The following is a 123,244-nucleotide window of genomic DNA, read 5'->3' as shown; positions in this document are numbered from 1 at the left end:
AATTTTGAAAATTGTAGTCATCTTTAGAAAGCTCTGAGTACTCACCTTCTGAAGATCAGACCACTTTAAAGTGTCACTAGATGAGCATCCATCCCAAGATTGCTATTCACTCTTGAAAATCTTGGCCCCTGTTTCTGTCTGTCTGTCTCTCTCCACTTCCCCTTCCTCACCCCTCACCCACATTGGAAACCTACCCTTGAGATTTCAGGCTTAGGGGGGAATGAATTCATTTTAACCCAACAATCAATTGATTTGATAGGGATCCCATGATAAAGCAGCTCGGGCAACCTTTCTTGAGCTAGAGAGGTTAAACTGACCTCATGGTTAAAAATAACCCATAAGGAGAAGTTGCCTAACCTTTGCTATTGAGATCATTTATCTCACTTGTCAGCAAGCCTATCTAGATAATAATAATTCAAGCCAAATTTCATTCAATGAAGTCTTCTTTTCTTCTTTTTAAATGTTCCTCTGTATAACTGAGTATAAAAAAAAAACCAAAGCTCCCAAAGGATTTGCAGACAAACCCCCACAAGCAGGGGGTGGAGTGGGATTTAGCATCGTGATCAATCAATTATTGTTACCAAATATGAAGAGGGTTGTGGATTTGGTTTTCTAGACTCATGAGCAGCAATTTAGTTGAGCAGCCTTGAGATAAGCAGGCTAGAGTGAATCCACTGTAGTAAATACCAAGATAGGATAACAGTGCTTCTCTACAGCCTGGTCTGTGCTAGGAAAACTACCAGTTGCTGACAACGGGGCTAATTCCCCCAAACCCTAGCTGGTTTAAAATAGGGTCAGCTAACCTGACTTTACACGGCACATCGCTGGTGATGGCTTATACGGGAAATCGAGCTACATGCTTCAGTGAGACGCCTGCTGCATCCATTCTGTGGTGTGTAGCAATGAAAGGCTCTGGCAGGGGAAGATAGCCAGGAAAAGCAGCTCCCTGCTGCAGGAATCTTTCCCTGTGGTGGGCAAGGGAAAGACTCTGGCAATGGAGAGAGAGTGGGGAAAGGATGAGCCATGCCCAGGAGTGGCAGGAATAGTAGGCATGAGAAGGCTAAGGCTTTCCTGACACCAACCTGTTTGAACATCTGGACCACAGGGGCCCTGCCACAACACCCTCCCCCCTCAGTAGACCCTGTTGCTCACTGCATCCCTCTTCCTCTTGTACGGGTAGTGAGCAGGGATGCAACAAGCCAATAGGCGGTGGGCTGGGGGCATCTGGCAGGGGAGTCAAGCAGCTTGGCCAAGCACTGTTTGGTGATGGGTGGGGCTGGTAGCCTGGGGGAGGGTAGGTGCCTAACCCAGCTTGGCTGGAGGAGATTCAGGGACAAGAAAACCAGCAGCTCAGCCTGCACTCTGGGAAGCAGGAGGCCCACGCTTGCAGGGGAGCTCACCCCCATGCTGGTGCCAGCCTGGTGGTTTGGTCCAATGTGGCTGAGGCAGGTGAGCTGGGGCTTCTCTGGACATGGGAGAAGGATCAGGGGATTCTGGGGTGCAGGGATTCAGGTAGAAGGGATAGGGCCAATAGGCTAGCTTCACCAAAGCAGGGCCGTGCCACCAAATCTTCACGGCTATTCCTGGATTAAAGCAGGTTGCGTAACCAGCCCCCATATGCCAATCACAACTTAACTCTGCAGTGAAGGCATATGCACAGACAGGTCTTGGGTGTGAGGCCTGAATGAAACTGAAATGGGGATGGACACAGTCTGGGCACGTCTACACAGCAGGACTAAACTCAAAATGAGCTATGCAACTTGAGCTACGCTAATTGCGTAGCTTAGGTCGAAATAACTTATTTTGACTTTTGGCGCTGTCTACACAGCAGTTATTTCGAAATAGAGCGCCCTTCCCCCGACTTCCCTTACTCCTCATACAATGACGGTTACGGAGTCAGAGTAAGAAGCCCGTTATTTTGAAATTACTTCAAAATAACGGGCTTGCTGTGTAGACGCACACTACATTCTTTTGGAATGTCAGTTATTCTGAAATAACGCTGCTGCGTAGACATAGCCTCTCAGTGCAAGGCTAGAGCAGACTGTAACCGTGGTTTCAGAAATCTGTCCCAGTCTACACTTACTTTTCCACTGAGCCACCAGGATTTGTACCTGTCACAATTTAAAACAATATCTGTCAGATCCTGGTGTTTTTAATCTTGCCCTTTATCAGGCAGAAGAGGTTTGCTTGGGCCATTGGCGTCATTTGTTTCACTGGGATCTGGTTATTATAATAAATCAAATAGTCAAACCCTTCAGATATTTAGGGTATGTCTAGACTACATGCCTCTGGCGACAGAGGCATGTAGATTAGGCAACCCGGCATAGGGAAATGAAGCCATGATTTAAATAATCGCGGCTTCATTTAAATTTAAATGGCTGCCGCGCTCTGCCGACCAGCTGTTTGTCAGCAGATCGGGGCAGTCTAGACGCCCTGTGGTTGACAAGGAAGCCTTTGTCGGCCGGCTCAGGTAAACCTGGTTTCACAAGGTATACCTGCGCCAGTTGAAAAAGGCTTCCTTATCGACTGCGGCACATCTAGACTGCCCCAATCTGCCGACAAACAGCTGATTATCAGCTGGACGGCAGAGCGCGGCAGCCATTTAAATTTAAATAATTTCCCTATGCCGAGTAGCCTAATCCTCAAGCCTCTGTCGCCATAGGCATGTAGTCTAGATATACCCTAAGAGACCTATGCACACATGCAAGGTCCCTGAGTGCAGGATGTTGTAACTGAATCTCAAATTGACTGAGAGGCTTGTTAAAACTCCTGTAGCCAGGCAACTCCCTGTTGATTCAAAGTCCATATTTTGTCCTCCACCTAACACACAGAAGTGGGTGGGAGTTTGGCATTAGAATCAGAGGTTGGGTCTGGCCAAACACCATACACTCTATAATATTAGTCCTTCTAGCAAGCATAAGTGATAAACTGCATTCAGGAGTAAAGTCCCCTGTAAGCTGAGTGCTGGGGTGGCCACCCAGAAGCGATTCAAATGCCACTCAGCTGTTTAGCAGAGCACCCACAGCAGGGGCTTCTGCTGGTGGTGCACATCCACATATGCCTCAGTGTACATAGCCAAATTTATTTCGCACATGGATGGAAACAATTAGGGGGAACACTGCTCGGGAGATAGCCTGTTTCAGGGCTGGAGCCTCTTGCCGCATAGTTCATTTGGGAAATCCTCTCACAAAGGAGACAGAGAGCCATACATATCAGTAGCATTTCTTATCTACCCTGCATTCTTGGTTCTCACTGCTGGGCAGCACAGCATGGTTCTGCCCAAAGAGGCTTGTTACCTGAATTATGCAGAGGGCCACATGACCAGAGGCTGGTTAGAGGAGGTGTAAATGCACCAACAACAGCAGTGGGGGCGGGGAGGAGGGTAGGTACCCACACACACACACACACACACACACGCTGCCAGCTGCTGTCACCTACTTTGCCTCTGGGATTCCTCCCCAGGGAAGGTTTAATTCCCTCTGGGAAGGGAATTCCATAGGGAGTCTGTGCTGAATTCAGTCATCCCAGCTAGCACCATCTACTGGAGGTTTTTTGGCCAAGCCAGCCCACCCTCCAGCAAAGATATAGCTACTTTCCACTGCAGAAGCCTCCCCAACGTCAGTGTTTCTGCTGCCCCGACTATTAACCTGTAGGGTGAGGGCTGAGTTATACCCTGCCTCCATTTGAAAGTGGTTTAACTGCCTTCCCTAATGTAAATGTCAGAAACCATTACACTCCTTTATGGAACCAGGTGGCTGAAACAATAGCACCCTTCACCCCAACCACAGGTACATGTCACAGCCCAAAACAAAGAGGGCCCTTTGGCTACTCTTTTGTGAAGCTCTGTGTGTCTGAGAGAAAAAGCAGAAAGACCAGAGAAGGCAGCAAGGAAGCAACAGACAAAGCCTGAGCAAGACCTGGGAGCATGGCCTTGAGAAAAGCCTAGGGAGGCAGAGCTTTTGGGGCTGAGGGCTAGTGCAGAGAGGCTTTGACCTGTGAGAAAAACTGCTGGCCCCAGTGGTTTGATTCCTCCTGTGTTCAGGGAAACGGGACTTTGTACACAAACAGAATTGCACGAAAGATACCTGGCCTCGTCTTCGATTTCCTCTTGCAACTGAAACAGCCTGCAAGTAGGCCTGCCGACAGGGCATTCCAAAGGGCCCAGAATTCCCAGCCACGGCTGTGGAAGTGGCCAGAGGCCCCAGGCCTTTTAAATTGCTGCTGGAGTGCTGCACAGTCTGCCCCGGGCCCCACCCCTTCTGGGAGTGTGGCTCCGCCCCTGCACACCTTGCACAGGGGCCCAGCAAGGCTGTCAGCCCCCTGCCTGTGAAAGCCACATTTTTTAACTAACTGCTCTGTGCAAAAGGGATAACACAAAGTTTACCCCCTGGACTAGCTAGCCAGCTGGGCTGAGTATAGCCCCGGCATGGCAGTTCAGATATACGCTGTGATAAACCAGCTGAACAGCAAAAGGTTTTGGCATAGACAGTGAAGAGTTATGGCTTTCGTTAGTCACTCATCCCTGGAAGGTTTAATGGAAGTTGCAAGGTTTAAAGAGGGACAAGACTGAAGAGAATTCGGTCACTAGAGCTGGTTGGAAAATGGGGTTGTTTTCTGTGGTGATTTGTGACTTTTCACTGAAAAACTGAAAAATTTTGGCTAAAAATAAAGCCTAGATTTTCAGATTTTTGATGTTCTGACAAAAATGTTGAAGGGAAACATAATCTTACTGCAAAATTTACAAGTGGACAAACCCCAATAGAGAAAAGTGTTGATAGAATTTTTTTGCTAGCCCTATTGGTCATTTAGCAAACAAGAAAACTACTCCCAGCATAAGGAGCCACACGAGTAAGACTGGAAGGAGGTAAAAGAAGAGAGTAATTTAGCTGGAGCTGCAGGGAGAATGACAGAAGTCCTCAGAGGCTGCAGAAAGAGATGTGATCAGAGACAGGAGTGGAGCAGTGCAAAGCTCTACATGTGATAAATGCAAGCTTGGGCTTGATGCACAAACAAGGCGGAGAACAGCCAAAGGAGTGAAAGCGTGGAAATTCCAAGCAGTCGGGAAGATTTTCACAGTCATGTTTTAATGGGCAGATGGTGCAACAATTTAGCATGGCATCTGCTGCTCACCCCTCTAATTATACAGCTTCCTAAAGACACTAATATGCAGATCTGAGGGGAAGAAATTATCCTTAAGTAGCCAACTGGCTCTGTGTGTGTGTGTGTGTGTGTGTGTGTGTGTGTGTGTGTGTGTGTGTGCAGGAATGGGGATGGAAAGTGGTAGAAGTGGGATTTTAAGGAGGGCTTGTTTCTGTTCCCCCTCCTCCCCCTTTTTTGGGTAGCAAGTGGCATTATCCACTCTGCTGCTGCCATTCATCTATGGCACAAGATCACTTTTTGAATTTAAGTAAATCCAGAACCTACCCCAAACCTTGCCCCACCTCCTTCCTGCCCCTTCGCCGAGGCTGCACCCTGCTCATTCTGTGGAGATGGCATATAGGAGGAAGGGGACATTCTGACATCAGTGCCCCCCATTCCTGCCTCCCCCAAACTGCACAGCAAGCAGGAATCTTGGGGGGGGGGGGTCATCTTCAAGGCAGAGGGCAGAAACAGCACAGCAGTGGAAGGAGGAACAGGTGAAGTCCCACCTCCTGGCCAATCCAGGCAGGATCCCCTGTCAGAGGCTCCAAGTTCTATCAGTAGGTTGGTGATCACTGATCCAGTGGCAAGTTGCTCTTTCTTAACAAGCTCAACCCCAGTTTGGAGACTAAGGCCAGTGATCAAGCAGGAATCTGAAGCACAGTTTCTCCAAGTTTGAGTCTGGGGTTTTGGTTCACGCTCCTCAGTCTCTTCCCTGACCTACGGGAGGGTGGTGAGGGCTCTTTAATACTCTTGCGATATCCAGGGATAACCCTGAATTGCCACCCAAACTGCAGTTACTCTGATGCTGCTCAGCATTACAACTCAGGTGATACGTGTAGCTGAGGGACCACCGCCATGGCTCTTCGGGGAGAGCACATGAAAATCCCTACGTCTCACGCAGCACTACGCCCTGACGTCAGAATAGCTTCCCACCTCCCCGGCTCTTTCCAATGTGCATTTCCAGAGTTCTGGTGTAAACCTCATTGCACCGTGACAATCATCACAGCACGATCCCAGGAGTGATCCCTGGCAGGGTAACCAGAATGCTTCAGCCATGGGCTGGGAGACCGAAAGCTTGAGCCCCACTGCCTAGGACTGATGCCGAAACCTGAGCCCCACTGCCCAGGGCTGCCTGGGTGGGGGAGGCTCAGACTTTGGCTTTGGCCCTGGGCCCAGCAAGTCTAACACCAGGGTCAGTGTTCCCATTAAAACAGGCTCATGACCCAAATTAGGGTCCAAATGCGGCATCTGAGACCAGCTGCATTAGTTGGTTTAAATCATTTGGCTTTTTCTCTGCCTCTCAGCAGACAAGATCTCTCTGCACTTTTTTGTTTCATTTCTTTAGCTTTAACAGATGCGGCTTTGCATGTTGTTAGCTGTAATTCCATGGCTTTATAGAAAATAACCTACCCCCACTTTATAAGACTAGGTCCAAATCTGAGGGCAATTTACCACTGACCATTGCTCAGTCCTATGTTAATGTTTGAGCAAGGCCATAAAAGAATTACATCATATTACCTCTGACCAACTTTCAAGGCAACGGATCTTTATAAAGCCCAAGCAGTGGTTATTGGCAAGCTACATTCTCTCCCAACAAGGCCTCAGAGAACATCTCCATCATGAGCTTCAACGGAAAGTTTGAACTGCAGTCCCATGAAAATTTTGAGCCTTTCATGAAGGCCCTTGGTAAGTGTCAAATAATGTAACTATGCTGACTGCGTGTTTCTTCCATTTGTCTGTAGTGTCCAGCATTATTTAAAATTGCAAAATAACATTGTATGCAGGAAGCCAGGATTTAGACCAAAATCATTTCCATGTCTAATGTTGAATGTTACCTTGCTTTGTCTCTATGCATTCATGTGCATTTAAAATACATAACACTGTGCATGTGCACAAGTGCCTACACTTGTGAAAAGAACACACAAATGAGTAAGTCTGTATGGCTGACATGCTAGAAACACTGCATAAAATTCTCTGGGCTGTATTGTGCAGGAAATTGGTCTAAAATGATCATAATGATCCCTCCTGGTCTATAAATCTCTGGACCAGATCCTCAGCTACTGCAGACTGGCAGGAATTTCCATCTAAGCTAGTGGAGCTGTGACAATTTACTCTGACTGAGAAGCTCATCCTAGGAATCCATTAAAAGAATCTGATTGCCTGGACTCTTTTAATCTGTCACTCTGCTTTTTTTGTTTGGTTGGTTTTTTTTTGTTTTTGTTTTTGTTTTTTGAATGAAACCTCTGATTCCATTGCTCACCAAGAGCTAGGTAAAATGGGCCATTTAATGAAGTGGCTGGAGGTAGATGTAGGGACCTACTTTTAGGCACTCCAGTTTGAAAATGTTGGCTTACATTTTCAATAACTTTCTAGCCACGGTTTTTATTTTCTACAGCCTCTCTAGGTATTTATCACTGATGTGCTTTATCATTTGTTCCACATATTGTGACATGCCTTTTACCTTTCATGTGTACGACTGGCTTCAGGAATTTGAGGGATGCCACGCAGGATATTTTTGGGGACCCTACCCCTTCCACATCACCCCAAAATTTGTTGTCTTCTTCTCTCCTCCGTCCATTTTCTTCTGATTGATCTTTCCTTTCTCCTGAGACTTTCAAGGTGCAGGGAAGAGAGCAGGGGGTGGCATTGCTTCCTCTTTCTAATCAGTCTTGTAGGACAGGGAACAAGTCCTGAGGTGGAGACTGTCCCCAGACGAGGCTATGAATTGCGTTATTCATTGCACCCAAATAGCAGCTGACTGCATGGTCCTGTGCTAACTTAGGAAGTGTCCCTTAGAGTGGGACCACTGTGTACAAGTCAAGGAGCCTGCTCAGCCATGGATTTCACAGCCCTGAAAGCTGGCTTTGTGTGTGTGGCTTCCCCCATTTTCCCCGGTGGTAGCTCTCCTCAGATCATTCACTCAGCCTGGGCTTTTATTTCTGGCCAGGTCTCTCTGAGGAATTGATTGAAAAGGGCAAGGACATCAAGAGCATCTCAGACATCGTGCAGAATGGCAAAAAGTTCAAGGTCACCGTGACAACCGGCAGCAAAGTGCTGACCAATGAGTTCACTATTGGAGAGGAGGCCATGCTGGAGTCCCCAACAGGAGAGAAGGTCAAGGTAGGTACCCGGTCCTCCCTTTGTGTAAATCTGTGGGATGCTGATCATCTTCTATGGGGCGCTGAGCACCTTGAGAGGGCTCAGTGTCCTGTGGAAGGGCCTAGCAGGATCCTGCCCTTACACTGTGGCCCAGCAACACTGTCCCGCAGGAAGGGCTGAACGGACAATGCCTTGGGCCCCAGCACAATGATTACTGGGGGGGGAGGGGAGCTTGTAGCACTTTCTTTCCTTTTCATATAACCCAGAGGTGTCCAGATTTGCTCAGCTAACAGCCACAGCGTCAGCTTGCCAGGAGATCCTCCGGCTGCATGGAAACTGCTGGCCTACATTCTCTGCTCATGTAAATGGGTGCAGCTCTGTTAACTTCCATGGGATTGCACCCATTTACACGGTCAAAGAATTTGGCCCCTGGTGTGTAATAGGGATGTGTGGTCCTCAGAAATTAGAGCTCCCTGCCTGCACATGGATCTAAGTGGAGCACTGCGTGCTGGTGTAACCCACACAGCTGCTGGGTGTGCTTCACTGTCCCATGTAGTGGCCCTCAGACTACCTACAGAGAAAGAGACTGAGCCTGCTCTGTACCTTGGCTGAGAGCCAGTTGGCTTTTAGCTCATGCAGTAGAGGCTCATGACCTGTCAGCATTACACCGGGACCTATAGTAACCATGGCCTGAGTCCCAGGAAGTAAAGTCAAGGTGACCGTGGATTGTACTGTGTAGCTTCATGGATTGAGCTTGGCTCACACTTCAGCCACATGAGTGAAGGGGAAGTCAAACTCCACACAGCCGCTGAAGGCAGCATTGCCCAATGGACAGGGCATCTACCCAGCTGGGTGGGGTGCTGTGCCTGGCTCTGCTTTAATCGGGCCATCAGCAAGTTGTGTAAGGAAGGCTTACTCAGCCTGTGGCAGTGAGTCTCTATGCTGAGGTCAGCAGACTCAGGTTCCTGGGGCTCATGTCACAGCACTAAAAATAGCTGTGCAGAAGTTGCAGCTCAGGCTCTGAAGCCTGGGATGGGGTGGGCTTTGGAGCCCAACCTGCAGCTTACATATGCTATTGTTAGCCCCGTAGCATGAGCCAGAGTCTGTGGCCCTGGCTGCGGCGCTCACTGCCGTGGGCTGCCACTGGCTGAGTCAGCAAAGTTTCAGAAGTGGCCTCTAGTGTAGGATGCCCCCGTTTCTGAGTGCCCTCTTGTAGAACCCCCTATTGTAGGGCTCCATTCTCAAAGGGGCTATGCACTTTCCATTGACTTTGGTTGGCTGCGTGGCTGCTCACTGTTCGTGGATTCCTACTTACACTCATCCCTCGGCACCTCTGAGAAGCAGACCTTGGATTTCTAAAGTCGGACGTCCAAAACAATAGGCTGCTCCTGGAAAGGTGGCCGTCGCTGCTCTTTCCCACCACTTCCCATATGTCATGTGCGAGAGCCACAAGGAACAAGCCTCTACACATGTGGCTACGGTTCTTCCAGCATCACCAGCTCAGAAAGGCTTGACGTTATGTAGTCGGGGTTCACAGAGCTGCACCCATTTCCATGAGTGGAGAATTAGCCCAGCAGCAGTGATGGGCTTTGATGCAGGCCGGCAAATGAAGGGTGTAGCTGTTAGTTTAGCAACTATAGGCCCCACCGAGTTCCATTTTAGTTAAAAAAGGTGATGATGAAAATGTGGCAGGAGATGTACAGGCATAAAATAAAACCCTGCTTTCTTAAAGAAGGAATATACGCAGGCACTTTGGCTGTTCTGACTGCTCCCTCCTCTGCCTCTCTTTGCATTTGGTGGGTGATTGTGGAATTTTATACCTCTTAAAACTGGATTCCTAGAGGGGGAAAGACAGATGCAGTGATTCACCAGACATTAAAGCCACAGCATTGGCAAATCCTTCCCCTCACCTTCTCGACTTCACCAGCAGGTGGCTTTCTACATGCTTTGAAGTCTGAAGAAATTCCTCAGTCACCTGAAATAGCGCTGCAATGCTACACATCTAGAGGTCTCTGTTATCCCACACACATTGTCCTAGGGATAGAGTCATGAACTTCTGGAGCAAACCGTAGGCCACCACCAATCGAGCTAAAGGAGAATTCTCTGCAAATGACGCTGTAAAAATTGTATCTTCCATATAACAGCCACTCAAAAACAGATGGATCAGTACTATTTGTATTATCATACTGCCGGGAAGCCCCAGTCATGGTTCAGGGCTTCACTGTGCTAGGCGCTGTACAAACATGGAACAAGAGGACATTCGCCTAAGAGCTTATAGTCTAAGGAGGTAGACAGATAATTAATGTTTTCCTATTGAAGGGTTTTATTTGTGTAATTTCATTTATCAGTTGTGTTCAACCACTTAGTGGTTGCTACACAGGAACATCCTGGAAAGTTAGCCTGAAGAAACATAAGGTGTGACTTTGAAATGGATTAGTTACACCTCTTTAAACTCCTGTGTGAACATTCTCATTCAAAATTAAAGTAGCCTTAATTTGGTTTAGTTTAATTCAGTTCCAAAGTGAATTAAACTAAAAGGAATTAAGTCCACTTTAATTCTGCATTAACAGCAACCACGCAGGGATTTAATGAGATTTAACTAATCCACTTCAAATTCACACCTTTATTAAATTTGGAGTCTTACACATAGGTGGGGGGGTTATTCTTGACCCCTCTCCCTGCCCCAGCTCTGGCTCCAGCCCTGCCTCTGAGCACCCAAGGGTTCTGTGCCTATGATCTTACATGTGCGTAATGTACTGACACATGAGTGCAAATTGGTCTTTATTCCTCAGGCGATAATGTTCATGTCTCTCTCCCCCCATCAGGCTGTTGTTCAAATGGAAGGAGACAATAAACTGGTCACAAACTTGAACAAAATCAAATCCATCACTGAAATAAATGGAGACATTGTCACCAATGTAAGTGCACAAGGTTACATAGAATGTGAGAATAATGCCATCACATAACATGTGGGAGTTTCTAATGGAGACTAGCAAGAGCAAGTAGCTGTTAGCATAAAATACTGACACTGAGAATCATTTTATACACTGGGCCAAAACGTCTGCAGCTATAAATTGGCATGTTTCTACTGACTTCAGTGGAGCCATGCTAATTCCCACCAGCTAAGGAACTTGCCTATTATAGTAATGTGGGAGAATGTGTTATTTTACAGAGATCACTACAAATCTCTGTGTAATTTGGCCTTTTGTTAATGACCAATATCTACCAGGTAATTAAGTTTGGGTGGTCAATCAAGTGGCCATTTAAGGCCATTTTAATGAGAAGATGTAAGATGATACGTTCAGTGGACCTTTAAATATCCAGCTAGCATTGGGGTCACTAAAAAAGTGGGAATAAGCAAGTCTTCGGGTAAGTGAAGAATTTTTTTTGTGATCCTTATTTTATACTAGAAGTTGTGGGAAATGAGTCTGTCTCAGAGAAAAGGGAAGCTCATATGAGTGGTTTCAAATAAGCAAGATCAAACTGTTCACAGAGTTTTAGAGTATTTATTAAAAGGGCTAGCTGCACAATTTAAATGAGATAGAGTTGGCTGTACTTGGGCCGCAAGTGTAGTGGCTGGTCTGCTAGATCAAGGCCTTGGTTTGTGTGATATTTGCAGACAACTTCAATGAAAGACTAAAACTTTGTGCTTTTTATTTGGTTTTTAGATAATGACCCTAGGAGACATCAGCTACACGAGAATCAGCAAGAGAATCTAGAGATACGGATACACACATTCTAGTGTGTAAAGTGCACCCAATAAAGTACAGTTTGTATTAAAGCCTCTTCGTTGTTATTGCTGTTAGCATCCTCATGGTCAGGTGGTGGCAGTGCTGTAATTCACAGAGGCCAGTTGTAAGAGCTGTATGGGTCATAGTCTCTATCCATTTCCCTACTGAACAACTCTCTGTATCACAAAAGTCCCCTGCAATTAGCACAGACTTGCTAGCAGGTGCAACCCAGACTGAACAGGCTATAGTGACCGCGCTGCTCTCTGGGCCATTTCGAATTTTCAGCCTGTCTTCCAAAGCACTCGTAAAACCGCTCCCAGTCATCCACAAATGTTATGTGTCCTCCCCACTCCATCAGCCAAGTCATTAATAACAGACTCTCCTGCAGGATCCAAGAGAGCCATCCTCCCAAATGGACAGTAAACCACTGATAACTACCCTTTGCATAGGCAATGTGTGGGGGCCAGTCAGCAGCTGGCGGATCCCTAGCAGGGAGGAGGGGCTGGTGCTTGCAGTGATGGTCTGCCCCCTTCTTGCACTCACTGGCAGCAGTGGGGAAAGTGGAGCTATGACCCCAGTTCGCTGCGCTCCTCTGGCTGCGTCACTCAGGGAGGGGGCGGGACAGTCCTGCACTCCCCTGCAGGAAGCGGAGTGATGCGGCCGGGGAGCAAAGTGAACTGGGGCTGCCTTGCTCCACTTGTCCTGCTGCCGATGAATGCCAGACAGGACTCCTGCTGCCGGCACCAGCTCTGCTAATCCTCCGGGCTGCGTCGCTCCAGAGAAGCGGAAGAGGCGGGGCGGGGAGAGGCAGGACCTGCTGTCCCTGCTCCCCTTCACCAGTCTCCTCTGACTCTTTGACTATGCTTTTTTTCAAGCAGTTGTGCACCCACCTTGTAGTAATTTCCTCCAGACCTCAATGCCGTAGCTTGCATATCAGAAAGTTATGTGGGGTTGTGTCCAAAAAACCAAGCTATAGCACAAGTGCTGCTGCCCGCCCCATCCGTGACTAGCCCAATAACCCTGCCAAAGAAGGAAATTAGATTTGTATCATCTGCTCTGGACTAATCCATGCATACGTGCTGCCAGTCCACTTCCCCATAGGTTTGTGACCCCGCTCTGCCCCACTCCCTGCCTCCTCTCCACCCCCAGTCTCAGGAAGGCTTGCCCCATGTTTTGAAAAACACTATGGCAGAGCTTCTTAATATAGTCTTCCCTCTCTTGCCTTACGTGGGATGGGCATTCAGTGCACAGTTTGGGGATTTAAAGTGACACTTTGCTCCCCTGGACGTGTCATTGACCTCTGAAGAAACACTGACATGATTTCAAAGCTGTTCAGAGCTACTCATCCTGCTGGAGAGTCTGGAATTCATCTCACAAAGGAGTTTTCTTCTAGTATTGGGTTGGGGATCCCCAGCATTGGGGAAGGGGTTCCAAGCCCAAGCACATGCCAGTGCCCCTTTTAGGTGCGTCAAAGTAACTCTTGGAGGAAAATACCAGGCTTAACGATAGAACAACACTTTCACCTATTCCAGGGGAAGACCTTTACTGTGTGTTACAGACTGCCTTGCTCCAGAAACAGTATTCTCTGTAAGCTGAATGCTTGGGTGGCTACCCAGGAGAAGTCAAACGCCGCCCAGCTATTTAGCAGCCTCCCACAGCCAGCAGCATGTGTTTCCATCTGACATGGCTTGGTGCACATCACAAAATTTATTCTGTGCATGTGTAACCACCAGCAGGCAGATTTGAGCCTGAGATCACTGGAGCTTAGTGCAGGAACCTCTACAGCTTAAGCTATAAAGCCAGCTGGCTCTCAGCCTAGGCCAGGGGTGGCCAACCTGCGGCTCGCAAGCCATAGGTGACTCTTCACCCCTGAAAGTGCAGCTCGCAAAGCCTCCCCCATGTCTTTGCGAAGCCGCCCCATGCACCCCTGCAATCGGCCCCTAGCCCCAGCCCCCTGTACTCACTGGGTGCAGGGGAGCTGTCCAACAAAATGACACTGGCAAGATGCCGGCAGCTGATGGGAGCCTGATGTACAGTTTTTAAAGTGGCAGGGTCTCTTTTTTTTTTCTCCCAACAGTTTTGGTGCGGCTCTTTGCATTTTTTCTGACACTGTTGTAGCTTTCTTCATTTAATGGGTTGGCCACCTCTGGCATAAGCTGTAGAGCTCCATTGTTCTTATTTCTCACTGTAAGTGATCCAAGTGCCCCTACATGGCACAGTGAACCATACCAGGTATGTGGGTTACACATGGATGAAAAAAATGAGAGGAAACATTGGAGTACATCATAAAGAATTAGCTCATGGACAGATCTGTGCCAGGGCTTCCAAAGAGCCCCCAGTGCACCACACAGCACATTGCCCCCCACTGCACTCAGAATGATGAGTCCTGATGCATGGCCTCAGCTGTCCAGACGGCTGGTTGGTGCTTCCCTGACCTTTTATTATTATACCAATCTGTAATCCACTAACAGCCACCCTAGCTGCCTCCCATCCCACAGTGATTAGTGCGCGGTTACAGGCCACTTCACTTGAATAGGCCCTTGAATTATGTGTTAATCACTGATGCCAAACAATCTGCTACATCTTGTATGTAGCCATGACCACAGCTTTCTCTGAATTACTAAATTTAAATCACAGCCCTAGCAGTGTGGCCACTAGGATTGTAGGTAAGTCACCCCCTGAGGGGAATAGCTAACCATGCTGGGAGCCTGTTTACACTGGTGCTTTACATGGTGAGGATGGAGGATGGTTTTAAACACACTGAGCAAGAACATTACAGCACAGTAAAGTGGCAGTGTAAACAAACCCACACTGAGTTCTGCTCTACACTACAGACCTGTATCAGTGTAACTATATCACTCAGGGCGTGAAAAATCCACACCTTTGAGCCACACAGTTATTTCCATTAATCCAGGCAGAAAGTGCTGCATGGCCAGGAGAGCTTCTCCCACCACCATAGATACTGCTTCATGGGGAGGTAAATTAACACTCTCCTGTCGGGTTAGAGCATCTTTACGAAAGCACTACAGCCATACAGCTGCATTAGGGCAGCTACCCCAATTCAACCTTTTAAGTTTGTTTCCCAGACCTGAAGAAGAGCTCTGTGTAAGCTTGAAAGCTTGTCTCACCAACAGAGATTGGTCCAATAGAAGATATGACTTCGCCCACCTTGTGTCCTTGCATAGTTTTATGACCTTTAGTAACATCAGTAGCTATGGGTAATAGCAGTGGGTAGGAAATTCACATGCTTCAGGTGTGAAATGTTCACTGTCGGAGTCAAGAAAGAATGTCACCCCTTGGAATCATCTGGGATTGGCCAGACCGAAGGCCAGACACCATACACGATGGACTAATGTAAGGTGGGTGCTATGGGACGGATTCTCATCTGCATTACACCCATGTTCATTTAGAGTAACTGCAGCAAAGTCAATGAATATCGTGAGAAAAGAGCCTGACCTTATTTCATTGGCTTTTCTGGTCAGGAGCAGTGAGAAACTGCTTGAATATGCCCTTAATTTGATCTGCTATTCACCACTGGAGAGTTGGAGAATATGAGGTCTGAAATACTGACAGACAGAAAACACCCTTTTGTTTAAAAACCCTGTTTCTACAGCATTCACACAGGCTGACTTTTAGTGACAGGGCTGTGTTGACACATCCTTGTTGCTAAACGCTGTGTAGAGTAGACATAGCCAAAGAATAAAATCCACTGGCTGAAAGTTGAAGCTAGACAAATTCAGGCTAGAACAATGAGAGTAATTAACAATTGAAACAAACCACCAAGGGTTGCAGCAGATTCTCCATAAATGGCAATTTTAAAATCAAGATTGGACATTTTAAAAAAAAGACATGCTCTAATTAATTAATTAACAGGAATTAATTCAGGGAAGTCCTCTGGTCTGTGCTATTCAGGAGGTCAGACTCTGAGATTGATTAATCTGTACTTTACAGATGGAGAACACGAGAACCCAGGGACAGCCATATTGGGTTGGACCAAAGGCCCAACTAGCCCAGTATCCTGTCTTCTGACAGGATATTTGCCAAAAACTTGAGAGGCAATTATCAGAATAGGGCGATCATCAGGTGTTCCATCTCCTGTCACTCAGTCCCAGCATCTGGCAGTTAGAGGTTTAGGGACACCCAAAGCGTGGTGTTGCATCATGACCAATCCTAGTCTTCTATGACCATCTTGGCTAATAGCAATTGATAGACTTGTCCTCCATGAACTTATCTAATACTTTTTTTAATCCTATTATAGTTCACAACACCCCCTGGCAACGAGTTACACAAGTTGTGCATTGTGTGAAGAATATTTGGTTTGTCATAAACTTGTTTCCTATTAAGGCTGTGTCTAGACTACAAAGTTCTATCGGAAAAAGAGATGCAAATTGCAAACTTCTGAAAGAGGCTTTTCTGACAACTGGCCCATCTACACACAGCCAAATGTCAGAAAAAAAGCCTCTTTCGGAACATCCCTTCTTCCTCGTAGAATGAGGTTGCCAAGGATGCTAAAAAAATGCATCTGCTTTTCCAAATTTTTTTTCAGAGTTTTTCTGGGTGTAGCCTATCAAGTTACTTGCCTATCATGCTAATAATATGTTTGTGTTAATTTAAATTAATTTAGTAATAGCTAAAAGCTGTAAAGCAAGAAATCTTCTAAAAGCTGCTCTCAGGAGGCCCTGTGTGTTAGCTTGACCGATGTCTGGGTTCAAGTGTAATACACTAGGCCTTATGTCTGCCCATTGCAGTTTGTGAAGGCCCACTAATACTAGCACAGCAGCACTCAACTCCTTGGCAGGGACTTGGCCATTGACCCACCTGGATACAGGTCCGTGCCCTTTCTTAGTTGGGGCCAGGACATGTTGGTATATAAGAGTCTAGCAAGAGCCCCAAATTAGTGGTCCTTCTGCTTGTACCTATATGTCCGTGGGCATATACTGCTTGTCTTCCCCCACACAGTCAACCACAAGCCTTTTGGTGCCATGCATTGACTGGGCTGTGGCAGTCCAGATGCCATTAGGCATAGGAGCAGCATGGGTGCCGGACAGCCCAGCCCTAGGCCACCTGGTGAGTTGGGTACCCCGTCAGTGCAGTGATTCCTGCTCTAGGGAATAACAAAATGGTTCAGCCTCTGAATGCACTTTCCAATGAGCACCATGTCTGCATTAAGGCAGGGTTGCACTTGAATGAAAGAACATGCATAAGCTCACAGTCCAGCTCAAGTAATATGGGGCAATATTTTATCTTTGGTCCAGGCTGCAACAGGCCATTTTCAAGAGCAGCAGAAGCTGAGGTTAGCAGACTTCCATGGTTGAGACATGGTCTTACCCAGATTCCGGTCATAGCTTATTTATGGTTTTCCAGGACTGAAAAGGGGAACTTAGGTTTGGACCTTGCACCCACACAGGATGGTAGGAAAAATACCCTCAGACTCAGCAAATGTATCATTATATAAAAGTCCCAAAATAATTGAGTAAGGCTGAGTTAAGTAATCAGGTCACTGGTTGCAACAGATAACCACAAAGGCCCATGGCAACGAATTGACGTATATGATAATAAATTAAGAGCAATGATACATTTACCAATAAGAAAAGAACACTTCTGCATTAGAAACATCCCCTATTCAATATGCATAAAACATGTTATCATCAGGGTCACTTAGTATAAAAGTGAGACCCCAGCCAAGCGGCGAAAGGAAGGGGAAGATGTCGTCCTTGGAAGGGCCAGAAGGATGGCCCCTGGTGATGGGGAAGGTGAAGATAATGAGAAAGATGATGGGCTAACACCTAAGATTTTTCTAGAAGGAATGAGGTAAATATATGGTAAGGAAATATGGATGGACATTCCCTGTCCTATGAAATTGGGGTGTTTGTGACTGTGCTAACCATATTAATAAACTATAAATATTGTAAATATACAAGAGTTTCCATAGTGTGAGTGTTGCAACCATGCACGTCAGGGTTCCCAATTACTGTATAATTGAATACTGGGCCTGATCCTGGGACAAAGAACCTGTCAACCCTAAAGGTGGGTCATTAGAATGTAAACATAATCTTAGATCAGGCTACATGGGATACCTCGGATATCCTGGAAAAACTTTGCAGTCTAAACATACCCTAAATGATGGCACAGAAGACCAAAGACAAAGGTGAATCCAAACTGATGTCATTTACATTTCTTTCTAGCCTCAACAGAGTTCACATTTTCTTAGCTTAGACTGAACTCAAGATTTGGCTGGTAAGACTAACTGACTTTACCAAAGTCAATTGACACAGGCAAGATGGAACTCGGGTTATGCTAGTTCCCTTCCCATTGCACTAGGCCATATTCTCTACCACCAGAAAAATACAAACCAAACCTCACATTTCTTGAACCAAATCAAGGATGTAGGAAAGATATTGACAACGACACCTCTCATTCTCTTCCTAACGGAATCGTCACGCTACCCCCTCCAGCTGTGGTACTCACGGCAGGCCCCATCTTCACTTCCCTCACAAATTAACTTATACAGCTGGTTTAAGCAGGGTTTAAAGGTCATCGTATTTGAACAAGATAAGCACAACACAGTTTGACTGGCCAGCATGAATCGCGCCGAAGCACATTAGAACAACGACAATGCTCCAGCCCAGGTTGGGACGGGGAACTAACATAAGTAGGAGCAGCGAAGAGAACATCTCCCCCTCCTTTTACTATCAACAGATGGGAGCTGCCACACTCAGGACTTAGGGGAGCACTGTTTCTCCTCCACTCCCCACCCCACTGGTCGGCGTGATGGAAACCCCTCATTCTGTTTCAATCTGCCTTGGCCACTGGTTTGGACCTATACCAGAGCCCCATTTCCAATCATCCTAACTTACTTTGACTTCATCCATGCTGAGATTTAAACCCTTGTCTATGTAATTTTACTGGGCAGACCAGTGTCAGCTGAGCCATCATCGCCCTTGTTTATCAAGTCCTAGTGGTACCTAAATTCTTCTACCTAAGGTAGGATTTCTAATCAGTCTGCATACGAGTCATTGTACTGCCTAAAGTCTGCTACATCCGGCAGGTTAGTTCCTCCACTACAATGTTGTTCTGAGGAAAAGTGGCTTTAATTAAAACGTCCATGGTGCCAAACCCTAATAGCTTTCCTCAGTTTTCACTCCACCCTCACACACCCAAGAGTCCCTCTGAGCTGAAACCTGTTGTCTATACTTGTTTTTACTATGCTCTATCCCCATCTCACTTGGGCAAGCTCCCGCTGATTCCAGTGGAAGCTTTGCCTGAGAAAGAACCGATTGACAGACTGAGGACATCAGGACTTGGTTTTATTTGATGAGAACTGGACCTAAAATGAATTACTGCTGAAGCAAGGCTATAATGACCTTTTTATTATTTGTGGAAAGGAGATCTATTTTCCAGAGAAATTTCTAAGCTGGTGCTGTGAGCACCTAGAAGAGCCACTCCCAAGAGAGTGATGTGTTCCTAGTTAGATGGCACCGTGCTTATTGGAAATAACCTCTTCAGATCTGGAACAGAAAGGCCTGCTGCTCTACCAGCTGTGCAGGTATACAGGTTCTGGGAAGCTGTGGGGTTACTGCTTCGTGTGGAAGAGGCCTGACGAAGCTTCACTGGTGGGCTCAGGCATTACTTGGATCTTCTGGTTCTGCAGGGCTGCTTCTCTCATTTTGTAATACATGAACTCATTCTGCTGGAACATGCGCAGCTCCATCTCTGACTGGACACGCATGACCTGCAGGGATGAAATCAAGGGGCAGACCAAGAGATGAAAACTCTATGACAGTCGCTCTCAAAGTAAAAGAATAAAGTACCTTCTAAGGTAGGGTAGTGGCCTCCTGTGCCCCACTTCCATCAGATGGCTTAAAGTCAGTGCCATCTAATGATTATTCGGGGACATGGGAGGATGATCTCAGTCCGGTTCCATAACCCAGCCCTCATCAGGGAGGCCAAACACTGACTAAACAAGGAGCCTCAGGGCTGTCCCAGATCCAGTGGTGGTCCTTCTTAGGCTAGGCTGATTAATGGCAAGGCTGTGTGGGGCAGATGTCCCTGCTGTTGTCCGCTGTAGCTCTACTGTAGACAAATATAGGTTCCCATTCCCAGAGCTGTCAACCCAGAGTTCTTCACGAGGCCAAATTTGCTACCAGTATTAGATAACGGGGCTGTCCGGCACCTGCATAGGCTGAGGAGGGGTACTAAGGACTCTTTTTAAACACCCCTCTCCTGGCTAGCTGGCCTTGGATACAGGGACACAGGGATCTGTGTGCTGTGAACTCACTGCTCTCCTCCTGGTGAAGATGGGCAGGGAGTTTCAGGGAACAAACAGCCCCGACTCCACCCTAAATACACCAGTAACTTACTGCTTCTGTAGGCCAGCAAAAAATTACTATCCCAGGCAAGAGAAGAGCATGGAATGAAGTGGGTTCCCAAAGCACAGTTCCTTTCCTAGGGAGCTTCTGGGACAGCACTGCAACACACTGCCCCTAGGATGGGCTGAGGAAATAAAATGCACATTTGGCAGTGGTTTTGGGCCTATACTACTGAGGTGGTTGCATAAAGACCTGTGAGTGTCTCATTCACACACACACACCAGTCACAGTGCCACAGGCCAAGGTCAGGTGGGGACAGAGCATACAAGAAAACACATCACTTCTCCAAAGGCCCAGCAAAGCCTACACCCAGCTCTGTGGCTAATCTAGAGCTGAGCAAAACAACTGTATCAGAAAAGGGCACTTTTTTTTTTCCAATTTCCCAATACCACCTTTGGAAATGAAACCCTTTGTTCTGAAAGATCATTTTTCCTTAAAAATATCAACTGTGAGTTGAAATGTCCATTCAATGTGATCATTTTCATTTCAAATCTGCATTCCAGCATGAAACACTTCTTTTCGGATCACTAGCACGTTTCAAAATTTCCAATGTTATTATCGCCTTTTATTCCATGGGGGTTTTCAACGCTGTATTCTGACTTTTTCTCCCAACGTGGGCCCAAAATCAATGTGAAAACCCCACTATGCAAAGCAAGTTTTATCTGATCAGTTCTCAGTTTTTCAGGCATCTGTTTTGCCCATCTGTTTAAGTTTAACTCTTCGTAACCAGTGAGGCAACCCAGATTACCCAGACATGTGTCCAACTGTGCAAGGGACACTGGACACCTACCTCCAGGTCTTTGGTGATTGGATGGGTAGGTCCATGGGTCACCAGGAGAATAGCATAGGCTTTACAGATCATGCCATGCCCTGCTTCAATGAGGCTGGCATGCCAGTGCGTCACGCCAGCTCGCATCACTGCCATCCCTAACTGCGCGTTGTTGGGATGGTATATTTTCCTGGAAAAAACACGGAGAAATGTTATTGTGGTGGGAGTCTGACTTCCCACGTGTCAATATTACTGGACACACTATTTACTGGGAGCCAGATTCTGCCATGCATACTCACACAGAGTGCTACCTCAGTCCGTGAATGGACCCACTGCAATAAGTGGCACTACTATTCAGTGTGACAGAACCTGGCTGGGAACAAACATTGTGCTGATAATGCAGGCTCCAAAGATTTGCAACCCCACATTCCATTGGTCCAACTGCAGTCACGAGCCGATGCCACACTGCTAACAGGGCAGTTCCAACACCTGAAGCAATTGCTTGAATTTAAATGTAAACCTAATGCTTAGCTCTTATGGAGCACTTTCCATTTATGGATCTCAAAGCACTTTGCAAAGGAAGGAAAGTATCGCTGATCCCAGCAGAGTTGTCCTTACCCATGTACAGAATACGCAGTTGAGTAGGGCACCTGAAACTCTGCGGCACTCCTTTGTCTTAATGTCCACCCACCTACCTCCTCCTGTCCTTGTTCTGTGGCTCTGCTTGCTCTGGAGAGGATCTAGTTCACTTGAAAGTAAAGATGCCTGCCAGACCTATACATGAATTCCCAAACTGGTAAGCGTGAAGAAATTCTGAGTGGGAGGGGAGATGCATGAGGCAACCCAGTTCTCCCCCCCATCAAGTTTTCCTGCCCCGGTCAGTTCCTTTTTTTTTTTTTTTTTTTTGCTCAACAAGTTTTGTTATTTTGGGGGGAGGGCATAAGGGTTTTACAACCATCAAAAAGGGGGCATGATGCCGAAAAGTTTGGGAACCACTGGAACACTGAACCTGCGAAAGCTATTCAAGTGGTAACAAAGCCATTTAATGGGCATTTGCCAGACTCAGGTATAATCTATTCTGCAGGATCCTAGTTTACAATTAAAAAAAACAAACATCATTAATATGTTGTTGAAGATTATAATATCACATCTCTAAAAAATCATCATCCCCCTTGGCTGCCATTGGGCAGAGGGGCACCAATTTAATAGTACTGCCTCGGCCCCATAAATCCTAAGGATGGCGCTGGTCCCCAGTTTTATAGATGGGGAATCTGAGTTGCAGCCATGTGAAATGCCTTTCTCCATGTCACTTAGCAGGTCAGCGCAAGAGCCAAGGTTTTTACACAGGTTCCATTTCCAGGATTATGATGATCATTCCACTGGAATGCGCTCATAAAACAACAGTGATCAAAGGCGTTCAAAATGAAATTGGACAACATGGCAAACAAGACACTCCTGGAACAACGCTTCTTTGGCAGGAGGATGAATTAGGGGATGTAATAGGCCTTTTCCATGTCTAACGTCTATGATTTTTCTCAGGCAGTTTTCAAACCTGTGATTTTTAAAAATCTGTGCTCACTTTGCCATTTGAGCCAAACTTAGTCTGAGGGAGGACAAAACAAAAATTGGAGAGTCTGAGCCAAACAGAATTAAACCCAAGCCACTTCTTCAAAGCTTGGCAGGTTTTGCAATAGAAGCTTGTTTTAGTCAGTAAAGGGTATGTCTACACTAGCTCTAACTAGGCAAATGAGGGCAACCGGAGTTGCAAATGAAGCCCGGGATTTAAATATCCCAGGCTTCATTTGCATGTTCCCAGGCGCTGCCATTTTTAAATCCCCCTTAGTCCAAATTCTGTGCCCATGGCTACACGCAGCACGGAGTAAGTAGTTCGAATTAGGATCTCTAATTCGAACTACCTACTCCGTGCCGCGTGTAGCCGTGGGCAAGGAGTTCGGACTAAGGGGGATTTAAAAATGGCGGCACCCGGGAACATGCAAATGAAGCCCGGGATATTTATATCCCAGGCTTCATTTGCAACTCTGGTTGCCCTCATTTGCCTACCTAGCTCGAACTAACAAGCTAGTGTAGACATAACCTAAACAAGTAGAAACAGCATGTACAAAGAAAACGGCAATTTCCATCTGGTAGGACAGGACCATCGAAAGGAGATTGTATTAAAATTATGATAAGTATGCGGGAAGTGCTTGGGTAAGATGCTGCTGGGCCTGCTAAAAATGAAAGGAGATTCTAGATGGTTTGATACTTTTTCCAGACTAGCTGTGTATTTGTTTCTGGCCAATCTCCTCTTGGGCTATGTCTAGACTGCAAACCTCTTTCAAAAGAGAGCGTCTAGACTGCACGCGGAACTTTCGAAAAAGCGGCTTGCTTTTTCGAAAGAAAGCACCCAGTGAGTCTGGATGCTCTCTTTCGAAGAAGCCCTATTTACATTCAAGAACGCCTTCTTTCGAAAGAGGAACTTTCGAAAGAAGGCGTTCTTCCTCGTGCAATGAGGTTTACCGCCGTCGAAAGAAAAGCCGCGTTCTTTCAATTTAATTTCGAAAGAACGCGGCTGCAGTCTAGACGCAGGTGAAGTTTTTTCGAAAAAAGGCTACTTTTTTCGAAAAAAGGCTCTGCTGCTGGAAAGAAGGAAGGCAGCTTCCAGGTGGAGATGGCTCAACAAAGCAAGAGACTATTTTGCAATGGAAAAGCTCCCCAGCCAAAACAAGGTTGAATATGTTATTCCCTACAGGCCTGTCTCCTAATGTCCTCTTCCCCCCAGCACTTGAGTCCTTTAAAATGGGACTGGGCAAAGACACCAGGAAGTCAAGAGGGGATTTCTCCCCTGCCAAGTGTATTCTGGTAGGAACTTTTTCTTGTCTCCCCCTTCTCAAGTATCACGGGTGCCAGAGCTGGAGTTGCCCGTTTTAGAGATGTGACAAGTTGGTCCAGAGCTCTGAGGAGGTATCAAGCATTCACTCTTTCAGCTGCTTAGCTGGCTGGTTCTTGCTCACGTGCTCAGGGTCTAACTGATCTCCCTGCATGTGGTCAGGAAGGAATTCCCCCCTGGGTCAGTTTGACAGATTTTGCACCTTTCTCTGCAGCCTGGAATGCAGGCGACTTGCCAGGATTATCTGGGTGTGTCTCATTTAATCGTTTCCCTGCCATTGTGAGGGTTTCGGGCACTGGTGCACCTCAGTCCCACCTGTTCTCTACCTCTTGCACATAGTACTCCTGTCTTCTATGGGTTCCATTTACTTTGGTCTGAGGTCAGTTGCTGGGCTTAGGGTGCGAGTGTGTGGGTGGGTGTTGGTGACCCATGATCTAGTCATGATTCCTTCTGCCCTTAAAAGCTGACTCTCACACTCCAGAATAAACTGCAAGGAACAATTAGTAGTGAGAGCAAGTGGCACAAGGTAAAAGGCAAGTCAAAATTTTGCACATGGTGCCACCTGTGCAGTCCACCAGAATTGTCTTCTCACAGTAGCAGAGATCACAGTACAGGAACACAGTGTGTTCTTTACATAACAATAGATTTTCATGTCTAATTTCTCTGGCTCACCCTCTAAGCAGCTCTGGGCAGCTTCTCAAACCAAAGAGATGGGCTAATTAAACCTGTCCAGTCCCCAACTAAAGTTGTAGGCAGGTAAATTGCAAAACCATCCTGCTTTGGAACTTTCCATTCTCAAAGGGAGCAGAACTCTCTCTTTGGTAATAAAAGCAGGGCCTGATTCTGAGCTCAGGGATGCAGATTGTACACCCATGTCACTCCATTGACCTTAATGGACTCACTCCTGTTTCACATCACTGTAAAGTGAGAGCAGAATCAGGTTCAGATTCTTAAAAATGTCTTAATTATATTATAGACTCAAAAAGAGCCAGCCTGAAAATTTGATCACCTACAGGTAACCATCAACCATCCTCTTTGCATAGCCTGCTGCTTCCTCAAACATCTGGAGATAGGAGAGCACTTCCGAAGCGATGCTCAGGATCCTGAGGAGGTAGATGTTGGTGTCTCCCAGCACAGGCTCCTGTTTCTTCAGACACTCCCGACAGAGCTTCACAACCTAGGCACCCATGAAAGGCAAATGAGTTCAAGAGATGTCAGAGCATTGCCTGCTCTAGAATTACCGACCAAGCACTACATCTTGTACGTTTCACATTTCTCCTGTTGCCTCCATAGCTGCTCTGCAGAGAGAGAGGCTCTGTTATACATAAGCGAGGAAAGTGAGAGGGAAGGGTACAAATGTAACCCACTGGTGAGTGAATCACCCGTTTCCCCTCCGTGCCCTTCCACAAAGGACTTGAGACTGTTACAACCTCACCAAGGGAGTCTTGGCTATGTCCCTGGTTCTGGAGCTCCCTGGTGTGTTGGCAAAGATGGCGGCCGTCATACAAACTTTCCCACCCTACTAAAGTGCATCAGCAGAGATATGGGACTGGATTGACCCCAGCTCTAAACCTCTCATGTGGTTGAGGTTCAATCTCTGTAAAATGGATCAGAGGGGAAAGACTGGATCTGCTCCCCTTGAACACTGGAGGAGTTTGGATCCAGATCAGAACCCTTGTGACTTGGTTCCATCCCTTCTTCATTTACCCTGGAGAGCAAGCGAGAGTGCTCCAGTGAGATAGGCAGCCCCAGTGGAAGGGTCACCTACTACCACACAGTGGACAGAGAGGAGGAGGAGGCCAAGATGAGCAGAGGAGAATGAAAGAGCCAGGGAGGAAGGAACTGGTGAATTTATATCAGTGTATTCATTCCTTGTCTGTCCCATAAATACTGACATCAACAAACTGACTCCTTTGCTGGAGTATGCAGCTATCCCCCTGCCTGAAGTATTGTTTCATAATATGACAACAAACACTGGCCGAGTCCGCCAGTGGCTCGGTGAGATCAAGTGCCCCAGGTGACCTTGCTTTCCCTGACGTTCTGCAGCAAGGAGAGACCAAAGACACCCTGACTTACTTCATGGTAGATCCCCTCGGAGCGGGCCTGGTTGATCTTCTCCAGGGTGTCCTTGGAGAACTGGAGAACGTCCTTCACTGCATCTGGGGAGGGCTGAGGACAGCATTGGAAAGCCATTGAAATGCATTCACTGCTGAAGTAGCACCTGTATTCCCCAGAATAGAACCAGGTGCCACGCTGGGATCCTGTAAGCTTGCTACCATTAAGCTCAATAATAAAACTTTCACTGACTTCACTGGGAACAGGATCGGCCCCTTCCTGTACTAACCTGCAGACTGATTGTGCTCTCACCGGGATGCAGGGGGAGAGACCTGAGGGCTTGGCGGGGGAGGGGAGGCATGATTTTGTTGGCTGGGTCATATAAAATGTCAAAAGTTGGTGACTGGCCATTGGGAGATTCTTGCAAACCTCAGTGGGGGGGGGATGAAAAAGTCTGAGAGTAGGAGACTGAGAATAAACTGCCCACAGTGAGGTTACCCAGAGTCACCAGGTGCTGCATGTGCACAATGTATGACAAGATTGGGGCCATCGATGGAAATTTCCATGGATTATACCAGGGAGGAATGTAACCCTATATCTTATTTATGTGTTAGAAAAACTTGTAGCATCTTGCGACAAAACCTGATTTCCTTCCTGGCTTTGAAAGCAAGCCCCTTCCAGGCCTCAGTGGCAGCTGCAAGCATTCCAGAACCACAAGTCAGCCCCCAAAATATCGAGGTTGTGTTAAAAATTAATGTTGGGTTCTTTTCCTTTGCCTTCTGTTTTGAGTTCCCATTTCTTTGCAACCACAAGGGCTAGAAGCCTCCTTTTTTGTTTTTAAGGAAAGCTGAGATTGTGGCATAATCACATGATGCCTTGAGGTAGGACTTAGAGAAAAACACCCACCTATATCGTGAGTTTCACAATAAAAATCACAAGAGCTCACAACACTGATATGTGACCAGAAACCAAAGCAGTAGCCCTGGGTTTTGACCAAGGAATAGATTCTGATTCCTCCTGAAAGAGGAAAAGGTTTGAATTCAGCACTCTAGGGCTAGGTCTACACTGGGGAAAGTTCCTGCGCAAGAACATCTTGTGCAAAGGTTCTTGTGCATGACTTCTTGCATAAGAACACGTCCACACTGCCATGTGTTTTTGCGCAAGAGCATCCATGACTGTGTGGGCATTCCCTTGCACAAGAAAGCTCTGATGGCCATTTTAGCCATAGGGGTTTCTTGTGCAAGAAACCCCTGCTACGTGTCCACACTGCCCTCTTGCACAAAAACACATAGCAAGAGGGTTTACACTTGTTAGAAAAGAGCGTATCTCTTGCACAAGAAGCCCTGTCTTCTTGCGCAAGAGCGGGCGGGCAGTGTGGACGCTCTGCGGGTTCTTTTGTAAGACCAGCCGTTCTTGAACAAGAACCCGCGAGTGTAGACATAGCCTAGGTTTGCTCCATTGACTGTTCCTGACATCTGAACTGCGGGAGGTTTGAGGAATCTTTGTTAGATTTTGCTAAATTTGTGGAAATGGCCACTTGTGCCCTACTTAAATCGGTGTAAGAGCTCCTGCTGAGGAAGCGCTCTACTGGCAGAAGGAGGGCAGTGTGTATTACTGTGGAAGCTGTACATTGGCCTATATTAGGTCGACTTAATTTTGTAGTGTAGGCAAGGCCTTATTTCATGACAAGTTGGGGTGTGAATCCACCCCTCACTCTCTTGCCATGGTTTAATTTGTTAAAGTGTTGTGATCTAGTCCTCTTTGAAACAGGACTTGGGTAAAGCCCATTAACAACCTGCCAAGCCACATCTCCAGGGTGCACGCAGTTAGGTATGTTAGGCTAGTGTGGCACAGAGTCACGTGACAGCTTGCTGTGATCTGTTCATGCAAACAAGCCCTTAGATAGACGTTGATGCTGGACGCTACAGAGGAGCCACACACACTGTGCTCTCTCAAGGAGACTTTACTTTGGTTCTTTCTTGTTGCTTTTTCTTTTATCTACATGAAGAGCCCTCTTGCACCGAAAGTACATGGTTGCACTTTGGGTTTGGAAACATCCTTCAAATGTTAAGTCTGTGAGGGGCAGGAACCATCTTTTTGTTCTGTTTGTACAGCGCCTCGCACAGTGGGGTCCTAATTCATGATGGGGGCACCCAGGTTCTGCTCCAATACAAATAGAAAAGAAATAGCACCATCCCATGACTGACAACGCCCATGATGTACCTTGTTTTCCCCTTCTTTCACAGCCAGCATCAGGTCATCTTTGATCCCTTTCTGGCAGTGCTCACACGTGCAGTCAAAATAGTACTGCTTCTTCAGCTGCTGCCTCCGCTCGCTGCTGACATTGAGGAAGTCGATGTAGGAGACGGTCAGCTCTTCCCCAGGTGAGATCTTACCCAGTGCCCGCAGCTCGATTCTGGGTTCAAATGAGAAGAGATGTGGAATTAGAAAGCCACGTATGAAACCCAGGCACTATTCACAGCTCTGTACAGGACAGTTTCTACCGAGGATCTCGCCTCCCAGAGGCAAACGCTTGTTGAAAAGCAGGGGGGTTCTCAACCTGTTTCTTTCTGAAGCTCCCCCACCCATCACACAGCCCGCCTGTGCCACAGTAGCTGCTTTTCTGCATATAAAAGCCAGGGCTGGCATTAGGAGGTAGCAAGCAGGGCAGTTGCTACTCCAAGCCAGCCCAGACTGCCCCTCAGTCAGCAGCCTGGTCCCAGCCCCCCAGCCAGTCTCCTCCTCCGGCCTTTCTCCTGCTTCCCAGGCAAAAGATGTCACCAGGTCATACACCCTCTCCTAGGCTGAGGTGACAAAGGGCTTTGACCACTTTGTACATGTGGGAAGCTATCACACCCGGAATTCTCTTCAACATCTAGGTACTGGTGCAGTGCCCTGGGAAACTGAGGCATGCACACACGGGGTTTGTCACACCAGCATTAAGGGGTAGCAAGCAGAGAAGCTGCCTGGGGCATTCTACCACAGGGCCCCCCACAAAACTACCCTGCTCAGGCTTCGGCTTCAGTGCCCAGTGGTGAGACTCAGGGCCACAGGCTCAGCCCCATGCAGTATGTTTCCTGTCTTGGGCCCCAGCAAGTCTAACGCTGACTCTATTTGACAGACCCCCTGAAACCTGCTCTCAGCCCCCAGGAGGCCCCAGAGCCCTGGCTGAGAGCGACTGTCTTGAAGGACCACTTTAACCCTTCGAATATTGAAAAACCCCCCACAGTTGTGCAGCATTTGAGCAATTCTAACGCACGCTGTAAAAGTCCCATCCAAAGCCTTCACCCCCCTTTTGTCCCTCCCTAACCTGAAGCTCACTTGAAAGTAGCAAAGCTGTGACGATCAGATCTGGAGCCGCACATACAGTTATGGGGTGACTCTAGATACAGCCCTTTATTACAGTATTTGGATGTGTTCAGGGCCACTGCGATGCCCCAGTTTACTACGGCATCCCCTCCAATGAAGACACAGATACTCGATAGGCTAATTATGGTGATAGCTCTGCACTTTCCGATCATGCCTGCACCATGGGACTGTTCAAAAAGCCCTAACTAAACCGCACCCTGCACACCCCAGCCAGGCAGCAGGGGACTTACTGTAAAATGTGGGGGGGATTCCTGAAAGGTAGGAGAGACTGTTTTTTTCAAAGCCCTGGTTTAGGCATCGGAAAGAAACTTCCCCACGTCTTTACGCTCCACCGGTGTAGCAAACCCTTTGATGAAGGTGACCAAGCTTCAAAAATACGAGGCCAATCATTTTGAGACCAGGTTACTACTGTCTTTACTGACTATACAGAAAACACCAATTGCTACTACTCTGGTGAAAGCTATGGTCATGGGCGTCGGCTATGTAAGGTGGGGGAAGGGTCTGCCTTCCCAAACCACCAGGAATAGCCCCCACTCCGCCCCCAGAACACCTAATGGAGGTTGCTGCCCCCAGTGCCCGCCTTCCCAGTGCTCCAGGTCTGGGGAGGCTAAGGCTGGCCTCGTGGCACACCCTCCTCCCTCCCACAGTGCTTGAGAGGCTGGGCTGGGTTTAACTGGGCCGCGTAGCACAGTGCGCCTTCCAGTGGGGCTAAGGAAGCTATGGCGAGCACGCACCCATTTCCCTCCCCTCCATGTAGTGGTTCGCTGCCCCGCCTCCCGGGGTGAGGCCTAGCAGAAGAGGCAGGGCTGGAGGTGGAGCTGGGAGCTTGCCTCCCCCAGCCTTGTTTTCACCGACCACCCATGGCTATGGTGCTTTGCCTTTTCCTTTCCTCTCTTGGCATGTGTTTAAAAACCTGGGACACTCAAAAGTCCATTCTAGTTTGTGTCACAGGCCAATTTCTCCTCTCTTTTACGTGGGTGTGACCCCACTGAAGTTAATGTGCTTCTGTGGTGTAAATGAGAGGAGAATTTATCCCAACAGGGTTATCTAAGGTGGGGGAAAACCCATCAAGTGACTGTAAATAAGGCTTCCTAGTAGGAGTGGGGAACCTTTTTTTGTTTGGGGGGGGGAGGCTCACTAACCCATAGAAAAATCAGCTGGGGGCTGCACACAAGTGAGAAGCAAAACAGAAAAACCAAATCTCCACTGACGTGGCCCCCAACGGAGAAGGAGAAAGACACCCCCCACATTCCCTTCACACACCAGAGTGTAGGGAGGCCCAGGCTAGTAGATTTTTTTGCTCCAGCCCCACGGCGGGCTCCCCAAGGCTAGGAGGGAGCCCCAAGCCTCAGGGGTCAGATCAAGGCTAGCCCCCGGGACTTAGGTTATCAACAAAGGTTCCTGCTTTATGGGATGGTTAAAAGTGCGAGGCTGTTTATATACGTTATTTGAGAGAGTTTGTGCATCTCTCACTCTGTCTGTCCCTCTGTCCATGTGTGAGTCTGTTTGTCTAAGAACGCCTCCTAAATGGTAACAGCTAGGACCACCAAATTCGACATGCAGCTTCCTCTTATCATACCTTAAAGCAAGGTAACAGTTTGATTGTAAGTGTGTGGGGGGGGGGGGGGGCGGGTCTGATGCTTCCCCCCATTCATATGGGGATGCATAAACCAAGCTCCTTCTAAACAGCCAGAGCTAGGACCACCTTCCTCAGGGTATGTCTACACTACCCTCCTAGTTTGAACTAGGAGGGTAATGTAGGCATACCGCACTTGCAAATGAAGCCCGGGATTTGAATTTCCCGGGCTTCATTTGCATAAGCGGGGAGCCGCCATTTTTAAATCCCCGCTGCTTCGAACCCCGTGCAGCGCGGCTACACGGGGCTCGAACTAGGTAGTTCGGACTAGGTTCCTATTCCGAACTACCGTTACTCCTCGTGAAATGAGGTGTACCGGTAGTTCGGAATAGGCACCCTAGCTGGGCCCTAATGGACTAGTACAGCCTCAGCTGGGCTAAACTCCCCGGCCCTGGTTCAGGCCGGGGTCTGCCCTTAAAGGGCCAGTGCAGGGCGAGCGCCCTGTCACAGAGCCCTAGGGAGTAATTACTTTCAACGGCTCTGGGGAGTAGCTCATTCGAAATAGCAGCAGTGGAGCATCCACACTACAGCTATTTCAAAATAGCTATTTTGGAATAGGCGTTATTCCTCATGGAATGAGGTTTACAGAAGTTGGAATAAACCATCCATTATTTCAAAATAATGGAATTGCTGTGTAGATGCTTGCATTGTTATTCCGAAGTAATGGGGCTGTGTAGACGCACCCTTAGTGAACAAAATGTATTTGGGCATAGTTTAGCATACTTACGTGTCAGCAAAATGGAGCTAGTTCAGAGATTGGATCTACAATACATTTTACCTTGTTTTAATCTATCAGGGTCCCAATCCTGCTAATACGTCACTGGTTAATTGCTTGATCCATCACGAAGGGCTGTGTACTTGTCTGCAAGGCCTGGGGATTTGTAGCAAATGAAGCCTACGCTTCAGCAAAGCGTGTCCAGAAAGCCCCCGTGGTCAGAGCAGGATAAAGCCCTACAAAGAGTGTTGTCTTGAGAGCAGCAGCTATGAGATTAGTTTGTAAGGAACAGAGCTAAATGGAGCAGCACAGCAGACATGAGCTGTAGGAAGGTGGTACCGCAGGAAATGAAACAATTTGAACAGTCATCCTCTTTTACTAAAGGTTTGAGCCTGCTCTAAGATCAACAAAACTCCTTCCATAACCTTTCCCCAGTCCCCCAAAATTCCAATGAACTTCCAGAGTTTGTAACCAATGCATGGTCCCCTTATGCCAACACAAGGCAGACAGAAAACAAAGCTGATCAGATATGACATCTGTAAACAAACATTAAACTCACTTGTCTGTTTTGCAGTCCTGGCTGAATGTAATGCATTGTGGAAACAAACAACATTCCAGCTTATCTGAAGAAGTGGGTTTTGCCCATGAAAGCTCATGGCACTATATATATTTTTGTTAGTCTCTTAGGCCATGTCTACACTAGGGAAGCATTTTGAAATTACTAAATTCAACTTAATAATTCCCAATTTAACAAATTTGAACTAGTGTGTCCAAGCCTTGAAATTAGTCCGAGGCAGGCTCTGTTAATATGGATGTGCTACCTCGGACTCAGAGCCCCAGGGAGCACTGGGGAGTAATTAGTTTGAATTACTCTGGGGAGTAATTAATTTGAAACAGCAGCACTATTTCAGCATCCACACTAATGCTATCTCAGAATTAGCATTACTCCTGATGAAAAGCAGGAGGTCAGACTTCGATTTTTGTGGCTCACTATTTTGAAATAATGGGCTTTGTAGTGTGGACACCCCACTTATAAATTGGATCTAAGAGGGGGTTATTTCAAAATAATTCCTTAGTGTAGACCAGGGCTAAGGTGCCACAGAGCTGCTTGTTGTAATTAATAGTGAAAGTCATTTAAAATATTTCAGTTCTAATTTAGGACAACTGCCTACTTGTTTTGGATGAAGATTGTATTGAAATCAATGGAGCTATACTAGTTTACATGTTAAAATTCTGGACCATAAATGTTAAAACAGTGCCCCTTCCAACAAAACATTGCAATAGATCAAGTGCAATAAGAATTAAAAAAAAATTAAAATACACCTTTAGAAATCCTTTAAAACCCACCAGAGAGAAATATATTTTGAACAGGTAACAGAGGCATAACGAAAAGGCAAAACAGGAAAAACTGTAAAGGTAAACGTGGGAGACATTTAAATCTCAGTGTAGTCAGTGCATCCAGAAGGAACTTTTTGTTACAAGGAAACACAGAGTATTTAGTTTGTCAGTAATGCAATCACTTGTCATCTCGTAATAAATCGGGTTTTATTGCAATTATTTGGGACTGGCCAGGGTTAGCGAGACCTTGTTGGACTTTCATGCTCTTGCTGCAGTTGAGAGGACAGGAGTGAAAAGAATGCAGACGGGAACTGTGGAGGGAGGTCAGAGGAAGGAAGGAAGGAAGGAAGGAAGGAAGAGACAGAGAGGGCATTATCAAGTGGCAGGTCTGAGCATACGGAAGAGTGTCAGCTTTTTTTTTTAAAACTACCACAAAATGCAGAGGTTACAAAGGGAGGCTTTGGGTTTAGTGAGGTTTTACACATGGGGGGAAAAAAACCCTTTACATTCCAAGACTGAAGGAGAGTGAAACTGTCCACACACCGAGGCAGCTTAAAATCTCATTATCATTGTCACTTGTGGCTGCCAGTTAATACAGGAGGTGAGGGGTAAAGGTCAAAGGGGGAGGATTATGCTTACAAGACCAACCCACCTCATCTGTGTGTGGAACATTGATCTTACAGCCTCATGACTGAAAGACAAAACAAACATCTGCAGTTTACACGGGTCACATGTACAGCACAAGCAATATGGAGTCAGCACATATAGTAAATGGAACAGGAGCTGCTCAAGGTCCAGGGGACAGACACAAATCCAGCTGCAGTATGGAGTCTAAAGCGATATAACACTCCTCTGTCACTCTGCAGCTACTGGAACAGAATTGGTGGCCTGTGGCAGTTTCAGCTGCCACCTGTCCTGGCACTAGGATTTAAGGAGCGATCTGCATGTAAGCATGAAGGGGGAAATTGTGATATTCTGAAGAGATCAGCTCTGTCTGCAGTTAGTCTAGCCAGGCGCAGGTGTGGCATGCTAGGAACTGGACATATACAGGAAACCTCAGTCACTGGATCAGAGAGACTCATGTTTTGCAACATTATGGAAAAAACGGTTCTGATTTTTCTCAGTAAATCATCAATGACTCCATCAACACCATTAGACTGACAGTGGCTTAAATCAACATGAAAGGAAAATCAGGCCCGCTTGTTAGAAACATGGAACTGACCATACCTGATCAGCCCCATTAAAGATAATGGCAAAATACCCATTGACTTTCAGGCTCCATTACCTATTATCTTTTTCAGAGTAAGACAAGAAACCTCTACATGCACCTGACCAACTGCGAGAGGGGTGGAGAGTGGTCCTTCCTGACTCCCCAAGCGGTCAGCCGATGTCCAGAACAGTCTATTTGATTACATGTTTACCCACTTTGCAAGTCTTGGTAAATTCATTGGGGGAAAAAACTGTGCATAGAGAGCTGGAGAATACCAGTGTCTGGCTGCTTTCTTTGACAAAGGATTTGGGAGAACAGTAACTAACCAGATAATGAATCATCTGTGAAGTCATGATTTAAACTATCTTAAAATGTATGACTTTTCCTGAAGAAAACCCCTCCACGTTTTCCAGGGAAGTTAATTCTGAAACTCAGCTAAAGCTGCCAGCAATGCCCCTTGGTTTGCCTTATGAACACTTGTTTCCTAAGCACTGTTCTGAGTCCTCCAACTCACACCACACCGAGCTCTGGAAATCTAGAGTTCAGATAGTAAAAGGCCTCAGGACACTTGTGAAACAGCAATGTTCAAAACAAAGGAGCAGAGTCTAAGCTCAGATGTGTGGTGAGCTGCGATATGAGTTTCTGTAACCGATTGCTAGTGCACTTAAACATTTTGGAGCGACTCCTTCCTCCGCACATCCCAGAACATGGGGGACCAGGAGACCTTGTCTGCAGCAGAACTTCACTGACTCCACAATACAGAGGGGCAGGCTCTGGCAAGCCCATAAAGCAAATCCATTTCCCCTGTGCCTGGCAGAAGCCAGCTCCAGAAGGAGTCCTGGCCCAGGACTGGACAGTCAGTGTTTGGGAGCAGAGTGAGGGGAGACCACTGGATCAGCTATCACATGGATTCTTGGGATACAGGCAGTGTGGAAGCTAGTTCCACAGCTGTGGCTGGAGTAGCCAGCATAGAGAGGCTGCACTACCATCTTGGGAGCAGAGAGGAAAAGTTCCTGCAACCCAGGCCCTGGATAGATCTGTAGTGTGCAGCCCAGGTCTGTGCAGCAATGTTATGTGGTAATGGCAAATAATGACACAAGGAGTCACTTTTTTCTACCTCTCAATAAGGAAACTTTATTAGAAGCAGAAAACCAGTGTGATCCTGAAATCTACTCTTTCTTTGTTTCCTTGATGAGTTGCTGCCTCAAAACACCCCAGCCCTCTTCCTGCCACAGTTTAAAGAAATAACGCATCAGGTACCCTCATTTGGGGTATTTAGGGTGTGTGCACAATAGTGGAGTCCTAAAAAGACAGGCCACTGTTTGCCACGCATCTGAGTTTAGAATGCAGCTCAAAATGTTCTTCAGCTTTTGAAGGCAAACATTTGGCATGACAGATAACACTGCAAGTAACCCATGCATGGTGTGCAGTACATAGTGAAGGGGAACTGAAATGCCTTAAAAAAACCCAAATGGTTTAAAGTCAATAAGAGAATGGGGGGAGAAGGAGAGAGGGCATAAACATATAAACTAAATACATTGTCAAATAAACAAAACTATCAGTAACTCTTCTACAGACCTGCCAAAGAGCCAAGAGCAGATGTCAAAGTTGTTGACTTCTCTACTTTGTTTATCTATCTATATTCCTATATGGTCCCATCACCATGAAACAAGTGGAAAGTCTCCCATTGACTCCAAGAATCTTTGGATCAGGCCCTGTCTCCCCAAATCTAACAGTTCTTGCTCTTTCCTCCTTCCCCACTGGTGAGTCTAAAAACTTGAATGGTCAGTAGATGCTTGGAGGATGATAGCCTGATTCCTGGCACTCCTAATGCTTCCAGTAGGAGTTTGGGTACATAAGGCAGATAATTAAGGGAACACTGTTGGGCTGATTGATTGAGGCCCAACATTTAATTTAACGCCTTTGATCGATGCAGATGTTCTGAGGTTTTCTTATTTCAATGAAAGTGACAGCACTTTTTGCTTGGATTTATACACCCTGTGCAAGATCTGCAGCTGGTCAGTATAAGTCAATGAAGCAATGCCCATCCACACCAGCTGAGGATATGGCCTTCCATGTACATTAAAATCTTCAAGCCTGATCCCAAGAGGTGCTGAACACACACCTCTCCAATTGACTTGGATGGACAAATGTACTGGCAGCTGGCAACCTACCAGCCCTACCCAACTGGTCTGTCGGCACCGTGTTTCCCATTGAAGCTTGCACAATCCCTTTCGGTCTCTGCTATATTTGTCAGGTGACCTCAAGAGGAACTGTGGGTACTCAGACCCATATTTTCATGGTTTCAATTCACACACAATCTCGAATTATATCAAGGTTCCAATTATAAATAGTTTATTAGGGGTAAACAAGATGTTACAAGATTACAAGATGTTATCAGCATGCCGGAGTCATGAGCAATTTGTGTTGTAGATGGTTATAAACTCATCAAGGTATGATATGTGGTTATAAGCCACAGTTACAAGCAACCTATTGACCTGGACTCATCTAACAATTGCTTTATGATAATCATCCAGTAACTGTTCATAAATTATTTATAAATGGAGCCTTATATAACCTATCTATAACCTGTATGTCTTGTTACTATTTTACTCCATTTCAGTGTGATGGGCCTGCTCCAAAGCCTACTAAAATCAGTGGAAACTGAAAATAATGTCAGTGTCTTTGGACCAGGCCTGTTAGTTGCATTTGGCGTACTTGTTTTGTGTACCAAAAAGCAATAGGAACAAAAAAAGGAGAAAAGCAGCAGCTCTGCAGCTCACCACAAAGGAGTCTGGCTTTCTTGTGTCACCATTTTGTTTTCCGTGAACAAAAGAGGAAGCCAAGGGACTTTCCCGGGTGCCCCAGGCAAGGCTTGGAACCAGATCTGGGGAACGAATCAAGCACTGGGACAGATGTCCTCCCTTCCCTGCCAAGCCCCTTAGAATGGAAACGTACTCACTTGCCGTTGTTGAATATCACCGTGCTGTTAGGCCAACAGTCATGGTTCACCAGGCAGAGATTGGGGAAGATGCCCACACCGACAGCCTGCAGTCCCCTTTGGTCACTCAGGGTGAAGCCATTGCAGTTTATCTAGTCCCCAAAATATAGGCAAAAAGTATATATATTAGAGGAGGAGAATAATGGTGAAATCTTGGCCTTGCTGAACTCAATGTAATTGGGTGTTTTGTCATTGACTTCAATGAGACTCAAATAGCACCCTAGATTTTGGAATATTTTCCAATGAGTCTTCCTAAAATGTGTTTTCTGTGCTCCAAGCCTTCAAAGAGACAGACAGACAGAGGCAGTGCTAGAAACAACACCCTTTCGCCTGGCCAAAGCACTAGGAAACTCACAATGCAGAACTCGGGAAGAGAGACTGCATGATCTGTCTGCTAAAACTTATTTGCATTTTTAAATGCTGTTGGTTTGAGTGTGTTCAAGCTCCTTCTGGTTCACTTTCTGCAAATATTCTAGCAAATGAGTCTCCTGGGAAAAGGGAAGTTTAAATGATTTGTGAAGAACAGTCACAGGAAACAAATTTCAAATTTGTGAGACTGTCTGTATCAACCTAAATCTACTGACTACACCCACCCAATCTGAGAACACACCGATGCCATGTGACCGATGTATCCAAACAAAACAAACTCAATTTGCAATGAATTTAGTCTATTTCATCCTGGTAATGCCCAAATGACCGACAGACTAAGAATTGTTTACAGTCATTATTCACTAGTTATACTAATTTCAGTGACAAAATTACACGAATTTAAGTGACACGAAAAGTAATTTGTTCTCAGACAATTTGCAGGCAGACATTGAGGGGAAATTTGTGAAATGAACTGTTCACTAGGAAATCATTCACTCCACTACTAACAATTCCATTTCCTTTCCTGGCCTCCCTGACGCTATCCTCCAGCCAATGATAAGCAGAGCGTGGTCCAGAAGTTAGCAGAGGTAAGAGGGATTCTGGACTTCATTATTCCTGGCTTTGCTCCAATCCATTGGACCAGGTTCCCTTTGCTAGAGCAGCATAGAGATAGCAGAGACTGGCTCCTTCCCCCTAGCTGGGGATTCCTCCAGCAGGCTGAGAGCCAGCATAGTCAGGTCTAATGCAACCATCCCATTAGCCCCTGGTACAGGGAGAAGGGATCACGGGGCATACTTTGTCCAACTGGCCATAGCTGGAAATGTTTTTTTGGAACTGTCACCAGCTGGAGTATGTTACATCAACCTCATGTCAACTCTCACCAGTACCAAAGCCAGGCAGAGAGTCAGAGCCATACCTGGTCACTGAGGTCCCCAGGGGCCAACTTTCTCATTGCCCGGGGGGTGCTCAAATGCCTAATCCAGCGTAGGCCCTGCACCCACCCACTTCTCATAAGGCCCCACTGCCTCTTCCCACCCCCAATTGGCCGCCACCCTGCCCCATTCCACTTCTTCCCCAGAGTGAGCCTCACCCTTGCTCTGCCCTTCCCCTCCCAGCTCCTCCTGTCCATGTTGAACAGCTGATCCACAGCAGATGGGAGAGAAGGAGCTGATTGGTGCGGCCTGCCAGCAAGCAGGAGGGCAGGGGAGGAGGTGATCCAGAGGTGAAAGTAAACAGGTGCGCCCCAGTGTGCAGCTATGGCAAGAGCAGGCTGAGCTGCAGCAAAAGCCAGCAGGGAGCTACTTAAAGAGCTGGCAGGATTGCAACAGGACAGTACCTGTAAGAAGTTTTATGGCCTGTAAGAAGTTTTATGGCCCAGTTTAGCTAACCATCTTGTTAGTCTTTAAAGTGCTACATTGTCCTGCATTTAGCTAAGTGTAAGCATGGTCAGGATAAGCTCTACTCTGACATCTGGTGGTGAATTGTGGCGAGTAGTGCAAGACTGCAGGGGCTGATTTTGTTTGCATAGGCACACCCGGGCCGGCCTGAGCCATTTTGGTGCCCCGGGACCCCAGACGGGCGGTGACGCCCTAGGCGCATGGCACGTGGGCCCGCCTTCGGGTGCACAGCTCATGTGTGAGCCCACCCCTGGGGTACGCGGGCGGGCACACGGCACATGCGCTGCCTGGCCACGACCGCTAGTGTGCCTAGCTGTGCAGGGCCCTGCGGCTGCGGGGGGAAAGGCACTGCAGGGTTTAACGCGGCCCCTGCCCTGGGCGGCCACTGCAGCCCGCCAGGAGCCGGGCGTGCAGTGCCTGATGGCAGCTATAAGGGGCGCCGGGCACCCCTTACAGCTGCCATCAGGCACCCCCCATCAGTTGGCACCCCGCGCAGCTGCCCGGCTCGCCCACCCCTTAGTCCGGCCCTGGGCACTCTCACCCCACCTAGTATGAGCTCACATCAGCCCAAATGGTCACTTTGGCCGCTGTGGGATTCCCAGTCTCTCTGGGTATGTCTACACTACCCCGCTAGTTCAAACTAGCGGGGTAATGTAGGCATACCGCACTTGCAAATGAAGCCCGGGATTTGAATTTCCCGGGCTTCATTTGCATAAGCCGGGCGCCGCAATTTTTAAATCCCGGCTGGTTCGAACCCCGTGCCGTGCGGCTACACGGGGCACGGGGTTCGAACCAGCCGGGATTTAAAAATGGCGGCGCCCGGCTTATGCAAATGAAGCCCGGGAAATTCAAATCCCGGGCTTCATTTGCAAGTGCAGTATGCCTACATTACCCCGCTAGTTCGAACTAGCGGGGTAGTGTAGACATACCCACAGGTATTGGTACCTGGTGGCAGCCGCCACCTCCGCCCCCGCCCCCGCCTCTGCCCCCAGCCCCGTCCCCGCCCCCGAGGGCCTGAAACACCAAGGCTAAATCTACACTGGCAGCTTCTTGCACAAGAACTCTTTTGCAGAACAGTTCTTGTGCAAAAACTCTTCCGCAAGAGAGCGTCTACACTGCCATGTGCTTTTGTGCAAGAGCATCCATGGCAGTGTGGACGCTCTCTTGCGCAAGAAAGCTCTGATGGCCATTTTAACCATAGGGGCTTCTTGAACAAGAAATTCATGGTGCCTGTCTACACTGGACTCTTCTGGAAGAGCTCTTGCGCAAGAGGGCTTATTCCTCATGGGGAGAGGAATAACTCTTCCGGAAAAAGCCCTATTTTACAACACTATACTGTAAATTTACTTCTGGAAGAACACTCGTGCAGTGTAGACAGCCGGCAAGTTTTTGCGGAAGAACGACTGTTCTTCCACAAGAAGCTGCCAGTGTAGACGTAGCCCAACTGCACCCTCTCCTCTCTCCACTGTGGAATATCAGAGCTAATTTTGACTCCATTAGGAGTCTAGTTACAGGCTGCTGAGCTGAATTCATGTTGGGCCAATGGTGCACCGGCACTGAGGCTCCCCGACTATGGGCTGAAATCACTAAAGAGCTAAAATTTTACTAAGACCTGAACTCGCTGAGTGCTGCGGGGGAGCCTAAAGCTATATTGCTAAGCTGTAGGAGGGCGGCAGGCGGCCAGCGGAGCGGCTGGTGGGAACAACCGGTGGGACTGCTGGTGGAGCGGTGGCAGAGTGGCTTGCATTAAAGGCTGCAGCAGAACCCTTATGGAGAGGTGGGGCCGTCGGCCTCAGATCATGTAAGGTGCCCCTTATCAATCCCCTGCCTCCCCCATTCCACCCAGGTGACTTTTGGGGTGTTGGACTCTCTATCAAGACTTTTGGGGTGTTGGACTTTTGGGGACTTAGGGTGATTCTGGGCTGGGGTGGGTCTTTGCTCATAGTTTGGTCTATGAATCCTAGTTGTGGTGTTTTCCCAATTTAATGCTGATGTCAGTTACCTCATGCTATTAAAGATTTGCTGCTATACCAAGGCTCTGTGCTTGCGAGAGGGGAAGAATTGCCTTTTTGAGGCACCCAGAGGTGTGTGTAAGATTTCCCAGGTCACTGGGTGGGGGCTCGAGCCGGTGTTGCTTTATGTTGTTGGGAGGGGACCCCTAGGTACTGAACCCGGCCCTTACTGCTATTAACCAGGCCTAGCAGAAGGGTTACATAAGCAAAAATCTTACAGGCCTCAGCCTATAGGCCTTGCATTTCAGCCATGCTTTACTTCTATATCTAACCCACACACCTTTCCTAAACACTCATCAGTCTTACACTGCTATAATCCTGCAGCTTACACCTACATCCATTGATTATACATGCAATAGCATACACATTGCACCTCATAGCACAGCGATAAATGGATGATAAAATGAATTAATTGGCTACAGGAGCCAGTGGCACATTTTCAACGTTCTTTGTGAACTCAGCATCACCCCATTATCAATAGCTCTCGCTTTGTTCTCCCAGGAGGCTGACATACCACTCCGAATATGTGAGAGATGTACTGCATGCCAAACTGCTGGCTCTGGGCCGGCCAGAAGTTGAGGAAACTCTCCACGTCGACCCTCAGCTCTGTCTTCTCCTCTTCTCCAAAGTTTTCCACGTGGTTCTGCAAGTCATCAATGGAGACCAAGCAGCCCTCCGTAAGACCACCTCCCTCTCTCTCTATCCGCCACATGATGCGGGCTGCCAGCCTGGCCAATACAGAAGATTGTTAGGAAATTCCAGCGTGCTAGTGCAATCCACAGACAATCAAACCCAGGCCCAGCAAGGCAGCAGGGCCCGAATGGAGGCCATCACACTTCATTAGGGAAAAGCAGGAGTTGTATTTGGCCTCGATGAATTTCTCATCTGGAATTAGTTGAATCCATGGCTGCTGGCTCCCTTTGCAGGTTGCTGTTAATACAACTGAAAATGCCTTTCAAAGCACGGAAGGAAAACAATGCAGAATCTTAAAGCAGAGCAGGGTTGAGACTTCCCTGTTGTTCCCATCCTCTCCCTAGTTGTGGGTTGTAAAGCGCAAAACTCTTCAACCCAGGAGTTCAGTAATTTTTTTTTTCATTTTTAAAACATGGTATGAAATGTATCAACTTGTGGCTCTAGCTACAGTGCTTACCTTGCCCTCTGAGCACCTCTCACTCTTTAAAGCATACATCCACCTAGTGTACGGAGCAGGAGGCTATTACAGATTGAACCTCCCTAAAGCGGGACTCTCTGGTCCTGCAACATCTGTGGTCTGACAGGGCCATGGATGTTCCAGGACCAGAAAGTCTCAGTGAAGAGCTGGCGGCTGGGAGCCCTGCAGGCTGACAGGGCAGCAGGCTGCTGGTAGTGAGCTGCCTGCGAGGCTGAGAGCCTATCACGAAGCCATAGGGCTACCCAGCAAGGCCAGGGGCCCAGCATGCCGCAGCGGGGCTGGAAGCCCAGAGCGCTGCAACCGAGCTGCCCGGCAGAGCCAGGAAGCCCTGCACTGAGGCTGGCGGCAGGGAGGGAGCCAGCCGGGAGCTCGGCAGCGGAGTCAGAAATGACCTCAGTAAAAGCCCTCATCCAGGACTAGTCAGGTCCCAAGGGTACTGGAAGAGGGAGGTCCAACCTGTATCCCCATTTTACAGATGGAGAACTGAGATAGACTAGGTGACTTGTCCAAGGTCACAGCGCAAGAGCAGAGAACTGAACCTGCGTTGCCAGCCATCACTCTAACCACTAGTCTGCCCTTCCTCTACAGAGGCGTGGCACCTTCTGATTCATCACCCGCACTCTCCACTCCACCATATATCTAGTACCACCCTGGCAGAATGGACGGCCTGACAGAGCTCCCAGAGCCAGTGGCAGCATAGGGGGCACCCCATAAAGGGTGGACCCCCTATTTAGAGGAACCATCCCAGGATAATACACTCCGAGCTCCACAGGCCTGTGGGTGGACGATGTGCATAATTGCAACTGCTAGTAAGTTAGTTTAAAAGTGGCAAGGTGGTCTCCATCCTCCTTCTGCTTGTACCACACTGAACAATCATATGGGTGGCTGGCAACACACACTCCAATGCCAGCTCCCTCCAAGTGACTGCTCACCCCTGGAGCTTTGCATGCCACTTGCTAACAATCCCTCTCAGTCTCATGTATCAGAAAGGGGTATTTTTATACTGATGCTATTGATAGCTAGTCTGATAAGTGAAGGAACTGCAGTGAGGCATGGACTAAATCCAGGGAAAGCAGGTGGCAATTCCATGCTCTCGCTGAAGCCAACCTGCCCTTTTAATGTTTTATTTCAAGGGGAGATTAGCTTGCTTTGCTTCAGAAATGTTTGTTATTTTCTGGATGGCGAGAGCTGTCAGCCTTGCTGTTGGAAGGACAAACTTTCCGTAGCACATTCCCCAGTGTATTGGGTGGGGGCCAGTGAAAGGCCAGAGCTATTCCCAGATCTGCCCACTGCTCTAAGCTGACTGTTCCCCCCCTTCTCCCCCAATTCCAAACATTCAATAACTTCCCAAGCAATGAATGGATTTTCCTGTCCTTGGCTGTGTTACTCATGCAGAGTTGGAGGTGCACACCGCACTGTACAGTAGGTGGTTGGGACAGACACATAGCAGACCCTTACCTCAAAGTGAATGTACAGGTAGAACAGAGTGACACAAAGCAGAACAAACCTGGAGTGGCATTTGGTTAGGGTTTCCAAGAGGCCCTAGATCTCAGAGGTCCCCAAAGTCCTTCCAAGCAAGGACAGATCACAGTGCAGTGGCTGGGGCCCAAAACAACCTGAAGCTAGCACTGGGAGCAGGATGCACCTCACCAGGAAAGGGGAGGATAAGGAGGAGCAGCGGGACTGAGGGGGCACAGCAGGGAGAGGACAGTGAAAGGCGAAGCATGTAAAGGACCAATGGGTCAGAGGCAGAGGTGACATGGAACTTAGCCACCGCCTGCCTGCACTTAGCCACTGCAGCAAGCAGCCAGTGCTGCCTGGAAATGGGGTGGGGGCCCGAGGCAGCCTGCTGGCCAAGAACTGGCACATTGCACTGGCTGGCTGGCTCCCGATGCTGCAGCTTTGACCGACCACCATCATCACTGGTGCTACTCACTCACTACTTGTGGTTGGGCGACTGGCGAGCAAGCATCTGACCAGCTGTAGGATCCACCAGTACTGATGGGAGGGGAGAGACAGAAAATACAGGGCAATTTGCCAATTATTTTTTAAAAAAGAAGGGACATCTGCAGAGGGCTTAAATACAGGACTGTCCCTTTAAAAAATGGGACATCTGGTCACCCTATTTCCGCTAGTCTTTGAAAGTTTCTTGTGGCTTCCCATGACCTAAGGAATGTCACAAATCACTGATGTTGGGGCTTGGAGTCCGGGACTGACAGGAATCAAAACCAGGGTGTCCATTTGGACACAAGCAACATTTCTACTTGGATCTTTCTCCCCTGACAAAACAATTTGGTCTGGGTTTGGCTTGAAAGGCTCTGCTGAGAGAGATGCTTTGGGGGCAGATGCAGCCTATCTTGCTGACCAATTGTGTCTCATTGTTTCCTTCTGCTCTCCTTTTGGTCTGTGGGTGTCTCCCTTTTGTTTCTTACTTTGACTGTAAGTTCTCAGGGGCTGGGTCCTGGTTCATGGCTAAGGGTGCCAGGCACTACAGTGAGACAAATACAACAGCAAGTCAAAGAAAGGTAGGGCCTTGGCAGGCAGAGGATGGAGTGATACCCTCTAGGTCTGTTGGCCAAGACTGGATTCACTTTTTGGGAGCCCAGCACCAAACATATTTGTGATCCCCAATGGGGTGTCAGTTCCTTGGATCAAGGCAGGAGCTGGAAGCAAGCACAATGGGGTGGAGGGAGAGGGTCCATCCCTGGAGTGAGGCAGGAACCAGGGACTAGCACAGGGGAGAAGGGCAGACAGGATCTCCCTGAGGTGGAGTGTAGCCAGAACCTACCTCTCTCCACCAGAGCTAGGCCCTTGGGAGCCAGTTCTCCCTCTCTCCAGCAGCAGCAGCTGTTCTTCCTGCCCTCCTGGAGCCAAACCTTTAGTATCCTCCATATCCGGTCAGCCCTTCTGACTGGATGCTGCTTTTTGACTGGCTGAAAACTGGCCACTGGGCAACAGGGGCACTGGAATAGGAGTAGTCAGGGGGCCATAGCTGCCCTCCCGCTTCTTTCCTGCCTTCTGGACAGCAACTGGGGGTGGGAGGAGTGAGCAGAGGACAGGGCCTCGGTGGAAGAGGCAAAATGGGAGTGGGAAAAGGCAGAGCAAGGGCAGGGCTAAGTAGAGGGCATCAGGGGAGAAGGGCAGGGGGCAGGGCTCTGGTCCCAGCACCAGTGGTCCTCCTACTTCTAGGGATCTTCCAGCACTCCTACTTGGCAATCATAATGGTCCACTTCCAGGTGTGGGCCTGCACAGTGGAGCCACTGGGGCTGGCTTTGGCCCAGGGCTATGAGCCTTGGGCTCTCCCTAGCTCTTTGTAACCAGCGGTTTGTGGAGGCTTCACTCCTGTCTAAAGCTGCATTAAGCTCTCTGTTGATTTCCAAACCCCAGAAGGGAAGCCCCCTTCTCAAGTTTACATTTTTCAGGCCTGCTCTGGAGCCAGACGAAAATCATCACTCCCGCCCTCCTGCAGCTCTTAGCAGTCGTCCCCTCGCCCCCCCCCCCCCCGCCCGGTCAAAACGTCGCTCACACCTGATGTTTTCGTTGGGCACTTTCCCATGTGCCTTGATGGCAGAGCACTCATGTTTGTGGTTCAGCCAGGCATCCTTCTGGCAGGTGCGATCACAGTAGTGGGCAAACTTACACTGGCCACAGCGGTGGAGCTTCTCCTGCCTTTTAAAGCAGGTGTGACAGACCAGGGAAGTGAGGCTAAGAAAGACAAAAGGAAGCAGCCGTCAGCACCAAGGTAAAATCCATCAGATCCAGAGCCAAACTTCCCAGCTGGCCCATGACTCCATGGAGATGTTTCCAGGGACGATAGCCTAGGACGGTCCCAGTGCCACGAGATCATCACCCCCAATAAACGGAATGATGCAGAACAATATTTTCCACAGACCTATTGGGAAGGAAGGATAAACATTTCAGGCAAAGTGCAGTTAAAACCAATGTCTTTGCCAAGTGCTGTTGCCTCTCTCCTGGGCTATGAGTGTGAAAGAGCTTTTTTTGTTTAAAAGAGGGAACAAACAAATTCATTTCCCAGTCTCCCGAGCCTCCTGCCTCCAGCACATACTCCTGGTTTGTATCAGCATTGCTAAAAGGACACTGTTTTCCTGGTAGGCCCTTGTTAAGACATGAGCTGCCTGTGCACTGAGAATTTGCCTCTAATTCCTTTGGAGAGGCCGTCACTTAGCAGAACCAGAAAGAAAGAAAAAAAAAGTGCTGTGCAGTCAGTGCAAGGGATCTGATTCTGACCTGTTTACATTGATGTAACTGGAGAGTAACTCCTCTGAATTCAACAGAATACCTTGCACTCAAACCTGCGTGAGAGTCCTGCTGCCAAGCTCCCTGTGACTCCATGTGGAATGCTTCTCATGGGCAAGAGAGTAGCACTAATTTCCACCCTCCTCATCCTTGTGCCATGGCAGGGGTGGGAGACAAATTTTAAATCTCTCAGCACATTGGGAGCAAAGAAGAGTGGGAGGCATGAGGCTCCCTCCCTGTCCTCTGGATGCTCCCTGGCAGCATGTCAAGACACACACTCACCAGTGTTCCCAATTTTGTTCTCCTGTGTGTCAAATGAATAGTGACCAAGCGGAGGTTGAAAACCTAGGAGTGCTCCCTAGCCAGGCCCCACCCTCCACTTATTTCCTCTCCTTCTCCCTCTCCAACTTACTCACCTTCCCTCAGCCATGAATTCATGCAAGTGATTCCTGTGATTCTTCAGCCTCCCATAAGGGGCAGCTGCTAGCAAATCCATCTTGACAGGAGTACTTGTCTTGTCTACTGCAACTGTGTTTCTGCCACCTTTACCCACTCCAGTGATATTCACCATGGAATTCCTGTTTCTCTTTCTGCAAGAAGGTCCTCCCCACATTAGTGAATTCTGATTTTGGCCACCTTCCTGGGGATACCAGTTTCTATCTCCCATTTTCATCAAGAGGTAGCATTGTATCGCCACCTCCAGTGCTTAATTTGTAATGACTGAGAGGGGACAAAATAGTGGTTTTAAAGTATCCAAAAGGGTGTTACAAGGAGGAGGGAGAAAAATTGTTTTCCTTGGCCTCTGAGGATGGGACAAGAAGCAATGGGCTTAAACTGCAGCAAGGGAGGTTTAGGTTGGACATTAGGAAAAACTTCCTAACTGTCAGGGTGGTTAAACACTGGAATAAATTGCATAAGGAGGTTGTGGAATCTCCATCACTGGAGATATTTAAGAGCAGGTTAGATAGACCAGATTAGAGATGGTCTAGACAGTGCTTGGTCCTGCCATGAGGGAAGGGGACTGGATTCGATGACCTCTTGAGGTCCCTTCTAGTTCTATGATTCTATGGAAGAGGTTCCAGGGCTGAAGCAAGTAGGTACTGAAGCTCCAGGAATTTTTTTTTACTTTCCTAACTGACGCAGCAGGCCCAAAGGTGCCGGGGTCTATGAATTGCCAAAACTAGAGGTGCTGGAGCTCAGCTCTGGCTAGCCCCAGGACAAATTAGGCACCAGCCACCTCTGAGGTACCGATGATGGGGTAGTTAGGGTGATCCTGAGTCCATAAGACAGTGTTTACAGACTTATAAGGCGAGCTACTTCAAAAAGGGGACAATTCTGAGAAAAACCTGCACAGGCGGTAACTCTATGGAGGGCTAAGCTCTGTGAGTCCTAGGATTTCTCTGAACATAGCCAGAGAGAACTTGGCTAGAACATAAACCACTTGTAGCACACTCTTAGGACAATCCATGGGACCTGTATTACTAGTTGCAATATGACTGACTACCATTGTTTATAAAGCATTTACCATGTTCTCTCTGTAATTAATGCTTGTCACAATTTGTAGCTCCTTCCATCTACCTGGCTAATGTTTAACACATCATTTTTCTTTCCTGTAAGAGCCCAAGTCCTTGAAAAACAGGTTTATGACTACTAGGGTCCATAGCAGACATTATCCTCTGCATAAAGAAATATTAGGAGCCTGAAAGTTTTCAGAACACAGGTCAGATTGGGAACTAAGGAAAATATCATAGAAACCTAAGGGTATGTCTACACTACAATGTTAGTTCAAACTAACGGACGTTAGTTCGAACTAACATTCATAGGCGCTACAGTAGCGCTCCGCTAGTTCGAATTTAAATCGAACTAGCGGAGCGCTTAGTTCGAACTAGGAAAACCTCATTTTACGAGGATTAAGCCTAGTTCGAACTAGCTAGTTCGAATTAAGGGGTGTGTAGCCCCTTAATTCAAACTAGTGGGAGGCTAGCCCTCCCCAGGTTTCCCTGGTGGCCACTCTGGCCAACACCAGGGAAACTCGTATGCCCCCCTCCCGGCCCCGGACCCCTTAAAGGGGCACGGACTGGCTACGGTGCCCGTGCCAGGTGCAAGCCTGCCAGCACCCAGCCAGCAGACCCTGCACCTGGCACAGCACAGAGCCACCCACCCGATGCCCCCCAGCCCACCCTCTCTTCCCGGGACCAGGCTGGCGGCTCCCGGGAGCTTGCCCGGGACCGCAAGAGGCGAGCACCTTCCTGGGCTAGTGCGGACATCGTGAACCTCGTCCACGATCTCCGCACTAGGCACAGGAAAGTGGCCGGATAGGGCAGGAGAGCTGCCAGCCTGGCCACCCAGGAGCAGGTGTGCATGAAAATCAAGGGGGTCCACTGAGACCCCCGACCCTGAGCCCTGAGCTTACAATGGCCGTACTGGGTCAGACCAAAGGTCCATCTAGCCCAGTAGCCTGTCTGCCAACAGCGGCCAACCCTAGGGACCCTGGAGGGGATGGACCGAAGACAGTGACCAAGCCATTTGTCTTGTGCCATCCCTCTCCAGTCTTCCACAAACTTTGGGCAGGGACACCACTCCTACCCCCTGGCTAATACCACTCCATGGACCCAACCTCCATGACTTGATCTCACTTCCCTTTAAACTCTGTTCTAGTTGTAGCCTTCACAGCCTCCTGCAGCAAGGAGTTCCACAGGTTAACTATTTGCTTTGTGAAGAACAACTTTCTCTTACTAGTTTGAAGCCTGCTACCCATTCCTTTCCTTTGGTGTCCTCTAGTCCTTCTTTATGGGAACTCAGGAAGAACTTTTCTGAATGCACCCTCTCTACCCAACCCCTGCTTTTAAAGACCTCTATCCTGTCCCCGCTCCATCTCCTCTTTTCTAAGCTGAACAGTCCCAGTCTCTGTAGCCTCGCTTCATCTGGGACCTGTTCCCAACTCCTGATCATGTTAGTTGCCCTCCCCTCTCCCAGCCTTTCTCTTCCCCTATCCCACCTCCTTTTCCCAGTCTCCCCCAGTTTTGTTCAATAAAGACAGAGTCAACGTTATCTTTATTTTGTACATCAGGAAGGGGGGTAGGGAAGGGTAAGTGGAAGGAGGTGAGGGAGGAATGGGGTACGAGCCCCCGATGGGGAGGACTGGGCTGGCTCTGCGGGCTTCTGGGGGTGGAAGCTCTCCTGCAGCCCCGCAATTGCCCCCTCTCCCCAGATGGCAGCCTGCGGCAAGTGCAGCCGGTCTGATGACCGAGTGCTGTGATGTGCCCAGTGTGGGCACTCCGGGCACTCCAAGCCAGGACTGCTTTGCAAGCGGGGCACCCCTGAGAACTGTCTGTCCGGGGTGGGGGTTGGGTCCCTTTAAGCGCAGCCCTCGGCTAGCCTGAGAAAGCATCTCCACGCTCTAAGTCCTCCTCTGATGCCCTGCCGGCACTGCTTCCGGCCATCCTTAAGCCCTGTTCAGGGTCCACTCAATGTGGACATGCTAGTTCGAATTAGCAAAACGCTAATTCGAACTAGTTTTTAGTTCTAGACGCGTTAGTTCGAATTAGCTTAGTTCGAATTAACTAATTCAAACTAAATTAGTTCGAATTAGCACTGTAGTGTAGACGTACCCTGACAGACTATTCCACCAGAAACATAGTACAGATTGAACTTCTCTAGTCTGGCATCCTTGGGACCTGATGGATGCTGAACCAGAGAATTTGCCGGACCATGGGAGGTCAATATTGTCTAGCAGCATTACTGACACTTCCACTGCTTACTGGGTTCTTAGAAAGACATTTAGGGGTAAATTAGAGCTAAATAACAGCACAGAACACTGAAAGCCAGGACTAGTGTCAGTAAACAAACTTTATGGGATCATGGGAAACTTGGCCATACCCGTGATAAGTGAACTTCTGGCTAACTAAAATCATGGCGAACCATGGATGTTGCTGGACCAGAGAGTGCTGAACTAGAGAGGTTCAATCTGTATATAATTTATGGCGTGGGAACCAGAAAAACAAATGCACTTTTTAATCCAGTTCACACAGGTTTGGCAGCGATTTAAAACATTAAATCACTAATTTTAAAAAGCCTGTGACATTAAGTGGGCACGTCACGCAATGGCTAAAACAAAACTGTCCTCTCTGCTACAGTGCTGACAATCAGCTTTGGGATATCTGAAGGAAGTCTCTTGTGGTTCAGGTGCTAACCTGCAACTTTAGAAACACGGATTCAATTTCTGTCCTGCTACAGACTCCCTGTGTGATCCTGGGTAAATCATCCAGTGTACATCCACACTGCAGCCACGTATGTGAAGTGCAGCGACCTGCGCTAGCTTTCCTCTCGCTAGCCAGTGCGCTCCTAGATTAAAGAAGAGTAGGGACTTCTACCAAGCTGGTATTCACTCCCCTGGCTGCAGTGTAGATGTATGCTCAGGAGAGGTCTACACAGTAATCAAAGCAGGCACAGACATACCTGAGCTAGTTTTGATCTAGCTAGCCAAATAGTAAAAGGAGGGGAGGCACAGAGATAGTGCCCTACACCAAAGGGGTGTTGTGAGGATAAATAAAAATACGAAAGGTTGTGAGACGCTCTCATGCTACAATAATGGGAGCCACACAAGTATCTCAGATAGTTTGGTTCATACACAGGGGAGTTCAGAACCCAAACTGACTTCTGTACAAGGGAATCTCCAAGAATCCCACCTTCAATATACAGAGCGGCTTTCCAGTGCATCATACCCATCATTGATTTAGGTCTTTGATTTTAGACTGGGGATATGGCTCTGATTACAAGCACAAATACTGCCCAGACTTGCGCAAGAACATATGCAAATGAGGTGCAGCGATTAATATCGCCGTGCCTCATTTGCATGCTTTATGAGCTGCCATTTTTGCACAAGGGGCTTTTGCACAAGAAAGAGCAGTCTACACTGCTCCTTCTTGCGCAAAAAAACCTCTCTTGCTCAAGAGCCATTCTGTCGCTTCGGCTCTTGCACAAGAGGGAGATTTTGCGCAAGAAGGAGCAGTGTAGACTGCTCCTTCTTGTGCAAAAGCCCCTTGCGCAAAAATGGTGGCTCATTAAGTATGCAAATGAGGCATGGTGATATTCATCTCTGCACCTCATTTGCATATGTTCTTGCACAAGAGAGCGCAAGGTGGACATAGCCTGGGTGTTAAACCAGCACTTGAATCAATACTGACACCCTGCTTTGATCATTAATACTGGTGTCCTGGTTACATTTTGGCTATATTACTGTAAGGTTCAAGAGTTTTTCACTTTCACAGAATTCTCTGCCCTTGGCTGTTGTTTAGTGTTGCCTGTACATTATTACACAGCTGCCATTTCCCATCCCAAAGGCAGGCAGCAGCTATGTCAATGGCTGGCAATCAACTGAAATCCATGCAGACCCCCCCCAGTCTCGGAAAGTGTTCATGGCACTGGTGATGTTTTGCTGTTTCAAACACAGATAATATGAAGAACATCAATGGAACAAGTTCCACCAATGCACATTTTTTCATCCCCCAAGTCAGTGCTCTATAGACTTTTATGCATTAGGGGTCTGAGCCTTATAACTCTTATTCATGTTGTGATTAATGAACTTGCCTCCGTTATTACTTTTTTGTTTAGTGTGCTTTTAAATGGAGAGAAGACACCCCTCCATGTACACACAGCTGCCACTGCGCGTTCAGAGTCAGCCTGCTGCAGAGGAAACCCATATAATGTGCTCTCCCACGAAGTCTTTATTTTTGCTCTTGTTTTAGTTATTCTTCCCATGCTAAATAAACATCATTCAGATGGAAAGTGTGTGGTCGTTGTGTATGGAAAATTATAACTCATGGGAATAAAAGTGGCCCCAATGACTCCAGCTGGACTAATTTCATGAGTCAGTATTGTCATGCTGTCCAGCGAGGTTCAAAACTATGAGTACCCACCTCACAGCAAACTGTCAGAAGCCAGGACAGACACCCCAGGCTGGAGGTGTGGTTTATAGTCAGATTTCACCTAGCCAGTAACAAATGTGAACTCCTGGATCATTATACCAGACTTGCCATAGAGTCACAGACAGTTCCCTAGACTCTTTCTTGCCACGCAGACAAACTGGACTTTGTGATAACTGGTCACTTACACCAAAAATCATACCACATCAGGTTGCTCTAAATTTGAAGAGACCAGCCACTGTACCTGATTAACTGGTACTCAGACCTTATACCAAAGAGAATGCTGGTAGCCAAATCTTTAGTAAACTAACTAAGGGTGTGTCTAGATTCCAGAAGACTGGAAAAGGGCAAATATTGTGCCCATCTATAAAAAGGGGAATAAGAACAACCCAGGAAACTACAGACCGGTCAGTTTAACGTCTGTCCCAGGGAAAATAATGGAGCAGGTAATTAAGGAAATCATATGCAAACACTTGGAAGGTAATAAAGGGATAGGGAATAGCCAGCATGGGTTTGTGAAGAACAAGTCATGCCAAACTAATCTGATAGCTTTCTTTGATAGGATAACGAGCCTTGTGGATAAGGGAGAAGCGGTAGATGTCATATACCTAGACTTTAGTAAGGCATTTGATACGGTCTCGCATGATATTCTTATTGATAAACTAGGCAAATATAACTTAGATAGGGCCATAATAAGGTGGGTGCATAATTGGCTGGATAACCGTAGTCAGAGAGTTGTTGTTAACGGTGCTAAATCCTGCTGGAAAGGGATAACAAGTGGAGTTCCGCAAGGGTCTGTTTTGGGACCCGTACTGTTCAATATCTTCACAATGATGTAGATATTGGGATAGAGAGTACGCTTATTAAGTTTGCAGATGATACCTAACTGGGTGGGGTTGCAACTTCTTTGGAAGATAGGGACATAATTCAAAATGACCTTAGCAAGTTAGAGAAATGGTCAGAGGTAAACAGGATGAGGTTTAATAAAGAGAAATACAAAGTGCTCCACTTAGGAAGGAACAATCAGTTCCATACATACAAGATGGGAAGCGACTGTCTAGGAAGGAGCATGGCGGAAAGGGATCTAGGGGTCATAGTGGACCACAAGTTGAATATGAGTCAACAGTGTGATGCTGTTGCAAAAAAAGCAAATATGATTCTAGGTTGTATCAACAGGTGTGTTGTAAGCAAAACTCGTGAAGTCATTCTGCCGCTCTACTCTGCATTAGTTAGGCCTCAGCTGGAGTACTGTGTCCAGTTCTGGGCGCCACATTTCAAGAAAGATGTGGAGAAATTGGAAAGGGTACAGAGAAGAGCGACAAGAATGATTAAAGGTTTAGAGAACATGACCTATGAAGCCAGGCTTCATGAACTGGGCTTGTTTAGTTTGGAAAAAAGAAGATTAAGGGGGGACATGATAGCGGTTTTCAAATATCTAAAAGGGTGTCACAAGGAGGAAGGAGAAAATTTGTTCCTCTTGGTTACTGAGGACAGGACAAGGAGTAATGGGCTTAAAGTGCAGCAGGGGAGGTTTAGATTGGACATTAGGAAAAAATTCCTAACTGTCAGGGTGGTCAAATATTGGAATAAATTGCCAAGGGAGGTGGTGGAATCTCCCTCTCTGGAGATATTTAAGAACAGGTTAGATAGACATCTGTCAGGGATGGTGTAGACGGAGCTTGGTCCTGCCTTGAGGGCGGGGGGCTGGACTCGATGACCTCTCGAGGTCCCTTCCAGTCCTATTATTCTATGATTCTATGATACACTAGCTCCCTAGTTCGAACTAGGGAGGCTAATGTAGGCATTTGAAGATGCAAATCAAGCCCGGGATTTAAATATCCCACGCTTGATTTGCATCTTCCCAGCCGGTCGCCATTTTTTGAAATTTACAAGTCCGGACTAACTGACCGCGTCTACACGCGGCAGGGACCCGGTATTGCGAATTAAAGCCCTAAATCAAACTACCTGTTATTCCTCCTGCAAGGTAAATGATACGCTCAGTTGAGTTATGGTTATTTCAAACGGTGGCAGCAATATAACAAACTGCCAGTTTTGGAAAAGTCTCTTAGGGTAGCCAGATTGCCTCTGAGCTTTGCAGCTGGTATAATTCCCTCCAAGAGCCCAAACGGTTCAGAGATACAGAATCCTTGTTTGAATCTATAGGTACAGTGTCTTCTCACAGAGAAGAAGCCAAGAGTATCATTACCCAGGGGGCTTTTCCTTTGATGACAGAGAACGATGAAAGTATTTAGAGTATTTGACCTCCAATCACCGCACACAATGACCGCTGGCTTTGAAATTAGCACTTTTCTGTTAAAATTCTTCCCTGGCATTCCACAAGGCCCCTTCCTGTTTGATGGGTTATTTTGCTGTGGGATATGCACAAGTTTATTCATGAAGTTTAAACACCAAATACCCTCTGATACATTTAACAGCTACTTTGATCTATACAAATACACATGTGAATTAACCTGGGGCTTTGGCATGTACTGGCCCTAGTGCATCAGTATTCCAAGTACAGGCAGTCCCCGGGTTACATGGATCCGACTTACATCGGATCCCTATTTACAAACGGAGTGAGGCAACCCCACACTAGCTGCTTCCCCCCAGCAGACCAGGGAGATGCGAAGCTAGCACTCCTCCCCCCCCCCTCCAGCAGACCAGGGAGCCGCGGAGCGGCTTTTCTCAGCAGACACCTCAGCTTGAGAATAAGGACTGAGGGAAGTGAGGTGTGGGAGAATAAAACTGAGTTCTGGAGAAATGTTTGGCTAGAGTTTCCCCTACAATATGTACCAGTTCCGACTTACATACAAATTCAACTTAAGAACAAACCTACAGTCCCTATCTTGTACGTAACCCGGGGACTGCCTGTATTACAAAGGATCTGCAGGATCTGGTTCTAGATATGCAATGACTGAAATGCTGCAACATACTGGCTTGACTGTGCTCCCAGTGGCCCTGGTCTACACTAGGCCCTGGTCTACACTAGGACTTTATTCTGAAATAACTCCCTTAGGTTGAATTTATAAGTAGAGCATCCACATTACTTTATCTTGAAATAACGGGCCACTTAATGCGAAATCTGTACTCCTGCTTTTCATCAGGAAGAACGCTAATTCCAAAATAGTTATTTTGAAATAACAGCAGTGTGGATGCTCCAATACTGCTATTTCAAAATAACTACTTCCCAGAGTAATTTTGAAATAATTATTCCTTAGTGCTTCCTGCGGTTCTAAGTCCGAGGTAGCGCATCCACATTAAGAGAGCCTGCCTCAAACTAATTTTGATGCTTCCTCATAGTGAGGACACACTATTTTGAATTTGTTAAATCAGGAGTTATTAAATCAAATGTAGTAATTTTGAAATAGTTTCCTCGTATAGACATGGCCTGGAAGTTTGCCTGTTGGTTCAATGACAGCAGAATCAGACCCCAAAAAAGGAGCTAACATTGCTTTCTCCCCATTAAAAACACAAACACACATAGGACTCTGTTTACCTAGCACTGAAGTGCAGCCATGTCTGGAATCCAATGTGACTGCTATCTAACAGTATACTAGCCATATTAAACAATAGCCAAGGCCAGGAAATGAAGAATTCTGAAAAACTGCAACATTACTGAATCCAGGTAGGATTTGAAGTTGGCAGACTGTAATATTAGCCAAATGCAGCCAGAAGACAAGCATTAACAACCATAACAGGATGTTAGCAAAGAAACAGGTGCACTATGGCAAGGTTAGCAATTTAGAAATGGTCATTGACCTCTCCGTATGCTCATCTTTAGCCTATTATTAAACCAAAAAAGTAATGAATAACATCTCTAGCTTATGTACCACACATTTCAAGGGAGTTTATACCTTTGCATTTGCACAAGGCTCCTTGGAATGCCTGCAGACAGACTGGCAATGGCAGATTTCTCAGAAAAAACAGCTGTCCCCAGAAAGTGCATTTAACATGCAAGAAACATTTATGTCGAGAGGACGCAACAGGTGCAGCCAGCTGGCTCTGTAGTTTACTAGCTAACAGTTTACATTTCAAAGGGTGAGATTTAGACTTTCCTCTCTAATCATACGAAGGCTTCACCTGTGGCCCTCATAAAACACATTGGAAGTTGTAGCACAATAGGTCAAGGGTCTGTTTAATCTGACACCCTCTCTTTGATAGTGTCCAATGTCAGATACTTCAGAGGGAGGCAGTAGCGCACCCATAATGCATCTTACTCTGCACTTGCATCCTTATAGCTGCCTCTCCTGGTCACTTGCTTTGTGTAAGCAAAGGGGGGAATCTCTTTCTTTCATCTGTTGTCAGCCTCAGAACCTTCAGGACCCTTCCATCCACTCTCTGAAACAGAGCTACACCACGAATGAACTGAAAACTCAAGCTATGTCTAGGTACACAGGCCCTGGCCCTCTCAGAGATCCAGAGAGGCCCCCAGCCAAAATAAAAATAAAAAGTGATCATACATAAAAGCAAAATAAAGCACCCCTCCTCCAAAAAAGAGTGAGATATAATATGAATATGTTTTTTATTTAACAAATGTTTTTCTAGCCTTTTCCTGTGCAAATGCACTCATTACTGAGGAAAAATCTAGCTTCCAATTAACAAGTGTCTACATTTGAGGCCCTCTTTGAGTTTCAGGCCCAGACTGAATGGCCCTCCTGACCCCCCCTCATCTCCTCCTGATTGGCCTTGATGCACAAGCTAGCCTGCTTGCTCTGAACTACCTTGAATCTGGTTAGCACTGGTAACAAGGCAGTGAATACAGCACAACCTAGGCAAGCAAGCTGAGTCTGTAGCCACCTGCCATGCTGGGCCTGCATTATTCACACTGAAGCTCACACAGAGCCTTCTTCAATGCTGTTGTTATCTGCATGAGCTGGGCTCAAACTGGTTCAGGTAGGCTAGCCTGTGCACCACTTTTGCTGTGTAAATTGACCCTTAGATCAAAAAACTCACAATTTAGACAGGACAGGCAAAGGAAGCCTTATTTATTAGCCTTGCCATGAATGCAAGGGACTGCCCTAGATAATCTCGTGAAGTTCCTTCCAATTCTATGGTTCTGTGATCATCACTCACCTTTTGCACATGGGAAACTGAGGCTCGGAGAAACTATGCCGGGGAGATCTGTGCCAGAGCTGGGACTTTAACCTTGAGTGCTAATGCCTTAACCACACCGTCATCCTTCCTCTCCAATGAAAATGGAAAGGTCAGCACAGCTTTAACTCATCTGACATTGCTACCTGTGCTGCTAACAACATACACCTTGCTCCCTTCACTCTAGATTTCACAACACAAATAGAGCTTTATTATGCAACAGTTGCAAGCAAGATTATAGGCAGAGTATAAACCCCCATGCTAAATGGGGGTTTGTATGATGACAACAATCAGGCGAGCTGGAATGCCAAGAGTAGGCAGGCTGGCCAGTTGGTTCTGTGCTAATAGCAGGAGCCCTGGCCTGCTCTCTTGAGTCCAATGGCAGAATTGGGTGCTGGTCAGAAATGCAAGACTGTGTTCTCTCAGCTGTCAAGTCAGAGGGGCAGAAAAGTTCAGCAGAGATTAAGCTCCTTGTAAGGCAACAAAGAGCCACAGGACTGATAAAAACACACAAGTGTACAGTATGGTTAAGCAAAGAGAGAGATAATGCATGGGAATGTTGTTAAGAAGAGTCTTCTTGCTGAACACATGTAGACAGCAGCCGCAGAGGACTTGAGGAAAATGTACCCATCAAAGCAAATGAAGGCTTTCAGGAGGAAGTCTTACAACAGAACTGCTGAAATACAGGGGGTTTTTTTTTGGGGGGGGAGTGAGGGGTGTTCTCCCAAGAGAGCAGGAACCAAGTAAAGGTTTTGATCTCACATTAATAGTATCTCTGACATGCAACATGTAAAGGCAGCATTGCACTCATTGCTGAAAAGCAGCCAACTCTGGGGAAGAGCACAGCCACTTTTTAAACAATGCACAGCAAAACCACACAAAGTTTTTAAGGACAGGAAGTGAAGAAGCAGCCCAGGTCTTATGGAAAATGCAAGAGGAATTTTGAACTCATGTGGCTGAGCTCTGTTATCCTTCACGTATACTAATCTAGTCAACACATTGGGAGCAGTCACATGTAGGTAGCTGAGGACTTAACTTTATCAACATGCTCTTAAGGCAGTGTTTCTGAAAGTGTTCTGCAGGAACACTTTGAGAAACACCTTAACTGGCTGCCCGGTTTGTTTATTTACTGGCGCTGCAGCCACGAAGCCTCATGGCTCCCATTGACTACATTTCATCCTTTGCAGCCAAGGAGAGCTGTGGGAAGCGGCGTGGGCCAGGCCACCACTTCCCATGGCTCTCCCTGGCTGCTAAGAGGGAATTGGAGTCAATCGGAGCTGCAAGGCTCCGTGGCCACGGCATCGGTAAATAAACAAACCAGGGCAGCTAGTTAAGGTGTTTCTCAAAGTGTTCCCTTGGGACACTTTCAGAAACACAGCTCTAAGGAGCCAATGAGAGGCAGCCATCTGAGCAACAACTATTTTTCAAGACTCAATGGCCTTCCTTTTTGTGTAATTTGGGGCAAGGTACACCCTAGAGGACCATCCAACCCTGCTTGTCAAATCCAGTGACAGTGAGAATTATTATGAGAATCCCATGAAAGGGGAGAGGTAGATTAGAGAAGATACAGTAGGAAAAATGAAGGTCATTACATGCGAGAAAGGACTTCATGGAACAGTCATCTTCAGATCCCTCCTTAGCAGTATCATCAAAGACTTAGCTGTTCTTGTTCAAAGTCCATAGAATTCTGGTCATCCCAGTCCTTTTCTTTGGGATTGTGCCTGCCACCTCCAGATCTGGAATCTCAACCACTTTTGGTCCCCTTTAAGTGAGCCAGTTAGACCCCCTCATCTGAATTTACACAAATGGTTTAATCCTCTGTGGCTTGGTCAGTTCCACTCCTGTAAAATGGGAATAACACTTCATTTGTCTTCCAGGTCTATTCAGATTGTGAGTTCTTTGGAGCAGTGAGGTAGTATCTCTTACTATGGATCTGACCCTCACCTTGCAACAGGGCCCTGAGCTCAGCTGGGACCTCTAGGCTGTACAGCTGTGGTTACCAACCAGTAGATCGCGATCTACCGATAGATCTCGGAGGCTCTAAGAGTAGCTCTTGAGCCCTCTCTGAACTGCGTGCCTACGCAGTACATTTACATTAGATTTCCTCATTTGAGAAGCAGCTACTCACCCAGCAACAGCACAGGTGAGTAGCTGCGAGGAATGGTGGGAATTTTTTTTTAAAGTAGCAGTATAAGGATTGGGGATAGCAAGTGATGGAGAGGAGGATAAGAGAGAGGGCAGGGCTTCAAGGAAGCGGCGGGGTGGTAGATCTTGGCTTGGTCTGTCATTTAAAAAGTGATCTTGGGTGTAAAAAAGTTGAAGACCACTGCTGTACAGTAGTACAAATAACAAGGGTTGGAACTACTCACCAGCTGGAATTAGAGAAAAAAATGTTTTTTTCTTTGGTATAATACAGCACATTTAGGTGCATCATACATCGGCAAAAGGAGATTCCCTTTGCTCTGAAATACTTTTAGAAACAGACTACCACACTAGATGGATTGTTGATAGAAGTTTGGGAAGGAAAAGGTCTGTAAAATTAGGAAATCCATCCCATTGCAAACTTAAGATCTACTGCCTTGCCACAGGTGACATAAACTATTCTATTCAGATAACATTTGGAGGGGAGGAGGGGTATGTTGGAATTATTTATAGAACTGTGTTTTTTTTAAACTATGTTATTTCAAAAATTGCAAGGCTTTGAAACAGCTGCCCTTGGGTCTGACTATAAATATACCACTGGTGTATAGCTAGGGATTACTATGTTCTGCTTCCACTGAAAACAACTAGGTAGGTGGGGTCCCAATGATAATTGCAATTTTCAAAGGATTATCCTTCAAAAAATAAAAAAGGGGTTAGATGGGAAAACAGAACAGAAAGTTTCTTTTAACGGGATAATCACTGGAAATTCACACCCCCGTTCATGGGCTTTACCTTGGAGATAATGTGGTAGTAAAAATGCAGCAGCCTGTTTACACTAGCACAGGGGGAGCTGAACGGGTAGCAACACAGGTAGGACATGTTAAGAACAATAATCTCATGTAGACACAGACTATTATGCAGATACCTTATACATTGGCGGTTTTTAAACTTTTTTTTTTCTCACGACTCAATTGAAGAAAACTGTTGATGCCCACGGGGCTGAGGGGGAGAGCTTTGGAGTGTACAAGGGGGCAGGAAGGACTTACCTTGACCGGGTCCCAGTCAAGGATGCATCAGAGGTGCTAAGGCAGCTTCCTGCCTTTTGCTGGCACCACAGACCATGCTGAGCCACAGAAGCAGCCAGTAGCAGGTTCCCAGCCAATGGGAGTGCAGAGCTATTGCTCGGGGCAGGGGCAGTGTGTGAAACCCTGTGCGCTCTCTACCCCACTCTCCCCTCAGGTAGCCCAGCCTACTGTCAGCTGCTTCTAGGGCACAGCACAGTCTGTGGTGCCAGGACAGGCAAGCAGCCTGCCTTGGCACCCCTCACTGGTCACCTGACCTCCCAGCAACAATGACACCCAGTGCCTCATAGGTCGCAACCAATACTTTGAAAACCGCTGTTATACACTGTGTCAACACTTAAGCCTGAGAAGTTCAGTACATTGGGTCCATCAATGGCTATTAGCCAGGATTGTAGGAATGGTGTCCCTAGCCTCTATTTGTCAGAGGCTGGAAATGGATGACAGTAGAGTCATCACGTGATGATTACCTGTTCTTCTCACTCCTTCTGGGACATCTGGCATTGGCCACTGTCAGCAGACAGGATACTGGGCTAGTTGGACCTTTGGTCTGATCCAGTATGCCCCTTCTTATGTTATTATGGAAGATCCCACTGAAGATGCCATAGAGCTAGATCTTTAACATGAACATAGTTGGCTCCCCAGGTCAGTTCTCCAAGGACAGTGCATAGCATAACAATCCGTTGCTAGATGAATCTGCAATGCAGCTACACTCTTACTGAACAGTCTGAGTGGGCATTGTCCATTTATTTTGCACATATTTTAAAAAAACTAAATAAACCCACTTTATATTAAAGATGTGGTTAGAACATGCTGTGCAATCTACTGCTATCTCTGCCTGAGACAAAACATAATTTGAGAGGTATTTTAATTAGTCCCCACTCCCCCCCCCCCCCGCTCTTTTTTTTTAAGTACATTATCGGGATCCTTAGGAACCAGCCTAGTTCATCTTTGATTGGAATTATTAACTGGCATCAAATGACTAGGCTTAGCAATAAATCACGTCTTACTTCTGAACTTGTTTTCGTTTTTCCATGGAATTCAATGGGACAGATGCTGCCACTCCCTATCTTTAGTGGCTACATCTACACTGCAATGCTATTTCAGGATACTGGAGTATCCCAAAATAGCTGTCCTGCATCTTAACAGCAAGCCCGTTATTTCGAGCTCGCTATTCCGATGTCCTTGAAAATCACATTCCACGAGGAATAAGGGACTTTTCGGAATAGCGGGTTATTTTGAAATTTGGCGCTGTGTAGACAGCACCAAATTACAAAATAAGCTATTTCAAAATAAGATTGAAATAAGGTACGCCGTTTGCATATCTCAAATTGCATATCTTATTTCCAACTACAAAAAGCACTATAGATGTAGCCAGTGAGTGCTACTTGTTTCAACAGTTAGATCCATTCTTTCCAGTGGGACTAATTGCAGAGTAAGTTAGTCAAGAGGACTGGCCCAAAGCCCACTGAAGACAATGGAAAGACCCTGTTGACTTTTATAGGCTCTCTGTCAGGGCCAGTGTAAGGGGAGGGAAAGTCCAGATTACTCAACAGTCTATCCGTCAAATCTATTTTTGGCATTTATGTAGCACTACCTATTGTGTTATTTAGGCATAGTTCAAGTCCTGATTACTTTGTGTTTGCAGTTACATTTTAAAACAGCAGCTCTTGCAATGGCATGTTAAAATGCAAAATAAACTTAGGGACAAAATCCACAAAGGGATTAGGTATTGCAATGCTCAGGATTGCAGCATCTAATTTTTAGATGTCTTCTTGCCACACAGTGGAATCCACAGCCCAGCGCGAGACATCCAGACTTTGTATACAAGGAATGGGGAGAAATCGGTGCCTAAGAATGAAACCCCAAAAACCAGCACACTGAGCAGGGAACCACTTAAACTAACCAGCAGTAGATGCCAAGGAGAAGGGTGTGGAGTAAGCTCCGCCCTCTCAGGGTGCTAGCCCCGTAAATCATTTTGCAGATCTTGGTGTCCCCTTTGTTGCCATTTTGATAGTTTCAGAGGCTCGTTCTCCCAGTTATACTGCAATGGCAGGAAAAGAGGCAGTGAAAAGATACAAATACAAACAACTCCATGCATTTGTTTCCTGTTCTTTGCATTCGGTACTTAATTTTCTGATACAGCGAGGTGACAGGGAACTACCAAGCAAATTCACTTAACATGAGTGATTTAAAATCTCCCAGATGATGAGAGTTAAGAAGCACAGGGAAAGGTAAGATGCCTCGCTCAACCTCATTAAAAGAAACCATTTGCTCATGGGAGGCTTTTAGTAGGAAAGATCACATCCTTCCTTTGCTTTCACATGCAGAGCCCCTCCTGAAACCAGTTGCGGTTTTGAGGAAAATTCAATCTTTTAGCATTCATTGTTGTGATGGAAGGTTTAGACCTTTACTAAGTGCAGAATGAGAAAAGGAACTAAAGGTTAGTTTGACATTTAAAAACTTTGGGCCAAATGCTGCTCTCAGTTTTACACCCCTACAAATGTGGAGCAATTTCACTTAGGTCAAATCCAGGGTCACTCTATTATACCGTGTTCGACCACCTGGCCAGAGAAAGAGAGAGAATTTCTCTGTTGGCCAGTGTCTAGGGCGCTCACCTAGGAGACACAGCTTCCAGTTCCTGCTCTGCCGGGTATTTAAGGATGTCATGCAAAGTGGAACAGCTTCACCAGGAGACACTGACAGTTCCTCATGCCAGAATGTCCCTAGCCCAAGGGCTAGGACACTTTGTCTAGCAGTTGGACATATGGGTGCAAATCCTTGCAAACGGTATTTGAATCTGGGACTCCTACTTGCGTATCCTAAACCAACCCTGGCCCATGCATGCATAACTACCCTTTGTGATAACCCTGATGCGGCAGCTGTATTCAAAGGCTGCACCTGAAATCACCAACCAGACCAGGCCCCATAGGCAGGGAAAATGCTTAGAATGATGATCCCATAAGCTAGACACTTGGCACCAGGACTCAGCAAGCTTTGTGCTTGCCCACTGGCAGGAATGTAGGCGCCAAAGGGACTTTACCAGCAAAACAGGTGCCTTATTAATTTAGGGACCTACAGCGTGAGGCAGCAACTCAGCAAGGGTTTTGAGGACCTAAATTGTGGATTTAGGTGCTAACACTGCAGCTAGGTGCCTAAATTTTTTTGTGGATCTAGCCCCCAATGTCCACATCTTCAAGACAAGTAAATCAAATATTTTTCGTGTACAAATAAGAAGCGTATGACAAGTAACATAAGTGGAAAATGCACCTTCATCTGGAGTCAGTTTTGGGCTTCATCAGTATCACAAGAAAGTTATAGGAATCCAGTCTCTCCTCTCAAAAATGACTGCACCCACCCAGCCTTATCATTCATCCCCTGGTGAGTATAACACCATTTGAAAGCAGCAGTAATGCTGCAAGTTCTACATATAAGGCCATTTTTTTGGGAGCAATTGGTTATAAAGGGGCACGGGATGAAATAATCTCAAGTTTTTACAAACTGTCACTGGCATGAATGTGTTAAGGATCTAATGACTTTCAGTATTAGTATCCTCTCTATGTATATAGCCAACTGGGTTATATGTGAAAAGAAAGCATAACGGCATATTGTACCCATATTGTACAGTATATAGTGGAAGCTTCCTATAGCAAAGTCACTTAGAGGTTCATTGTAACTGGAATCGCAGCTTACACACTGCAATCCACTTGAATAATTCACCGGGGCCCAAACCTGAGAGGCGCTGAGCTCCTTTCACTGCTCTCAGTGGAAGCGGAAGGTGCCAAGTACCTTTCAGGATCATGTCCCAGAAACTGTATTTAAAACAGACAAGCAGACTGACTATCCCATCCTACCAAAAGAACAGCCACTGTGACCTGCATCCTCATAGAATGAGCCACAATGGAGCACTGCTGACTGCAGTCCTTAGCCTTTCTTGATGCTGTCCAGACTCTAACGAAGCCTTCACTGACCGCAGCCAGCCTGGGCTTTGTGAGCAGCAGAGACTAGCTTTTGCTATGTAATATCTTTTCTCTTACCTGTCAAAAACTACTGCGGCATAGGCTGGCTCTGCGAAGATGACATCTCCAGCCCAGAATTCCTTGGCTGCCTTCAACCCCCGGCCTTTGCCTTCCGAAGTGAACACTTCCACCGTCTCCATTTCCCCTTGTGTCATGCCAGAGAGACCAGGCTCACAGCACGGGTGTCCCACAGTGAGCCAGGTCCCTTGTCACTCCGGCTTTTTCAGTACCTTTGGGTTGCCACCAGACCAATTCTAGAAATAGACAGTCCCCATCACACCCACCTACACAAGGCTGTACCATTTTCCACTTGTGGGGGGAGGGTTTTACTTTATATAGTTCTACGCCCAGAAATCCAAGGGGTTGTTCTCGCCTGACCAGCACTGTTTGTTTCATTAGGATAAGCCCATCTGAAAAACACATTGGAATTGTTTCCCCAAGCTGAAAGTATTTGTATATGCGATGGCCACAGCGCTTAATTAACTCTCTTCCATTGGAAAGAGCACGTATTTTCTTTACCAGGGTATTTTTAGAAACCACATGCTTCTGTCTGTCAGGAGCCAACAGCTGAGACAGTGGTAAGTGGTGGACTGGTGTGTGTCCCTGGCGCTGTCATCTGGTCTCCTTCAGAAAGGAAACAATGCTGCTTTCTTTTCTCTCCTCGGTGAGATTTACAGTAGGGGAGAAAGGGATGTAGGCAAACACATGCCTTGAATGCAGCTGCAGAAGACAGGCCTGGAAAAGTTGCTTTTCAAATGTCACCCAGCAGTGCGTAGAAGCACGGAGAATGTGCTGGAAGGACTGCAGAAACTTGGTATTTCTTTCAGCAGCAGGCTTGATGGGTCAGCTATTCCCTCAGGTTTTTCATAGGCTAAGCTCAATGAAATAACATGCCAGAGGACGATATTCACCCAAGTTCCTCTTCACTACATTGAATGGATGAATTGGGTCCACAGAGCCTGAAAGGAAGAGAATATTACCAGAGAGTTCAATTACATTAAAAATGGGAACCAGTTTCTGCTCTCCCATTCCAGCAACTGTAGTAAAGCAGTCGTCAGTGGGTTAATTAGATTACTCAGAGTATTAGGGGCTGGAGCCATACCCCTCACTGGTTAGTTAGTGGGACTTTCCCCCAGCGGTGTTGGAGGGGCATGCATTTAATAAACCAGCAAGTTCCTAGCCTGCAGTTCTATAAGTGGTCTTATTTTTGCTGCATTGAGTGATCCCTTTCCACACCTCAGTAAGTGTAAATCCAGATCAACTTCACTGACGTTGGTTTAGTTGCTTTGCATTCACATTGCTGTAGCGGAGGCAGAGAATTTAGCCCTGGATCCTCAATCATCTAAATATCGCTATTTAGAATCGTGCAGTTCTTTAGAAACTTTATACTTCTAAACTTCATGGTAACTTCACCATGCCAGTCATGTTGGTATCTGAGCCCATTTCATCTCAGGGTACGTCTACACTACCCTCCTATTTCGAAATAGGAGGGTAATGTAGGCATACCGCAATTGCAAATGAAGCCCGGGATTTGAATTTCCCGGGTTTCATTTGCATAAGCCGGGTGCCGTCATTTTTAAATCCTGGCTGGTTCGAACCCCATGCCGCGCGGCTACACGCGGCACGAACTAGGTAGTTCGAACTAGGCTTCCTAGTTCGAACTACCGTTACTCCCCGGGAACAAATCCACACAGAAACACCTTCTGACCCCCCGACCAGAATTGTTCTATCTGCTTCCCAAGATCCATAAACCTGGGCACCCCGGACGTCCCATCATCTCTGGTATTGGCACGCTCACTACTGGTCTATCCAGCTATGTAGACTCTCTTCTCAAACCCTTCGCAACCAACACCCCCAGCTATCTCCGAGACACTACTGACTTCCTAAGGAAACTACAAAACATCGATAACCTCCCCAATAACACCATCCTTGCCACCATGGATGTAGAAGCTCTATATACCAACATCCCACATGAAGACGGATTACAAGCAATTAGAAACACTATCCCAGAGGACACCACTGCCAATCTGATAGCAGACCTATGTAACTTTGTTCTCACTCACAATTATTTCCAGTTTGAGAACAACTTATACCTCCAGATCAGCGGCACAGCCATGGGTACACGCATGGCGCCACAGTATGCTAACATCTTTATGGCTGACCTAGAACAACGTTTCCTCAGCTCCCGTCCCCTTTCACCCCTTCTCTACCTACGGTACATCGATGACATCTTTATGATCTGGACACATGACCAAGAAACACTGGAGATATTCCACAGAGATTTCAACAACCTACACCCCACCATCAACCTCAGCCTGGACCATTCTACACGAGAGATCCACTTCCTGGACACCACAGTACAAATCAACAATGGAAAATTAGACACCACTCTCTACAGAAAACCCACCGACTCATACAGTTACCTACATGCTTCCAGCTCCCATCCAGAACACACCACACGATCCATCGTCTATAGCCAAGCCCTTCGATACAACCGCATCTGCTCTAATCCCACTGACAGAGACCAGAAGCTTCAGGATCTCTACCAAGCATTTATAAACCTCAACTACCCACCCAGAGAAATAAAAAAGCAAATTGAAAGAGCCAGACGAATACCTAGAAACCATCTACTTCAAGACAGACCCAAGAAAACCAACAATAGAACACCACTTGTCATCACCTACAACTCCCAATTTAAACCTGTCCAACACATTATCAATAAATTACGGCCTATACTGGAACAGGATACCATACTCCAAGAGGCTCTGGGAGACAGACCCATAGTCTCCTATAGACAACCACCTAACCTCAAGATGATTCTTACCAACAGCCACAGGACATACCACACTAATACCAACCCTGGTACCTTCCCTTGCAACAAACCCCGTTGCCAGCTTTGTCCACATATTCATTCTGCTGATACCATTATTGGACCTAACCAAGTGAGTTATAAGATCAAGAATACATCTTCCTGCGCATCCAGAAATATAATTTATGCTATCATGTGCCGAAAGTGTCCGTCTGCTATGTACATTGGACAAACATCTCAGACACTTCGCCAAAGGATTAATGCCCACAAAACAGATATCAGACAAGATCACAAAGAAAAAACAGTTTCTTGCCATTTTAACCAGAAAGTACACTCTCTCAGGGTATGTCTACACTACAAAGTTAGTTCGAACTAACGTCCGTTAGTTCAAACTAACTTTAATAGGCGCTACACTAGCGCTCCGCTAGTTCGAATTTAATTCAAACTAGCGGAGCACTTAGTTCGAACTAGATAAACCTCATTTTACGAGGATTAAGCCTAGTTTGAACTAGCTAGTTCGAATTAAGGGCTGTGTAGACCCTTAATTCGAACTAGTGGGATGCTAGCCCTCCCCAGCTTTCCCTGGTGGCCATTCTGGCCAACACCAGGGAAACTCTATGCCCCCCTCCCGGCCCCGGACCCCTTAAAGGGGCACGGGCTGGCTACGGTGCCCGTGCCAGGTGCAAGCCTGCCAGCACCCAGCCAGCAGACCCTGCACCTGGCACGGATCGAGCCGGCCACCCGATGCCCCCCAGCCCTCCCCCTCTTCCCAGGACCAGGCTGGCGGCTCCCGGGAGCTTGCCCGGGACCGCAAGAGGCGGGCACCCGCCTGGGCTAATGCGGACATCGTGGACCTGGTCCACGATCTCCGCACTAGGCACAGGAAAGTGGCCGACTAGGGCAGGAGAGCTGCCAGCCTGGCCACCCAGGAGCAGGTGTGCATGAAAATCAAGGGGGTCCACTGAGACCCCTGACCCTGAGTCCTGAGCTTACAATGGCCGTCCTGGGTCAGACCAAAGGTCCATCTAGCCCAGTAGCCTGTCTGCCGACAGCAGCCAACCCTAGGGACCCTGGAGGGGATGGACCGAAGACAGTGACCAAGCCATTTGTCTCGTGCCATCCCTCTCCAGCCTTCCACAAACCTTGGGCAGGGACACCACTCCTACCCCCTGGCTAATACCACTCCATGGACCCAACCTCCATGACTTGATCTCACTTCCCTTTAAACTCTGTTCTAGTTGTAGCCTTCACAGCCTCCTGCAGCAAGGAGTTCCACAGGTTGACTCTTTGCTTTGTGAAGAACAACTTTCTGTTACTAGTTTGAAGCCTGCTACCCATTCCTTTCCTTTGGTGTCCTCTAGTCCTTCTTTATGGGAACTAATGGAGAACTTTTCTGTATGCACCCTCTCCACCCAACTCCTGCTTTTAGAGACCTCTATCCTGTCCCCCCTCCGTCTCCTCTTTTCTAAGCTGAAAAGTCCCAGTCTCTTTAGCCTCTCTTCATATGGGACCTGTTCCCAACCCCTGATCATTGTAGTTGCCCTCCCCTCTCCCAGCCTCTCTCTTCCCCTCTCCCACCTCCTTTTCCCAGTCTCCCCCAGTTTTGTTCAATAAAGACAGATTCCATTTTTGAACACAATTGTCCTTTATTTTGTACATCAAGAAAAGGGGCTAGGGAAGGGTAAGTGGAAGGAGGTGAGGGAGGAATGGGGCACGAGCCCCCGATGGGGAGGACTGGGCTGGCTCTGCGGGCTTCTGGGGGTGGAAGCTCTCCTGCAGCCCCCCAATTGCCCGCTCTCCCCAGATGGCAGCCTGCGGCAAGTGCAGCTGGGGTGATGGCCGAGTGGTGTGATGTGCCCAGTGTGGGCACTCCGGGCACTCCAAGCCAGGACTGGTTTTCAAGCGGGGCACCCCTGAGAACTGTCTGTCCGGGATGGGGGGTCGGGTCCCTTTAAGCACAGCCCTCGGCTAGCCTGAGACAGCATCTCCACGCTCTAAGTCCTCCTCTAATGCCCTGCCGGCACTGCTTCCGGCCATCCTTAAGCCCTGTTCAGGGTCCACTTAATGTGGACATGGTAGTTCGAATTAGCAAAACGCTAATTCGAACTAGTTTTTAGTTCTAGACGCGTTAGTTCGAATTAGCTTAGTTCGAATTAACTAATTCGAACTAAGTTAGTTCGAACTAACTCTGTAGTGTAGACATACCCTCTATGACTTAATCACCTGCATTCTGCTACAAAGACCTTTTACATCTGCACTTGAAAGAGAATCCTCTGAACTGTCATTCATGTTAAAATTCGACACTCTCCGGGAAGGAATGAACAAATGCGCAAACTATCTTACCCATTACCAAGATAGCTTCCCCAATTATCACCTCTAATACCATTAGCTCACAGACGTCCCACTCTCCCCACCTCTAATATCATCAATTCACAGACACTTACCTTCCTTCCTCCCCCCCCCCCCCCCCCCCGCATCCTCCTTCTGTTCTGAAATGTGATTTGTCCTTTTCATATGTGTTCATTTTTTTTAATTGTATCCTTTGGTATATATGGTTGTGACTATTTTCTTCCACTATTTGATCTGAGGAAGTGGGTCTGGCCCACGAAAGCTCATCACCTAATAAACCATCTCGTTAGTCTTTAAAGTGCTACATTGTCCTGCATTTTGCTTCAGCTACCCCAGACTAACACGGCTACATTTCTATCACTAGGGTTGTATAATGAGCCCAGGAGAAAAAGAGAGTGAGTGTACACACCCCTGCCATCTTCTGGACAGTCACAGAACTGTTCAGTTGTGCATCACAGGTTCAATATTGCCAACAGCTCACGGAGAGTCTCCATTTGTGCAAGGGAGAATAGGACTCATGTTGCAATGCAAATGCCTCAGTTAAGGTTCTTCTCAGCATGCCAGGCATAAACTAGACACTTCCAGAAGCCTAAACAGAATGAAGCTGAGCTTAGTTTTGATAAAAGGTTTCTGACTACTCTCCAGCCAATGAAACATCTGGATTCCCCACTAAACATTACATTGGAGATCCATGCTTTTGAAAAAAGAGGGTCTGAATTGTCTCCCTACAGTCACCCTAAGCTTCTGAGCAGTCACACTAAAAAGGCCAACAAGAATTATGAAGTCTGAGATTTGTTACTCTGATGCCCTACTCTATAAGGAGACATTGTGGGTGTGTACAGTAGCAGAGGAGACGTGTCCCTTCTGATTGAGATGCTGAAGTTGATCATGTCTCTCTTAATGTGCCTATTTAATTCCCCTGAGTGTAGGTGTATCAGATGGGGCGTAGATACCCATTACAAATCTATTAGTTAACAGCAATTGAGTGTCCCAAAAATCTGCTTTTTCCCCCAAATTAAGTGGCGCTGTCACCATATAAAATATAAACAACCACTAAGATGCATTGTATATTGGCAAACAAACACAAAAAGGTGATTTAAAACATGCACGCTAAGCCCACAATAAAATTAACATTTTTATAATGTTATTTTCTAATATTGTAATTATTTTTATCAGTAACAAAACACCGAGCCTAGATACACACTGACACTCTGAGGGATGGGAGGCTGAAGGTACCCCCTAGATGGCGCTGGGATGGCTCAGGTCACCACTTTCAGATTGGAAAAAGCTGTCGAAAACTTGCAAAAGAGAGAGGTGTCATCCCTTGCTGCAAAGCAACAGGCTTCAGGAACTGTCAAGGTACCTGAAACTGTGGGACAGAAATGGACAAAGGTGGCCGTGGCAAATTTAAAAGAAGGGTCCACTGCATTGCAACCACAAAGCCAGGTTCCAGTTGAACTGAGACCTAGACTGGTGCATGTCAGAATGGGAAAAGTTAAGTGCACAGGAGGGAGAAGTAGCAAACAATACTTTCACTGAACTGGAAAATAAAATGAAGGAAAAAATGTAACAGTTCACAGAGCACACTAGGAGACCGGAGCTGCAACTTGATTGCAGGGGAGTGAATAAAAAAGAATTTCAAAGTGAAAAAGCAAGATTAAGTAGGTTAACAAGAATGGGTTCCTTAATTTATAGAGTTGCCCCAAACCAGTTAACTGTATCATGTATGAGCACTTTTGCAATTAATTTCACATGCAGACAACAGCAACAGACACTGGGGGACCAAAATCCCCACTCTAATCTGAGAATTAGGATAAAAATCCGGAGTGCGGGTCCCCAACTGCTGTGACCCATGGAATCACACTCAGCTAAAAATGTACGCTTCTTTCTGAAATATTCTTACATACTGGTATGTTCTCCTTTCTATCCTTTCTCAGTTAGCAAAACTTTTGTGCTTTGGTCCCAAAACTTACTATTGTGCCATACAGGGGGCCTGTGATATGTTGAGGAGTCAGATTAGATGATCTAACAGTCTCTTCTGGCCTTTAAAGCTACAAAGCGCTACAAAACTATGCATGGCACACTGAGCAGCCTCTGATGGTTTCATGTGTAACCTGCTTGATCCCCAGAACTCACACCGAGTGGGGAGTGACGCATAAGGAGCAGCTGAAACATCCCAAAGGGGCTGGCCAGGGGCAGGACATTAGCCCTGAAGGGCAGTGGTAGCTATGGCAGTGACATTACAAAAGCCTTGTGCAGCACCTCAGTTTATTGGTTAAAGAAGGTCGGGAGGCTCTGATCTCACAGCCAGTCTATGGCAACAACCAGATAAAACAGGCTGCAGGGCAGTGGCAATCTCAGAGACTTTTTTGAGACCCAGAGAGAATTCAGGGTGACATACATGAGAGCGAGGAGGAGCCTCTTTGGAGTTTTCTCCTTTCCTACTACTCATTTTTCTAGAAGGCAGATGATCCTGCAGAGAAGGGAAGAGCCTGTGAAAGATTTGGTACGTAGGCAGCCTGATCCATCTAGAACAGGCCAAATCCAAGGCTCAGAAAATACTAGGTTAAGGATGGAAATGTTTTCCCCATCTAGGCCTTTGTCTCCTAGAATCACTGTGGTCATTTGAAGATTATCTTTTTCACTTTCCCTTTTTCCTGCTTCCCTTCCTGTGCTAGCAAGTAAAGGGATGCTCTCTAGCCTCATGCTGGGAAGCCCTCCCAAACAGATGGAGCAGGAAGAGTGCTCAGAGAGTAATCCCCACTGGTGACCTGAAATGGTCCCAGGTCATCTGGAGGGAACCTTCAACCTCCCATCCCTCAAAATCTCAGTGGCTGATCTGAGGGTCTAATGACAGGGAGGAGTCTTTAGATGTTGTTTTCTTTTCAGGCCCAGCAATAAAGCCAGAACGAATCCTTTGATTGGTGATTTGTTCTTCTCTCATTGATTGTCTCTGAGCAGTTCCCGATGCTCTCTAATGTTCTGGTTCTTCTAATAGATTTGCTGAATAATCATTATGAACTGTTGTTGGTCTGTTGCTCATTTGGAATCTCTTTATTCTGACCATTTGCTATGTGAAGCTGCAGGTTGATGGCTAGTTTGAAAGTCCAGACTCTTGTATCCTGTTCCTATCCTTGCCCCCTGACTGGCCGTGTGACCTAAGACAAAACCCTTCACTTTTCTCAGACTTTGTGTCTTTCTCTCTGTCAGGTAAAACAATCTTTTCATACTTGTCTCATGGCGGAGGGAGGTTGGGAAGCTGTGACGATGCATTTGAGAGGGTCCTATCATGTTATTACAGATGACCCATGGCTGCTCTCCCTTCCTTTTTTGATTCTGCACGAGATCTTGGAAAGCCTTCTGAATTCCATTCTGGCAGGGATGACTGTTGCCTGTGGGAGAGGGGGCGTAGGGAGGGCATGTGTGGACCCATGAATGTCTGAGAGGGGCTTCCCTGGGTTGGTGAGTGGGCAGGACACACCCAGCTACTGCCTGCCCAGATCCTTGTTGGGTTCCCTGAATGGGGACGGGGTTTACCAAGTGCCATCACAAGTCAGGGAGCAGAACCTCCGCCCCTCCCAAAAACTATTGTGGTGAGGTCACATTTTCCTTGTCATGCTGCAGTTTGACTTCCCCTTGGAACAAACCCATATGCTGCAGCCACCAGACCCAGTTACAAAAGACATCCCCAAGGGGAGGGAAATAGACGTTTAGTCTGTCAGCTCCAAAAGCCCCAGGCTGCAAGCAACTAGTTCCAAGAAGCCCCAGCCCCACCTCCAGCCTCATCCCTTCTGCTGAGGCCCTGCCCCTTTCTGGCACCCCCATGGAGAGGCAGAGCAGTGCGCTGCGCACATGCCCCCCCAACCACGGGAAGGAGAGGTGAGTGGGTGGGTGCATGCTCACCCCAGCTTCCCTAGCCCCAGGGCACCAGAGGAGGGAGAAGGGTGTGTCGCACAGCACAGCCCAGAGTACTAGGAGGATGGGTGCTGGGGGCAGCAATCCTCCGCCCCCAGAACACCTACAACACGTGTTCTGAGAGTAGAGTGTGGGAGGGGCCATGTCCTTCCCCCACCTAGGCTACTGTTATAATTAGCATATGGCAGTGTTTCCCAATTCTATTTGGTCATGGAACCCCTAGGGTTGCCTAAAAAAAGGCCCCCTACGCTATTTGTTGAGAAATGAAAAAGACCTGCTGCCACTTTTCGTCAAGCAAACAAAAAAAACCAACCCAGGTCCTGACGCAAAAAAGCTGTCTCTTTAAGAGGGGGTAGGGGAGTGCCAGCTCCTCACGGAACCCTTACTTTCATTTCACGGAACCCCAAGGTTCCGTGGAGCACCAATTGGGAAACACTGGCATACGGTATCTTTTTCAGGGGAAAATGCAATGCGTTGCAATTATTGAGAATACAGTAGAAAAACAGTTAGTATATGCTCACACACATATACAGGTCCTGCAGATGGCGCATAGTTACCAATAGTGGCTCAAGTTCGTCTTTCTGGCCAGGCAAAGTTGACTGAATGAGGAATCGGGGTTCCTCTGAGACTCCTCTGAGGTTTGGCTTTGCAGTACTGAACCCAGAGTATTACTGGCAAAAGCTTCCCTTCTTATACAAGCAAATTCCCTTTCGAATCTATGGGTATTGCAGTGTCATGCCTCAATCATTTATCCTTAAAAGGTGTTAAGGACATTTCAAGATTGCAATTTCTTGGCCTTTGCCCTTCTGAGACACTGGTTTCTGTAAATCTGTGTTTCTGCAAGTGTTCCGCAGAATCACTTTGCAAAACACATTAACTGGCCTCCCCGGATCTATCTTAGTGATTAACATTATGTTTTTGTTTGTCTTGTGGTGTTTGTCTTATTGCTAGCATTGTTGTGTATTGTGTTAAAAACAATACTGCATTAAGCAGAAAAGGTTTAATAAGCATTAAGCATTTTAACTGTATTTACAGCAGTGTTTCTGAAAGTGTTCTGTGGAATCACTTTGAGAAACACATTAACTGGCCGCCCTGGTTTGTTTATTTACTGGCGCCACAGCCAAGAAACCTTGCGGCTCCCATTGGCTCCACTTCGTCCTTTGTAGCCAAGAGGAGCTGCGGGAAGTGGCGTGGGCCAGGCCACCACTTCCTGTGGCTCTGTGGCCGCTGCACCAGTAAATAAACAAACCAGGGCAGCCAGTTAATGTGTTTCTCAAAGTGATTCCACGGAACACTTTCAGAAACACTGCTGTAAATACAGTTAAAATGCTTAATGCTTATTAAACCTTTTCTGCCTAATGCAGTATTGTTTTTAACACAATACACAACAATGCTAGCAATAAGACAAATGCCACAAGACAAACACAAACATAATGTTCATCACAAAGATAGATCCATGGTATTTTAGGGTGTTAAGCTGGTACCAGCTCTTCCTGATTTTCTGAAAGATAAAAAAAAAGAACATTCTTCCATCTCTTTGGGGGTAGCACATCATAGCTTAAATACTCCTTTCTTTTACAATATCCTTGTTGATTCCTCTGTTTGCCCACAACTAACCCCATATTTACCTATGTTTTTATTCTGTGGGCAGGCCAGATGCTAATGACTTCTGCCCTTTTAGGGTTTAGTGTGAATTATCCCGTTGCTCAATCAGCAAATTCATAAGGTGGTGTACCTCAGTTTCCCTCTTATACAGACCAGGTTTGAAATAGTTTCTCTGCTGTGCTAAGCTTCAAGTTTATTCACAGGTAATAACTGAAAAGTATTACTATGATAGTGATTTTGGTTTTTTTTATCATAAGGTGTGTTTCCAATTACCGTTACGACATTCTTAAAGGTTTTTCTTTTTTTCAGAAGAAAATCATGTGCATTAGACAGCATTACAGAGTTACTCATGAACCTTAAATTTAGCCCAATGTTAAACAGTAACATTAGCATCAAATCTCTTACAAGTGGGTGTTTAAGTATTTTGTTATACCTTGCCCTTTTATTTAGACAATTTAACTTTGAGGCCAGTGTGTTCAATGTCATCTTGAAATCTTTGCAAAGACTTCAGTTTAATTATAGCCTGGGAATTTGTGTGAATTAATAGGTGGGAGTATCATGCATATAAGCAGACCTCCTTTTGTATCCGTTTTCAGGTTTTAGCACTGTGCGTACACACACATTTTTTTCTACTTAGGGTTAACCTCTCACTTTTAGGTTTAACTTTTTTTTAACCTTCCTTTTTGGAGGATCACAATCTGAACTTTTTTTAAAATTTCAGGTAGTTTGTTGACTTGGTATATTTATTATCGTCAGCTCCTTTATGCTGCTATCTAGGTTATTTGCATTTACAGATACTTTCAGGCTTGCTTTTAGATCCAAAGATATCAGTAGCTTTGTCTTAAAAAGGGACACAATAACTTTAACCTTAAAAAGGGATACAATAACTTTTGCCTACACTACCGGATGCCCATGCTGGACTGGTCCTATCAGCTGCATTCTGGGAGAAGCTGAACAGCTGATAGATGAGGAGGTAAGCAGCTGGATAGGCTTAGAAGTGTGAAAGACCTGTGGCCTTTCACCTGTAGGCTATAGACAGTCATTCCCATCCCATTGCCATTCAGACAGCAACAAGCCTGCAGAGGAAAGAGAGTCAGAGCAGGTGCCATTGGGATTGGAGATATATTCACATCTGCAGACAGGATGGGTACAGCTTGTCCCTGAGAAGTTCAGAAGCAGTGCTTTAGCAAGACTGTTTAGTTACAAAGGTTCCATCCCCAGGAGAAGATGCCATTGGCCATTGTAAGGGCAGGAGAATCCCCTCATTAGATCCGCCAGCCTTTCATGGGTGATGGCTGGGGGGGGGGGAGGTGAGGAGTTTGGGGTGTCCCAACTCCCAGCCAGGCTTCAGGGAGAGATGGATTCTCTTAGCACAGTGGCCCCAGCTGGACTGCAGCTGTAAGCTTAGTACATTCCTGCCCTTCCTGACTGATAGCCCTTGATGAACCTATCCTTCATGAACTTAACTGGTTCTTTGTTGAACCCTGTTCCAGTTTTGGTCTTCACAACATTCCCTGGCAAAAAGTTCCACAAGTTGACTGTGCATTGTGTGAAGTTTGGAGGGGGGCACACTTCAGGGAGACACAAGGCCTAGGGCGGTTTGGGGGTTTGCAGGAGGCCTGGCATTGGCAGCAGTGAGCGACCTGACCCCAGCCTGCCCCACCCTGTCTCTTCCTGCCCCTGTAGTGCAGGGTAGCAGCTGGTTCCCCACCGCTGCTGCCTCATGCTGCAGCCTCCCTGCTCCTGACACAGAGCCAGCAGCACCGGGTGGCAGCCAACCCCCCAGCACGGGGGCATCAGCCTGCGGGTAACCGTTCACAGGAACCAGAAAGCTCTGGCTTATCGGTTAACTGTGTAAACGATTATCCTAGTAGAGACCTCGTCTTCACATGCTGCGCTTTCCAGCAAGAGTCCTGGAAAGAGTCCTTGGTTAAGGGGGTCCAGGAATGGAACACGGAGGGGCTGGGGGCTGGTTAAGGGGGTTCAGGGTCTCTTAAAGGGTGTGGGTGCTAATTAAGGGGGGGGCTGATCTCTTAAATGGGGATTGGCGCTTGTTATGGGAATCAAGATCTCTTAAAAGAGGCTGAACGTCTGTTAAGGGGGCCCCAAGATCTCTTAAAGGGGACTGGGCTCTGGTTGGGGGGCCCAACATCCTTTAAAGGGGGCTAAGCATTGGTTAAGAAGGCTCAGGGTCTCTTAAAAGTGGGTTGGATGCTGATTCAGGGGGCTTAGGCGCTCTTAAAGGGGGCTGAGCCCCGGTTACGGGGGGGCCCAGGATCTCTTAAATGGGGCTCGGCTCTAGTTATGGGAAGCCAGATCTCTTAAAAGGGACTGGGCTCTGGTTAAGGGGGCTGACGGTCTCTTAAAGGGGGTAGAGTGCTAATTAAGGGGGCCCACTCTGTCTTAAAGGGGCTCGGCGCCGGGCAAGGCGGCCAGGCCTCCTTAAGGGGCAGGGCGCGGGCGGGGCTGGCTGGTGAAGGGGCCGGGCAGGCTGCCGGCCGGTCTCTGCGCAGGCGCGCTCGCTCGCTGTAAGATGGCCGGGCGGGGCGCCGCCATCACTGCGCAGCTAGCGGGGAGCGCCCGCCCCACCGGCGGCCCCATGGCGGCGGCCCCGGCGGGGGGGGAGGCGGGGGGTGGGGACAGGGCCGCGCGCCCCGTGCCCACTGCCCAGAGAGAAGGTGAGTGAGGGGCCGGCCGGAGCCCGCCCGCCCCCCGCTCGCCACAGGCAAGGGCCGCGGCCTGGCGGGCAGCCGCACTAGGCAGGGCGGGGAGCCGGGCCTGAGCGGGATAGGCCCCTGCGTGGGGAAGGGCAGGGGCTGCGCTGGGGGCGAGGGGGTCGCACGCGGGGAGGGGACGGGCTGGGGGGCGCACGAGTAATGGGTCGAATGTGGGGGAGTGCACGCGGGGGGGCGCACGGGAAATGGGGGGTTGAATGTGGGGAGGGGACGGAGTGGGGGGGTGCATGGGAAATGGGGGGGTTGAATGTGGGGAGGGGACGGAGTGGGGGGGTGCATGGGAAATGGGGGGGTTGAATGTGGGGAGGGGACGGAGTGGGGGGGTGCATGGGAAATGGGGGGGTTGAATGTGGGGAGGGGACGGAGTGGGGGGGTGCATGGGAAATGGGGGGGTTGAATGTGGGGAGGGGACGGAGTGGGGAGCACATGGGAAATGGGTTGCACACAGAGAGGGGATGGAGTGTGGGTGCATGGGAAATGGGGGGGTTGCACGCAGGGAGGGGACAGAGTGGGGGGGCTCATGGAAAATGGGGTCTTCACGTGGGGAGGAGACAGTGGGGGGTACATGGGAAATGGGGGCCTGCACGAGGGGAGGTGATGGAATGGGGGCAGGAGAAGGGGGCATGGCTGCACTGGGGGGAGAGTAAGGAGGAAAGAGATCAAAGCCACGTGCAGGGGAGTGGACCATATAGAGCAGATAGGAGCTACAGGGACTGGGAGAGGAACAGGAAAGGCCTACACTGTGGGATGGTGCTACATGTGTGGGAGAAGAGCATGATGGAGACTGTTGAGGAATGGGCTCTACACAGAAGGGTGGGGGCACTGAGGAGATAGGGTGGGTGGGGGGAGTCTGTACTGGAGCAGGAAGTCTGACCCTTCCCTTCTGGGTGCTGCTGTAATACACTCTCTCACACATACATACATACACAGAATAAAATGGTGGGGATGTTGGGATAGGGAAAGGACTGGCAGAGGGGAGGGGAAAGAGAGAGAGATGTTCAAGGGGAGGCTGGGGGAAGGGAGTGTTGAACATAAGACCAGTCAACCAGTTCATACCATTTGTCTGTCTTGCTGTGCCTTGGTCTTGGGACAGTGGACAGTGCCAGATGCTTCAGGGGAGGAGAGGACGGAGCAGGGCAATTACAGTAGTCCTTCCTCTATTGTCCAGGTCCAGCTTTTGGAATACAGACTTAAGCACACCCAACACATGGGGCTGTGTCCCTGACCATTTTAGCTGAAACCCATTGATGGACCTATCCTCCAACAACTTATCTAAATCTTTTCTGAGCCCAGTTACGGTTCTCGCCTTCACAGTGTGCTGCAGCAATGAATGCCACAGATTGGCTGTGTGTTGTATGAAGGCTGCCTTTTAATGTCATTTGGTGACCTCTGGTTCTTGTATTATGTGAAAAGGTAAACAACACTTTTCTCTTTGCTTTCTTAACACCAGTCATGATTTTATAGGTCTCTAACATATCCTCCCTTTAGTTGTCTCTCTTCTAAGCTGAACAGTCCCAGTCTTTTTAACCTCTCATATAGAAACTGTTCCATATCCCTCACTCTTTTTGTTGCCTTCTCCGTGCTTCTTCCAATTCAAGTAACTTTTTTGAGGTGGGATGACAACTGCAAGCAGTATTCAATGTGTGAGCATACTGTGCATTTATATAGTGGCAGTATGATATTTTCTGTCTTATTATCACTTTCCTAACGGTTCCTGACATTGTTAGCTCTTTTGACTGCCATTGCACATCCAGTAGAGGTTTTCACAGGACTAGCTTCGGTAACTCCACAATTTCTCTTGTGTGTGGCAACAGCTAATTTAGATCCCATCATTTTGTATGGATAGGTGGGATTATGTTTTCCAATGTGCGTTATTTTTAATTCTTCAGCACTGAATTTCATCTGCCATTTTGTTGTCTGGACACCCAGTTTCATGAGGTCCTTTTGTAACTTTAGTTTGTTTTGGACTCCTTGAATAATTTTGTATTGTGTACAGTTTGTGACCGCACTGTTGACCCTTTTACCCAGATCCTTAATAAGTATGTTCAACAGCACTCATCCCAATATAGGTACTTGGGAGACCACACTGTTTACTCTTTCCACTGTGGAAAAATAGCTATTCCTACTCTGTTTCTTATCTTTTCACCTGTTACTGATCCATGAGGACTTGCCCTCTTACCCAATGATTACTGCATTTGCTTAAGAATCACATGGATGACCTTGTCAAAAGTTTTCTGAATGTCCAAGTATACCATATCCACTGGTTCACCTTCATCCACTTGTTTAAGACCCTCAGAGAATTCTAGCAGATTAGAGAAGCATGATTTCCCTTTATAAAAGCTGTATTGACTCTCTCCTAACACATGTTTATCTGTGTGTCTGATCATTCTGTTCTTTACTGTAGTTTCAACCAGTTTGCTTTGTACTGAAATTAGGCTTACTGGCCTGTAATTGTCAAGATCACAATGGAGTCTATTTTATAATTGGCATCCTGTCAGCTAGCTACCAGTTAACTGTTTAAAACAACCATTGTATCTATGTTACACACCACAGTTAATGGTTCTGCAATTTAATTTTTTGAGTTTTCAGAACTCTTGAGTGAATTCCATCTGATCCTGGTGACTTATTACTATTTAATTTACTAATTTGTTCTAAAACCTATTCTATTGACATCTCAATCTGGGACAGCATCATATTTTGTCGCCTCAATGGAATGGCTCAGGTATGGGAATCTCTTCTTGCATCCTCGGCAGTGAAAACTAATGCAGATAATTTGTTTGGCTTCTCTACAATAGCCATGTCTTCCTTTAACACCTTGATCATCCAGTTGTCCCGTGGCCCCACTGGTTATTTGTCAGGCATCCTGTTTCTGATTTATTTAAATTAAAATTGCTGTTAGTTTTTGAGGTGGAGAGAGGCTGGCTAGGCTGGGGTAGAAAAGGGGAGGGTTGGTAGGGAGTGTTGTGGGGAGCAAAAGGCTGTGTGGCGGGGGTGGGAGGGAGTGCTGGTTGTGGAGAAAGGGGATAGACTGATGGGGAATGTTAGAAGGAAGGTATGGGGATGGGAGGGGGAGAGAGGCTGGCTGGAGTAGATGTGAGAGGGGGAGGTAAGGAGTGGCCACAGGAGTTTTCTGAATGTTCATGTACACTATAACCACTGGGTAGAGCTATGGTGCAGTTTTAAAGCAGGGGCAGGAGGAGTGGTGACCTTCAAACCATCCTGTGGGGAGGCAGAAACTAAGTCTAACAAGTATTTGTTACTAGGCCTCTTGAGCTGCGAGAATTTAAATGAGGGAGATTTCAGAAAATAATGCGTGAGATTTTAAATCTCAGTGAAACATGCACAGCAAAACCCTCCGTTACAGGTGAAAAATTCAAATACTACCTTGAAATCCATTCCTTTACCCAGTCTCCCACCCTCCCATTTGAGCAAGTCTTGGCATCAAGCCTGCTTTTTGACTCTGGAGCATAGCAAACCTGTAGTGCAGCTAGTGTGTCTGTAAATATATACCATCAGGCCTGCCAAGTCTTATTCATTGGGCTAAAGAGGACTCTGATGTATTTTAAGCTAGAGTTTGAAGTCTTTCCATTGTGAGGTTGGATTTTGTTGTGTGTTTCAGTGAGACATTTAAAATCTCACTCATTCAAATTCTCACAGTTCAAGACTCGTTCTATATTTATATACTTTTTGATTCTGCATAGTCTGTCTTGTAATGAGCTCTACATACTGATTGAGGCACTCTGTACATTTGCCTCCTTGGTAGACAGTTTTCTTATACATACTTACCACTCTTGAGGGAGATAAAAATCTTACTAAGATGAAGAAAATGGCAGGGATGTGGCAGTGCACTTACATCTATGAAATAAAATATTTTCACCCTTTCAATGTCTAAAATCAAATAACATTTAAAACCTAAGGAAGAAATTAATAATGAGCAAGCTGTGAATGGGAGAGTGCCTTGCACATGTTTTGCTGCATGTGAGAAGATGCTGTTCGTGAAAGGATAGCACTGAAGAACAGGTATGATATATAATTAGATCCAAAGTGGTTGACCCAGAATTCCTAAAAATTACAGAAGGGAGACTACCTGTGAGGTATGGAGAGTTCTTCAAGCAGTGCATATCACTGCCCTGCATCTTCTGGAATTTTCTTTAAATGTCAACAATAAATATGAACCAAATTTTATACATCAGACTTATGAAAGATTCCTGAAACTTAATTTGGGATCCATGGTTTGCCAGGAATTCCCTGACTTCTGCAGTGGTGATTGTAGCTAGTCTAGGGCTCCCTGAGCAGTTTTAAGCCACTGTGCCCCTTTTACCCCAACAGCAGCAGGAGTTTGGATGTGGAAAGGAGCTCAGGGCTGGGAGTTGGGGCCTTGGAGGAGTTTACGACTCTGGTGAAAGTGTAACTGTACAACGTGTATCCGATGCAGCAGTCTGGAGGGAGAGCAGGAAGGAGCCACTTGCTCTCTCCTCCCTCTCCCCCATGTAACCGCTGAAGATGCATTTACTTAATGCATTTTAACACCCATAATAATAGATCTACTATTGATAAAATGATTCCTTATGAGTAACAAAACTACTTAAGTATGGCTGGTAAACAGATATGAAGAATTTTTAAACAAATTCTCGAAGATGAGCATTTACTTCAGATGAGTAAGTTTGAGGAAAACGGTACAAAGTTTTGTGTTCTCATGTTTTTAAGTGTTTTTTCTTTTTTTGGGGGGGGAGGTTACCCCACATGATTAAAACTAGGCATTTTATGAACTCATTAGCACCAAAACTCTCTCAGTGAAACTGATTACATATTGAAGGTATTTCCCATTGGGAATAGCTTTGCAGCAGCTACTGTAAGAAGCATTTTAAAAATGCTAGAGCTTACTTGTAGTGAAAGAGGCTTCATTCATATGAAGTACGAAGTAGAGTTTTTAAGGGCCCTCAGTTCACTAATGTCCCTTTTAAAATGTTAATTTTGCAAACAGTATATTCTCTAATAAAATCTGTTAGCAGTTATAGGTAAAAATAAGTTATGTACTTAATATAGTTACACTAGTTGTCAGCATAAATAGTGAGGGCTGCTAGTTGTATTTAGACGTGAGCTAACAAAGTGAGAGCATTAATAGCCATGTCAAAGTAAACTTACTCAACTATGAATATCACTTATGATGACACTCTCTGGTTTGGGAAAAGATTCTTCATATATATTTAACATCCAGTTTTTAGCATCGGGGGCCTTTTCTGGTATCTGGCCTTGCCGCAGTCTAAGCTTGGCGTCTTTCATGTCATGTTTAAGTTTCAAGCTCATTTTGATTTGTTGCTAATTGAACAAAACATTATGAGCTCAAAATCTTATCTCTTCTGGTATCACACCCATAACCCCTGTATAAAGAGACACTATGGGCATGTCTACATTATGCAGGAGATTGACACTCCAGAGGTCGTTCTTCTGGCATTCAATTTAGCAGATCAGGTATGGAGCCATACATCGAACACTGAGGGAAGCTCTGACCGGTCGAGTCGACTACTCACTCTCTTCCCCCCTGCACCTCTGATGAAGCTGTCTTAAAGGTTGGCTCCCCCAGCACAGTCTCCATGGTGCCGCCTGCCCCTCCTCTTCTCCCCCCCCCCCCCATGCTGCTGCCTCCATCAGAGGTGGGGGAGGGGGTAAGGGGCAGCCTCACGCTGGTCTGGGACCTACCGCCACTGCATCTCTGCAATTTAAATGTAGGAGCTGGGCTGCCTGCCTGGCTTTTTCTAAGTTTAAACTGCAGAACCTCAGTGGGGGTAGCTCCTGGACCGGCACAAGCCAAGACAGAGCACGTTCCCTTATCAACTAATCGTGTAGCCGATACAATTTGTATTGTATTCACTACACAATTAGTTACCTGCTTCTTAACATCCTTAGTCTGATATTCCTCCTTTTGTGAGGAGTAAGGGAAGCCAAAGGGAGCATTTGCTCCCGTTGACCACCTGCTGTGTGAATGGCGTGGAAACTTGATTTAAGGTAGGTCGATGCCAGCTACATAAGTATCTTCCATTGTAGTGTAGAGCAGGCCTATGTGACATGTCAGTATTTTAATGTTTTTTCCTCTGAACAGTTCATCTCATCTCCCACTAAAACATGTAAAGAGCATCAAATGAGCTGTTACCAATGCTACAAGTACACGATTGCTGGAATCCACATTCTGAAAATGATGCACCACTATTTAATGGTGCCAAGACCTAGAAACTTCACTGCTGTACCAACTTAAGAAAAATCTTGTTAGTTTCAATTTAGTACAGCTTTAATGCACCGAGAGAGATGCCGTTGGTTTGATTAGAATATAATGAGCAGCATTTACTGTAACTTGCAACTGGATACACACAAGAGGCAGAAAAATGAAAACAAAAGAACATAGACTGAAATGGTAAAACTGAGGAAGAGAGGGGGACACTGAAGAGTCAGGCAGAGAATCACTTCATAGGTAAGAGTAGATGACTTTATGTTGGGAGGATGACAATGACTGATATCTTGGTCTTAGGGATGTAAATGCCTCTTAAAACAGTTCACCAGTTAAATGATTAAAATTATACCATTTAACTGGTGAACTGTTAGACACTCTTCACCAGGGCTAGGGTCCTGCTAGCCTATGGTCCCACAGCTTCTGTGGCTGCTTCAGGCAGGATTGGAATGGGGCTGCTCTGGCCAGGATCCCACCTTCCAGCCTGGACCACTCAGGTGCAGCTGTGACAGGAGTTATTCCTGCCCACTGCATGACCAGGACCCCACTTGCCTGATGTGGATGCAGCCCATCCCACTGCCCTGACACAGCTGACATGGGTCCAGTGGGCTGGCCTAACGCAGCCATGGCTGCTCTGGCCTGGTGCAGCTGGCCGTTCACTGGGGTCTGTTACCTCGTAAGCATTCGAGTAAGCCTAATAATTACCAGGTGACTAGGGCCAGATCTAGCAGGACCACAGGACCCTGAGCAACTGCACCTCCCAGCACTCTGCTGTGCCCTGTCTCTTCCCATCCCCTTTCTACCATGTTCCATCCTGATTGCACCCCTTCCCCAAAGCTCCCTCCAGGGTATTACTGGGAGACATGGTGCTGGGTGACTGCTGGTGTTTGGGGGCCCCCTATACTCATTGCAGTGGCAGGAGCCACAGGAAGCCAAGTGACCCTACAGCCTGCTCTGCTCTGCTGCCCATCTCCCAGCTGAGTGCCTCCGCTTCACCGTGGCAGCAGAGAGCCCAGGCTGCTCTGCTCTGCTTTGTTCTCCTGAGCCCACAGAGCAGGCTGGGGTCAGGGCTGGTGTGTTCTGCTTTCTGCCATGGTGTATGCCCTCCACCCTACATCTGCTACCACCCCATGCAAGGCCCCTCAGGTAATCCCCGAGGCCAGCCTGGGCCCCACAGTCTAACCTTGATATGGGGGACTGTCCTGTCCATAGGATGATTGGGAGTGGCCACTGCAGGGTACCTCAAAGCTTGGACCCTGGGGTGGTTGCCCTGAACTATTCTATGGACAGGACAGCTCTTTGGGTAACTGATTAACCTTTTACATCCCTAATTGGGCTTTCATCTTAATTTTCTTTAAATTCTAATATTTAACTTTTTGTGTCATAGAGGGCAATGGGGGAGTAGAGGCTTGCTCTTGTCTAGGACAAGTCTTGCTAAAAGCCTGTCCTCCTTGTGTTAAGTGTGATATCTTTTTACTGCTCTGTATATCAAGGTGGACCTAAGACTTGGTCACTTCAGTCATGAGCTATAACAGTGTTTTGTCTAGGTTGTGCAGTCATGATCAAACCATGTTATGATCTGGCTTGGTCAGTTCCAGTTCTAACAGTTCTCCCCCCCCCCATAACTTCATTTATCAGTATAAACCAGATTTTAGGCCCTTAACCTGAAAGTCCTTGTACTTCACTAGAACTTTTTGCACGTAGCAAAAAGAAATTAGTACATTAATATTCCATGAAGTACTTTTTTGAGCATCTGCATCTGTCATTACTTTAATGGCTGTACCAAACCACCACTCCAAAGGAGGAACAAACAAGTTGTTATAAGGCTCAAACAAATGCAGCAAAACATGCTCCTACAGTGAGGTAACAGAGAACAGTGTGTCAGTAACTGAATCCTTGTCTCTTAACTCTGCTGCAGACTCACTTGTCCAGCAATATGTTGTTCAACTAGGCTCACATTTTCAAAAGTCCATGTGCTCCCCATCTTAAGCTTCCCTTAAGGAAGGTCCTGATTTTAGAAGATGGTAAGTAAGTACCTCCAGTTTCCATTTTTTCTAAAATATCCGAATTTGGAAAAATGGAGGCACATACATTTAATCTGCTCATGAAAACATGGGTCTTAACATCTCCTTGCTTCTTACTCCCTATATGACAGGGGGTGATGATAATGCAAAATCGAAAAGCATTGGAAGTTCTGTAGATGAAAAGCAGTATATAAATGCTAAGTCTATTGGGTACATTAGAATGAAATCCTCCTCTTTTGGATGTTGCATTCCCACCCTCAGTGAAGGCTCCATTTGGGCAATAATTGGAGTTCTTCCTTATGATCCTGTGACATCTCAATATCAGCTGTCTTTATATTAATCTTTAGTATCTTGTGCAGCCTTTCTAAATGCTATCAAATGGCTACTGCTGTAGATCCCTTAGGATCTACACCAGAGCTGCTTTATATTGCCAATTTTAGCTTTCAATCAATTTGCAAACAAAGGGCTCCTGCACTGCCCATGTTGAATCTACTGGGTGCAGTTCAAGAACATAAATATAAATAGAATAAGGAAGTAAATTAAATGGTTGTTTGTCAATGAGTCCTAACAGGATATATGTTTGCTGAGTGGAAAAGGACAGCGACATTATTTTAAAACTTAATATTATTTTCAGGAAGTGGAAAAGTAAAAAATTAAGCAATAATATGTTGATTATGGAGTGCTGCTGATATTTGGGACAAGTACTTTTCTGTTGTTACAATTGGATAGAAAATGTCCTTTTTCTCCGACTGGTCATTTTGAAAAATTAATACACTTCTTATGCAGGTTCCCCAGAAAGTGTTGTTTGTTCTGCTTGCTGAGCATCTGCCATTAACTAGTGTACCTCATTGATAGCTTTTGGCATGTAGAAGAGCCACTGCTCCCAAGAATGACTGGTTTATATGAAGGTGCAGGGGGTAGCCGAGTTTAGTCTATACAGGATAAATTTAAAAAAACAGCAAATGGGCTGGTAGCACTTTATAGACTAACAAAACATATAGATGGTATTATGAGCTTTCGTGGGCACAGCCCAGAAGTGGGCTGTGCCCACGATACCATCTATATGTTTCATTAGTCTATAAAGTGCTACCAAACCATTTGTTGTTTTTTGATTTATATGAGCATGTATCTATTCAAGTAAAATTGGGGGTCTCCACTTCATGGTTTGTATTCACCCTTTTAAGAGTTCATCTGAATTTGTTTGTGATACCCCACTCAGTTGTGGTTAATAATTATGCTGCCCTAGCAAAGGATAATGGGTTCAAGTGGGAAATAATGGATAGTTGCATGCTGTAGAAATGGGCTATTAAGATTAAATAACCATTCATCTCCTCATATTTATTTTAAGACTTTCATAGTGACTGTCTTTTAATAAAGAATAAGGCTCAGAATTTTTCCATACAAATTACATTTATTTTGGGCCTTTAATACAGCAAAGCATAAGGACAACATAGCAATAAATCCAAGCTCATTTGGAACATGAATGTGCAGTTACCTTTTATAAGGATCAGAGAACAATCATTGATGTAAGCAAAGCTAAAGAGTTCAGGAAGTCTGTTTTTTGTGGTAAAAGGAATCTTTAAAAAGTTTCTAAAAGCGATCATTACCATCATTAATATATTTTCAGCATCTCTGGAATATTATTCCTGTCTTACTGATGAAGAAATTGAAGCAATGAGGATGACTTATGAAAGCATGAGATTTGGCTCAGAGCAAATTTAGGATCTGAATATTTTGCATCTGACTCTTGGCTTCAGATTATTAGACTTCTCTCTCTGAGTTGGGCTCAGAGGGTGTGTCTAGACTACAGGGTTTTGTTGACAAGAGTGGACTTTTGTCAACAAAACTATACCTGCGTCTACACTACCACCGAGTTCTGTCGACAGAACACGGCAGTTTTGTCAACGGTGGTAAACCTCATTGTACGAGGAATAACGCCTTTTGTTGACAGAGTTCTGTCAACAGAAGGTGCTATTGCATCCACACTGTGCTTTTTCAAAAAAGAGCGTCTAGACTGTCAAAGCGGCTTGCTTTGCCGACAGAACTGGCTGTAGTCTAGACGCTCTTTGTCGACAGAGGCTTTGTCAACAGTATCTGTTGACAAAGTCTCTGTCGACAAAATCCTGTAGTCTAGACATACCCAGAAGGTGAGAGCATAAAGGGGAACAGTAGTAGATCATAACGGGGAACCCAAGGTAGTGTAGAGAAGTTTTACACCAGAAAGCAGAAGAGCACTGAATTAGGGGGTGGAATTTTGTTCAACAAATACAAAAAAAATGACTTTCTCTTAAGATGAGTTAATGGGAAGTGATATTAAGAGGAAGAGTGTATGTGGTTTTTCCTCGTTGCTCATTTTGCAAATTCCACTCTTGCAAATTTGCTTAATGTTCCCTTCACCTGCCATTATCAATGATTTCTAACTGTGCATTGAGTAAAAACTATATTGACTTTGTACCTTTTGTACTTGGAATATCTGTTTGCTAATGAAAATTCAAACTATTTTAATTGAGTCTGAAATGTAAGAGATGCTTAATCTTTCTAAGCATCTGACCAAAGCTGGACATACGTCCCTGTTTTAGAGAGGGAGCACACTGAGTTAAATGTTCCAGCATACACTACTCCTTGATGAATCAAGTGGCCTCTGCTCCTATCAAACTGGATCATTGCATGATGGGACATGTAGTCTCCACAGTCCACAGCTTCATATTAAACATGGGGATGGCTACAATCTGTGTATTTCATGCCCACTCCAGGAAAGCTGCTAGTGTGGTCACTATACATGAGACACTTCATTGCCAATAGTATATCCAGTACATTTAAAAAAAAAACCCGTAATCTTTAAAAGAAAATACTGTTTTTTAAAAGCATAAAGTATCAAAGGAGTCATGTGGCTACTCTCTGATCTGTCTGCAATGTGTGGTTTTGGTCCATTTCCTAATGGAGAAGTGTCCATCTTCTCAGGTGTCCATCAGGGATGTCAAATAGACCTCTTTCTGTGTAAGTCTCTAAACCAGCTGTGTTTCATCTCCTGAGTAATTAGGCTGGAAGAAACAGCTTTCAGCTCTTTCACTTAAGTATTGTCAATCTTGAATAGTCAAGTAGTGCTAGTGTGCATACATTGGTATTGTATGAATATTTTAATTCGGAGGCGTTTACCAGAGCGCTTCTGATCTTCAAAGCACATATGCACTTGTTTTTAAGACAATTACTTTAATTTGAGAGATCGTTAAAATTTGGACTCAATACTATACTGCAAGGTATTTGAGTTACATTTACTCCAAAAACTAGGATAATTCTTTCCGCTTATCACAGTCATCTGGTTGAAGATCTGTAAGAATTCATACTCAATTGAAAGACTTATCTTAATCTCGCCCTCATGAGGTTGGTAACTATTTGTTCTCATAGTACAGATGAGGAAACAAATTTTTATGCTTAAAGTGAGGTCCCTAAATATAGTATGAATTTAGATAGTTAGAAAATTGGTTGCATTTGAACGTCTTTGTTAAAGGGAAATGTAACTTACCCAAGGTAACAAGCCTATGGTGGAGCTAAGACTAGAACCAAGCTGTCCTGATGAAAGTCCTGTGTTTTAACCATAAGATGATTGTTTTTCCTCTTTAAATACCCGTAGTTCCAGTTTAATTTACCCTAGTATGTCCTCTTTTGCATATATTTTGCATATTTTAAAGTACATCACACACTGATGTGAAATGTCTTACTTTTATCCTGTTGTCACTAATGTGCAGTTCTCTTTAGAGCATTAGCACACTCAGAGTTACACTATCCACTAACACACACTGATATTTATACACACATTTAGTAATCAATTTTTAATACAGTTAGTAGTCCTGGTAGTAATTTGCGTGGCGTGTTTGGTAATGGGATCTGGAGCACTTCATCTCCAGATGACCATTCAAAATGTGGTCAGAATGGACAAAAATCTCTTCAAAAAGTAGTCCTATGGCACCTTAGGGTACATCTGCACAGCAGGGCTCAAGTCAGATTAAGCCATGCAACTTCAGCTATGTCAATTGCGTAGCTAAAATTGAAATAGCTTGATTTGGCTTTTAGTGCTATCTACAAAGCAGGAAGTCGAAGGAATAACACTCTTCGTTTTCCCTTACTCCTTGTAAAATGCAGCTTACAGGAGTTGGAATAAAAAGTCCGCCATCTCGATGACATTTCGAAATAAAGGCTTCTCTCTGCTGAGAATGCTAATACAGTGCCACTTACAGTGTAAACTCTTGGTATTGAGACCAAAGTAAATCTGGATCATGAACTCCTTTTACACAGGCTTCTGAATAATCCTCAACTGAAGAGATTTTTACAGAGAGCAGAGTGCAGAATTGGCCTTCATATGCAATTTTAACAGTTTTCTTGAGCTTGAACAAAGTCATTAACTGGATGTCTCATTAGAAAGTCAGCCTTCAATGCAACACCTCATTCACATCAAAAGCTAAGTATGGGACACTTTCAGCCCGTTCAATTAGCGTCATTAGCACCAGCACTATAATGACAGGTATTTTTTTTCCCCTTTCCCTACTCTTTTCTGTTATAAATTCTGGGTTCCTGTTTGTTTCCAGCTCATCTGCAGAAGTGGGTTTTGCCCATGAAAGCTTATGATACTATATATATTTTTGTTAGTCTCTTAAGGGTATGTCTACACAGCAGCGTTAGTTTGGAATAACTGATGTTATTCTGAAATAAGTGTTCATCTACACTATTTTCCAAGGAGTAATACATGTAAAATCCCATTTTAATTAGCTAATTGATTAAACATTAGGTGCAACTGATTGAACGGGACTGAAACAGCTACCTGGAGGCCGCTCTCGCTGGGCTATAGCACCCTTGCTTGCAGCACACCAGGGCCGTGCCCACTGTGGTCAGCAGCTCATCTGGCTGCGCTTGAGTACCTCCTTCCTGTGGCAGGCACTGCAGGGCTGCTGCAGCCCCCACTGGTTAACCATAATCAGTAAGCCCCAGGTATTAAGGGTGAGGCCTGCTGATTAACCATTAACATCCTTATTTCACAGTAGCATACTTTACAGCTGACTACAATAAGGTCCAGCTAAACTCGTTTAATTGCACGTTTTGCCTTAAGCATAAACCCATTGGTTTGGTCCAATGGGTTCTCCTTATTAATGTAGAGTTACCCTGAAAAATGTAATAACTGACTTGCATGCCAGAATTCTGAGTCTGGGATATATATGAATTGAGCCATGGCAGCACTGTGTTTCTCTGGAGTCATCTCAGTGCCGTTGTTATTTATCAGCCTTTAAGCGCTCTTCCTTGCAACTAGCTTTTACATGTCCATATCCACTGTTATTACAGTATCAGTTCACGTCTTTTCTCATAACTGGGCATAGAATCATAGAACTGGAAGGGATCTTGAAAGATCATCAAGTCCAGTCCTCTGCACTCATGGCAGGACCAAGCACCATCTAGATCATCCCAGTCAGGTGTCTGTCTAACCTCTTAAATATCTCCAGTGATGGAGATTCCACAACTTCCTTAGGCAATCTATTCCAGTGTTTAACCACCCTGACAATTAGGAAGTTTATCCTAATGTCCAACCTAAACCTCCTTTGCTGTAATTTAAGCCCATTGCTTCTTGTCCTATCTTCAAAGGCTAAGGAGAATAATTTTCTCCCTCTTCCTTTTAACACCCTTTTAGTTACTTAAATTGCTATCATGTCCCCTCTCGGTCTTCTCTTTTCCAAACTAAACAAACCTAGTTCTTTCAGTCTTCCCTCATAGGTCATGTTCTCTAGACCTTTAATCATTTTTGTTGCTCTTTTCTGGACCTTCTCCAATTTCTCCACAACTTTCTTGAAATGTGGTGCCCAGAACTGGACACAGTACTCCAACAGAGGCCTAATCAGCACAGAGTAGAATGAAAGAATGACTTCTCGTGTCTTGTTCACAACACTCCTGTTAATGCATCCCAGAATCATGTTTGCTTTTTTTGCAACAGTGTCACACTGTTGACTCATGTTTAACTTGTAGTCCACTATGATCCCCAATCGCATTCAGCAGTACTCCTTCCTAGACAATCACTTCCCATTGTGAAACTTAACTATTTGTTGTTTTTTAAGTTTTTCTTTGAGAACAGTTATCCAGCCAGTTATGCAGGGAAAGGTGTTGTCATTGTTGGTGTTTTGGCCAAACTTGAAATAAGTTACGCGGATTGAGCTACATCAGTTGTGTAGCTTATTTTGAAATAGCTTTATTTTGAGTGTTGGTGCCATCTACGCAGCACTTATTTTGAAATAAAGCGCTCTTTCTCCAACTTCCCTCACTCATCATAAAATGAGGGTTACAGGAGTCGGAGAAAGAAGTCCTCCAGCTTGACAGTATTTCGACATTATAACTGCCCGCTGTGTAAACATGAACTGTCATTTCAAAATAACACTAATTATTTTGAAATAATGTTGCTGTGTAGACATAGCCTTTGAGACCCGATTCAACACATTGATATCTAGTAAACTTCAGTAACAAGGATGTAAAAAGGCAGTAAATATTTTGGGTGAATAGGCCATCCATGTAGTTATATCTACATTAGAAGCACAGCAATGTGTGTGCTCATAAATATTATTGTTCATAAATTGCATGCAGGGCATGATGCCTAAGTCAGTGCTCAGTCAAGTAGAGCTGAAGTTCAGGATGGCATGTACTACAGGGTGTCAGTGTGCTTAAATTGTCCTTTGGGAGTTGTCATATTCTTTCATAGCATGGAGCACAGTCACATTTGAATAGGTGTTGTCACATTTGAATAGGTGTTGGGAACATGAACACTCTCATTCACTGTCATCTAATCCACATCTTCTCTCATCACAATTGCACATTCTTGGTGGCAAGTAGAACAACTAATTATAGACCTATGTCCTGCATAGGAGCTGCTAAGGAGAGTCTGACTTATCTGAAGAGTGAGGAAAGGGGTAAGCAATTCTGGAAATGCACCTGAAGGAGGGGGCTTCGGGCATTCAGCCAATGAAATGCAGATTGGAATTTCAGTGAGGGGATTTTTTTTCTTTCTTTTGTTTGAGATCAGAGCAGTTTTTCCCCCAAGTAACAAGGGAGTTAGCTCTCCTAGGAATGGACTCCTGGAAATGTGTAAGTAGGGAAAAGTTTAGATAGTCTGTCAGGTTTTATTATTTTCCTTGGTTGTGGGTTTGGAAATCATCTCTGAGCTGGTTAATTGTTTTTCTCTTTTGTAATTGAGGATTACAACCCAGGGATTTCCCCAGAGTCTAATTCACTCCATGGCTTTTAACACCTAGTCATTTACTATGCTTACAACAGTAGTTCTGTTTTGATGATAAAAGTGTTTTCCGTCTTGTTGTGATTAACCGATATTGGTTGATTGTTGTGTCCTTAAGCCTACCTCCCTGAGTTACCTGGAGGAGCAGAATCCCATCATTCTTTGCACATTCCCTCTGTTTGTTTTCCCAGCTCCAAGCAAAATGGAGGTTGGGACAGTGGGGAGAGCTTTGCCTTAGGGAAGGGATTTCCCTGGAAAAGGGTTTATTTTGTATTTTTTTAACTCTGTTGTGTGGTGGCAGCAACCAATTTTATGAGTCTCAGGAAAACTGAGACTGGACAAGTTTGTCTCTGGGGAGTGAGTCAGGTTCTTACAGAGTTTATTCTGCTAACCAGCCCCCATATCTACACTTGAAGTGTCAAACTGGGGAACTGAGCTGTAACAGCATATGATATAACATCTACAAACTTCGGAGGAAGGTTAGCAATGTGCAGTTAGCCAAATCTTTGGAGTCCATTGCCAAGTGCTCACAGTTGAAAGACAGCTGTTCTGTTCCTTCCATTTTCCTATGGTTCTGTTTCTCTGCTAGGCCCCTTTTTAAAGAGTTTTATTAATGTACCTGCCTCTGGATTATTCAGCAATAATGAGGAAATACAGAGCAGACTTTCAGTAATAGTAAATATTTCTACTCTCATTTTCTCACCTCTTTGCCTCTTCTGAATCCATCTCTAGATTCATCTTTTCTTTCTGCTTTAGGACTCCAACCCCTTCTAATAACTTATTTGTGGGACTTGGGGATTTAAATTTATAGCATTTGATTAGTTTCAACGGTTCTGCTGAAATGCACAAATATCTAACATTATACATAATTGAATCAACACTTGGATTTTTTTCTTCCTGTGTGTGACTTTTAGATCTTTTGACACTGCTATATTCTTTTTGATATATAAAATAATGACAGTAAGCATTTAATTTAATTGGCCAGGAGCCTTTTTTTTAAATGTAGACCCACCGTTACCTTATGCAACCTTGTATTCCTGTAACTGTCACAGTTGTCTTCATGCCCCTTCCATTGTGTTCTACACCCATGTGTTGTGTCTAAGACCAGCTCTGTGGTAGCCCAAGAAGGTCAGCTTAAGATACATAACTCCAGCTATGTAAATAACATAGCTGGAGTTGACGTACCTTAAACTGAGCTTGGCGCTGTCTCCACAGTGGGAAATCAACAGGAGTGAATGCTTCCATTGGCTTCCCTTTCTTGTGGCAAGGAGTAGGAGTGCTGGCGCTAACAAGGGTGCCTTCAGCATTCAATTTAATGGGTCCTTACTAGACCACTAAGTTGAACACTAGAAGATTGATCTGCGGTGCAGCAAGTGAAGATCGTCCAAGTTTCTCTGTTCAAAGCAAAAAGATTGCAAATATTTTCTCAAGGGGAGATAAAGTAGCCATTGCCTGTGGTAATATCTCACATATTCAGTTACATTCCAGTTTGTTCTGCTTCATATTTATTTCCCTAGTGTAGATATTCCCTTTATAGTTCAGTGCTTTTGCTAATTATGTAGAATAAAGAGCCTTAAAGCAAACTGATCAAGTTTTGTTGAAAGTTCATAACTTTTTTAGGTTTAAGGTAGGCTTGTGCTAAAGTGCAGAGCTGAGAATCATAAAATCTTGGCTCTCTTCCCAGCTCTTCGTTGGACTTCTTGTGTGGCCTGCAGCGAGTCATGTAACTCTCCATTTGACAGGGATGAAACTAAATACATCATGAATCTCCAAGTGCTTTACGCTTATTGGATGGATGGTGCTAGAAAAAGAAAGAGCATGATTAGAATTAAGCATCTGGCCAGTATAACCCATGAAAAGTGTTTTGAAAATAAAGTTTTTCTTTGGAAATAGTATTTTGAGTCAACAGCTGGTGGCGTGCATCTTGCTGAAGAGCAACATTTGACATATAGCCTTTGTGGAAACCCAACCCAAGAGACTCACCTTTTTAAAGGTCTGTACTAAAGGTCTGTGCCCATGAAATTGCAGTTATAGATCAACCAATGGGTGTGTGCAAGGCAGGGCTGTTCATGTGCATAGATAAAATAATACAGACTTGTGCATCTGCAAAGCCTCAACTTGAGTGAGTGCATTGAGACTTTGTTGTAGAAGCTCTTCTTTGGGATTGTTGAACTGATATTAAAGTAACATGGAAAGTGGGTTTTATAGTCACATGCTTCAGGTTTCCATTCTGCAAGAGTCCCGAATGATGTCCCTTTTCAATGAGGAGACTGCAACTGTGTCAGTTCAGTCATAGGTTGTAGATGAATACTTGATTACTACAAATATTTGAATATGTCTAAAAACAATCATTTTAAAAAGGGGTATTTTGACTAAGGACATTACATATTGTGTAATTGATTAGTTGCGTAACTGCATGAAGTCTTAGCGGTTACACAACTATTCGATAGTCTCCAGGGGCAGGGCCAGCAGCCAGTGAGCTCTGAGCTCCCAGCTCCACTCCCAGGCAGTCCCCTGTCACCTCACACTACTGCCTCTCTATCAGAGGCAGCAGTGCTGGGTGTCAGGTGGAGCTGGTCCATGTGCTCCATGCAAACCAGCTCCCCATGCAAACCATCTGCCTGCCACCCCATGCTGCTGCCATTGGGTCCGTTGCACTCTTTGCAGCCAAGTAGAGCAGCAGGAAGCGGTGGCCCGGCCCACACTGCTTCCCGTGGCTCCCCATGGCCACAAGGAGCGAAACAGAGCCAGTGGGAGCCGTGAGGCTCCGTGGCCACAGCGCCAGTAAATAAACAAACTGGGGTGGCTAGTTAATGTGTTTCTCAAAGTGGTTTTGTGGAACACTTTCAGAAACACTGTCCTAGACCAAACACCTCTCCTATTATTTGTGGCCATAGAGGATATCTGGCTACCCACCTGGTCTTTTAAATCCCCAGTGCTCCTGGATATACTGCCTCAAATATTGCATTCCTTTCTCATGCTCCCCTGGATGTTCCTTTCCTGTTGATGAATGGCAGCTGCAGATTCACTGATGGCTCAAATCCCCAAGGGACATTTCCTCTCTTTGAGAGCACCCCTTAGTGGAGACATTAAAGCTTGCTCCTCTTGTTTTCTTCAGTCTCCTTACTGGGATCTTCAGGGCCCTGCCAGTCAGTTCCTGGCACTGCCCCGCAGTGTCTTCTCTATTTCCTCCTCTCCTCTTCCCAAGCTACCCTCTTAACTGCACTTGTTATATAGGGTTGCAGATGGTTGAAACAAAAATACTGAACAACCCCCCCCCCCCAAAAGGGAAAATATTTTGTTGAAGGAGGGGGGGAGAGGCCAAAGTTGTTGAGCAAAAGAAAAACAAGAAAAAGGACTCCAAGGACTTAAGCCAAAATAAAATAAAACAAAACAGCATGTCCCCTTTAACAGTGAGTGCAGGGATAGGAACAGCGGTGCAGTTGAGCACTAAGACCCAGGGGAAGCATTGCTTCCCCTAGGTCTTTTGGTCAGCAGTCATTTTGTGCCGGAATCCTTGGGGAACCAGGTAAGCAAGGGTGTTGGGGGCCAGGGAGGGGCTTGAGGGGGAGGTCAGATGCTGAATGTTTGTAGGTTGCCAGGTGCCCGGCATTTTCACCTCCTGGCCAGGGAAAAATTCAGAAAATACAGGACATCTCAGGTGTCCAATATTCTCTGAATTTTTTTTACCAGACAGGAGCCGAAAATACTGGACTGTCCAGGTGAATACCAGACACCTGACAACCCTATTGTTATATCTTCTTCCTTGCTGCCGTGTAAGAGCTTGTTGACACAAGAATCTTGAAACTGAGATGTGAATTTAAGCCCATTTAGTGAAACCAATGTACCCTGCTGTTATGACAGTCTTACTTCATTTTCAGAATGGATTTTTTGTTGTTTAGTTCAAGAACTTATCTGTACTTGATAATTCAGATTTAGCTAAAGTTTGAATTTTTAAAGCACAGTCAACCTTGGATTAAGCTAAACTGGTGTAAAATACTCTTGTTCTGAGACAAGTGTGTCCACACATGGAACAGCTACTGTGCTTTAAATTCACACCCCAACTCAATCCAGATTTACTTTCAAGTGTAGACCAGCCTAAATCAACTAGGAGCAGGGTTAAACTAAATGAGAACTAACCACTCTTAAACTGAAAATAATATTTACGTATTTGTTCCAATTTAACAAAATCGGTTAAAAAAACAAAGATAAACTAGTGCAACTTTCCTACTTTGACAAGGCCTCACTGCCTTCCTCTCTTCATATATCTAGCAACTTCATCTTCCTTGATGGCTCTCCTTTAAAATGTGCTTCTTTTGCTAACACTTCCCACACAGAGGGCTAGAACAGGACTTGCGTATTACTTGAGTGCTATTTAAGTGCCTCTTCTCATTCCTTTCCTTTCCAGGTCAGATGGATTGGAAACAGTTGGACTCAAAATACCTCAGGGCAGAGTCTTTTCTGTCTCTTTGTTTTTATAAGAGCCAGGTACACTAACGGTTTTCTGTAACTAGTACTTTGAAGGTCCCCTAGACCAGCAGATTTGTGGATGAGTTGGTTTAGGCAGCTTTCCAATAGTCCTTTGAAAACAACCAAGCTCTGTGTGGTGGATTTTTTTTCTTTTGCTTTAATATATCACAGTTCAATAAATGGCTCTTTGTTTTATCATCTCTCATTAGATGTAATTATGTGATCATCAACAGCAGCTGGAATTTTTCTTAAGTAAAGGAATGGAAATCTTGGCCTAGCTACTGAATGCTTTTCTCTTTAACCTTTGATTTTAGGTGTTACCTTGGACGAGGCAACAAGAAAAGACCTTTTCACAGACACTTTCTGTAAAGTGTGTGGAGCTGTGCTGCAGTTTGAGTCACAAAGAATTTCACACTATGAGGTAGGCCCCAAGGATATCTCAGTATTTTCCTGTATAATACAACCTGTATTTTTTTTTTCAATGCTGATTGTATTGCCTAAGGGTCACTTACAGATTTTGTAGTGTGTTATCCAAGACCTACCATCATGATTGAATGGTGACCAGAGTTGAATGCTGTGACTATCTGGATCAGTTACTGCAGCTGAAGGGTTGTATGCACGCTCTGCATAGATCACAAAATATACAGTGAACTACAAATCATGCCAAAGACTATTTATCTTGGAACTAATAAATACTTTGGGTGAATATTGTATAGGTCATACAGTGTACTTCACCTTTACACAAGATCCCTTGTATGTGTAGAGGTTTCCAAGCACTCTTATTTCCTCCAGTTTCAGCCAAAGCAATACATCCTCTTCACAAGTTAAAGATGTTCAGAATGTCAACTTCTTTGACAGTTCCTTATTGTTATTTACAAGAAACTTAGGACTTGGATTTGTCCTTTACTCCTGTTCATTTCAGTTGGAGTCCAAGTTACTCAGCACCGCATCAGAATCAAGCTTCAGCATGAGTTTCTCAATTTGGGGATATGTCTTCACTTTAAAAAAAAAAAAAAAAAAAAAAGTGTGTTCTTAACTCGGGTTCAAATAACAATGAAGACATGGCAATTCAGCTTTTGTCTTAGATTAGCAACTCAGCTTAAAGCTTTTATTGGGGAGCTTGGGGTTGAACTGCAGCTCTACCCTGAGTTGCTGCATCTTCACTGCTCTTTGAACCCAGATAGTTAATGTCAGCTAAGAACCCACCATTGCTCTGGATTTTGCAATCCTTTGTTGAATCTGCCTCAGCTGAGGATGGAGACAGTATCCTCAGGAGTCCCTAATGACTTCACCATTGCAAGGGAAAAGGCAACTTCACATCCTGAGAGTGTTCTCTTAATCGATGTTTCAGCCAACATCGAACTTCTGCATAGCGGGATCTTGTTCTCTTTGGTGGCAGCCTGGGGATTGTTCCTCTGAAGCCGTGACATCTATTTGGATAGTATCAGCTCAGAGCAAGCAAATGCCATTTTGGCCAACAGGTGACTACTGTATCATGGAACTTACCAGGACAGAGTGTGGTGTGGGACGGCACCTGAGAATTAAAAATGAATAGGATCCTTCTTATTGTGAGGCAAAATGGCCTTGTGGATAAGCCACAAGGCTGGGAAGTAGGAGAGCTGGGTCCTAGTCTTCATTGTGCAATAGACATTCTCTGTGATCCTATGTTTGTTTCTAAGACTGTCTAGGCTTCAGGAGCCCCATATTTTATAGAGAGATGGAAGAGATGCTTTAATGCACTAAGGTGAGGATTAACTGGTAACTATCTGCGTTTAGATCCTTGAATGGGAGTCCCTATAAAAGTGCTACGTATTAGCATTATTTATTAATAAATATTATACCAACAGTCTTTGTCCATGTCAAGGCTATTCCCCTCTCTTAAGTACAGAAGGTGGGGGCCTGCAAGAGACTTTAAATCTACCTTGCCTGTATAGGCTTCTGCTTAAAAGCTCCCCGGTGTCACTGATTCCCTGGTCTTTCGAGATAGGCTGTCACCATCAAGTTTAAAATAAAAAGCCTTCTTCTTAGACCCAGGAACAAGAGCTTCAGCTTCCCTTGGTGTCTCCAAGCTCTTTTACCACAAGAGAGCATGAAGAAAAAAGAGAAAACAAACTGCAGTCTCTGATATCTGACCTCTCATGAGGGTACATCTACACTGTGGGGGATTTCCAGGATACCGAGAGGTGTCCCAGAAAAACTCTGCTGCATCCAGGGAATGCGTTTACTCTTCTGCTTTGGTGTTGGGTTTTTTGTTTTGTTTTTGTTTTTGTTTCTTTTTTTGCGGCAGTGAAAACACACTCTTTTGGAAGCCCTGTCTTCCTCTTTCCATGAGGAAGAAGGGATGTTCCAAAAGAGGGGGCGTTTCCAAAATTTGGCCCAGTGAAGACAGGCCAAATTCTGGAAAAGCCTCTTCTGAAAAAAAAAATCAGAAAAAGCTATGCAAAATGCAGAGCGCATTTTGCATAGCTTTTTCCAAAAAACAGCTGTAGTGTAGACCTACTCTCAGTCTTAGACATCCGTACACGGACTTCCTGTTACCTTCCAGGACATACGAATCAAATCATCTCCTTAAAAAAGGTGATTTTATTAACAAAACAAAAAGATATACTTGATAAAGCATACTTGGTTGCTAGGTGTTACAGAGCAACTGAGAAAAGAACAGATTAAAACAGAGAAAAATGCTGTTGCAGGGCTACAGCTTAGATACGGTGTATGGGGCGGCACATAGACTTAGTACAGAGAAGTTTAAGCAAACAACAAGACAAAGAAAATAACCTGATCGTGACTAATTAAACATTTTCCTGTCTACTCACTATCTGTGCTTCAAGGTCTAGTTAATTTCCATTACCTTGTAGGCATGGTAGTTCTGCCTGGTTCAATTCATCTTGTTTCCTCAGCTTCTAGCTTAAAATTCCCACAAAGAAAAACAGCAAGCAGGTATATCTTTTCAATTCATATTTCAACACCCTCTCCTATTGGCTCTCCTGGCTCCCTGCCAACACATAAGAATGGCCATACTGGGTCAAACCAAAGGTCCATCTAGCCCAGTATCCTGTCTTCCAACAGTGGCCAATGCCAGAAGCCCCAGAAGGAGTGAACAGAGTAGTAATCATCACATGATCCCTCTCCTGTCATCCATTTCCAGCCTGTGAGAAACAAAGGCCAGGGACACCATTCCTACCCATCCTGGCTATTAGCCATTGATGGACCTAACCTCCATGAATGTATCTAGTTCTTTTTTAACCTTGTTAAAGTCCTGGTCTTTACAACATCCTCTGGCAAGGATGACCCTGCATGAAGAAAAACTTCATTTTGTTTGTTTTTAAACCTGCTACCTATTAATTTCATTTGGTTCTTATGTTATGGGAACAAGTAAATAATTTTTCCTTAATCATTTTTCCACGTCAGTCATGATTTTAAAGACCTATCATAATCCCCCTTAGTCTTCTCTTTTCTAAGGTGAAAAGTCCCATCCCAGTCTTTTTAATCTCTCTTCATAGGGGACCATTTCAAACCCTAAATACTTTTTGTTGCTCTTTTCTGAACCTTTTCCAATGGCAATACATCTTTTTTGAGATGAGATAACCACATCTGTATGCAGTATTCAAGATGAGGGCATGCCATGGTTTTATACAGAGGCAATAAGATATTCTCTGTCTTATTCTCTGTCTCCTTTTTAAATGTTTTCTAACATTTTGTTTGCTTTTTTGACTGAAAACATCCACTCAATGTGCAGTAGCCGAGAACTATCCACAGTGGCCCCAAGATCTCTCTTGAGTAGTTATAGCTAAATTAGTTCCCATTTTTGGGATTATTTTTTCCAGTGTGCATCACTTAACGTTTATCAAGATTAAATTTAATTTGCCATTTTGTTGCCCAATCACTTAGTTTGGTGAGATGTTTTTGAAACTCTTCACAATCTGCTTTGGTCTTAACTATCTTGAGCAGTTTGGTGTCATGTGCAAATTTTACCACTTCACTGTTTACCCCATCTCTATATCATTTATAAATAGGTTAAATAGGATTGTACCCAATATGGACCTTTGGGGGATCCCACTAGTTACCTCTCTCCATTCTGAAAACATGCCGTTTATTCCTACCCTTTGTTTCCTATCGTTTAACCAGTTATCAATCCATGAAAGGACGTTCCCTCTTATCCCATGACAACTAACTTTACTTAAGAGTCTTTGGTGAGGGACCTTATCAAAGGCTTTCTGGAAATCTAAATACTCTATATTCACTGGATCCCCCTGTCCACATGTTTGTTGACCCCCTCAAAGAACTCTAGTAGATTACTAAGGCATGATTTCCCTTTACAGAAACCATGTTGACTTTTCCCCAACAAATTATGTTCATCTATGTGTCTAACCATTTTATTCTTTTCTATCGTTTCAACTAATTTGTCCGATATTGACATTAGACTTACCAAAATGCAGGACAATGTAGCACTTTAAAGACTAACAAGATGGTTTATTAGATGATGAGCTTTCGTGGGCCAGACCCACTTCCTCAGATCAAATAGTGGAAGAAAGTAGTCACAACCATATATACCAAAGGATACAATTAAAAAAAATGAACAAATATGAAAAGGACAAATCACATTGCAGAACAGGAGGGGGATGCAGGGTGGGGGGGGGGAGGAAGAAAGGTAAGTGTCTGTGAATTGATATTAGAGGTAGGGAGAGTGGGATGTTTGTGAGTTAATGGTATTAGAGGTGATAATTGGGGAAACTATCTTGGTAATGGGTGAGATAGTTCAAATGTTTGTTGAGTCCTTTTTGGAAAGTGTCGAATTTTAACATGAATGACAGTTCAGAGGATTCCCTTTCAAGTGCAGATGTAAAAGGTCTTTGTAGCAGAATGCAAGTGGTTAAGTCATTGAGAGAGTGTCCTTTCTGGTTAAAATGGCAAGAAACTGTTTTCTCTTTGTGATCTTGTCTGATATCTGTTTTGTGGGCATTAATCCTTTGGCGAAGTGTCTGAGATGTTTGTCCAATGTACAAAGCAGACGGACACTTTCGGCACATGATAGCATAGATTATATTTCTGGATGCGCAGGAATATGTGTTCTTGACCTTATAACTCACTTGGTTAGGTCCAATAATGGTATCAGCAGAATGAATATGTAGACAAAACTGGCAACGGGGTTTGTTGCAAGGGAAGGTACCAGGGTTGGTATTAGTGTGGTATGTCCTGTGGTGGTTGGTAAGAATCATCTTGAGGTTAGGTGGGAGACAGACCCATAGTCTCCTATAGACAACCACCTAACCTCATTTTCAGAGTTACTGCTTCCCAAGATAGAGTTCCCCATTCTATAAATATGGCCTGCATTCTTTGTTCGTAGATGTATACATTTATATCTGCCGGATTTAAAACACACATTGTTTTCTTGCATCCAGTTTTAGCAATCAATCCAGATTGCTCTATATCAGAGATTTGTCTACTTCATTATTCACCATTCCCCAATCTTTGTGTCACCTGTAAACTTTATCAGCAGTGACTTTGTGTTCTTACAGATTGTTAACAAAAAATGTTAAATAGCATGGGTCCAAGAACCAATCCCTGCAGGGGCCCACTATAACGTATTCACTCTATAATGATTCCCCACTTACAATTGAATTTTGAGACCAGCTTTTAACCTATTAAGTACTATGTTAATTTTATATTCTAATTTTTTAATTAAAAGGTGGTAGAAGTCCTTCAACACTGTTATCTAGTGGCCTGCTGATTTTAATATGCCTGTCATTAGTGGCTGCTGTTTAATGTTCTCCTGAGATACTAGTTGAATGGAACAAGTGTCATTGTTTGATATATGACTACATCCTGTGTTTTTCCCCAAATATGGAACAGATCTTTATTGAACAAGTCAGCTTTTTCTGCATCATTATTGATAATTCTACTATTTCCACCTAGTAACAGACTGGCACTATCATTAAGATTATTTGACAAATCTGGAAACCAGTTTGACCCTGAGCAAAACCAATCTGCTGAGAAGATTATCTGAACCACATCAGAGCATCAGGATCTTCTCTCCAGCTGTGGTCCATCCCTGATATTTCAGAGGAAGGCAAAACAAAAGACAAAAAAGCAAACATTCGCCCCCAACCCAGAATACATCTGGCCAGTTGTGATTTGAGGATGAGAAGGAGCAGGATTTCTTCCTGGCTGTCACAGGCGACCAGCTAAAGCCAGGAAGCATGAGATTTAGATTATAATCATTGCCTTACTGCTGAGCTGCAAGTGTTCTGAGCATGCTGAGGGAAGTGCAGAGCTTCCTGTTCTCTCCAGGGTCCATGAAGGGGCATTCTCAGATTTTGACTGAACAAATCTTAATTTCTGCGTAAGTCAGCACATGGGTCCTTGTTAATGGGCGAGAAATAATTCTTCTCTTTTCAGGGCAAAAAGCATGCTCAGAAAGTTCGCCTTTATTTCCAAATGCGCAGTGAACAAGAGGACGTACAAGAGCCTGGCAAACAGAAGAGACCAGATTATGTGAACTTTCAGGTGACTTTTCCTCTTCAGATCTGTAGCTAAGATGTTAAATGAGCCCTTCATTGTTGAACCCTTGTAATTGAGCTTGCTATTGGTTTCAGATTGATGGGAGTGGAGCAGTGGACAAAAACAAATATTGCAGTCTCTGCAACATGATTTTTACTTCTCCGGTTGTTGCTCAGTCTCATTACCTGGGGAAAATACATGCCAAAAAGCTGAAGCAGTTATCAGGAGACCAACCTCAGATGCCTGCACAGACCACTCAGTCACAAACAGGTGAGCACTAAGTGGGTTCTGTATCCTACATGGTGCATGTATTTTACTGTCACTTCTCTGAGCCAGATAAAGTGAAGAATTGATCATCTTCCCAGCCCTACTACTTCTCTGTGCCTTTGCAGTGTATTGAAGTATGGCAGATGGTGTGACAACTCAAGATGCAGCCAGGAAGTAAAAGAATGAAGATGTTATTGCTCAGAGAATATAGCAAAGGACTGGGAGCCAGGGACCTTTGAATTATAATCCCTGCTCTTCCACTGATGGTGGCTGTAGGCAGATGTCTCCATTTCTCCATCTGTGAAATGCAAATAACACTTGTATTCTTGGGGTATTGTGAGGGTTGATTGCAGCCCGCAGCAGGCATTATACTAATTGCCAAAGTAGTGTTACTAATTATTACGCAAATCAATCCAGGAACATGTACTAACACCTTGAGCAGGACCCAGGATTGAAACCTAACACACCTTTCTTGTTTCCATGCCACCCACTCAGTATACCTGCAAGAGCTGAAAGTAGGTGATTTGGTTGTGAGAGAAAGCTCACTTGTCTGGTGAGCCCATTCTCCTTTGTGAGATGAGAGAGCTTGAGGATTATGTTCTCTCTTGAACAGGGTAGTCTGGAAGCCACAGGGCTGCTGCTTTCACTTTTCGGCTGCAGTAGTGTAATACTCATATTTACATGGTTCCAAAGAACTGTTTTTCAGACTTTCATTTGTTGTGCTATTAACAGGTTCCCCCTCTGGTCCTTCTACATCTCTGGCACTACCGCAGCCCACCACTGAGAAGCTCTCCCAGGATCCGGATGCTGAGGAATCCACGTCATCCTCTAGTATTGCTTTGGATTTAAATGATCCAGACAAGTATTGCAAGCTCTGCTCCGCTCCCTTCAATAACCCACTGATGGCCCATCAACATTATGTTGGTAAGAAGCACAAAAGAAATGAAGCACGGAAGAAGATGATGGCGGAGATGGGAGATGAAGCTATTCCTGCTGAATCCAGTGCAAATGGTATGTAAGCTATGGGGAATTATTCTAGGGCCTTCATTGATTGTAGGTGGGTGTTTGGTATTGCCAAAAATCACAGTCGGATTTGTGCTTTGGACTTAGTTTATTTTCTCCTTTCCCTTTGTGCTGTGCGCTGCTAGATTTTATGGTCTCTGAACATCTTTGATTTGGAAAGTATTTCGTAGTGACGCTGAGGTCCAAATCCAGTTGAACTCATCAGCAAAACTCTCATTGACTTTAATGGGACTAGGATCTGACTGTCTGTGAACCAACTGTCAGCCCTTTCTATACTAGAATTCAAGAACCAGATCTGACCCCATTCCAGTATTACCATTTATATATTCCAGACCTCCTTAAATTAACCAGGCCGTGGTCATAAATAAACTCAAGGAATGCGCTTTCCAAATAATAGCCTGTCGGGGAAGGGTGTGTGTGCTGAATTTGTCAGATAGATAAGGTGGTTGGCTTTTGGGATGGAGCATTTACTTACTGACTTTTGCTGTATTTGGAAATATTGATGCTTCAGCTTGTAAGGTGGGGAAATGACGTAACTTAGTAAGGCACAAGCCTTTCCTCCTCAGCTCTTACTACCTGTTCACTCCAGGCTACGTGTGTTAAGCCGTTATGTACCACATTGATGTTTTTCTAGGCTTTATCCAGCATTCTCTACTCAGATATCCTTGTCTAAGCTAATACTGCGGTATTTAGACTGAATGATCCAGTTTATATTGTGAATGCTTATGCTCGATCCACATGGCATATTTACAATAATACTTCAGTTTCCAGCACAGTTATCCTTTTTGCCAACATTTAAGTACCAAGAAATAAAGACAGAAAGATGATCATCAATGTCCTTAAATAATCTGCTACACGCTAATCATCCCTACGCTGTTCTATATGCTTGGAGGTATTCTTTCGCAGACCCCGGTTCTCTTGTAACTGTAACAAAACAAAATCAGTTTACTGCATAAGCTTTGAGAAAAATGTCCCAATAAAAGAAGTTGCATAAAGAAATAGACAAAATGTGGTTTGCATTTTCCTGTTTACAATCTCTCTAACCTGTAACATTCTGTTCTTTCAGCATTTGGAGTTGGTAACTACATCTGTCCTATATGTAACATCACTCTTACATCTATAGAGATGTACCAGTCCCACATGCAAGGAAATAAACATCAGATTAAGTAAGTCTTTTGTCACTGTACAGCGCTGCTCTGCTGGTTCATGTTTCTGTTACAGAGCAGAAGTGGTGGAGGGGGTGCATGTCTTGTGCAGCATCCTCTGACAGCTGCTCTAAGAAATGGCTTTGACATGGCATATTTATTCTACTGGCTAAAATGGCCAACTATTTAAAAACCATATTCAGATAAAAAAATGTTACCTAACATAACAGCCTCTCCCTCCCTTCCCTGGCCTCCAGATCAGCTTACAGAGCTCTTCCCTCCCCCTTAATTTTAGAGGTTCCCTGCCCGTGGAAATGGGCTGCCCAGTTTTTCCTTACTTGTTTTGTGGAGGTGGTATTTCATACTTCAGTAAGGAGCCAGTCACACTTGCAGGGAATGGTCTGCAATGTGAAGTCGCCATTGCCGTGGCAAATTAGGACCTGACCCCCATCTCCAAAAATGTTGAGAGCCACAGTTCCCACTGACCTTCATGAAAGGTTGGGCACAGACCCTTTCAATATTAAACAATACATGGAAATATATAGTAAGACCTACTCATTTACAGTATAGACAGAAAAAAACCCTTTAAATCTCTGACTAGTTTAACAATGTGTAGCTTAAATCTCTCTACATTCATATATGCTATAATCTTTTAATATTTGGATTCTGTGTCTCAGAAAGCTGGGAAGACAGAGGATGTCTCTTTTTCTTTCTCTTCCCTCACCATTTTTCCTTTTCTTTTCCTGTCTTGTACCATCTAGCTATTCCTCCAGTTACATCTTTAAAAAAACAAAACTTCTGGTCATAATAATCATACTAGCACTTCTGTAGTGCTTTTCAGAGCATTTTCTCCTCTCAGTTAATTTCCTATGTATAAATACACGCGTTTCTATGTAACATGCCACATCTAAGCCAGGAAGACACTCATGTCTTTACCTGAAATTCTATCGTAATTCAAAAAAGTAGATTTGTTTTAGTAACCAAGATTTTATATCCGATTCTTGCAGAGAAACCATGGTTGTAAACCTCATTAAGAATTCAAAGAAAACCTACGACTCCTTTCAAGATGAATTAGAAGATTACATTAAAGTGCAAAAAGCTAGGGGACTGGAACCAAAAACTTATTTCAGAAAAGCAGAAGAAGAGTTTGAAAACTATGAGTTAGAAGCTGTAAATGATTGTGAGGATATTGTATCTTCCAGGGTTACATTTGAGCAAGGACAGCATTCCATCTTCTTCTCAGAAACATATATGTCATCATGTGGCATTGAAAACAGATCGCCATGCTGGTCACCAGCTCATGAAAATAGGTTAAGACTAGAAAACATGGCTCAGTGTCAAGACAGCAAGGAATATTGTTCAGAAATGCAAACATCTCAGGTGACCTCTTTAAAAAATGACAATTACAGCCTGTCATCTGCAGAATCCAGTGACTGCTACAAGAACATCTCTTGCGATAATAGCACCCGCTCCTACAGGAAAGGCCGAAAGCTTCGAGAGAAACATGAGGTGGGGGAAAGACACATTGGGGAAGAAGAGAAACACAACAAAGAAGCCACAAAGCAGAAGAGAAAGGGAAACAGTGAAGAGAGAGATTCTGGAAAGGATAGTGAAATGCAGAAGCGAAGAAAGATTGATATAGATTCCACTCATGAGAAAAAATCAAAGCACAGTAAAGACAAAAGAATTAAAGAAATATCCACTGAGAAGGAGAGTAGAAAGCACAAAAAAGATAAAAGGAAACCACAGCCTGATGGCAAAACAGAAGAAGAAATGCTTTGGGATGAATCTATCCTGGGATTCTAATAGAGGTTTTGATTAACTTTACGAAGTCACTATTTTTGTAATCTCTCTTAACCATGGTGTACTATGTTATGACTCAATAATTTTTTTTAAAGCAAAATTTTTGTCTCACTCTGTGGAAGCGAGAAAAAGCCTGGCTTCTGAAACTATTGGGTAGTAGGTATGAATCAGTTTTTAATAATCTCCTTCATAAACTGTCATACAACAACATGAATCAAAAGCCTATAATCTGTTCTGGAATGTACTGCAAATATGGGTCAGTAGCTATATTAGCTTCCTTTTAGAGTTTTATCAAAATGAATGGTCTCTTCCAAATCGTATTATTAGCATTAATATGGAGAATTTTATTATTCTTCCATTAGTGTACAGAATTTTGTAAAATAAATGACAAGTACACAGTACCCCCACCATCCCTGTACCAGTTTCACTAAAGACTTTTAAAGGGGAATGTAAGAAGTAAATAGGTTTTTTGGTTCCAATTCTTATTTACAACTGTTATTTTTTTCACCCAGTTTGAGTGAAAAAGGAAAGAGTCTATTAAACACATAAATGATTGTCAGACATATGTTGTCCAGTATATTTTTCCTCATAGCTGTGATCCAAATTTTTAATTTAGGAAATACTGACAAAATACCGTATGCAAAATCAATTTCAGTGGGTAATTCCAGGCTAAGTAGTGTTTCTTACTTTTACTCAAGATAATTTACTTAAAATCAGCAACTAGCTAGCAGTGTTAGACTAGAGCTTGATTTGAAATACAAACAAACAGTGCTTAAAAAATTCAAAAATAACTTTATGGGTAGAGGGTTAGAAATAAAACGTTATCAGCTCCTCATTGACAACATGGAACTAAATCCTTTTGATAGAGAACTCATGTCATGTTTAGTGCTCCACTATGGTACATGAAATGAGTTGGTGTCCTCAGACTGCCTTTGTGGTAGACTCACTGGCAGCCTCAGGTACTGGGTTCAAGAGGCCATTGAGACTGAAACTACCTTTGCAGCCCTACTGATGCTTTTTCTGTGGCAGGGTTGAATTACTTTAGCAAAAGGGTAGTGGGAACATGCACCATGTCTGCCTATGGCAGTGATTTTTAGTCTGTAGACTTGAGATTTCCAAAGGGGTCCATACCTTCATTTGACATTTTTAGGGGTCTACAAAGGAACAAAGGTTGAAATCATTCGTGTATGATGTACAGGGTCTTTGGCTAAAGGAGGATTTGAGTTTCCCTTGCTGTCATTCTTTCACATTTAGAAGCATTACATTGACTCTAAAATGCAGTTCTACTCTGAACAGTGACTTAATAGTATTATGGAACTCCTTGTTTATTGTCTCTTCGAGATGCTAGATTAAAACATGTTCAGGTTACAAATAAAATGTTATTTTTAAAGCCAGCACTTGGGATCTGAAAGTCTCAGTGTGTTCTTTCCTCTTCATACAGCATCACTCAAATAGAGGTTTTGCAGATTAGTCTATGCCCTCAGGTCACCTGTGCAGACTTGTCTTTATTGGATTTGTGCAGGTGTAACCAAACTAGAATTTAAACAGTTCTGTTGATGTTGCCTGAGAAGGTTTAGAGTACAGCTCAACAACAACTATGACTGAATACACAGGGAACAGATTTCTTGAAAAAATTTCCATAGTCACTTTTCAGAATAGAACTGCACTGCGGGGACAGGAGGGTAAGCACTGCTCTGAAAATATATTTAAGTCGTCAAAGTACTGAAACATTTTTTTCCTTAATGAGCACATTTATAACTAGCTCCATTCCATGGAGTTATCCTGTACCATCTGTTGTAAAGTGTTTGCTACAAAAATTGTAGAATAGCTTGAGATCCATTTGCTTGGCATCAGCTATAATTGAAAGATATTAGACTCCAAAAGGAATGATATAATAGTACGTTAAGTAAATAGGAATGAATGGTAACTGAAAGAGCAATTGGTCTGTCATGTAAATGGGTACATGCTACTTGTCAAATATTCTCATCCAGTATATGTGATCTGGATTTCTATTTTATATAGAGGCTTACAATTTTCTAACCATTCATATTATACAATCAGTTAAAAATATAACTCTGTAAAGATCCATTAAAAATCTTAGCAGTTACACGCACTGCAGGCTCTGTAGTATAAAGTTTATATATGAGCTTTATGCTGCAGAACCCATAGCGCAGCCAGCTCCCCAGGAGTGGGATCAACAGCTGGCAGCCAGCTGTGCTGCAGGCTCTGCAGTACAACTTTATAACCAGGAGTAGGAGCCAGCATGTAACCGTTATAGAAACTGATAAGCTAATGCTTAATCAACCATTTGAATGGTTACACTTTTATACCCTAGTACCCACATCCACGGATGCCAATGTGGATACCTGATACCATTTTTTTTAGATGCAGGTGCACATACAGATTTTGTATCCACACAGGGCTCTGACCCTCTGTATTGTCTGGAACAGTCAACTATCATATACTTTTTCTCCTCCATAGCTGCAAAAAAATCTAGATACTGTTTATACTAAAGGAAAGTATGCAAATTTTGAGTTATTAATCAAATTGAAACCACAAAAGCATGGGAATTCTGCAGTGAGGCACAAGCTAAGGCCCCAATCCTACAATCAGATCAGCACAGATGGACAATGACAGCTGCATGGAGACCCAGTCAAGTCTGTTGTGCTCCATGCAGGCTCATAACTACCTGCACAGTTCTGATTACAGAATCGGGAATTTAATCTGTAACACGTTCTCCTCTAACCCTATATGTTAGAAAAGAATGAGTTATGCTTTAAATCAGGGCTACTCAACACGTGGCCTGTGTGTTTGCAGCCCGCTGTGCGGTTTGGGCTTACGCAGGGCTCAACACGCGGCCTGTGGCTGGGAGCCAAAACAAAAAAGCAATCAATATGATGGTCTTATGTTAATATGTGTTTTAGTAGTTAAATTCCTGGACTGTCATTGCTCATTAAAAGTGCTGTCATATGGGTGGAAATCCAATAAATATTGCATTTTATTAATATCAGCAAAACCGACTTAAATGGGGCATGTATGTTGTGTAGTCTTGCCTTAATCTTTGTATTCATGCCCGTCAGTGTGAAAGAAACTTTTTGAATATATTTGCATATATATTTGCACATACATGCAACCACACTTAAGTTGCGACCCTCGGCATGTGCTGTGAGTATCTTTGTGGCCGCTGAGGCTTCCAGAGTTGAGTAGCCCTGCTCTAAACAGACAGCTGCTGGATATCAGCACAGTATGAGTGAGGTATAGGCAGATTTCAGTCTTAACTCTGGACTTTATTGTTGCATTAACACTGCTTGAATGTAGGTTCAATGTGATACAGGATAATCTAACAGCACAAGAGACTGGGAATCAGGACTCCTGGATTCCATTCCCAGCTCTGCTATTGGCTTGCCTCATGATCTTGCCTAAGTCACTGGTGCCTCAGTTTCTTCATCTGTAAAATAGGTATAATAATATTTACCTTGAAGAGAGGGATTGTAAGTTACATTGTTTGGAAAGAGATCCTCAATTTAAATGTACTGTGTGAGTATGACTGTGCATCTTTTGGGATCTTTTGGGTGGGTTTTAGTATTTCCTGTGTCCACCTGTCTTTTCTCCCTGGTATGTGGTACATTTAAAATATTGTAATATCCAATTCAGATATGCTTGAAAAAGGCTATGACTAAATAGGACATCTCTCCTGCACTTTCAAAAGCAACAGAAAGGCGTGGTTGACTATGGAATACAAAATGTAGCAGAATTATTATCTGAATGTTTCAGTGTACAATTTGAAGATAAGGGTGAACTGAAACTACCCGGCTCAGCAAGATACATTGTGACTAATCACATGCTTAAACTTAGTTATGCACCTAACCTACCTTGCTGAGTCAGGGTCTAGACCTTTAACATTTCTCCAGAAGATATCTCCTAGCAGCATCAATATAAAGTGAAGATTAAGAGGTATTCTAGTTAAAATGTAGAATAGGGTCTGAATACAATGCCCTTACTAGTTCCCATTACTATATAATTCAAATGTATATATTAGACTAACCCAGAAATGAAAATATATTACATTTCTAATTGCATAGGGATGTTACCATAGATATAAAGTTATATTAAGTGAACACATTTCCAGAATGTTTAAAATATCAGAATTCAGGATGTTAAATTTTGACTGATCAGCTAATCGAGTAGTCGATGGAATTTCCATCAACTACTCAATTAGTCGATGAGGAGGAGGGGAGCACTCACTATCCCGGCTGTGCCTCTGCCTTTGAAATGTAATACAGGCCACCCACAGCTCTTGCTACATTTCAAAGGCAGAGGTGCAGTGGGGAACCTGCTGCAAGCGGGAACTGAAGCAATCTCTGCTCACGCTGGGATCCCCGCTGCGTCTCTGCCTCCCCTGTCCATCCCTCCCACCCTGCACCATGGAAATGGTGCTGAGGGGGATTGGCTTTTAAGCTGGCTCCCCCCCAGCACCAGCTCCTGCTCCCCTCCCCTTGTTGCCTCTGATATAGAGGCAGCAAGGGGGGAGAGGGAATGCAAGTAGTCAACTCGACTGCCCCATAAACCTAGGCTTATCGGGTAGTCGACTATTTGACTACTATTTTACATCCCTAATCAGAAAAAGACATTAATTTGATGATTAAGCATTCCCTAAGTTCTTGTAAGTATTATTCATGTTATTACTCATGTTATTGTGGTTAAAAATGCGTACTAGTATTTAAAAAATGGGACCAAATTGCAGTGAAATCGTTGTCAATTAGTTTAGGGTTTTCTCTCTCTCTTGTTTATTTTATGCTCTATTGCTTTTAGTAATACTTCTTTAGAATAGGGTGCATATAATTCTAAATATCCTGAACCTTTGAATCATGAAATGGAGCCCACCACCTTCATTACTCTAAAAGTGAGTGACTCTTGGTTTAAAAAATGTGTTTATCCATCAGAGAGTACTGAGGTGGAGTCATCAGGCTATGATTCAAGAAATCTCTGTTCTCTTCCCAGCTGTTCAGACTTTCTGTATGACCTCTGGGCTTTCGTTCCCCATTTGTAAATATGGAATAATAATAGTTTAATGGTGTTGTGAGGATAGATCCATTAATATTTGTGAGGTGTGCAGATACTATATTTATAGACTTATAAAATGCCTATAAAGAAAGATATATATATATATATATATAGTGATGGCCAAACAGGAGTATAAATGCCACAATTATTTTCCCTTTCTGCAGAAAGTCATAAAAACATAGCAGGGTCTGAAGGAAGTGTCTCTATTCCTTCTAGAGAAGAGTCAACTTAAAAGTGAATGCCAAAATGAATTCATTTTTCTGTCACTACTGTCAGATTAAAAGTTAGGTCTAAAAACCATCTCCTGATAAATTTTCAATAAATGCAGAGTGTCTTAAATTCGGAAAGCTATAGGAAAAGCCTGTAACCAGCTTTACTGCAGTTCCATGCAAGATGAGTTGCACTTGATAAATTGGAGATCAGTCTAGGCCTAAATTTTTGACTTGTGATTCGGGGGTTCAAAGTAGAGACCTAACAGCCCTGATTTTCAGAAAATGCTGACAACTTGCCCTCTCAAAATCGGGCTCCATCAAGGAGACTCAGTTTGGGCTCACAGAATCACTACTCACTTTTGAAAAGATTGGGCTTTGTGTGCCAGCTCTTTCACTCTAGACATTTGGTCTCTCCTAGTTGCGTCCCAAGTCAAACTGAACTTGCTGGTTTCGTCTTAGAATGTGAAATTCTCTGCAGCGCTTACTCCCTGCACAAACAGGTTCCCTCCTCTAATGAGAAAAAGAGGGAGTGTTGCATGTCTGGACATGATGTAAAACTTACTCAGAACCTTTCTGCGCATACATAGTGCTTTCTTGCACTTGCTTAGCCTGCTCTCAACTTCAACATCCTTAACCACTGTGCTTAATAAGTCACCTGATAAATCAACCCCTCTACATACAACCAAGCTAGTTGTGGCTTCATTCACATGATGTGGTTAAGACCCCACTCCTACAAGGTGCTAAGTGACTACAATTCTGCCTGAAGCCTCCAGCCAAGTACAGGACCACTCCAATGAGAGGTAAGGTTGCTCAGCACCTTGAAAGATTAGGCCCTTATACCCAATCCTGCTCCCTTTGAAGTCAGTGGAAGTTTTGCTAAGTTCACCTGGATCTGGATCAGGATCAGGACCTAAGGATTTAAGGGACAGGGATGCACACTCTTTGCATGTCTTTCTCTGGGTGTAATGTGCCATACAAAGCCAAATCAGGCATACACATCTATGCATTCGTAGATTGATCCAAGTAGGTTTTTGAGCTAGAGGGTTCAGTACCGTCCTGAATTATTAGTAGATGAAAACTCTCAAGGCATAAATTTTATTTATGCCAAGGCCCCTTGATGCAACTCTGGCAGGTATGCAGGTAATACGCCTTAAAGCGGGCATACTTTACACATACCTCCCTTATCCAGTGCTTTGACTCCCAGAGTGATGAAAAAGTGTCCTATTGTAAATGAGAATCAAGCCCTCAAATCTGAGGAAAAGATGTCACCCTAGATCTGTAACTGGCTGCTGTATTTTTTTTGCATCTCTCTCTCTTTGTAGATCAACAGATGAAAGGAAACAATCTCTCATCCCAAGAAAAGAGGAGAGCTATGGAGCAGCACACCTCAACCACACTCCTCTCCCTCTACTGTCTCCTCAGCCATTCATGTGGCAAAGGTGTTATGTGAGCTAACGTATTGCAAAGCTCTGTACGCAGGATGCAGCTGGCTGAAAGCAGTGGATGCTTGAAGGGCATTGGGTACGTACAGCATTTGGTGCATAAGTAGCCGTGGTGGCATACCTCCTGCTCTTCTCTTCATATGTGACAAATCAGGCAAGCTAATGTCGTAAGTGGGGAATAAGAAATCCAGAATATACTTACGTGCTGATGTCCAGGCTCTGTCTTCTGTATAATGCCTGTTCTGCTTAGTTTTCTTTATCCTAATGTATTATTTTATACCAATATCTATGGTAGTTTAGTACAGTTTCTCAACCTTTTTTTATAAAGTACCCCTTTAAAAAAAAAAAGACCCCCAGTACCTATAGTTTTCAGACACGCAATTTCTTTAAACATTTCTTTAAACAACTTAATCATAGCTGGGCAGGTGATGACATTTTTGGGTGTAAAAAGTAATAAAACACTGTAAAACTTAAAACAAAAATTCAGTTTTCTCCAAATTTCAGTTGTGTTGACATACCCCCTAGACGTCTCTCAAGTATCCCTAAGGGTACTAGTACCACTGGTTGAGAAACATGGCTGCTTCTAGCCTTACCCATATCCCACTGGCAAATGGATTGAAACTGCTAGTCAATCCATGGAAAGTCATGAAAGAGGGCAGGATTGAAACATATATATGTAACAATATAACATATTCGACCCAGCTTTTTATCTGTCATAGGTAGCATAACTGTAACAAACATATTTTTATTGATCTGTATACAGCAACTGTGTGTGGTACATATAAAGAGCAGCTGTTAACCAGGTAAATAAATGACTTACCTGTCTATGCTCACATGGAGGGACTTCGTTGTTATAGCAATTTCTATAAGTGCAGAGTAAGCGTAGTGTAATGTAATCACAACAGCTGGATGTATGTTTATCACATATGGTCTTGAATGTGTCCATGTTGCATTGGCTGGATTGCAGGAAAATATAATCTGAGCCCCAAACTTTCTAACCCTCGTGCTTAAATAATGATTTGTAAAAATGTAAGCACCTAATTGATGGGGTGTCTTTGTTTTCAGAAGTGCTGATCGCATGCAGCTCCAGTTGACTTCACTGGTAGTTTTAGGTGCCCAATTAGGTGCCTACAAATGGATTTGAACAAATTTGAACACTTTGACTTTAATAAAATCATAGACTCATAGAACTCGAAGGGACCTCGAGAAGTCATCAAGTCCAGTCCCCTGTTGTCACATCAGGGCCAACCACCATCTTAGACTATCCCTGACAGGTATTTGGTGATTTTAAAGAGCAGGTTAGACAATGATCGAAGTTCCAGAACCTCCCTAGGCAATTTATTCCAGTGTTTAATCACCCTGACAGGAAGTTTTTCTTGCTGCAATGTAAGCCCATTGCTTCCTCTCCTCTTTATAACAACCTTTTAGGTACTTGAAAGCTGTTATCATTTCCCTGTTGGTTTTCTCTTTTCCAAACTAAACAAACCCAATTCTTTAAATCTTCCCTCATGTCCTGTTTTCTAGACTTTTAATCGTTTTTGTTGTTGTTGTTGAGACTTTTGCCAGTTTGTCCACCTCTTTCTTGAAATATGGCACCCAGAACTGGATACAATACTCCAGCTGAGTCCTAATCAGTGCGGAGAAAAGGGAAAGAATTCTCATGTCTTGCTTACAACACTCCTGCTAATACATGTGAGAATGACGTTTGCGCTTTTTTTTTTTGCAACAGTTACAATGTTGACTTTTATTTTGCTTCTACTAGCATCTATTGCTTCCCCCCTCTCCACAAGGCTTATTACCCTGTCAAAAAAGCTATCAAGTTGATTTGACAAGATTTGTTCTTGACAAACCCAAGCCAACTGTTACTTATCACCTTATTATCATCCAGATGTTTGCAAAGGGATTCCTTAATTATTTGCTCCCTTATCTTTCCTGATAGAGAAGTTAAGCTGACTGGTCTGTAATTCCTAGGGTTGCCCTTTTATTTCTTTTTTTCAGAGATAATAGCTAAGATCCAGGGTAGCTGTGTAATGCTGCAAACGTAACGACTTAAACTCACTCACTCTACCCTGTTCTTGTTTGTTTGTGTAGTGGGCCCATGAAAATGAAATTCCCACCACTTACTATGCTGTGCTAGCTGGTTTGGCTTGTATTCACCATGGAATAATGCTGGTGTCTGCTTATGGAGTATGATAAGTGCATTGATTTCCACCTAACGGGATATGGTAAGTCTGTTGATTTCCTCCCACCCGTATTGTGTGGTAGTTACAGGTCTCTGGTAGTTTTTTTTATTCCACTACACACTGAAAAGGGTATTTGAATTAGTTCTGCTTACTAGACTAGCTGGATAAAGTACCTATCTCTTCCAGTTGTTCATTTACGTGCTACGAATGATAGCTAATGGGATGATCTACAATCAGACTGATTCCATTAGGTATAACTTAAAAAACAACAAATAGTCTGGTAGCACTTTAAAGACTAACAAAACATGTAGATGGTAACATGAGCTTTCATGGGCACAGCCCACTTAGCTCGTGATATCATCTACATGTTTTGTTAGTCTTTAAAGTGCTACCAGACCATTTGTTTAAGTTTTTCCTGTTACAGACTAACTCGGCTACCCCTCTGAAGCTTTTTATCCATTAGGTATGTGTGTCTTTTGAATGCATTTACAAGGCTAATGCTCTGCAGGAGCATTTTTTTAAAAGAGCAACTCCCAGCCTCTCCACATCATGCTGGTGGTGGCCACATCCTTCAGAATAGTTGCAGGTGTAGTGCTAGAGAGGTCTGCCTCCCTGCATGGTGCTTAGAATGACTGGCATATTTACAGTAGATAGATGACTCCATCCTTGATTCACACACCTGTGAAGATTGATGACTGCAGTCTGAGTGAGGTGCACAGATGTCCATAGGGCACTGCACAAGTGTGAAATTGGTCAGCACGGATCAGATTGAAGGATCGGGGCCACTGTATATATAACTGCCTGATCTCAAATCTCTATGTAGGCTGGACTGAGGAGAGTGAGATAAAGTGGAAACATCACTTACCTCACCCCAACCCTGTTGATTTATGTTTAATCTTGTCATTATTGCAAGGCATGCGGTAAAAAGAAGTTAATTTTAAAACATTTTTTAAAATATCTGTACTAACAGCCCTGTAAACTCAGTTTTCATATTAAAATCTAAAACCTTTCCACCAATTGTACTCTTTCTAAGCTTCATTCAACTTGAACAGAGAGAGTGGCCTCATTGATTTCAGTTTCTGCTTTTAATCTGTTGTGGGTTTTGCACACCAGTAAAGTTGCTGTTGGAGTGAATGCCCAAACCTGTAAGGGGAATAGCTAATCTTTTTATGCAGGTTTTTTAACTGAAAATAATTTTATTAATGTTAGGCTCTGCAAAGCCCTCATCTAAACAACATGGCAGAGTTCCTTAAATATATTTTAAGGGGATGTAATTTTTATTTTTTTCAGGGTTTAGGATAGAAAATATATGAATTGATAAGAGGTCACTGTGTCCTTGTCTTAAATATAATTCCAGTCATTCAATTCCCCAGTAAAAGCAGGCTGAATGTGTTTAAATACTCTACAGAGGAAAGGGTTCTTGAGTTCTCAATGTCAACGCTGAATCCATCTGCCCTTCCTCTTTCTGCCATATGGAGTAGCTCACATGTCAACCTTCATGTTGAGTCCAAAAAGATTTCAAAAGTTTCTTTTGTGTTCTGCAGGTGTACAAAGCAGAGAAACGACACAGGCAAGAGGCTCTCTCAGCAGCCGAAATGAGTTACCCAACTTTCTGCCTAATTCTTCAGAGAACATTAATCTAGTTAATCTCATTGGTTCACCAAGCAACAGCCCTCTTTCCAGTCCCTATTAAGACTCACTTCTTCTGTTGTGCCCTCAATAAATGATCTCATCTACCTGCATATAATACCTGTTGACCAGCCATGCCATGGAATTTATTGGTGGGGATTTCTGAAGGCCAAAAGCATCACTGTGTTCAGAAAAGATTACATAAGTTCCTGGATGGTAGGTCCATCAATAGCTGTTAGCCAAGATGGTCAGGGATGCAGCCCAATGCTCCTGGTATCCCTGCACCTCTGGTAGACAAGCTGGGATTGGTCGGAGGGGGTAGATCACTCAATAAATTGCCCTGATCTGTACATTTCCTTTGACACATCCAGGGCCACTGTCAACAGACCAAACACTGGACTAGATGGACCATTGGTCTGACAAATGCATATATACATTTGTTTGTATCATCTTTATCTGTCTCTTGATTAACAATTAGTTAGTTGAGAAAACTTAGTCATCTGCAAAAGTGTTTACAGGATTGGTCACCTTTGTTTCTTGGCTAGACTAGCATTGTAAATGAGGACTTTTTCTCCAATGGATTTTCCTTGGTTGAGTGAAGTTTTTATTACTGTTTTTAACAGTAATTGCAATGCTGTGGTTTTCAATATGATTGACTTTTGCCTTGTGCATTAAAACATCAGTTTCACTGACTGTAATAAATGTTATATAGATGGTTTTAATCTGCAAAATAAACATTTAATTTTCATTGGACTGTTTAAGTGTGTGTTATATTTACATAACAAGGCTTTAAGTAACTGTTTTACTGTTCCTGAAATGGATATACAAGTCCATATTCCATTCTGTGATGGGGTGTACCAGGCTCTCTGAGGCCCCTCCCACCACACCACACTCCAGGAAAGGAGCAGTGAAGGTGGGTCCTCCAGCCCTGACTAGAAAGGCTAGAGAGAAGCAGCCAATCAGAGCACAGCAGTCTCAGCTAAAAGGAGCTACAAAGTCTGAGCTGGTCAGTTCCTGGGTAGGACCAGGAGGGTGAGGTAGACCCTGGAAGACTGAAACTTCAGGTCAAGGAGCACTGGGAGAGCAGGGACTAGGACAAAGAGAACCTAAGGTAATGGGTGAAGATGATGGGACTGAGTGGGAAGCAGCCCAGGGAATGCAGCAACTATTAAAGGAAGCAAGATACGGCTGCTATTTACAGGGTCACTGGGTTGGGTCCTGGAGTGGTGGGGCCTGGATCCCTTCCCTGGCCGGGGGGGCGGAGAGAGTACTGCCCTAAATCTGAAGAAGCAACAAGACTCCTTACTAAAAACCCAAGAAAAGAGGCTAGATTTAAAGGAACCTAAGAGAGATGGCACCTGCAGACAGGAGAGACTGTGTCCAGCTTGAGGCAGGGAATTGGAAGACTTTTGTTTGTGTGTTTTGAACGTGAGTATCCCAGAAGGAGTTCATTCAGTCTGACTGTGTGACTTGGCTGGAGTGCTCAGCCACTGAAGACCTGCCTAGTGAGGTCAGCAAGACTACAGGAGGGGCCAAGAGAAAAAAGAAGATTGCAGCACCACTCCCAGCTGACAGGAGATGCTCATGAGATGGGAGTGAACCGTGTCGCACATTCATACAATAGCATACAGCTGTGGTGATGATGAAGATGATCATTAATACAAGGCCCCAAAATGCTCCAGGACCTGGACTTGAATATCCAAAGTGGAGATCTCCCCCATCAAGAAGCTGTCCTAGGTTTTCATGTCCTTTAAGAGTTAGCTAGTGCCAATGCCATTAATTATTTATCTAGGGCTGTTAATGTTGCGTGGCATTGAACAAAGTATGAATGTGCAGAATAAAGAAGAGCCCTTGCACATCATAGTGTAAAGTCTAACGCCACAAGTGAGTGTGATACAGAGCAATACACAACTCTGAGTGCAGAAGAGAGTAATTCGGTTCCTCTGACGTCTGAGTGCTTCATGGAACTAGCAGGTCTTCTGGAATTTCTTAGAAACAGGGAGAGAGGCTGACGCTAAGCTAGAACTATTCAATATAGCTGCTAGTTGCTCACCCAAACACAGTCAAGGAGTTGTTGCTGTGCAGCTTAGTTCAGTATGTTCATATAAGGCTTCTGCTGATGTAGGAGGCAGCAGAATACAGAGAAGATATCTCCCAGTACCTGTCCAGCTGTATGAAGAATGTGGAGGAACAGTCAATAAACACCTCAGCAGTAGTGGTCTTTTTTCTCTTCCTATGGTGGTGAGATCTTCCATGCTAACTACATAAGTGAATAGCTGAATGCTGTTATAACCAACCATCTCTTCTCCACATGGGCCAGGCAATACGCTCCTTTCAAGTCTGAATTATGCCCAATGAGGTACATCGAATAGAGCATAGACCCATGGAGGGCAATCTGCAACCCACCGGCCACATGTGGCCCATTGGGATTCAGTGTGTGGCCTGCCAGACATTTTGTTTACTATTACCCATGCACAGGGTTGCCAGATTCTATTAGTTTCTGTCCATGTTGTTTTTTCACTGTCCGTATTACTAAAGTAACATGTATTTAAAGCAAGGGTATGTGAAGTGACATGCATGCTGATTGTGCATAATATTGACTGCAAAAACCATGTGCTTCCTCTGTATCCAATCACAGCATTGCTATGTGCAGTTAGCACACCCCACAAATTCTAGGTGTGCAAGCACTGTTAGCAAAACTACCTTAGCCCGGGAGACTGTCCTGATTACAACAATCTTGCGGCCCACTGAGATGAAGTAGGGCCAATCAAGTGGCCTGACTCACTAGTCTAGGTGGCCCATCACTAGCATAGACTTGCTCCCAGCCAGCCCTGCTCCTCCCAACCCCCTCTCAGCTAGCCCTGCTTCCCACTGGCTGGTTCTCCTCCCCCTCCCAATCTCCCTCAGTCAGCCCCACTCCCTCCAACCCTATCCTGGCCAGCCCTGCTTCCCCCCAGCCAGTTCCCACCTCCCAAACTCCTCCCAGCCATCCCTGCTTCCTGCCAGCCGGGTTCCCCTCCCCCCCAAATCTCCCCCGGTCAGCCCCACTCCCCTCCCAGACGGTCTCCCCTCCCGCCATCCTGTTCTGAGATCATGTGTGTCCAGTATTATTTTTTTTTAAACCCAGCTGGTAACCCTAGTTAACTTAACTCCTGAATGCAAGCTATAGTTGAAGAGCTTGTCTACATGTATCCAGGACAGTTAATCTTAAATAACTAAAGGTATGAATTTTGAAGTGGATTAGTTAAACTGCATTAACTAATGCAATGTGAATGCCCTAATTCAGAAATAAAGTGGCCTTAATTTGGGTTAGCTTAATTAATTTCCAAAGTGAATTGTACTAATTTGAATTCTGGCCACTTTAATTCTGAATAGCAGCATTCTCACAGGCATTTAGTGCAGGGTAACTAATCCACTTCAGATTCCCTTCTTTGGTCAGTGGGGATGAAATTTCCCCAAGACCTTTAGAATTCAAAGGGTTAACACAAAACTGCTGCTGCTAAACTCATTTCTTCAATTCTTTTCCACCTACTGTGGCCAGAACTAGAACAATGTGTACTGTTAGTCTGTGAATATTAGTGCCAAATGGAAATAAATGTGGCTTAACTACCCTATTTTCTGTGGGAATTTTACCTGGTCAAATGGAGGCAAAGGGACTGGTACGTTGCATGCTGCTAGGGTGTTGGTAATGGGGCCTCTTCCATGCATCCGGCTCTCTGGCCCGGTCTGGCAGAGTAGTCACAGAAAAGTGTTGTCATTGGATGGTCTTCAGTAGCCTACAGAAGGTGGTTTGATGGTTTCACTC

The 123,244-nt window shown here is 45.0% G+C and overlaps 3 protein-coding genes across 5 annotated transcripts; 2 read left to right on the top strand and 1 right to left on the bottom strand.

The window, feature by feature from the left end:
• The first annotated feature begins 6,672 nt into the window (after positions 1 to 6,672).
• FABP1 (fatty acid binding protein 1) lies at positions 6,673 to 12,022 on the top strand. Its single transcript, XM_006111611.4, has 4 exons — positions 6,673 to 6,828; positions 8,090 to 8,262; positions 11,067 to 11,159; positions 11,910 to 12,022. Exons 1-4 carry the CDS (start codon positions 6,762 to 6,764, stop codon positions 11,958 to 11,960), a joined length of 384 nt encoding a protein of 127 aa, XP_006111673.1. The 5' UTR covers positions 6,673 to 6,761; the 3' UTR covers positions 11,961 to 12,022.
• A 7,236-nt stretch (positions 12,023 to 19,258) lies between these two features.
• On the bottom strand, positions 19,259 to 65,072 carry SMYD1 (SET and MYND domain containing 1). 2 transcript variants are annotated; one of them, XM_006111612.4, is made up of 10 exons: positions 64,801 to 65,072; positions 45,799 to 45,975; positions 41,614 to 41,827; positions 37,283 to 37,413; positions 33,763 to 33,801; positions 28,276 to 28,468; positions 26,074 to 26,166; positions 25,011 to 25,174; positions 21,132 to 21,300; positions 19,259 to 19,704 (listed from the first exon to the last, which is right to left on the bottom strand). In XM_006111612.4, exons 1-10 carry the CDS (start codon positions 64,935 to 64,937, stop codon positions 19,546 to 19,548), a joined length of 1,476 nt encoding a protein of 491 aa, XP_006111674.1. In that variant the 5' UTR covers positions 64,938 to 65,072; the 3' UTR covers positions 19,259 to 19,545. The 2 variants fall into 2 exon arrangements, with proteins under 2 accessions (XP_006111674.1, XP_006111675.1); XM_006111613.4 differs by lacking the exon at positions 33,763 to 33,801 and having other exon boundaries at positions 64,801 to 65,070.
• Positions 65,073 to 77,945: 12,873 nt separating this feature from the next.
• KRCC1 (lysine rich coiled-coil 1) lies at positions 77,946 to 120,186 on the top strand. 2 transcript variants are annotated; one of them, XR_012904439.1, is made up of 10 exons: positions 77,946 to 78,138; positions 98,488 to 98,594; positions 104,570 to 104,677; positions 104,767 to 104,941; positions 105,671 to 105,949; positions 107,028 to 107,127; positions 108,114 to 109,069; positions 115,508 to 115,706; positions 117,719 to 117,852; positions 119,355 to 120,186. XR_012904439.1 is itself a non-coding variant. In XM_075930960.1 (7 exons), exons 1-7 carry the CDS (start codon positions 77,994 to 77,996, stop codon positions 108,910 to 108,912), a joined length of 1,713 nt encoding a protein of 570 aa, XP_075787075.1. In that variant the 5' UTR covers positions 77,946 to 77,993; the 3' UTR covers positions 108,913 to 109,470. The 2 variants fall into 2 exon arrangements, 1 of the variants encoding a protein (XP_075787075.1); XM_075930960.1 differs by lacking the exons at positions 115,508 to 115,706; positions 117,719 to 117,852; positions 119,355 to 120,186 and having other exon boundaries at positions 108,114 to 109,470.
• Positions 120,187 to 123,244: the final 3,058 nt, after the last annotated feature.

Source organism: Pelodiscus sinensis, chromosome 5, assembly GCF_049634645.1.
Source record: "Pelodiscus sinensis isolate JC-2024 chromosome 5, ASM4963464v1, whole genome shotgun sequence".
Lineage (NCBI taxonomy): Eukaryota > Metazoa > Chordata > Testudines > Trionychidae > Pelodiscus > Pelodiscus sinensis.
Note: the sequence above shows the minus strand (reverse complement) of the source record. Positions and strands in the feature narration are given on the sequence as shown.

What these genes read in the sequence shown, in the direction of transcription:
- KRCC1 (XM_075930960.1), top strand. Translation starts at nt 77,994, where the DNA reads ATGGCCGGGCGGGGCGCCGCCATCACTGCGCAGCTAGCGGGGAGCGCC. An exon ending in GACCACTCAGTCACAAACAG is followed by an intron (nt 104,942 to 105,670) that starts GTGAGCACTAAG and finishes TGCTATTAACAG; the next exon opens with GTTCCCCCTCTGGTCCTTCT. An exon ending in GGAAATAAACATCAGATTAA is followed by an intron (nt 107,128 to 108,113) that starts GTAAGTCTTTTG and finishes CGATTCTTGCAG; the next exon opens with AGAAACCATGGTTGTAAACC.
- SMYD1 (XM_006111612.4), bottom strand. Translation starts at nt 64,937, where the DNA reads ATGACACAAGGGGAAATGGAGACGGTGGAAGTGTTCACTTCGGAAGGC. An exon ending in TGAAAGAAGGGGAAAACAAG is followed by an intron (nt 26,167 to 28,275) that starts GTACATCATGGG and finishes TGCTGTCCTCAG; the next exon opens with CCCTCCCCAGATGCAGTGAA. An exon ending in AGGATGGTTGATGGTTACCT is followed by an intron (nt 21,301 to 25,010) that starts GTAGGTGATCAA and finishes TGTTTTTTCCAG; the next exon opens with GAAAATATACCATCCCAACA.
- FABP1 (XM_006111611.4), top strand. Translation starts at nt 6,762, where the DNA reads ATGAGCTTCAACGGAAAGTTTGAACTGCAGTCCCATGAAAATTTTGAG. An exon ending in CAACAGGAGAGAAGGTCAAG is followed by an intron (nt 8,263 to 11,066) that starts GTAGGTACCCGG and finishes TCCCCCCATCAG; the next exon opens with GCTGTTGTTCAAATGGAAGG. An exon ending in ATGGAGACATTGTCACCAAT is followed by an intron (nt 11,160 to 11,909) that starts GTAAGTGCACAA and finishes TTTGGTTTTTAG; the next exon opens with ATAATGACCCTAGGAGACAT.